This window comes from Podarcis melisellensis (genome assembly GCF_964234715.1).
Source record: "Podarcis melisellensis genome assembly, chromosome: 4".
NCBI classification, from domain to species: Eukaryota; Metazoa; Chordata; class Lepidosauria; order Squamata; family Lacertidae; genus Podarcis; species Podarcis melisellensis.
Window position 1 is genome coordinate 88,310,923 of NC_138531.1, and position 120,271 is coordinate 88,431,193.

Below are 120,271 nucleotides of genomic sequence, written 5' to 3' on the forward strand. Positions count from 1 at the left end.
CTTGTGGTCTGGTGCGTCTTATAGAGCGAAAAATACGGGTATGTGGGGGGGGGGGAAGCTTTTGCTCTTCAGATGTTGCTGAACGTAAATTCTGGGTCTGATGGAAGTTGTAGTTTGGCAACATCTGGAGGGCCAAAAGTTCGCTCTGCTGTATAGAAAAACAGTAACAGCAAGTGAGAAAAGACATCGGCTTACAAATTTGCTGGTCGTAGGTCTCTCTTAATACTCTTTTTTTTAAAAAAAAAAATTAAAATTGTATGCATTATTCTGGTCAAAAACTTTTTTAAGTGTTTCAGCAATAGGATTTCAAACTGTTTCTGGGCGTGAAGAGGCGGCAACAGAATGGAATGATTTATTAGAATCCTTTTAGCAGGAAAAAAAATCACACTGTGCTATTTCTTTGAGCCCCGTCATGTGATAAGCCACCAAAGGTGCTCATTACCTGATAAAACCATTTTGCATATATTCTGTCAGCCCTCCCTTCTCCACAAATCCATTTATAGCCGTGATTTTATTAGCAGCAAAATTTTCTTAGCATGAATCCCATCTCGGTGCAAGATGTTTATAAAGGGCCAATACTTTAATGGAGCTCTTGCAAAGAAGTTTTTCTTTCCTTTTCCTTTTTAACTATTATTGTTTTAAGTAGGAAGAAAATAAAGGGGAAAAAGAAGGACTGGGCATTCCCTCTTTACAATGGTGAGAATACCTAGCTCTTTCAAAGGAGAGGTGCTTTAAAAAAACACAGCCGTAGCAATTTGAAACTGCCAGAGGACTCGAGGGATTCCTGTTCGTTTGTTTAAAGTTGGACACATTACTAAGGTATCAGAATATTTGACCTCTGAGGTGGATCATGCTGAATGACTTGCGTCCCCCAAGAGAACCTTGCTATTTCAAGATCTCCATCCCACAAAAGAAAAGCACTGTTGAGAACCATATGCTAGGAAGAAATGGCTCAAGGGTGACTGGAGAAGAAGTGAAGTTGAGAAATCTAGGTCAGTGGTAGAGATCTTGTGGTTTCTCCAATTCCCCAACCTGCATAACCAATGGTCACAAATGATGAAGATGTCAAAGGAGATGTTAAAGGATTCTTTACCCCTCCTCTAGATAACACTGGTACTCAGTTGTTAATGCTGTTGTAAAGGTAAAGGGACCCCTGACCATTAGGTCCAGTCGTGACCGACTCTGGGGTTGCAGCGCTCATCTCGTTTTATTAGCTGAGGGAGCCGGCGTACAGCTTCTGGGTCATGTGGCCAGCATGACTAAGCCGCTTCTGGTGAACCAGAGCAGCACACGGAAACGCCGTTTACCTTCCCGCTGGAGTGGTACCTATTTATCTACTTGCACTTTGACGTGCTTTCGAACTGCTAGGTTGGCAGGAGCAGGGACCGAGCAACGGGAGCTCACCCCGTCGCGAGGATTCGAACTGCTGACTTTCTGATTGGCAAGCCCTAGGCTCTGTGGTTTAACCCACAGCGCCACCCGCGTCCCTTTAGATAGCACTGGTACTCGGTGGCAGGATTTAAGCTAAATAAACAAAAAACGAAGGTGTTAGGGAAAAATATGACAGACACAGAGTCAGAACGGTTTCAGAGAGAAACAGAATTATCATTGGTGAAAAGGGTAAAATACCTAGGGGTTAATATAACAGCCAAAAATCTGAGTCTATTTAAGGATAATTATGAAAAATGTTGGTCTGAAATTAAGAGAGACTTGGAAAGTTGGGCAAAACTGAAGCTTTCTTTGTTAGGCCGAATTGCTGCAATTAAGATGAATGTGCTGCCAAAGATGTTGTTCTTGTTTCAAACATTGCAAATTGTGGACAAAACAGAGTGTTTCCGGAGGTGGCAGAGAGATATTTCTAAATTTGTCTGGCAGGGCAAAAAGCCCAGAATCAAGTTTAAGATATTAACAGACGCAAAGGAAAGAGGGGGCTTTGCCCTGCCAGACTTAAGGTTGTATTATGAAGCCGCAGCTTTCTGCTGGCTAAAAGATTGGCTACTTCTTGAAGACACTGATGTTTTAGATCTGGAAGGTTATAACAATGCTTTTGGTTGGCATGCATATTTGTGGTATGATAAAGTTAAGATCAATAAGGCCTTTAAGAACCATATTGTCAGAAAAGCAGTGTTTAATGTCTGGACAAAATACAAAGACTTACTGGAAAATAAAACTCCAAGGTGGCTCTCACCTTTGGAAGCTAAGGCCTGGAAAAGACCCAATATGGAAGCCTACTGGCCAAAATATTGGGAACTGTTAGAAAAAGACGGAGATAATTGGAAATTGCAGAGTATGGAGAAAATGAAGGATAAAGTGCAAGACTGGTTACACTACGCCCAGATTAAGGAAATTTTTAAAAGTGACAAAAAGTTAGGATTCCAGGTGGAGAAATCGAAGTTGGAAACAGAACTGTTAGAACCTAAGACTAAGGTACTTTCAAGAATGTATAACTTGCTGTTGAAATGGAATACACAAGACGAAATGGTTAAGTCGGCTATGATAAAATGGGCACAGGATATTGGGCATAACATTATGTTTGAGGATTGGGAAAGGTTGTGGACCACTGGGTTGAACTTTACTGCATGTAATGCTTTGAAAGAAAATGTAATGAAAATGATATACAGATGGTACATGACCCCAGTTAAACTTGCCAAAATATACCATTCGTCAGATAACAAATGCTGGAAATGTAAAGAAAATGAAGGAACATTCTACCACCTCTGGTGGACTTGCCCTAAAGTGAAGGCCTTCTGGGAAATGATATATAATGAGTTGAAAAAGGTATTTAAGTATACCTTCACCAAGAAACCAGAGGCCTTTCTCCTGGGCATTGTCGACCAGAAGGTGTTAAAGAAAGATAGAACATTTTTCATGTATGCAACAACAGCAGCAAGGACACTACTCGCTAAGAATTGGAAAACTCAAGATCTACCCACACTGGAAGAATGGCAGATGCAACTGATGGACTATATGCAACTGGCGGAGATGACTGGCAGAATCCGAGACCTGGGAGAAGAAAGGATGGAAGAAGATTGGAAGAAATTTAAGATTTATTTACAAAAATATTGTGATTTAATGGAATGTTAAGAAGGATGCTTGGTTATAAATAATTGGCCATCACTAAAATAGATCAGGATTTGATGATAAGAGAGATTAAGAGAAACAAAATTTGTAGGAGAATTTTTTTTTTATTGTATTTAAATAAGTGGTTATAAACTTGGAAATAAGATGATAATTTGCTTGACAAAAATTTATTAATGATGTAAATGGGAGCGGGAGGCGTGAGGAAGCTTAAGGATGACACGAAATTTTGTTAAAACAAAGCAATACTGTTTATTATTATTGTATTTTTTTCTCTAAAAACCCTAATAAATATTTATATATATATATAAAAAAAAGATAGCACTGGTACTCAGTTGTTAATGCTGTTTTACTAGCACTTAAACCAGGGGTCAGCAAACTTTTTCAGCAGGGGGGCAGTCCACTGTTCCTCAGACCTTGTGGGGGGCTGGACTAGACTTTTTTTAAAAAACAATGAACAAGTTCCTATGCCCCACAAATAACCCAGAGATGCATTTTAAATAAAAGCACACATTCTACTCATGTAAAAACACACTGGTTCCCTGACCGTCCGTGGGCTGGATTTAGAAGACAATTGGGCCTGATCCGGCCCCCAGGCCTTAGTTTGCCTACCCATGACTTAAACTAAGCCCAGTGTAATGGGTGGAAGGGAAGAGAGAAAACTTAAATTCCCAGTCACAGAATTAAATAACAGAAAGGGAAATTTAAATCCTGCAAAGATTTAGTTCTCCCCCAACACTAATCCCCATATAGGATGTATATCAGTTTGCTTTCCGCAGAACAGATATATACTTGGACAGGATCTGTGCTTCCTTTTTTTTAATCCTACCTTTATTTTATTGCCGCTTCTGGCTTTTGGGGTTGCTATTTGAAAACCCCTCATAAACAAAACTTTTTAAAATATTCTCTGTAGGGAGCTCTTAGGCTGCATTCTTAAACCCAATTCATGGGGAGAAAGTCCTCTTGTTGACCCAAAAAGGAACCACGAGTAAACCTATTTAGGCTCCCGTCTGCCAGGACAGGAACTGTGGGGTGGTTATGGGGAACACGACACTCTATGAAGTGCCACATGAAACCAGAGTTTTAATTCTACCTTCTTCCGCTACCTTGCAGGACATCTTCTGGAGAAGAAAATACTAAGGAGCTTTTGGGGGGATATTTTTGGGGGACAGATGTATTAGGAAGATAGCTGGAAAGGACACTGTCTCTGGTGCCCTCTTGCCCCCGTCCCACGTAGTGTGCCCTGTCCACCCCACCCCTGCCTTCCTACACTACTGGCTGGTGCCAAACGTATTGCTCTGCTTTCCTTTGGACCACATAAGTGAGGCCAAGAGAGAGGTCTTGTTGTCCGGGCAGCCCAGGAGCTCCATCCACACTGCCCAGGCTTGTGCCCCAAGGTGGTCACTTGGGCACTGCTATGTACCTCTTGTTACGTTTGCTTCAGGTTGAATCTTGTCAGGTTGTGTCCCGCGGCGACCCGGAAGTAATGGAACGGGTTACTTCCGGGTTTCGCTGCATCTGCAGACGCTCAGAATCACGTCACGCTCATGCGCAGACGCAGTGAATCGCAATGCACAGACGTGGATTGCGTTCTGCTCATGATGTGAACGGGGCTCTGGAACAGATCCCTTTCGCATCCAGAAGTACCACACGCTTCAGTTTACATACGCTTCAGGTTACAGACTCCGATAACCCAGAAATAGTACCTCGGGTTAAGAACTGCTTCAGGATGAGAACAGAAAAGAGGCTCCGGCGGTGCGGCAGCAGCAGGAGGCCCCATTAGCTAAAGTGGTGCTTCAGGTTAAGAACAGTTCCAGGTTAAGAACGGACCTCCGGAACGAATTAAGTACTTAACCCGAGGTACCACTGTAGTTTGACTTTACCTCTGGAGGTGCACTCCATTTTCTCTCGAGGCGGATGGATGCTAGCCACAACAATTCTACCTGTAGCAGATTGTGGAAGCGGGATGCTTCATAGAAACAGGGAATCATGATTGGAAGGGACCCCAAGGGTCATCATGTCCAAAACCCTGGGATGCAGGAATCTCAACTAAAGCATCCATGGCAGATGACCATCCAACCTCTGCTTAAAAACCTCCAAGGAAGGAGAGTCCACAACCTCCTGAGGGAGTCCCTTCTGCTGTCAGAATAGCTCATGCTGTCGGAAAGTTTCCCCCAATGTTTAGTTGGAATCTCCTTCCTTGTAAATTGAAGCCATCAATTTGAGTCCTACCCACTGGAGCAGGAATAAACAAGCTTGCTGCCTCTTCCACGGGACAGGCCTTGATATTTGAAGATGGCCATCATATCTCCTCTCTCGCTGCTGTTCTTGGGTGGAAGGAGATATGCATGCGAATGACATGAAACATAGCCCCGAGCTTTGGTACCTAACTTAAGCAATCTGCTTTCAACCTGATTCAGTTGTGTTAAATTTATTTATGCTCCTCCAGGCTGCGTATTAATGACCATGCTTGGGGAATAGGACTTGCGGTTCTGGGGCATTCTGTCTGGTGTTGCTAACTCAAGACTTGCCCTGGCAAACAGGGCAGCCATCAAATCCGCTAGTTGTTATTGCTGCGGAAACCTCTTCCTTCAGGAAAGGAACCTCTTTGATAATTGCTACACATGCAGAGGAACGGGAAGGTTCCTGCCAGAATTCTAATGCGACGGAGGTCCGTGGAACCGGTTCTCCGCTGGAAGAAAAGCACAAGGGGAAATTAACTCTCTATATCTTTCCGATGGCTGGAGGCTGTTGGAGTTTTGACAGCTCTATCCCGTGCTTCCGTAAAGGATGTTGGCGGTTTTCTCTCGCAGCCCCCTGACCTGGAAAGCTCTCCTGGATAACCTATGGCAGTCCTTTGGAGGTCTCCTTAGCCCGGGTCAGCATGTACAATGGTCAGGGATGGGAAATGCTAAAGCTTAACAATGTGTGATGGACCAGTTTCTGCATCCCTGGCTAATGCTATTCTTTGCTCCATCTTTGGAGTTCTCTCTTCCTTAAAGCCCTTCTCAGTAGCCCTCAAACCAAGCCGTGTTTTTTTTTTTGGCACTGATAGGAGTGTCAGGAGTTCAGCCTACACTCGAGTAGGACCCTGGTAGAGACACATGCCCAACTGGCATGTTCCCTCCCTCTTGGTCAATCGTTCAGGAGCTTCATAAGCTTTCTTCAGCCCACACATCACAGAGACTGATGCCAACCGACACCGGCACACTTAGGGATCCGCAGAGTCTTCACAGCTTGTGTAACAGACCTTGGCAACTCAGCATTTTGGCTAATCTACTTTATTTACATATAAACACACATGGAGCACTGCAACATGGCTCCCTCTCTCTCTAGCATCAGACAGCAAAGAGAAAGAACAAAGGACAATAGTCCCACTTCACGGAACACAGTAACACAAACATCCTGTCTTCATCACTTCCCACTCTGTGGAGTCAAAACATATACCGTCATGTGAAAGACAACAATCCCATGACTGCAATCACGGAGCAGGAATTCTAACAAGGAGAACCATTTTGTTTTAAAGGGGTGGATGGACAAGCATTGGTAGGAGACACTGCAGGCCTGACTGAATATAATTTACCCCACATATATTTTTCCCAACAGGCCCCTTCTTGTAATAATAAAGAATGTTTGGGGTAAAAGTTGTAGAGTCAGCTTATGGTGCTAATGGATACACGTGGGAAAGGTAACAATTTTGGTTTTTTTGTCTTTATAATCCTTTGTGGATGTCTAAAGACATAATAATGTCAAGACTGCCTCATAATGTACAGGACAATTCACTTTCTGCTCCATATACTTCTCATAATGTGCTTTGCATCTTTAAAAAAAGCAGTTTAGGCAACTAGCAGCACTTTAGTGGCTTTCAGGAATTTGGCAAAGGAGAATTTCTGGAGGCCAAGATTCAAGTATAGGACAATATTCTTTGTTGAGAGAACCCTAGCAGAGATTTAAAGGCACAAAATATGCATGGAAATATCAGCTGTTGGGCCTTTAAAATGTGCCCTTCTAAGTGAGTTCCAAAATGCCCTCTTAAAAAGTTTCTTCCTAAACTTTCCTTCTTCTCCCAGCATAGGAAAAAGACCACAAATTTGGTAAGTTAAAAATGGTATTACTTACCAACTCTTCAAAGGTCAGATTCACATGCTTCAGATGCGCACGCAGAAAAATATAGCTTAGTTTCATCACTTTATAAAGTTCCTAAATTTTTTGGTATAGGAACTCAAGATTGGCTGATGAGAGCCATGCAGTTGAGCTGGAGCAACCAGCTCAATCCACTTTACATGCTGGGCATCTCAGACAGAGGATGCGGAAAGCAATCGGCTTGATTACCTATTTCTTCCAAAGGTAAGGGGAAGTGACCTGGCAGGTCACCTAACTCTGTGGTATTAACCCCTTCATGCATTAATTAGACCAGGCTTCCTCAAACTTGGCCCTCCAGATGTTTTTTGGCCTACAACTCCCATGATCCCTAGCTAGCAGGACCAGTGGTCAGGGATGATGGGAACTGTAGTCTCAAAACATCTGGAGGGCTGAGTCTGAGGAAGCCTGAATTAGATTTAAGCATGTTGGTTATATGAGGCTGGTTATCCCACAAAAAGCAGTCACAACCTTAGTACATGAACAGAACTGCAAAGGAGTAGGTCTTGGGGTAAGTGTCCAAAATCCTTTAAACATGGGTTTTCACTTATGACTGCTCAGGGTTCATAAATATTTATTTGAAGAACAATGTAAATAAAATTAAACATAAACCAAAGGCTAGAATGAATGAAAATTGAATTAGTAATCTGCTAAATCTGCTTCCATCCAGCTAATTCCTTCTTCCCTCCACCCTCTTCCACTGGCCAACGGATACCAGTGAGCCAGTAGAGGACCCATCAGTATTGGCATTCTGCCGGCTGTTGAAGTCACACCTCTTTAGACGAGAGAGAGAGAGAGAGAGAGAGAGAGAGAGAGAGAGAGAGATTGCACATACTTTTGTAAATCAAGAAAATCTTTAATAAAAATACATTTTAAAAAAAAGATCCCTACTCTCCTGACCTGAACCTCCTGTTCTGAATGGTTTTGATTGCTGTTTTAACTATTTTAATTGCTGCTCTGCTTTAGTGGGCTTGTTTTATTGTGCCTTTTAATTGAGGGTGTTCATTTTAAGGCTCTGATGGAATTGTTTGCGTTAATTATGTGTGGACCAAACTGCGGGAGGCAGTGGAAGACAGGAGTGCCTGGCGTGCTCTGGTCCATGGGCTCACGAAGAGTCGGACACGATTAAACGACTAAACAACAACAACATATTTTTTAAAATTGTTATTATAGTTTTGAGGCCACTTTGGCAATTAAGCAGCCTATAGTATTATTCTCACTGCCACCATTGCATTCGTCCGGCCCTGCTCCCTCTAACGTCTCTTTCCTGCTCTCCTTAACTTTCCTTCCCTCAAGCAATTTCTTCTCCCATTCCTTATAAAACACAAAACTTGCAAGTCTATTCCTGCAAGTTTCCCAGATGTTGGCTATATGGGGCACTGGTGATTTCCCCCTTTCTTTTCCTGTTTTTTTTTAAAATAAAAGGTTATTTTAAAGATCCCCCCCAACTCATTATATCTCATTTTCCATAAATGATGTGCCATCAGTATGCATGGTGCTCTTATGATTTGATCCCATAGTTCACTTTATGGGTCCACAAAGGGGAAAATAAGGTAGAAATAATCCAATCAAAACAGGAATTGCCCAGCCTTTAAGGAGCCCACCCACTGAATTGTTACGAGTCGTTTATCAAGGGATGCCTCTTGGTCTAGACACAGGCCTAGAGAAAGGGGTTTTACGGAGAAAATGAGAGAGCCTTTGTATGGGTGGATGTTTTGATGCTTTGCAAGAACCTTCATCTGAATCTAACGGCACACAGTTTAGAAATCATAGTGTGAACCTGCATGGTATAGTGCAGCAATTCTCAACCTAGGGTCTCCAGCTGCCGTTGGGACTACAACTCCCATCAGCCCTAGCTAGTAGGAACAGTGGTCAGGGATGATGGGAGTTGTAGTCCAACACTGAGAAACACTGGTGTACGAGATAGAATACTGTAGCATAGCTGGTTTCTAATCCCTACTTGACCGCGAAGCCAAATGGGTGACCTTCAGTAAGTCATGATCTGTCGGCCTAACCCACCCCCCCTCACAGGACTGTTGTTGTCCATGCTTTGTAATTTCTTTGTCTTGAAAGGCACCTTGAGTCTAGCCGTGTACACAAATTTAAAGAGAAATAAAAAGGAGGTTCCTTGAAGGAAGGGTGTAATTAGGAACGTAATTAATAACCATTACTCGTCTAATATTTTTGCCCTTTCTCCTGCGCAAGTCTCCTTCACGCTCCGAGTCAGCATCTGCTCCAGGTTATTGCTCTTTGCCTGCCAACCCCTGGATTTACCTTTTGAATAATACAATACTCTACCCGCATTTCCTGTAGTTACCTTCAGGTGTCTTATTGAAGCTGGGTCATATCCCTTTCCGAGTACATCTCTCCTTGACTGTAAAAGCCATCTCCTGCAGGTACTCATTAGTTTTATCTCCCAGTTATTATTTCTGTATAGCACTGCTCCACAAATCATTTTCTCGAGCGAGAGTCGCTAAACGCTGTCAAAAATGCATCGCATTCCAAGTTGCCCAGATAGTCCTGGGCTGCCTCCCTGTCCTTTGCTAACCTGACGCAGACGGTTCCAGCTCATCAGAGTTTCTGTATGGCCTTGCATCCCTAAGAGGGGAAAAAATGAAAAGCATTCTTATGAACTTACAAAGGGTTCCCCCCATAGCATTTGCAGACAAGCAACACTGGCCTTTGACCGCACTCGGAACACTGTGTACCGTTCTGGTAACCTCACTTCAAAAAGGAGTTGGAAAAGGTTCCAAACAGAGGAATGAAAAAGATCAAGCAACTCTCCTATGAGGAATTTTTATTTTATTTTTTTAGTTTAGAAAAATGGAGGTGTTTAATATTATGTGCGGTGTGCAGAAAGTGGGTAGAAAAAGTTCTCTTCTGCTTTCATAGTACTAAAAAGCAGGTCCTCCTTCATGGAGGAGAATGGTGGGGGCCGCCAGGACACTCCAAAGTTGTGGGGCAGGCTAATTGACCATTGGCCACTGATGTGATTGGGCTTCCTTTGTCATTGGGAAGAAGTTAATTTTGCCATTTCTTGATTGAGAGCCAGAAATGCTAAAACTCCTTGCACGAGGCTAGGGCTTCCTCTTTTCGCCCGTGCATCGGATTCCCCCCCCCCCCCAGAATTAGGGTTGTTCGCTTTGACCTTGCTATGCCTGTCATGGGGTCATCTGCTTTGGAGCGGGGGCCTGGTAGGAATTTTGTCCATCGGGCCGATTGGCTGGGGCCATTTGGTTTTTGCCTACTGCGTAGCAAATCGTCACAACTTGTAAGGTTGCGGTTAGGCATTGGTTTATGGTTTGGTTGGTTGAGGGGCATGGATTGGCTGTGCCTGCCCCTCTAATGCTGCGGCTGCAAGGGATTCCGTTAAAGGAATCGGGGGCTAACTATTGCTTGTCCACCCTGTCAAGGGGGCTCGGGCCATAGCAATGAGCTCCTGGTTGCATTTGGGGAGGGCTGAGGGCAGGTTCCCTGCTCCGTCGCTAGCCCCAAGTGTATTCCCCTTTTCTGACTTTCGCAGGCATGCGGAATGTCAGACTGTCCCCCACGGTGGGGGCAGCTAGTCGCAACCAATGCCTAAGCAACCACTCACATGTTTGTATTTTAATAAAGTTGTGGCCAAAATTATGCCAAAAACCTTAAACAAAAATATTGGTGTGATGTGTGAGTTATTGGGGTGGCCCTGGGGACCTTGACACGCAACTTGTTGGCCACCTAGTGAAGCTGAATTCAGGAAGATTGAGGGCAGGCAAAAGAAAGTCCTTCTTCACACAGGGCATGGGCAGTTTGGACTACTGCAATGCGCTCTATTTGGGGCTACCTTTGAAGGTGACTCAGAAACCACAACTAATCCAGAATGCCGCAGCTAGACTGGGAGCGGCTGCCGGGACCATATAACTGTCATTTAAATTGCTACTCATTATTGATCCAGAGGAGATTCCAATGTACAGTTAACAGAGTCAAAACCTAAACACGTTGCAGGATTTCCCCAACATAGACCAGAGGCGTTTCATCTGGCAGCGCTTTACTGCTACTGAAGGCAAATGAGCATAATGGTCACAAATCCAATACAATCAGGATTGGCACTGTCCATAAGAAATCCAGTTGCAGCAGACTTAACTTACAATATCTTATAATAAGTCTAAACCTGAACACTATATACAGAACACCACACCAGTACGAAAGAGAGACAGAGAGAGAATGAAACCCAGGCTCCTCACTATTATAGTCAGCATGACCTTGACAGAAAGAGATAACAGAACCAGTTTAAACCAGCTGTACTCAGCTTCTCTGAAGGAATAACCCAAACATCATTAAGTTTCTTTCACAAAGAGAAGCTTCCAGAACCCCCTGAATTAATTAGAATAGGAAATATTCACATCAGATCAACACTTTCTGTATATAGAATTGCAAACTGACAATAACATTGGTCCTGAAAGACCTACATTGGCTCCCGGTACGTTTCCAAGCACAATTCAAAGTGTTGGTGCTGACCTTCAAAGCCCTAAATGGCCTCAGTCCTATATACCTGAAGGAGCATCTCCACCCCCATCATTCAGCCCGGACACTGGGGTCCAGCTCCAAGGGCCTTTTGATGGTTCTCTCACTGCAAGAAGTGAGGTTACTGGGAACCAGGCAGAGGGCCTTCTTGGTAGTGGCACCTGCCCTGTGGAACATCCTCCCATCAGATGTCAAGGAAATAAGTAGCTATCCTATCTTTAAAAGACATCTAAACGGAAGTTTTTCATGTCTAATGTTCATGGGTACAACTAATAATAATAATAAAATAGTGTGAACTGTGGAATTCTCTCCCCAAAATATGCAGTGATATTCTACCAAATCATTTAAAAGATGATTAGACAATTTTCTTGGAGGACAAGGTTCCTGAGCAGGTGATGCCTATCAGAGGCAGGGTGCATCTGAATACCTCTTTTGGGAATCACAAGTGGGGAAAATGCTGTTGGACTTTTTTTCTGCTTGGTGGCTTCACAAGGGTTTCTGGTTAGACACTGGTTGGAACAGAGTGTTGGACATGATGGGCCTTTGGCCTGGTGTTCTCAGCTTGTACAGATCCATATCTTAATCCTTTTTGGTCATCACCTTCTGGATTCACCAGTGTAATAAGATGGCGTGCATTTGACAATCCAGTGTTTCATGAGCCGCTTCCTGGTTCTTCCTGTGCTTGTGGCTGAATAATCACCCACTCCTTCACTCTCAGCTCTAACAGGGGCAAGAGGGCCAATATCAGATTTCTCTCTTTTTTGGCATAAAAGCCCTGTCTCTGACATAGGAGGGGAATATCAGATATATCCTATGGCCCATGAGATTCACTCCAAAGGGCAAGGAACATTGCACCTCTAGTTAGCTGTACCTTTCGCTTGGAAAAACGAATCATTCGTAATAATAACTTCCCCGTTTTTTAAACGCTGGACCTTAGATAACCCATTTACTTAACTCCAGCCTCCGCAACTCTCCAGTAATTGACTGAAATTGTTTCTCAATTTCTGTGCAAGTTCACCGACACCTCCCAGCTGTATCACGTCTTGATATAAGATTTCTGGCTTGACAACGTTCACATACTTGATCATTTTCTTTTCCTTTGCCGTTTGTTCCTCTCTAGTGGTTCCTAATTACCTCCTGGAGTTTCCCTATGTGCGGGTCTTTGATGTCCTCATTACCGCAGTTCATCTTGTACAGAACGAAGGCAGGGCTGAATCGTTCCCGGTGTTCACAAAGGGCTTGGAACACGTAGCAAAACCATGATGAAAAGGATTCCTTGTCCCTTCCCTGTGAAAACCCACCTGCTTGAAATATCGGCATTACTCAGAGCTCCTTGAATTGCTCCCTGAATGCCGCAGTTGCAAAGATTAGGGTAGCAATGACGGCGCTCAGTTATCCTGTCGTGGCTTTGCTAAACGTTCAAAGAATTTTGAACATATATAGCCATGCAAAATGGACTCCTGCTTTCATGTTTCCAGACCTGGGTTTTAAAGCAGCACTAGGAAGCTGGCTCTCGCCTTCGTTTTCGTTTCCCACAATGCCTTGATGTAGCGTTCCTCTGGGGCATTGTGGGAAATTAAAATGGTGGCTAAAACCACCTGCCTGGTGTTGCCTGTTCTGTTGCTGACCTCTGCCATTGCCAGGTAAGCCTGGCGCTGGCTACCTACCTAGAGTTGTTGTTGTTTAGTCGTTTAGTCGTGTCCGACTCTTCGTGACTCCATGGACCAGAGCACGCCAGGCACTCCTGTCTTCCACTGCCTCCCGCAGTTTAGTCAAACTTATGCTGGTAGCTTCGAGAACACTGTCCAAGCATCTCGTCCTCTGTCGTCCCCTTCTCCTTGTGCCCTCCATCTTTCCCAACATCAGGGTCTTTTCCAGGGAGTCTTCTCTTCTCAAAGTATTGGAGCCTCAGCTTCAGGATCTGTCCTTCCAGTGAGCACCCAGGGCTGATTGCCTTAAGAATGGATAGGTTTGATCTTCTTGCAGTCCATGGGACTCTCAAGAGTCTCCTCCAGCACCAATTCTTTGGCAATCAGCCTTCTTTATGGTCCAGCTCTCACTGGTCCAGCTCTCACTGCTCTCATCGTTCGGCTTTGGTTGCCATCAAGTTTTGCCCAATGTGCGATTTAGTGAAAATGCCCTTTTGGAAAAATACATACACAGGGACTTAGCAGGGTTCATAGATGCGGGGTGTTCAAGTTTCCCAATGTATGTGTTGTGATGCTTGGGGCAGTACCCTTTGTATTTAGTGTAGCCACTTCTTTAGGGAGGGGAGACAAGGAAACTTTCATTTTTGCTGTCCTAAACAGCTTACCAAGAGGTTTTTAGGTTCTTGTGTGTGCAGACCTTTCCTACGGCCGGTGCGAGCTGAATCAGAGAAACGGTGGTGTTGTATGAACTGATTTGACTGGAATGTCTGGAATGGCTGGTACTGAGTGTAGGGAGAATTCCATTGGAAAATGGGAACAGAAAATCAGATGTTCCCCTGAGGTCACGAACAGAAATCATGCCAACAAATATCAGTTGTATTCAGTACTATTGTTTTAAGTCCACTAATGTTAGGTAATTAATTACATTATTGTGTGTGTGTGTGTGTGTGTGTGTGTGTGTATATATCGCTTCCATTGAAATGCATTTAAATTAAATTATGTAGCTAATTAATTACATGAATTTTGGCCATAGGGAATACCAAGATGAATAACTGAGGTTTTAGCGGAAGCCCAACTGTAGCAGAATGGAAACAGCAATGATGGCGATGAACCCACGCCATGGCAGAAATCGCTGCCTCTTTACACTCCTATCTGTTGGTCACACTTTTCTGGATGTAGCAAATGCAATGCCTGGGAGCTCTGCGCAAGGCATGTGCAACAGTTTTATATATAACAACTTATCACTGCACATGTTCTCAGTGTCTTTAAGTAGGTCAACATTGTTCTTCAAATATGAACACTCCTTTCAGGAAACATTTATTTTTACATAAAGACCTTTTATTTTCAGTAGTGCATAAACTCATTTTTCTTCACAAGAGTCTTTGTTATAGCTGAGTTCTGAGAGCATAAGTTGGCTCTAATGTGTCAGTGCAATGCAACCTGGGAGGAAGATAATGTGCCATCCTAATTCAAAGGTATTATTTCATTTCGTTTTTAATTTTGAATACTGCCTTTCTACATTTCTGTATTCAAGTCATTCTCCATTTCTTCCAAAGTGCGGTAAGAAGTTTCTTGACAGCTTAATGGGATTCATTTCCTTTGTCGAAGGAAGTACGGGCAATGTAAAAGAAGTCTTGCAATAATACTTCTTGATTCGCAAATGTGTATGTTTGGCAGGAAGCAATTCTGCAGAGAGGTGCTACGCCAACTCTGTATTAGTCTCCAAAAACAACAGTCCAGCATGCCGTTTCTTTCTACAAAAGGCTTGACATTTGGAAACAGGAGAACAAACTTGGAGCACCATTGAGGCTGCAATTCCATGGCCCCTGTGATCGCATCCCGGATATGACTGTGGGATATCAGATCTTGCTCTTGAACCTCAGAGAGTCTGGCACCAGAGAGGTAGAATGAATACCAAACCTCTCCTCCCTGCCACTGCGAAATTCTGTTCCAACCAACATTGGTGGGACCCCAGAGTGTATGTCAGGAAGAGTAGCAAGTCTAGAAGAAGAAGAGTTTGGATTTGATATCCCGCTTTATCACTACCCGAAGGAGCCTCAAAGTGGTTAACATTCTCCTTTCCCTTCCTCCCCCCCCCCAACAACAAAGTGATTTTTTGTACTCAGAGGTGTCTCAGCTGCCTGGCCTAAATCTTTCCCTCACCTTGTTTCCAATGGGAAGAAAGACGTTGTTTGAGGAAAAGCACTGTGGCGTTTGCCCTCCTAGGTGTGTGACATCATACAGGGTTCATGAGGAAAGGGTTAACTAATTGTAAAATAACTAAGCAATAGGAACCTAAGGGGAGGAGTTAGAGTTGTTAAGAAGTAAGAGAAGGGATAAGTCTGTGGGTTGGGCTAGTCTGATGTGAGAGAGGGAGAGAATCTGTTAAGAGGAGTCAGTCAGACATTTGAGATCTGCAGTCAGAAGGTATTAGGAAGGTCTAGGCCAGCGGGTGGCGCTGTGGGTTAAAGCCTCAGCACCTAGGGCTTGCCAATCGAAAGGTCGGCGGTTCGAATCCCTGCGGCGGGGTGCGCTCCCGCTGCTCGGTCCCAGCGCCTGCCAACCTAGCAGTTCGAAAGCAACCTCGGGTGCAAGTAGATAAATAGGGACCGCTTTCTAGCGGGAAGGTAAACGGCGTTTCCGTGTGCAGCTCTGGCTCGCCAGAGCAGCGATGTCACGCTGGCCACGTGACCCGGAAGTGTCTGCGGACAGCGCTGGCCCCTGGCCTCTTGAGTGAGATGGGCGCACAACCCCAGAGTCTGGCAAGACTGGCCCGTACGGGCAGGGGTACCTTTACCTTTACCTTTAGGCCAGTAAAGAAACTAAAGTTAAGAAACTGACAAGAATATTATCTGAGAAACCATAAACTTGTTAATGTTTGTAAAATAAACTTTTTTTTTATTCACTTTTAACAACTGACTGGACTCATTGTTTTACCAGAGAGTAACTGGTTGGTGGCAGCAGGGAATCATAGAATCATAGAGTTGGAAGAGACCACAAGGGCCATCGAGTCCAACCCTCTGCCAAGCAGGAAACACCATCAGAGCACTCCTGACATATGGTTGTCAAGCCTCTGCTTAAAGACCTCCAAAGAAGGAGACTCCACCACACTCCTTGGCAGCAAATTCCACTGTCGAACAGCTCTTAGTGTCAGGAAGTTCTTCCTAATGTTTAGGTGGAATCTTCTTTCTTGTAGTTTGGATCCATTGCTCCGTGTCCGCTTCTCTGGAGCAGCAGAAAACAACCTTTCTCCCTCCTCTATGTGACATCCTTTTATATATTTGAACATGGCTATCATATCACCCCTTAACCTCCTCTTCTCCAGGCTAAACATGCCCAGCTCCCTTAGCCGTTCCTCATAAGGCATCGTTTCCAGGCCTTTGACCATTTTGGTTGCCCTCCTCTGGACACGTTCCAGTTTGTCAGTGTCCTTCTTGAACTGTGGTGCCCAGACCTGGACACAGTACTCCAGGTGAGGTCTGACCAGAGCAGAATACAGTGGCACTATTACTTCCCTTGATCTAGATGCTATACTCCTATTGATGCAGCCCAGAATTGCATTGGCTTTTTTAGCTGCCGCGTCACACTGTTGGCTCATGTCAAGTTTGTGGTCAACCAAGACTCCTAGATCCTTTTCACATGTACTGCTCTCAAGCCAGGTGTCACCCATCTTGTATTTGTGCCTCTCATTTTTTTTGCCCAAGTGCAATACTTTACATTTCTCCCTGTTAAAATTCATCTTGTTTGTTTTGGCCCAGTTCTCTAATCTGTCAAAGCGAGCGCAGTGGTGGCACAGGGATCAATAGACCGTTAAACGTCCGGGGACCCTGTGTGATCGCCATAAGCACCTTCAAAATGGGCAGAGGTGGCCAATTTCTTAATGTTGTACTTTAATTTGTTGTGAATCTCTCTGGGGCCTTAGGGTGAATGAAGAGTGGCTTAATAAATAGGGCTTTGAATGGGTGGGTTAAAATGTACTCAGCTTTACCTCCCCACACACCACCGCCCCTGCACCCAACTTCAGGATCACAAGGTAAATGCTTTTGTTTGTATTTAATGCGGCACATTTTTCAAAACTGCAAATAGGAGTGGCTGGGGGCTGAAAATTACTGGGATTGTAGCAGATGCGGAGGTGGGGGGATTGACCCTTTCCTAGCCTGCTGCCTTCATTTGAAGCTGCTCTTTGAACTGGGAGGAAATAGATTATTTTATTTAGTGATTCACATCATTTTGATGATACCGCCCATTAATAAGCCATCTGGCCACTTTACAGGGGGGAAAATGCAATGCAAATAGCAGCTTCAGGGGAGCAATGTTCATCGGAGCCCCAGCAGATTGGCAACCACCCAAATCACAGACTGGATTTTGGCAAACTTAAACAGAGTGATCCGTCTTGGAGGTGGGAGGAGGGTAAGCTGGGATTTTGTTTTCGCATTTCTCTCCCCCCCCCCCAATTGTCATATAATGGAAGTCAAGAAAACTGTATTTATAATAAAAAGCCATACTCTAGAGTTTGGATTTGATATCCCGCTTTATCACTACCCGAAGGAGTCTTAAAGCGGCTAACACTCTCCTTTCCCTTTCTCCTCCACAACAAATACTCTGTGAGGTGAGTGGGGCTGAGATACTTCAGAGAAGTGTGACTAGCCCAAGGTCACCCAGCAGCTGCATGTGGAGGAGAAGGGAAGTGAACCCCGTTCACCAGATTACTGTTGGGATTCGCAGGATACTGGATAAGTCTGCAGGCTTCAGCAGGATGATGCAATACTCTGCTGGGTCAGAGTGACTCAGCAGGAGTGTGATTGGCAATCACCTGCTTTAAAAGGAAAGCCTGTTTAACACTGGGTGGTGGTGGTTGTGCTGTAGAGCTGTGGTGGAGGAGAGTATTCGTTTGTAAGTACTCTGTATGGACTGTTTCTTTTGTATATGCCTGTATATAACTCACATTAAAAAGGACTGCACTGGAAAAACCTGGAACTCTTAGCGTCTCTGCTGAAAGTGCCGCGTGGAATACGCGACAGGGTTATGGGCCCAGCACGCTTCCGCTGCGCAAGAGTACAGGTGGCAGTTATCTAGCCGTGGGTGCTGGAGGTGAGCTGCAGGGATGGAGCAGTCCAGAACTGGCGTGTTGCTGGAGAAGCTGACGGCCACTAACTACAGCATCTGGTCGGTCCGCATGCAACACTTCCTCAAGCGTGAGGGACTGTGGAAGGTGGTGGAAGAGCCACCGCAGCCCCCTGAGGAGGATGAAAAGGATGAGAAAGCTTTGGCTACGATCATCCTTGGAGTGGACGACAGCCAGCTAGTCTACGTAGCTGATAGGGTGACGGCAAGTGAGGCGTGGAATGCGCTCAAGGCTGTCCATGTGCGAGAGACAGCTGGCTCACTGATAACACTGACCAGGAGACTGTACCGGTGTCGGAAGAAACCGGGGGACTCCCTGGTAAACCACCTAAAATTCCTAACAGGCTGTTTCCAGGAGCTAGCCTTAAGAGGGAGGCCTGTGGGGGAAGAGGACAAAGTTTTTATAGTCCTGAGTTCCCTTGATGACAGCTATGATATGCTGGTCAACTCCCTCGAGTCTGTAGAGACTGATAAGCTGACTCTGGAGTACGTTACCGGACGGTTGTATGCAGAGGAGGACAGGCGTGCAGAGCGAAAGATGACCTCAGCCCAGCTGTTGGAGCATCCCAGAGGGAACAACAGCCGGGAAGAGCAGAGGTGTCGGAAGCCGGAGAAACAGCCAGGAGGAGCTGCTGCAGACCAGCCGGTGGTCAACAAAGTAAAAAGGTGTTTTTGCTGCAAGTCCAGTGGACATCTGCTGCGGGACTGCCCGAGAAAACAACAAAAACAGCAGAAGCACAAGAGGCAGCAGAGAGAGTCTACCGCTTGGGTGTCTGCAGATGGTCAAGAAAATGAAGAGCTGTGGGTTCTGGACAGTGGAGCTTCTCAAACCTTTTGTAAAAGAAAAGGACTGCTAACTGATGCTAGGGCTTCAAACAAAAAACATGTAAGTCTTGCTACGGGCCAGAAAGCTAATGTGGTTTGTGAGGGGGAGGTTGTGTTCCCACAGCTGGGACACACATTCAGGAATGTGTTGTGTGTGCCTAGTTTGCAAAACAATCTCCTGAGCATTCCTGACTTGGCAAAAGCAGGCTTTGAAGTAAACTTTGTGGGAGATCAGTGCCAGATAAAGCAAAATGGGGCAGTGTTGGCAAATGCTAACCTTAGAGCTAATATGTATGTACTGCAGTGTGAGTCTAAGGCTGCTAATGTGCAAAATGTCCCAACCCATGATATGTGTATTCATCTCCTGCACAGGCGTCTGGCTCATGCTAGCTATAAGGTTCTAAACAAAACATTGGAGTTGTGTGGGGGGATGAAAAACATAAAAAGTTGTGATAATTACTTAGACTGTAATATCTGTAAGGAGGTTAAAAGCAGGGCTTGCCCAGTAGCAAGAGCAAGCCAGAGAGAAACCAAAAAACCACTGGAGTTGATTCATGCTGATGTAACTGGTCCTTTTCCACCAAGTGTCTCCCATAACAAGTACTGTTTGATTCTAGTGGATGACTATTCTAGATTTGGCTGGGTCTATCCATTAAAGCAAAAGTCTGACGTTGCCCAAACTTTAAAGTTCTGGGTAAGAAGGGTAGAAAGGCAACTTGGTGAAAAGGTGTGCTCTATTCAGACAGACAGGGGAGGAGAGTTTATGGCAAGCTCCCTAAGAAACTGGTTGCGTTCCCAAGGGATTAAACATAGGCTTACCAATGTGGCGACGCCTCAGGAGAACGGAGTAGCAGAGCGTAGGGGAGGTGTCTTGCAGACACAAATGAAAGCATTGCTAGCAGATGCAAATCTCCCAATTAAGTACTGGGCTGAGAGTATTAAAACTGCAAACTATATTGGGAATCGCTTGTGGTCAAGGGTACTAGATGACATACCCTATAAAATTCTCTATAACAAAAGTCCCAGTTTGCAACATTTGAGAATCTTTGGGACAAAGGCGTGGGTTGACATACCTGTAAAGAACCGAAGAAAAGGTGGGAAAAGGGCACAGCAGTTGCTATTTCTTGGGTATGAAAGTGGTACCAAAGCCTACAGGTTTGAAGATGATAAAAATCTTTTGAGTTATAGTCGATCAGCCAGCTGTAATGAGCAAAGAAATTGGCCCAAGATATATGCAAACCTGCTGCCAGAAAAAGTTTTACTGCCGAGCATACCTGATAAGGCAGTTGAAACAAAGCTAAGAATTGGCAGCTCTCCCAGAGAAACTGAAAGGGAGGAGGTAAAGGTTGAGCATTTTTCTCCAGCTGCTAGTATGGAGCAGGGGATAGAAGAAAGTGCAACAGGGACAGGAGGAGGTAGATCTACAGAGTCAATCCACCCCAAAAGCAGTCCTGAAGGTAGCCCAGGGGGTGAAATTAATGAACCAAGGAGGTCTGCAAGAAGTAATAAAGGTCAGCCTCCAGACCGTTATGGGTTCCCAGCCACCATAAACCAGGTTTGTGTAACTGAGCCAGAAAACTTTGAAGAAGTGCAAGAGTTACCTACTCTAGAGAAAGAGGCGTGGTTAAAGGCAATGCAGGCAGAGTATAACTCTCTGCTAAACAACAATGTGTTTGTACCTACAGAATTGCCTGAAGGTAGAAAGCCCATAAGCTGTAAGTGGGTTTTCAAAGTGAAAAAGCTGGCTGATGGTAGTTGTCAGAGGAAAGCCAGGTTGGTGGCAAGGGGCTTTACACAAAGGAAAATGATACATTATGATGAAGTGTTTGCCCCAACAGCAAAGGCTGAAACAGTAAAATCAGTTTTAGCAATGGCAAGTCTGAGAGGGTTAAAAGTTAATCATTTTGATGTTGCCTCAGCATATTTAAATGCTCCTATAGACGCCGAGGTGTATTTACAGCAAATACCAGGTTATGAGCTGGAAAAAGACAGCATGGTGTTAAAGCTGCAAAGGGCACTATACGGGTTGCACCAAAGTGCACGTCTATGGCATGAATGCATAGACACAACTTTGAAAAAGATGGGATTCAAACAAAGCCTGGCTGATTCCTGTTTATATTCAGCAATGGTGCAAGGAAGTGTTTGTTATTTACTTTTGTATGTTGATGATATCTGTCTAATAACAACTGCACAAAAGCAAGTGTCTTGGTTTATGAACAGCCTAGGTAACAAATACAAACTGAAGTATTTGGGAGAGATTCAGAATTACTTAGGAGTAGAGGTTCAGAGAAATGAAAAGGGCATCTACTCTCTGAGTCAGAAGGAAAAAATCGAAAAGTTACTGAAGACATATGGAATGGAGAGGGCAAATGAGGTTGATACTCCCATAACTACCCAGTACAAAAATGAACCAGAAGGGCAAAAATGTGAGAATGCAACAGCGTTTCATTCTCTGTTGGGTTCTCTGTTATATTTAAGTTGTTGGACAAGACCTGACATAACATTGGCAGTGCACATGTTAAGCCAAAGAAGTGCAGACCCGGCTCAGAGAGATTGGCTAGCACTTAAAAGAATCCTGAGGTATCTGAAAGGCACAAAAGATTACAAACTGGTGCTGGATACAGGATATGATCAGCAAGTGTATGCATACGCTGATGCCAGCTGGGGGGACAGAGAAAATGGAAAGTCTACCACTGGCTATGCCATATATATTGGAAATGCCCTGGTTCAGTGGAAATCCCAGAAACAAACATTTGTTGCCACAAGTACTTGTGAAGCAGAGTACTCAGCCATAAGCGAATGTGTATCACAAATAGAATGGTTTGCTTGCCTAACAAAAGAGCTTGGAATACCTTCTGAAATGCCAATCACTGTGCTAAGTGACAACATGGCTGCACAACAGCTTGCTAACCAACAGAACTTTAAAAGCAAGAGTAAACATATAGCTATAAGATACGGAAATGTGAAAAATGCTTTGGAAAGAAATGTGTTAAAGGTACAGCACTGTAACACAAAATGTAATGTGGCAGATTTGTATACAAAATGTTTGGATGCTCCTAAATTTCGAGACTTAAGAGAATTATTAGGTCTCAAGCCTTTGACTTAAGGAGGAGTGTTGGGATTCGCAGGATACTGGATAAGTCTGCAGGCTTCAGCAGGATGATGCAATACTCTGCTGGGTCAGAGTGACTCAGCAGGAGTGTGATTGGCAATCACCTGCTTTAAAAGGAAAGCCTGTTTAACACTGGGTGGTGGTGGTTGTGCTGTAGAGCTGTGGTGGAGGAGAGTATTCGTTTGTAAGTACTCTGTATGGACTGTTTCTTTTGTATATGCCTTAAAAAGGACTGCACTGGAAAAACCTGGAACTCTTAGCGTCTCTGCTGAAAGTGCCGCGTGGAATACGTGAGAATTACAAGTCCACTGCTCATAACCACTACACCACACTGGCTCTAGCTAACCACAATGTGCAAAATAGATCAGAGAAAGGCAAAGGACACGTGAAGTTGCCTTATACTGATTCAGACCATAACCAGTTCACTATTGTCTACTCTGATTGGCAGCTGCTCTCCAGGGTTTCAGACACTGAGAACCTGGGACTCCCTGCATTTTAAGAGATGCTCTTACTCTGAGCTACAGCCCTTTTCTGAGACTGTGCCTTTACGCTGCAACTTTCGGGGTTTCCCATATCCAGTCCTAAACAGATTCCTAATCTGCAACAGATCATCTGTTTCTCAGCCTAACCTACAAGGTTAATATGAAACTAACACAGCTTTGAGGACTTTGGAAACAGGGTAGGATAAATAAATAAATGAAGGTTTTTAGCCGAGCTACTGTTTGCTCTCTCTGTATATTTGCTTTACGGTGCAGTGAAGGACAGACAGAATCCAAGGTGAGAGAGGAGAGGTCTGGGACCCTCTTGAGTTATTATATTTTAGCATCTGCTGCAGTTGGCTGGGTTTGTGAACAAGGTGCATCTTAAATAAAAGTTCAATATATTGTTACGGAAATTACGGGGGGGGGGGACATCTTTAAAGTTAAATGTTACAAATATTATGCCTGAATGTATCCTTTCAACTTGACAGCTCAGGGAAGTTACCTAGCTTTAAAAATAATTTAAAATCAACTCCTTTGCCAGTTTCCTCCATTCCAAAGCTATTTTCCCCTTGAAAAAGGACTCCAGGAAGTTCCCAGAGGTGACACTTGCTGAGCTGATTGTTGGCCAAGGAAAGCCTAATCCCATCACCAGACTTGCCAAGGGGTCCAGACGTGCAAAGGAAGTTCTATTGTACCTTGGGTGGTGGGACTTCAGAGGTGTTTGCCTATGCTAATCTTATACCTGGGTCTTGCCCTGCCATGCCTGCTTATGCTAATCTTGGAACAAGACATGTTTGCCAAGGTTAAACCAGTGTAACCCCTGTCTACCCCTCCCCTTTTGTGACATGTCAGTGATGTAGCAATGATGTATCAATGATGCTGTACGAACTGTATTCTGGGATATGGTGGGAAAGTTTTAAAAGTCTTTGTCACTGCCAGTGGTGTAGCGTGGGTTGTCAGCACCCGGGGCAAGGCAAGTAATTTCCGCCCCTAACCCGTGGATTTGCGCCCCCTAACCCTAACCCCCAGATGTTGCGCCCAGTGCGGCTGGCCCCCCCTGCACCCCCACGCTTCGCCACTGGTCACTGCATCCTCGGGGTTCAAATTTCCTCTTTGAACCTATTGCGGAATAAACTTTGGTCTACAGCTATTTGCTCTGGTTGGTGGCTGGAATCCTTCCTTTATTCCACAGGGACCCGCAGGCTCTGCCCGACGAGCCGGGTGACTGAACAGCCTCACACCTAGATTTTTCCGTAACAATATGGACATCTGGTATGCATTTAAAGGTTAAAAAGTTTTCATATTTAATTTCCAGGTTTCTTTTTTTTTTTTAGATCTCATACACTCTGCAATACACAATATTCCAAATTCATGTTGAAATGAAATCCACAGTCGAAGTATATACAAAATCTCACATTACAAACACTTCTTTGCATAAAGGCAATTCTTTTCCCCCTTTCCCCCTTTTATAAAGCAGCAGCTGATTATTTATTCCGGGACTGTCACTACATTTTAGACTTTCTTTTTTTCCAGGCTCATCTGTGCCTGCTTTGCTTGAAAGCGGTGTACTTCTTTATGGTGTTCTCCGACTGCCTTTGCAGCTCTTCAATGTGAGAGTTTAAAACCTGCTCAAAATCTCTCGCTCGCTTCTCCTCCTCCTGTAGGAACTTCTCTGTCACCGTTGCAGCAAATGGAGTCTCTGGGGAAGCCTGAACGACACAAAGAATTGGCACAATTAGGACGGGGTATAATTAGCCAGCTTTTCTTATTAGCTTTCACACTGACAATACTGCACTGGTGAAACAATCTCTCCTTCTTTTGCACATTCTGTTCCACAGAGTACTTAGCCCAGCCAGTGGTATTATATCCCGCTGGGATAAGTCCGTGTCTATATCGGGACGCCACTGCCATCAAATTGGAAGAAGAAAAACTACAATAACCATGCTGGGACGGATCCCTTATTTAAGGTTCCTTACTATAAAAGCGCATGAAAACCAGTATTTTAACATTACTGAAACTCTGCCTCATTTCACATCTTAAATTTTAAGTCTTGATTTTTGTGTTTTTTATTCCAAAGAGGTATTTATCCAATCTCTGCATTTGTCTTAAAACCATATGCATCACCATTTTTTTCATAAGCTAACTTAATGCGGCTTAGAGTATAAAGGGTCATGTACACGGATTAAACCACAGAGCCTAGGACTTGCCGATCAGAAGGTCGGCGGTTCAAATCCCTGCGACAGGGTGAGCTCCTGTTGCTTGGTCCCTGCTCCTGCCAACCTAGCAGTTCGAAAGCACACCAAAAAGTGCAAGTAGATAAATAGGTACCGCTCCGGCGGGAAGGTAAACGGCGTTTCCGTGCGCTGCTCTGGTTCGCCAGAATCAGTTTGGTCATGTTGGCTACATGACCCGGAAGTTGTACGCCGGCTCCCTCGGTCAATAAAGCGAGATGAGCACCGCAACCCCAGAGTCAGCCACAACTGGACCTAATGGTCAGCGGTCCCTTTACCTTTACCTTATAAAAACATGCCTATTAAAAAAATAATCCTATATCACAAAATAGCAAGCATGGAGGTACAGCACTAAAATAGCATAGCTAAGAGATCAATCAACTAAAATCCTCCTGGAACAACCATGTTTGGGCCAGATCCCGAAAAGAACGATGCGCTTGGGACAGATCAGTTTCCCAGGAGAGGGCGTTCCACAAAGCAGGCCATCGTCAAAAAGGCAGCAGGTGTATGCTGAATCTCATTTATCCAAGCGATCTGGAGCAAGGCCTCAGATTTTTGAAAGGCGTGTGTGGGGAGGAACATATCAAAAGAGGCAGCCCTTGGGGAAATTTAGGATTTTAAAGGTTAAAACCAACACTCTGAATTGAACCTGAGAAGTTTCTGAACAATTTTCAAGGGCAGATCCTCTCTCTCTCTGTGTGTGTGTGTGATTATGGCATGAACCAAAGTGGTGTGGTTGTGGCTTAGGCAGGAAGGGTTGTTGTAGCTAGTGTACCACCCAAAGCTTGAAAAGAAAAGCATACCTCTCACCACTGATGTCAGCTGCACATGCAGCCACATCAAGGAGGACTCCCAAAGCTGTGAACCTGATATTTTAGGAGCAGTGAAATCACATCCTAAAAAGCCAGGTTCGGCTAACCCTGTAAGTTAACCCACTAGCACTGGGAGTTTGTCCTCTCTCTGCTGCTGCTGCCGCCACTTGATCTCCTCAAGAGTAGGGGAACAAGCAGCAGAATCCAAGCCTCTGGTTTGGCAACTTCAGCCCATCTACACTCCGCTCTCCCAGCAGCGTAGACCCGGCAGCCTAAACCACATGGCGAGACCCTGAAGCCAGTACAGCCCAGAAAGGATTTTATTCAAAAGGAGGACATGTAAATAGAAAGAGGGGAGAGAAATAGCAAGGGCGGGGCTCCAAAGTGAAATGAAACATTATATTATAGGTCTAACTAACACTTCACTTGATCCAAACTAACATTGCTAAACACATGGTCACCTCTGGTCCTGGCAGCTTTCAGAAATCAGTTGCAGGTTAGACGGGATCAAGAGGGACAAGAACTGCCTGAAAGAGTAACCTTCTAAAGAGCCCCTGACCCAGGTGGGTCTTGACTGACACATGGCCATGCCCTGCCAATCATCTCTCAGGTCAAGATGGTCAGCTTGACACCTTTTTTTATAGGCTGGTGGTGAGGCAGACACCTCCTAGGAGCAGGAAAAGATGGCTGCCGAGAATGTAATTCACTGCCAGGTTTCTCTATCTCTTTGCTAGATAGAATTTAATTAGGCACTTGTCAGGGCCGTCTTAAGCATATCTGGCGCCGTGGTGCAAAGATCCCTCCTGCCCCCCCCCCCCAGTTTCCCAGAGTTGCTGACCTTTTTTAGGGAGGATGGCGCTGCCAGTGACGCACCCAGCTTTGAAGGCTGGAGGAGGCGGGCAGCTCCTCCAGCGGGGAAGAGGCGGAGGCTGTTAGCCACTTTGTGCCATGGTGGCCACAGCAGACGGAGGCTCCAGGCACTGTGCTGCATGGCGGAGGTGGGCGAGCTGATGCAGGGAGGCACTGCGTCCAGCCTCCGCCTCTTCCCTGGCACCCTCTAGAACTTGGTGCCCTGGCGCCCCGCGCCCCTATGGGTAAGATGGCCCTGGCACTTGTGTATTTAAGAAAGGACCTGTCTTCTTGGCCAAAGCATAATGGCGGACAAGAGACCAGACTTCCTTACAGGCTGCACACCTAACTCTGAGTCAGCATTTCCAGCTTGTCTGGATTAAGTTTCAATTTGTTCTGTCCCATCCAGTCCTTTGCGGCTGACAGACAGCATTTATTTTTTTTTTAAATATTTTTTATTGGTTTTTACACATAGTAAGAACAAACAAAACAGACAAACATAAACATTAAAAACAAACAACAAAAATTGACTTCCCCATGCCTTCCCTTCGCCACATCCTTGTTTTACCATTCTTTCGAGCAACTCATCGATCAGTCTTTAATCAGGTCCCTTTTGAGTTTTCTTAAAGTTTAAGATTTACAGCTGTAATTCTTTGTTTCCTACCCCTTAACATCTTATCAGTCCACAATTTTACAGTAGTTTTTTAAATATGTTTTAAATTTCCCCCAGTCCTCTTCCACTGTCTCTTTCCTCTGATCACGGATTCTGCCGGTCATCTCTGCCAGTCCCATATAATCCATCACCTTCGATTGCCATTCTTCCAGAGTAGGTAATTCTTGCATCTTCCAATACTTTGCCAACAGGATTCTTGCTGCTGTGGTTGCATACATAAAGAATGTCTTATCCTTCTTTGGTACCAATTGGCCGACCATGCCCAAGAGAAAAGCCTCCGGTTTCTTTACAAATGTCCACTTAAGGACTTTCTTAATTTCATTATAGATCATTTCCCAGTAGGCTTTAATCTTTGGGCAAGTCCACCAAAGATGATAAAAAGTACCTTCAGCCTCATTACATTTCCAACATTTGTTATTGGGCAGATGATAGATCTTTGCAAGTTTGACTGGGGTCATGTACCACCTATAGATCATTTTCATTATATTCTCTTTCAGGGCATTACATGCCGTAAATTTAACACCGGTGGTCCATAACTGTTCCCAGTCGTCAAACATAATGTCATGACCAACATCCTGTGCCCATTTAATCATAGCTGATTTCACTGTTTCATCCTGTGTGTTCCATTTCAGCAGCAAATTATACATTTTAGATAGATTTTTAGTATTGGATTCTAGCAATTCTGTTTCTAACTTTGACCTCTCCTTCTGAAAACCTAGTTTCCTGTCCTGCTTAAACATCTCATTTATCTGACGGTAGTGTAACCAATCTCGAACTTTATGCTTTAGCTTCTCAAAACTTTGCAGCTTCAGTTTTTCGCCATCATATTCTAAAATTTCACAATACTTAGGCCAATTAGAGTCCATGTTAATTTTTTTCACTGCTTTCGCTTCCATTGGTGACAACCACCTAGGGGTTTTACTTTCCAATAAATCCTTATATCTATTCCAAACATTGTACAATGCTTTCCTGACAATATGGTTTTTAAAGCTTTTATAAACCTTTACCTTGTCATACCACAGATATGCATGCCAACCAAAGCTATTGTCGTAGCCTTCCAAATCAAGAATGTCTGTGTCTTCAAGAAGTAGCCATTGCTTCAACCAGCAAAAAGCTGCTGATTCATAATAAAGTCTTAAGTCTGGCAGGGCGAAGCCCCCTCTATCTTTTGCATCAGTTAAAATCTTAAATTTTATTCTGGGCTTTTTGCCCTGCCAGACAAATTTAGATATATCTTTCTGCCACTTCTTGAAACAGTCCATTTTGTCTAGGATCTGCAACGTCTGAAATAAAAACAACATTCTTGGCAATACATTCATCTTGATAACAGCAATTCGGCCTAACAAGGAAAGTTTCAGCCTAGACCATATGTCTAGATCTTTTTTAACTTCTGTCCAGCATTTTTCATAGTTGTCTTTAAATAGATTCACATTTTTTGATGTCAGATTTACCCCCAGGTACTTAACCTTTTTTTCTATTTCCAACCCAGTTTCACTTTGAAACCTATCTTTCTCCTCTTTTGTTAGGTTTTTCCCCAGCACCTTTGTTTTCTGTTTGTTCAGTTTAAATCCTGCGACCTGGCCGAATATCTCCATTAGTTCTAAAACTCTTTTGGTACTAGCTTCTGGCTGTTGCAAAGTTAACACTAAGTCATCTGCAAATGCCCTTAACTTATATTGTTTGGATCCGACCTGTATTCCTTTTACCAGCTGGTCCTTCCTAATCATGTTTAATAAAACCTCCAGGACAGATATAAACAGTAAAGGGGATATAGGGCATCCCTGTCGTGTGCCTTTCTCTATTGGTATTTCATCCATTACCACATTGTTCACAATTAGTTTCGCTCTTTGTTCAGAATATATTGCACCTATACCGTTTTCAAACCCTTGGCCTACCCCCATCCCATGGAGATTCTTCTTCATAAATTTCCAAGAAATGTTGTCAAAGGCCTTCTCCGCGTCCACAAAGATCAAAACTGCCTTCCTATTAATGTCCACCTCTAGCATCTCCAAAATGTCTATAATGTTCCTCACATTTTCTGACATATGTCTCCCTGGGAGAAAGCCTGTTTGGTTCTTATGAATCTCCTCCACCAAGACTCTCTTAAATCTTTTTGCCAAAACGTCTGCAAAGATTTTATAATCCACGTTCAAGAGTGATATAGGGCGGTAGTTTTTAACTTGATGTTTCTCAGTCTCTGTCTTCGGTATAAGTGAGATGAATGCTTCTCTCCACGATTCGGGAGCCTTTTTCCCCTCTAGTATCTGATTGCATACTTCCTTCAATGGCTGTATTAGCCATTCTTTAAGATCTTTGTAGTATTTCGCAGTCAAACCATCTGGTCCTGGTGATTTCCCCAATTTCATATTCTGGATGGCACCCTCTATTTCTTGTTCTGTAATTTTTTCAGACAGACAGCATTTAAGGGATCCATTACCTCCCTGTGTTCAGAAGGAAATGACCGAGATGGGTATCATTTACACACGCAGCCAAATCTCTGAACAGCTGCTAAGAAGAAGAAATAAAAGAGAAGGGAATAAAAGAGAAAAACTCCAGAGGCCGCAAGCCAAAGGAAAGAGCAGTGAATTCCTAGTGCTACCTTCTGGGTCCTACCTCACAGGACTGAGCAGAGCCAACTCGAGATGGTGCTCCTAACAGCCACACCTGCCAAGGCATCCCAGAAATGCACCACAGTTAATGGTGACTAAACACCACCGAGATGGCCAGGAGAATCAACAGGATCACACTCCCTCTGTCCCAGCACAAGTCATGGACAAGGGTAACCAAAACAATTGCAGTCCAAAGCCAGAGAGAAAGAGTTCCTCATAATTGGTTTTACCCAGAAACCCAGAACTAAGATGTAAAAAACACACACACACACATACACACAATTTGCCAACAGGTAACAGTTCAAATCAGAGCGTTCCTATTATTATTTCCAATAAAAGCTACACTACACTTTACTTCAGTACCAAAGGAAGGAAGCCTTCTCTAAGGAAAGTGTTCATCACTGAGCTGTTTCCACAAAGCAAGGGTCAAGTAGACACAGGACGCCCCGCACTTCTTCAAGAATCTTGTTCATACCTTGTGTGCTGTTTTAAAGGTTTCGAAGTTAAGTGCTTGTTCACACACACACACACACACACACACACACTAATTGTTTTTTGATTGCAGCATCAAGCGATGCCCTATTACAGGTTAATCACCACACAAGATTTTTCATAGCACTTGACCCTTCTTCCAACAAAATACTTTTGTTGAAAGTGATCGGGAGACCAAGGGAAGCAAATATATTTGTGAGACTTGAAGCTGCTTCCATTTATAAGGCTGAATTCAACAAAATAGTTGCACAAGTAGGAGCCAGGCCAATAAGTCCCACTAGTGCAATGGGGCTTTCCTCTCCCCTCCTCTCCCCTGCCCACCCCCATAATTGGCTCAGGGTTCAAATTCAAGTGGCATCAGCATTACGAATGATGCGGTTTTTACAACTGAACATCATCATCGTTATCACCAGTAACACCAGTCCTGAGAGATCTGCACTGGCATTGGCTGGGGAGACTCAACCAGATGGGCGGGGTATAAATAATAAATAATAATAATAATAATAATAATTATTATTATTATTATTATTATTATTATTATACGTACTTCTGAGAAGCCCCAAACGAACAAGTCAAAACAGAAGCTGGCCATCGTGTGCAAGTCTACACTTTTTTAAAAAAAGATATCTGACTCTACCTAGCTCCTAACTGCTCCTAGCTGCAATTGGTCAAGCTACAGGGCGGGGCCAATTCATATTTCCTTTTCTTCTATCCATCTCCCGTGTAGTCGCAGTGGGCTTTAAGCTTTCCAACCAGGCCTTTACCATTGCATGCGTTTTTGCGAGGGCCCTTCTGAGCTGCCCATGCCATCTGCCTGAATCTAAGAGAATGAGGGATGCTTCCTTTGCACAAGCTGCCTGAGTCTGATTCATTCCCATCTCTACCCTGCTCCCTTCAAACTTTTCCTGAAGATCCTCAGGAGAGACTTTTCAGAGGACCAGAGGCGAGAAAGCTCAATCGCACAGCAACCTTCCGCTCGCCCAAGTTGTGGATGCAACCCAGTGTTCCTCTTACAAAACAAGATCTGGAGATTCTTACCATCCGGATTTCATCTGCAACATAGATTTGGCTCAGTAGCGTCTCACACTTGTTCTTTTCAGGGAGGCAGCTGCTGTAACGTGCTGGATACGCCTCTTGGGGTGATGGAGACCTGCCATCTGCTGTGGGTTCTCGGGTTCTGCTTGGTCTTTGAAGAGGTAACGTGCAGCTGCTCTCGACGCTGACAATGTCGCCTTGGCCCTGCCAGGAAGGAATCTGCGTCCTGTAGTGCCCGAAGTTTTCGTAAGCTGCAGGTTGCGGTGCCCATTCGCTTTCGTTCTGCGCAGGTCTAAAAGAGGAATTAAAAGGTTTACAGGCTGGTTTATTGCCAAGAAATATCTGCTGACATGATACAGTCTTTTACAAAATGTCCCATGGAACGTGGCTTTACAGGACTCAAAGCAAGGCTTCCTTTTGGGCTGGAGGGCAGAAGAAACATTCAACTTTGAAATTTGGCTTGACTTTTGCCAAATTTGTGTGGGATGTGAAACACAAGAGCAGTCAAGTACAACATTCCTAGAGTGAACATGTTTACACATGGGGAGACACATTTGTCCAGCCAGCAGGTAAACTTCCTGTTTCCTTCTGGGCTGGGACAGACTTCCTCTGCTTGTGACTAGAGGTGGGCGTGGCCTCACCTGTGCAGATAACGACAAAAGCACAGGGCAGGACAGCTATCTCGCTCTCTTTCACTACATGAATCAAAGAAGCAACGTCTGCTTAGCCAAAGACAGTCCCTTTGTCCTCTCTTGGCTCTCAGATGTCAAGGAAATAATGTTTGACATTTTACTGTGCTGCTAATTTTCTGTTGGAAGCCACCCAGAGTGGCTGGGGAAACCCATTCAGATGGGTGGGGAAGGAAGGAAGGAAGGAAGGAAGGAAGGAAGGAAGGAAGGAAGGAAGGAAGGAATAATTCAGTGGAGACACACTTTCTACTGCTTATTCTGAAGTTATTTCTAATCCGTTTCTGCCGGGTAAGTCATAGGGATCGATCTGTCAGTTTCTGTTCTCTCTGCTTTTCATTTTTTTTCAAACTTAAAATCAATTCTCCACATTCCTGCAGCAATTTGTGGATTTTTGAAGAGAAATCCTCATGAAAATTCTTCAGTATTTTATCCTAATAAACATATTTTTGTATTCAGTTTTGAATTGTGTACGCATTTTGAAGGCAATTTTTCCTAATGCCTTTTTTTGCATGTCATTTTCACTTATTCATTTTTTAATGCACATCCCCCCTCCCCATCGTAAACACTGTTTGGAGAGATGCATTGTAAAATTCAGATAAGTGCAAATTTCAAAGGATGGCTGTGCTTCGGTTCTTACACTGTTTAAGAGCATGCACATTTGATTTGGCTTTAAATGTGAACCAAATTCAATTTATTTCCCCTCCTTAGTGAGTGTTAGCCTTCAGTAATGCCTGCTGCAAATCTCCCACTGAGGCGTTCTTGGAGATTACACACTTCTGATTCTATACAGCTACAAACTGAAGGAAACAATTGTGAAGTTACTAGCATTGACTCAATTTTTATTTTTGCTTTCCACTGGGCAAATGTTACCAAGACGCATAAACATAAACAGCACAAAGACATTAGCATGGCATCTGGAAATTGCCAATTACCAACTCATTTCCCCCAAAAAACCTCACCACATGTTTTCTATTTTTACTATCTCAAAGATATCCTCTTACCCTTCATTCCTTGGCATAATTGCCATGGAAACAGAACAGCAAATTAAAATAGAAAAACATGGTTTATGTCCACAATAAAATAAAACATACCCTAGAGTCAAAATAAGCTAGCAACAATAGCTTGATTTGTCTGCTTCTGTTTGATAATATAACAGAGGCTTTTGGGAGAAAATATTGGTGCCTTTCCTGATTTACAAAAGCAGAACCTAGATACTAGGATTTCTGGCATATGTTTAAAACTGTGTATGAATTTTCATGTTGAGGCACCACAATTTGTAGATAAACTATATGGACTTGACATCCGCATTAAATCAATCCATATTCATATTTGCCTAGCGATCTCTGCTGTGGTTTTAACAATTAAGTCTGGATTGTGTGCTCTACCAACAACCCAGTTGTGGTATCTTATTCTCATCACAGCATGCTCCCAAAGTCAACCACTGAAACTTTGCGCAACTCACAATAGTCTATGGAATAACCAAGAGGTCCATAGCCCACATAGGAACTCCTTGTCCGTTCTGACAACCAGTTGTTAATTAATAATAATAATAATAATAATAATAATAATAATAATAATTTATTTATACCCCACCCATCTGGCTGAGTTTCCCCAGCCACTCTGGGTGGCTCCCAATCAAGTGTTAAAAACAATACAGCATTAAATATTAAAAACTTCCCTAAACAGGGCTGCCTCCAGATGTCTCTTAAAGATAGGATAGCTGCTTATTTCCTTCACATCTGATGGGAGGGTGTTCCATAGGGTGGGCGCCACTACCGAAAAGGCCCTCTGCCTGGTTCCCTGTAACCTCACTTCTCGCAATGAGGGAACCGCCAGAAGGCTCTCGGTGCTGGATCTCAGTGTCCGAGCTGAACGATGGGGATTAAGATTTTGCTACCCCCAGATCAGAGAACGGTGTTGCACGATCCTGGTAAGAGATATTAGCATATACATTTCTGTCTACCAATCAGCCTGGCCCTATTTTGCAAAGGAAAAGGAATTAGGAGTCCCTTGGGAGATGTTCGAGGTAGGGCAGTTTTGCTGCACAAATTCTGAGGACCAGTTGCAGGTGGGGTCATCCATGGGATGTTCAAGCAAAGGTAAAGGAATTCTGGTAATATTTCAGCTGGGGTTCGGCTTGGATTTGGAAGACAAGTAACCATTTGAATTGCTCTGACAAGTCCCATCAATGGGCAGAGAGGGTTTGTGCGAGAAAGGAATGAGTGCTAGGAATTCAAGCAACTTTGGAAGGCGAGAAATCACTGGAGTTCGACAGCAGCAGCAGATCTGTAGGGTAGCAAGGCTCAGATGGATTCTTGGGGGAAACTGCAAAGCCAATAACCCCCCCCCCCAAAAAAAATCAGCACTCTCTGGAAGTTTTTATGGGTTTAAAGCTAAAGGTACCCCTGCCCGTACGGGCCAGTCTTGACAGACTCTAGGGTTGTGTGCTCATCTCACTCTAGAGGCCGGGAGCCAGCGCTGTCCGCAGACACTTCCGGGTCACGTGGCCAGCGTGACGAAGCTGCTCCAGCGAACCGGCACCAGAGCAGCACACGGAACGCCGTTTACCTTCCCGCTAGAAAGCGGTACCTATTTATCTACTTGCACTTAATTGTGCTTTCAAACTGCTAGGTGGGCAGGAGCTGGGACCGAACGACGGGAGCTCACCCCGCCGTGGGTATTCGAACCGCCGACCATGTGATCGGCAAGTCTTAGGCGCTGAGGTTTTACCCACAGCGCCACCTGCGTCCCTCTTTTTATGGGTTTACAGGTCCTTCAACTGAGCCCGTGCCTCTGGTACATCTCAGACACAGGGCCTGTCCAATGAACATGGCCCCAGTACAAATTCTCAGGCATTACACATATTGACATATTTCTACATCCCAGAATTGCAGAGCCAGGTTACTTTTTCTTTTTACTCCTTCCCCTGTGAAATTTTGGTCCTCTGCCTTTAATTTTTAAAAAATCAGTGTGGTTTTTTCCTCACATGAGCATTTTTGCAAGCAGTTTCCCCTAGAATAATTAATTTTTATATGTTGCCTTTACCAATATATGCATTTTGATGCATACGTTCCCATAATATGCACAATTTTCTACATCTTATTTGGTTAGAGAACTACACTACAAAATTTAGGGAAAATGTGAATTTCAATGCACAGCTGTCTTTCAGTTTCCATATTGTTTTGGAAAGAGCAAATAGCTTTGCTGTAAAAGCCAAACTAGAATGAATTTCTCTTCTTCCTACCATTTAAAATATTTCATCTTATCCAAACTTCATACCTTCCTCTTTCGCTTTAAGTGAGCAATTCAGGATTATTTTTAAACTGTGTGTGTCAGTATTTATGAAACATTTAAGGTAATTCAGTGGGCGACTGGCTAAAAATGAACGAGCCAGAGATATATTTACAAATTATTTCTTTCTATTGAGCTCAGGATATTGTTATATATTGCACTGCTCTTTCATGGCGCGTATGAGTTTAATGTGATATTAATTTATTCAGTGCCATCTGAAATGCTGCAGCTTTTCATGTCGACTCAATGGGGAGCACTAAAAATCACAAAAAAGCATTGAAACACTTTTAATGAAACTTTAAAAAACTGAAACTGGCAGGAGAGAAAGAGATGATAGATGGCAGGTGTAGTTCAAGATGCTTATTAAAATAATCTCCTGCTGAGCAGTTTACATCTCACACTGCTTTCTCTGGCCCTCGCTTAATTTTCTTTTTTTTTATTAGACAGTATTAACATATTCTCTGTGGCTTGTAAAATGAAAAGCAAGGGGGAGAATCAAGATAATATATTACAAAAGGTTGTATCCAAAGTAGTGCTGAGAAGCAGGGCAGCGGGAGTTCTGTTGCAGTAGGGGAAATCCTTTTGCTGATGGACCGTCCCATCCAAAAGTGTATGTGGCTATGACACAAAAGGTTATGTCTATTTCCAAGATTTGGAAGCACCTGACTTAGCACCAAAGACCTCTTCTGAAATATCGTACATAGTTCTGGGCTGGACAACCTTAGATATATGGCTCTGAGAGCAGATCCAATATACAAGATGTTTTGGTGGGGAAAATATAGAAAAGAAAATTTCTGGATGCCAAGGTCCAAGTTTGGGACAACCCCAGTAGAGATTAAAAAAATACAAGATATGCAGCAAAGCAAAGCCTAGAAATACAGTAGTACCTCAGGTTATGTACGCTTCAGGTTACAGACTCTGCTAACCCAGAAATAGTACCTCGGGTTAAGAACTTTGCTTCAGGATGAGAACAGAAATTGGGCGGCAGCGGGAACCCCCATTAGCTAAAGTGGTGCTTCAGGTTAAGAACAGTTTCAGGTTAAGAATGGACCTCCAGAACGAATTAAGTTCTTAACCCGAGGTACCACTGTATAGGCTGTTAGACCTTTAAAATATGTGCCCCTCCAAGTGAGTTCCAAAAGATCCCCTTAAAAAGTTTCTTTCCAAAGTTTCTACCTTCTCCCAGCATAGGAAAAGACAACATGTTTTGCCAAGTTAAAAATGGGCTTACTTACAAACGCTTCAAAGGTCAGGTTCATGCGCTTCCGAAAAGTTGTGCAAGCAGTAGAACTTCGCTTAGTTACAAAATGGTGTAAGTTTCTAGATCATTGGTATAGGAACTCAAGAGAGTCAGGGAACAACCAGCTCAAAACTCTCCACATGCTGAGCATCTCAGGTAGACAATACAAAAGTAGGGTTGATTACAAGTGGCCTGGCAGGACAGCCTGCTCTATGGCATTAACCCCTTTATGCACTAACTAGACATGCTGGTTATATGAGGCTGGCTACCCCACAACATGAGACTAAGGAGATCGTAAAATATCTTTTCTTTCTCATCTTGCAATTCAATTTTAGAGAATCTGCAATAACGCATACAATATTCTTTTTGAGGCATTCTCTTAAGAAATACCCTTAATGAACTAAGAAAAAGCTTGAGCTTCAATAAGGTTAACAAATCCCAGACAAAGCTGATCTCCTTCATCCCAGGCTGGGACAAAGAACGCAACTTCCCCCAAAGAATCCCGAGAGCTGTAATTTATCCTGCACAGAGCTACAATTCCCAGCATCCTGAACAATCTATAGTTCCCAGGATTGTATGAGGAAAGTAATGCACTTAGGAAGTAAGAGAGGCTGAAATCTGTCCCATTCTTGTTCATCACTGCAGCCGACAATGGGCTAATCAGAACACAGAGAAGAAAAACTATAGAGGTAAAAAAATTTAGAGGAGCAACTATCCACATTTTATCAATAAGCCAAGACCTGCAACTGTGGTTCTAATGCCTGTAGTGCTGGTAGTTTTCCCCAATGGGTAGATGCTCCCTGCTTCTGCCATATACAAATGGAAAATTAGTACAGTCGTACCTTGGAAGTCGAACAGAATCCAACTTCAGAAACGGTTCAGAAACCAAGGTGTGGCTTCCAATCGGCTGCAGGAAGCTTCTGCAGCCAATCGGAAGCTGTGTAAGCTGCGTCAATCATTTGGGTTCCAAATAACGTTTGCAAACCGGAACAATCCCTTCTGGGTTTGCAGCGTTTGGGACCCAAAACGTTCGACTCGCAAGTCTTTCGAGATCCAAGGTACAGCTGTACTGTGGAAGAAGACAAAAAGGATTTTCCATTAAATGTTTTCAGAATCAGGAAAGCTTCCATGTGAGCCTTGTGCCAAATTCAGTAACAGTTAGAAATCATTGCTACACAGATAAATAAAAATAAATAAATTCCCACGCCAGACTTCTGAAGTTTACAATGGGCGAAGCTTGTTGCAACACCTTTGCAGAATGTAGAGGTAAGGCAAATTTTGAAGAAATCCTAGTAAGATGCCTAAAAGCAAGAAATAGCAGGTGTTCAAGACAAACAAAGGCAATTTAATAGGAATAAAACACACACGCCCATGTGTTTCATCAGGAGTTATCATAAAAGCTTCATAGCTCGGTTAATATATATGCCATTTTTTCACTCATCTACAAGTCTATGTCTAGACCTCAGCGGTGTGCTTCCATTATTAACTAGTTGCTGTACAGATTACGTTTCCAATTCTGATGGAGCCGTGAAACTGATAATAGCGTGTAGGGCAGTACTGATGCGATTGTCATGGGATTTACTCTGGGCGCTTCCAGTCTGTCACAGTTTCCGGGTGGGATTCAGTCACACATTGGCAGGTTCAGGTTGTGCAATTGTAGTTGGGATGCCTTGAATAGCCAAAAGATCAGTCCTTTTTTGTGATAAGGAAAGTGATGAAAAAATGCTCTGGAAAGGAGGAGATGCTCTGACACAGCGTCATCTAGCCTCCGCCAACAAATCAGACCCAAATTCTCATTAAGCAGCCAACATTGTCTAATCTCCCTGCAAATAAATCAGGATGAGTGCTTCATAAACATGGCTAGAGCAATTCCCCTGTGAGGGGGAAAAAGGTAGTAATAACTGGGCTTTTTTAGTTACAGGTAGGTAGCTGAGTTGGTCTGCCGTAGTCGAAACAAAATAGAAAAAATTCCTTCCAGTAGCACCTTTGTTGTTGTTTAGTCGTGTCCGACTCTTTGTGACCCCATGGACCAGAGCACACCAGGCACTCCTGTCCTCCACTGCCTCCTGCAGTTTGGTCAAACTCATGCTGGTAGCTTCGAGAACACTGTCCAACCATCTCGTCCTCTGTCGTCCCCTTCTCCTTGTGCCCTCCATCTTTCCCAACATCAGGGTCTTTTCCAGGGAGTCTTCTCTTCTCATGAGGTGGCCAAAGTACTGGAGCCTCAGCTTCACGGTCTTTCCTTCCAGTGAGCACTCAGGGCTAATTTCCTTAAGAATGGATAGGTTGGATCTTCTTGCAGTCCATGGGACTCTCAAGAGTCTCCTCCAGTACCATAATTCAAAAGCATAAATTCTTCAGCGATCAGCTTTCTTTATGGTCTAGTTCTCAATTCCATACATCACTACTGGGAAAACCATAGCTTTAACTATACATACCTTTGTTGGTAAGGTGATATCTCTGCTTTTTAAGATGCTGTCTAGGTTTGTCATTGCTTTTCTCCCAAGAAGCAGGCGTCTTTTAATTTCGCGGCTGCTGTCACCATCTGCAGTGATCATGGAGCCTTAGAGGCCAACTAAGTTTGTTATTGGTATGAGCTTTCGTGTTCATGCACACGTATCTGAAGAAGTGTGAATGCACACGAAAGCTTGTACCAATAACAAACTTAGTTGGTCTCTAAGGTACTACTAGAAGGATTTTTTTTTATTTTCTTTGGGCTTTTTTAGTTTTGAGAAAAAGCAAGAAAGAGGGGAGGAGACATGACAGAGGCATAATAAAAAAATATGCACCGTGTTAGAAAATGCTAGAATCTGGGGTCATCCAACGAAGCAAAAGGTTGGAGGATCCAGGACAGAGAAAAAGAAGCAGCTTGCCTTCATACAGTAAATAAACTACGGCATTGGCTATCACAAGATGCAGTGATGGCCACCAACTTAGATGGCTTGAAAATGAGATTAGGCAAATGCATGGAAGGCAAGGCTGTCTATGGCTATGGATCAAGATTGCCAGCCTCGGAGACAGTGCTGTTGTCATCCAACTGGCTTGGGAGAAAATGAGTTTGCCATTGGGGGTGAAGTCAAACTGTTGGAAGATTTCAGCGCCTGCTGTGGCTGTAGAGACCAATATGGGAGAGACGTGTTTGGTTGCAGCTGGGGCAGCTGGAGGTATCTGGCTGTGTTGCTGCAGATGCACCATGGTGTTTTTTTCTCTCTGCACTCCTCCCAGCAGTCATTCCGCCTCTGGTCACTGCTACGGATGCAGAACCTGTCTCCAGGCACCGCAGTCACCTGCAAAGGATTCCCATGGTTGATGTTGCCAGCCTTCATGTCACATTTGCAGGCATCTTGGAAACACCAGAATTGGTCTGGTGGCTGAAGCCAGCTCCCCGGCCATGGGGATCCTACCATCTTCCATTCTGTGGACCCGACCAAGCCAGTGTAGACGTCGCGGAGCCAGGAGTATGAACATGCTGGGAATGTGAGCACACCTTTGTTTGAGACTCTGTCCTGCCATGTGATGCCCAAAATCTTCCTGATGCGGCGCAAGCAGAAGGCATTGAGGTGTCACTCCTGGAGGTTGCAAGTTGCTGATGAGTCACTACAATAAAGCAGCATGCTCGATATGCAAGCTTGGTAGACCTTCATCTTGGTGCTGGACGTCAGAGACAGTATGTTTCTGTTTAACAGCAGTTGTATTCAGTTTAACAACTGGGAGAGGGCAATTGTGCTCACGTGCTGCTTGTGAGTGTGCTGGTCCCGGGGGATTACCGTGCGGCATGGTCCGAGTCCAGTCCAAGGTCGAAGGTGTGGTATGGAGGCTGTCCATCAAGGCTGAAGCAGGGTCCAAAGCAAGGAGTCGGGTGTGGTCAGGAGCTCTGGCAGAAGAGCAGGACAGGATGCCGGCAGGAACAGGTTACCAACGATGTTGCTCCCGCAACCTGGGACTAGGCTGGCTGGCTTTTATCTGCCCTGAGGCATAGGGCGGTCCCGGTCCACAGGTGACTCACCTCTCCTGGCCTGGAGGCGAGCACTCCTCCTGCGGGAACTTAGTTCCCTCCGCCTCTCTGCCCTGAGCCTCTGCAGCTCAGGAGAGGCTGGAGGGTTACTGGACCCAGAGGCAACCTCAGCTTCCTCTGAGAAGGCTGAGAGTGGAGCACCTGCAGGCAATGGGTCCTCAATTACCTCCTGAGCCAGAGTGGATTCAGCTTGTGTCTGCTCCTGAGGATCCGGCACAGGTGAGGGCCCTTCAGATTCAAGCCCCAGCCCCGGCTCAGCTGGTCCTGGAGGCGGGGACTCCTGTGCAGGCTGGGATTCCTCAGGTTCAGCCTCTGAATCCGATTCCCAGGCCATCACAGTGAGCTTCCTACCGGCAGGTGCTTGGTCACTTTGTGACCAGAATCATGGTCTAGAGGTGGGTCCTTGTTCTGATCCAGCTGGGCTCTTCTTGTGTTTTCATGTCACCCTTTTTCTGCCTTGAAAGAAACCCATTAACGGAGAGCCGTTCAAGAGGGGCAAGGCCCCCGTTTCTCCTTGGCAGAGGTCTAGAGCTGAGCAATCCCATCAAAGATGCATTTTCTTTCAGGTCATGTAACCCATTACGATCGCATTATAATTGTCCCCCGACTGTTGTGGAATGTCCTGCTCCCTTGGTTAACGTATGAAGGATAGCAGTGTGCTCAGCTTCCCTGGCTTGCTCCCTGCTATAATGGATATAATTGCAAATGCACCGTCAGACAGAGCCTCCCAATAAACTACAGTGTCCTGAAGTGTCATTAGAGAAGAGCAAATGGGGTCAAGCTCACTTTCAATATGCTGCCATCTCCAAAGCAGCGGGGATGAGGGAGGGATGGAAAACAGCCGCATAAACCATGAGGCTCTCGGACAGTCATTATAACACCTCACTGTAACAGGCATTCTACAGATTGTGGAGGGACTCCCTTTTCCTCCTGAGATGTCCTATCCCTTGGTGAAAGAATTGTTTCCCATCTCTCCGTTTCCATTTCCAAAGAAGAACTGCACGAGGCGGCAGGGCACAAAAGTATTTTTGCATGTTGAAATCTTTTATTAAAGTTTTTCATGATTAGAGAATAGAGAATGAGCAGGAAGAAGAAAGGAAATTGAGAAGACAAAGGAAAGGGAAAAAGAATAAAGTAAAATAAAAAAGACTTCTGATTTTCCATTTCATAAGAAAAAGGCATTTAAGACATTCAGTCCACAATGACATAATAATAATAATAATAATAATAATAATAATAATAATAATAATAATTTATTTATACCCCGCCCATCTGGCTGAGTTTCCCCAGCCACTCTGGGCGGCTTCCAATCAAGTGTTAAAAACAATACAGCGTTAAATATTAAAAATTTCCCTAAACAGGGCTGCCTTCAGATGTCTCTTAAAGATAGGATAGCTGCTTATTTCCTTGACATCTGATGGGAGGGTGTTCCATAGGGTGGGCGCCACTACCGAAAAGGCCCTCTGCCTGGTTCCCTGTAACCTCACTTCTCGCAATGAGGGAACCACCAGAAGGCAATATTTCCTTTAAATCAAAGCATCTCAAAATCATTAATTTCCTTTTCCCATGAAAAGTCCAAGAGGACTTTCCAAATTATTATTACTAACAGTAAATGTCAACTGAGCTTCTTCTTTAATATCAACTTGACCTCTGGTAATTCCCACCACCATGCCTCCATACTGAGTGACAACAGTAAATTCTTCCCCTTGTACCCGTGTTAGCGTCTCTCCGCTGTGATCGCATATTGAAACAACATTCCTTAATTGGAGAGCACAAAAATATTCAGTACAAAACCCTGCTAAGAACTGTGTGGCATGGAATGTTGAGAGACTGACATTTCTTTCCACTTTTCACAAATTCTCCAAGTGTGGGCAGGTGACACACATGCCAAGTCTGCCTCCGGTATCCTAGGGCATGCTGTGCCCACCTCCTTGAAGTCCCTGACAGTCCTTGTGCTTAGCAAGGCTAGCACCTTCCCACCCTCCTCAGTTTTACAGCTGCAAAGGAGAACTGTGTCTTAGATGCTAGGACCCAGGCTGCTGATGCTGATGCTAAACAGCTGCTTGCAAGCTAGAAGCATATGGTTTAGCTCACAGGTAGGCAAACTAAGGCCTGGGGGCTGGATCCGGCCCAATCGCCTTCTAAATCCGGCCCACGGACGGGCCAGGAATCAGCGTGTTTCTACATAAGTAGAATGTGTGCTTTTATTTAAAATGCATCTCTGGGTTATTTGTGGGGTATAGGAATTTGTTCATTTCCCCTACCCAAAATATAGTCCGGCCCCCCACAAGGTCTGAGGGACAGTGGACCGGCCCCCTGCTGAAAAAGTTTGCTGACCTCTGGTTTAGATGTTATTGGAAAGAGAGCGTTGACCAGGTTGACCGTTTGGCCAGCAAGGCACCTTGTCAATCACAGAGCAATTCCCCTTCACTCGCCATGAAGATGTCAGAGAAGAAGAAAGAATAGCTTCAGAGAGGCAAAGTGCAGTTATTTGTGTACAGTCATGCACCTACCTCTCTTCTGTCTCTTCCACTTTTACTGCCGTCTGCTTGGCACAATTTCTTCCAAAGTACATAATGGGGTTCACTCGCAAAGGCGTTTCTTTGTCCTTTGGCAATTTTGCAAGGTCATTGCGTAACATTCCACTCTCGCGCTCCAGCTTATCGATGGAATCGGAATAGGCCGTGTGTTCTTTCTTGGACAAATCTATCATCTGTTGAAGGAATTGTTTCGTTTTTTTGTTTCTATTTTTTTTTAAAAAAGATCAGTTTGTTTACAACTTCATCTTAATTGAATTCACACAATTCAACAAAGAAACAGGCACAGGGCAATATTTTCACCGCTTATTTACCATATGTAATCATACAGCATTTATTGTAAATGATAACCCTCACAGAACTGCCTCCAGAAACTGCAAACAAGACAAATGGGTAGAAAGGATAATAGCCTGTGTAACACAAAATAGCACCATATTACAATTGCTCAATGAACCCTGCAAACTGCGTTTTCATTTTCTTTTTTTAAAATCACTCAACACATTTGAACTGCTTGCCTCAGAAGTCTTAAAGAGCCACAGAAGACATCCTTAGCTGCCAGAGTTGTAAATATTTTCATTATAATGCTCCCTCAAGTTATGCTTCCAGAAAGGGAGACTTGTAGAAAAATGCTGAAGTCGTAACAACATAATTCCTTCAAAATCTTTATGTATAAAATTGCAATATCCTCGTGTCAATGAGAAAAATTGCCTTAAAAGTGCTGACTAAAAAAGCATAACCAATGCCATGTTAAATATTTTGGAGGCGGTTTATTAAGGAAACGGGGGACATGATCCCACTGATTAAAACAGAGCAAACTCTCACACACAAACTTTCCTCTTCCATTAAAAAGCAATGGGACTTTTACAAAATGTTTAATTTGCTTAGCTTCTACAAAGTTAAATCATAGATTTGCAGTGACACAAAGAAATACAAGGGGAGGCGGTTTTTCATGGGATGGGATATAAAATATGCAAGGGACACACACACACACATATATATTTTGTAATGCAATGAACTCTTCACACCTCAGTGGGAGTTAAAAGAGGGGGAAAGCTCAAATTCTGCTCTCAAACACTCCATTATCATTCAACTGCAGGAAAATGCTAGATCTGAACTTCAAGCACTTCGTATAAACAGCCTAATTCACCATACACTTAAACTGGAATACCTGACTATAAGCTGATTTACAGCACAACCCTAAGGATGTTTATTCAGAAGTTGGAGTTGATGGAACTCGCTCTCTAGAGTTTAGAAAGTATGTTTAGGATCACAGCTTCCATACCATTTACTTCAGACCTGAAGTCTCTCTCGTAATAGGCTTGTGGGTTTTTGCATTCCTTAACAAAAACAGTTCTTCAGATAAATCATCTTTGCAGGTTTATCTGATCACTGGGGCTTTTATTGAATGGCAGATAAAAAAAAGGGAGACATGAAAGCCAGCGGGCTCTCTAAAGCGATATTGCTGGCTGTTAAGGACAAATATAATATTTTGAGTCTGCATTTCTTTTCCAGGTTGAAAAGCACTTGATGGTGGAGACAAGGGTTTATTCCCATATTTCCCCCTTGATTTATCAGAGAGGTAGAAGCTGTGGCCCTCCATATATTGCTGGACTCCATTTCCCATCAGCTACACCCAATATATCATGGAGTGTCTTTTACCAGCTGAGGTTGATACCCCAGTTATGTTCCTATGTGGATGGGGATAATTTGGGCTTAGTCGTTTGTCTTGTTCCACTGTTTTTATCGAAGAATGGCTCTTTCGTGCTGGATTGTTTTTTTACATTTTACTGTAGGTTGTCTAGAGCAAGGGTCAGCAAGGTTTATCTTGCCTGGACCGGATCGGTCCCGCGGAGACCCTTCCGTGGGCCGGATCGTGCGCCCGCCCGCGATTTTCGGTGCCTGTGTGTGCACAGATGCAATTTTCAGTGCCTGCATCCGTGCAGATGCGATTTCTGGTGCTGCGGAAGAAAGTCCCCGCGCCGCGCTGCATTGGTTTAGCACAGCACGCGAACAGCTGGCTTGATTCAGGGGCGGCTTGTAGGCTGGTCAAACGACCTCTGTGGGCTGCTTCTGGCGCATGGGCCTTAGGTTGCTGACCCCTGGTCTAGAGGATGCACCAGTAGTGCTTAAGAAATTGAATTAACCAATTTTGTTTTTGTTATTACTACTAATCATGACCATCATACAAAATTATATGCTTCTATTTATGATTATATGCTTCTATTTGCAGATGATTCACTGCAGATAATGACAGCAGTCACGAAATTAAAAGACGCCTGCTTCTTGGGAGAAAAGCAATAACAAACCTAGACAGCATCTTAAAAAGCTATGGTTTTCCCAGTAGTGATGTATGGAAGTGAGAGCTGGACCATAAAGAAGGCTGATCGCTGAAGAATTGATGCTTTTGAATTATGGTGCTGGAGAAAACTCTTGAGAGTCCCATGGACTGCAAGAAGATCAAACCTATCCATTCTGAAGGAAATCAGCCCTGAGTGCTCACTGGAAGGACAGATCCTGAAGCTGAGGCTCCAATACTTTGGCCACCTCATGAGAAGAGAAGACTCCCTGGAAAAGACCCTGATGTTGGGAAAGATGGAGGGCACAAGGAGAAGGGGCGGCAGAGGACAAGATGGTTGGACAGTGTTCTTGAAGCTACCAGCATGAGTTTGACCAAACTGCGGGAGGCAGTGGAAGACAGAAGTGCCTGGCGAGCTCTGGTCCATGGGGTCACGAAGAGTCAGACACAACTAAATGACTAAACAACAACAGTAATTTGCAAAGGGGGTTGGGAAGTTTAGCAGACGTTTCACAAACTTTAAATGGATGCCTTGAACAGCTCAGATTTGTTAATTAAACACATCACTCTGGAGCTAACTAACTAAATTCTTGTTTCAATATCAAGATGCTTTGTGTTTTCCAAAAAGACAAGAAGTAATCAGCATAAATCTATCAAGTGTAAAAAATTCATGTAATATCCTCAAGCTTAGACACTGTGCGAGTGATTTCCTGTGGGCGGAATTTGAAAATAAAAGCAAGTTTTGATAGACAAGATCAGTGGCCATACTGCTGTTACTTCCCAAAGCGGCCTGCCCAGACTATAAATATATACAACTTATGTGATTTAACAGTTCCTTGGTGTGCTATATGCCCTTGATTTCCCCACCCTCTCTTTGAAAGCCGATTCAGGTACGCTACACTCAGACACAAACACTTCAGCATGGTGTGGTCTTAGGCTGCAGGCCACAGAACTGACCCTGCTGACATGGTTTTATGTTATTCACCCAGATGGTCCTGCAGGGTGGGATCACACTATGCTGAAATAGTTCCGGACGTATGGTTAGGAAGGCAAACGTGTGTCAAAAGCAGCACTTCAGAGCACAGGTGGGGAACCACACATTTAAATGTTAACACACACACACACACATCTATATGCCTCCATACAAACTGCCTAGGCTTGTGCTCAGGGGAGGTCAATTTGGTGATGCTAACACAGATATTTGACTTCAAGCATGTAGCCGCAACTCCCCTTGCAATTTCTGGTGGTCCAGGAAGAACCGCAGCGCTGTTAATTGCTTATTAGCACAATTTGAACTGCAGGGTCTACAGGTGTCATCGTGGACATAGCCAAGGGTGCTAGATCCACAACTATTTTTGAAAAGCATTAAAAGTACTCAGTTATCTGAGGTTCTCCCCTAGCCCCCAGCAGAAGCTTGACCCCCCCCCACAATGTCCTATTCAGAGTATTTTTAACCGTGATTTTCCAAGAAAAGCTTGACAACTTGGATTTCCTTTAAAAGTCTCAACAACTTTGGCTGCTCCCCGCCCCCTGTAACAAAAATCCTGGCTACACCCACGGGTGCCACACCCAAATAATCTCAACAAGAAATTCAGAAAAGTAATGCAGATCAGCAAATATTGCTAAGAAACTGCAGGTTATAGGGAAGAGACATGAGGAGAAACGTTGGGAAGATTTTCATGTGTATGCTAGGAGTATAAACCCCAGAATGCTTGGTTCTGTATGATAAGTGTAAGATTAGTGTTATGTCAAATGGTCTTATTTCCTTCTGTAGTCTTATCCCCCCCCCACTCCCTGCCCATATTCTATGAGGCATTCGCTTCCTTAGACATCAATAGGTGCTAATCTCCGTAAGGACCAAATGACCTCCGCTGCTTTTTATTCTGTTTGCATACCTGTTGTTTCCCTAACATTTTCTCTTTTATCTCTAACTCCGTTTGTAACTGCCTTTCCAGTAGAGCAGCTTTCTCCATGATAGTTGCTATAGTAATCTCCTTCTGATGAAGCTCTTCTGTCAGGTCAGAGATTTCTGTCCTCATTCTTTCCACCTCAGAGCGATGGGACTGTTCTTCCTGATAAAGGCGGTCCCTTATCTGCAGCAAATAGGGAAGAATGAGCGCTGGCATTGCAGATAGCATCGTTTCCCCCCACATACCACCAACTTTTGGGGTTCTCCGTTTCCAACACGGCAGCCCTACCAGCCGTGTTAGCGATAGCGCAGAGATTTAGAAAGGCTTACGATTCAGACCAGCTTCTCTGTGTTTCACACTTTCTACCTCCTCTCTTGTTTAAACGCTACATGCCGAGAATCATGGGAGCCAACTCTGAGCAGGCATGGGGGCTTCAGCCCCCACAATAAAATATTTGAGGAGGCCGGGCCACCACAAAGTTGATTGGCATTCCCATTCAAATGGGGTGTGTATACTGTGTCATGTGATCGATTTTGCGGGGCGGGGCTTACCTGGGCCCCCACAATGTTTTATTCAAGTTGGCACCCCTGCCGAAAGGAAGTCAAGTGAAATAAAATTTACCCACCAATGTTAATGTACCCGGCAGTCCAACCTCTGATATTTTATAACAGTGGCGGGGAAACTTTTTCAGACCAGGGGCCACATTTCCTTCTATACAACCTTCTTGGGGCCACATGGCAGTGGGGCGTGGCCAGAGGCAAAAGTAGGTGGAGCAACAGATGCAGTCAAGTTGTATCGTCGTTTGTAGCCAATGGCCATTACGATATAAATATAAAATGAAAATGCAAGTTAAATTATCCAGGGCAGCAAACTTCTATTTGACAGAATGCCTGGTTTTAATAATTATTTTAATTGTGTTGTGCATTTTATTTTCATAGAACCATAGAACTTTAGAGTTGGAAGGGACAACGAGAACCATCTAGTGCAATCCCTTGCAATGCAGGAATCTATTGCTCCATGTGGGGCTTGAACTCACAAACCTGAGATTAAGAGTCTCATGCTGTACTGACTGAGCTATCCCAGTTATGTATCTTGTTTGTTTGTTCTCAAATGGTTTCAGCTACACAAATAAATATTCACATAAAACACAAATGTGTGAATCACAGAAAATGCGATGAACCTAAATTTTTACCTTTGTACAATAGGCTAGTACATCTTAAATATCTTCGCAGAAGCTTACGAAAAGCTTGGCTTGTCACTCAACATCCAAAAAACCAAAGTGCTGCACCAACAAGTACAAAATAACCCCTCTGCAGCGCCACAAATCCAACTCAATGGTGTAACATTGGAAAATGTTGATCACTTCTCCTGCCTAGACCTCCACAAGGGTCAACATTGATGCCGAAATCCAGCATCGCCCGAGCTCTGCAAGTGCGGCTTTCTCCCGATTGAAGTGCAGAGTGTTTGAGGACCGGGACATTAGCAGGGAAGCCAAAATGCCTGTTTAACAAAGCTATTGTACTACCAACCTTACTGTATGCTTGTGAAACATGGACCACTTACAAACACCATCTCCAACTTCTTGAAAGATTCCATCTACGGTGTCTCCGAAAAATCTTACACATCACTTGGGAAGAGAGGCGAACTAATATCAGTGTACTGGATGAAGCAAAGATCACCAGTGTTGAAGCAATGAATTTTCAACATCAACTTTGTTGGACTGGTCATGTTGTGCGGATGCCTGATGATCGTCTTCCACAGCAACTACTCTATTCTGAACTTAAAAATGCAAAGTGTAATGCTGGTGGTCAACAATAGAGATTTAAAGACTGCCTCAAGGCAAATCTAAAACAATGTAGTATTAACACCAACAACTGGGAAACACTGGCCTGTGAGCACTCCAATTGGAGAACAGCCTTTATCAAAGGTGTCATGAACTTTGAAGACACTCGAACTCAGAACGCAAGGGGGAAACATGCTAAGAGGAAGCCAAGCTTGGCAAATCCACACCGCGATCAACTCCCACCCAGAAACCTATGTCACCACTGTGGTCCAGAATTGGCCTCCACAGTCACTTGCACACTCATTATTAAAACCGTGTTTATGGAAGACAATCTTACTCGGCTACAAGTGATCACAGAAGAAGAAGAAGAAGAAGAAGAAGAAGAAGAAGAAGGCTAATTTCTAACACATTCCTCTTTATCTGTCAGCCAGATAAGGAAGAGGCATTGTCAGAGGTCAAGGACACATCCCAGCCAGTCAAAAACATTCAAAATTTGGAGCAGGATGCAACCTGGGGAGATTTCTGAGAGGCATGGAGGCACGGAGGTTCCCATTTTGCTGCCTGCCTACCACTGTTTTAAAAAATTCATAGGATGAAAGTGGTTGGTGGGCTATCAAGCTGCATATATTGCCTTGTTGGTCCTTCACTTTACTGTGATCACCACACAGCAAACGCGACTTGTTCTGTTCCGTTCTGAACAGAATTGCAAAATGCCATTTTTGGCATTCGCAAAAACAGAAGGATATCTGCATCAGCAAACAAATGCTCAGAGTATGTTCCGTCAATGCTGTTGATGTCACAAAGTGTAATGTTACACTGTTTGGACATGATGTTGACCAATTCGCACCCTGGAGAGTGAGTATCAGGCAAGCAGTTGTATGTAGATTCCCTTCTGCACTTTTATTTACGGAGAAAACTCAGACACAGGGACATCCTTCACCTTGCAATTCAAGGTATTCTCTTATCCCTGCAGCAAAGAGAGTGGGAAGGAGTTTGGGATAGCAAACCCAGAAGCCAAGGGCCCACCCCCAAATTTTCTCCAAGGAGAATCCGGAGAGGCAAAGGAATTTCCCAAAAGGGCTAAATGGTTAGAAACTACTTATATCAGCTTTAAAAGCAGGTTGCACGTAGTAACCAGAGTCTACTGTTCCCCCTCTAAGCAAGGAAAGTCAATAGTTAAAGTACCAGGTACTACCAGAAATAACTTTTAGCAGCTCACTAAAGAGAAAACATGATAAAAATAAATAAAGGCTATGCTGACATAGTGCTACAAAAAAAAAAAGGCCCACTCTCAGAGAAAATAAGCTTGCCACTAGTGTTATTTAATGGGTTGTTCTATGCTATTAGCTTTGAAGGTCACATTTCCTGTACCGCTTCGCTCTCCCCCGAGAGTATAAAGAAGCTTGTGGGTTTTCATAAGTTTTCTGCCAATAACAAATAGCAAGATGCCAATAAATCCTCCTGTTTCTTAGAACAATACAGCCCTTCTGGATGCCAATATAAAAAGGGCCAATCAAGCAACGTTCAGTTGTATTCTGTTTCCTTATGAATTGCCATTGATTTTCATTGCACTCTTACATGCAATTTGCCCCTTTGGCGATATTAAGGGTTACTGGGCACACGCTGAAGATGCGTTTCAAAGTCGCTAAGAACCAAGGATGCCTCTCGCTTTAAAAACTGATGGCTTTAGGAGGCGGGTGTAAATGGAATAAACACTCTTAAATGCTGCACCGTTTAAAAGCCCCCCCCCTCCAGGCAGCTTCTGCCCACTTGTGCCCTCCAGATGTTTGGATTACAACTCCAGACAGAAGTACTGTTATTGTGGGACAGGGGGCGGGCAGGTGTGGAGGACTCCCTGGTCCTGAATGGGCTAACTGTGCCCCTGAAGGACCAGGTGCGCAGCCTGGGAGTCATTTTGGACTCACAGCTGTCCATGGAGGCACAGGTTAATTCTGTGTCCAGGGCGGCTGTCTACCAGCTCCACCTGGTACGCAGGCTGAGACCCTACCTGCCCGCAGACTGTCTCACCAGAGTGATGCATGCTCTAGATATCTCCCGCTTGGACTACTGCAATGCGCTCTAAGTGGGGCTACCTTTGAAGGTGACTCGGAAACTGCAATTAATCCAGAATGTGGCAGCTAGACTGGTGACTGGGAGTGGCCGCCGAGACCATATAACACCGGTCCTGAAAGACCTTCATTGCTTCTCAGTACGTTTCCGAGCAAAATTCAAATTGTCGGTGCTGACCTTTAACGCCTTAAACGGCCTCAGTCCTGTATACCTGAAGGAGCGTCTCCACCCCCATCGTTCAGCCCGGACACTGAGATCCAGAGCCGAGGGCCTTCTGGCGGTTCCCTCACTGCGACAAGTGGGGTTACAGGGAACCAGGCAGAGGGCCTTCTCGGTAGTGGTGCCCACCTTGTGGAACACCCTCCCAGCAGATGTCAAGGCAATAAACATCTATTTTACTTTTAAAAGACAACTGTTCCCTATTTAGAGAAGTTTTTAATGTCTGACGCTATATTGTTTTTAATATTCAGTTGGAAGCTGCCCATTGTGGCTGGGGAAACCAGCCAGATGGGCGGGGTATAAATAAATTATTATTATTATTATTATTATTATTATTATTATTATTATTATTTTATTATTATTATTATTATATTATTATTATTATTATTTAATCCACATGGGCAGAGACCAACAGGCCTGGCTGGCATTCAGTGGGACTTGACAGCGTGACCTCATAGAATCATAGAGTTGGAAGAGACTACAAGGGCCATCGAGTCCAACCCCCTGCCAAGCAGGAAACACCATCAGAGCAGCAAATTCCACTGTCAAACAGCTCTTACTGTCAGGAAGTTCTTCCTAATGTTTAGGTGGAATCTTCTTTCTTGTAGTTTGGATCCATTGCTCCGTGTCCGCTTCTCTGGAGCAGCAGAAAACAACCTTTCTCCCTCCTCTATGTGACATCCTTTTATATATTTGAACATGGCTATCATATCACCCCTTAACCTCCTCTTCTCCAGGCTAAACATGCCCAGCTCCCTTAGCCATTCCTCATAAGGCATCGTTTCCAGGCCTTTGACCATTTTGGTTGCCCTCCTCTGGACACATTCCAGTTTGTCAGTGTCCTTCTTGAACTGTGGTGCCCAGAACTGGACACAGTACTCCAGGTGAGGTCTGACCAGAGCGGTCTGACCTCGAACAGGCTGCAAAATTATCTGCGGCATGTAAGGCAAGTGAATGGATAGCTCAGTCGATGCCGATGACACCAAGGTTGCAGGTTCAACCCCCATTTGGGCCAAGTGCATATTCCTGCATTAAAAGGTGATCGTCTGGGCCCCTTCCAGGTCTACAATTCTCTAAGAAGAGGCAGTTTGAGAAGCACCAATTCCGTCTGCATCCACACTTTCCATTTACTGCAGAATGGCCAAACTTTGACCACTTCCCTTTTTTACATCTGTGTGATGTTCGGATCAAGACATACCCTGCCCATATTTTACCTGTTCAGCTTCCTTCCTTTTTCAGAGCTCAGAAAATCCAACTTTCTTGCTTTTTTAAAAAAACACACACAAAGCGACAGCTATGCAGTCGCCCCAAGTGCAGACAGCCCGCTGTGCAGCTGTTCGATAGCTTTTCGGGCAGATTATTGCCTGCTGAAGCCAATTCCGTCTCTCACCTCTTTAAGAGTCCGTTTTATCCCTCTGGTTGGTTGGCTGGCATCTCTCTCTCCCCTTTCCAAACAACATTGCCTTCCTTAAACCACAGCAAGGATGGAGTGGGGCAGTAATCATAACCGGGAGTGCTTCTCTCCCACACCACAATCCCAATGAAAATTACCCCAACCCCTGCAAAACACTCGGGGTTTGGGAAAGGCGGACTGCCCAGTAGTCAAAAGAAATGTGTAAAAGTCTGGAAGTAGAGTTGTTATTCCACTTCCAGCTTTAACAGCAGTGACCGGATGCTGATAACACTGACGGCACACTGGAAATGCATTTAGAACACTTGCATTAACTGGTACAAAGCTGGAGAAGAGAGATGTGAGACCCACAATTAGCCCAGAAAGCTTCTTTCTCATGCTCCAAAGTCCTTCTACAGCCTGGATCATAGTTTTTCCTTAATTGTGACCCACGGAATAAGATCAGAACATACCTGGTTCAGCTCTTTCTGCTGATTTTCCTGCTGTTGTTCCAAGGCAAGTATCTGAGCTTTTTTTATTTCCAGGTCCTTGATGCATTGTGCATAAGCTGAATGAAGTCTTAAGAAAGAAAGAAAGAAAGAAAGAAAGAAAGAAAGAAAGAAATCTATTAAAAGTCCAGTTTCCCCTTTTTAAAAAACAAAGCAACCCAAATTTATTGTTTTATTATATGAAACACATTACATTATGTTTGTATGACACTACACAAGTCTCTTTGCCTGAGGCAGTCATTCCCAAACTGTTTTTGGTAAATACCAGTGTGCTGAGAGGGTGAAAAAATTGTAATTTTTTTTAGTGGTTCCTACAAGTTACTTCTTCCAATCAGGGGCCACACTCAGGTCAGTGGACTCAAGACGGAAACCATTCAGGGCATAAAGAATGAAATGCATCTCCCGCTGTCTCTGATTCGCGCCACTAGCTGCAGCAACTTCAAAAGAAACAATTAGGAAGAAGCAAATGCACATATTTCAAGGAAGAATGGGGAGTAAAGACTGCTAATTGAAGGGATCTCTGAGAAAGACGACGGATTGTATAAACAGGAATATATCATGAGAAGACACACCAAGGCTTGGTATGTCGGCAACGGGACTGGATGGGGGGGGGGACTTTCCTTTCTTTCTTCTATGTGATTAACCAATAATCCCCCCCCCACAAGTCAGAAATGACCTAAGATGGATGATTTGAGACTGTGTGGCGATAATTTCTAACCAAAAGCATGTTTTAAGGAGATTGTGGAAAAGTACAAGAGCTTTGGGATGATGCAGTAAAAAACAGCGTCGCCATTTTGGCAAGTTCGGTCGAAAGATTTATGTCTGGGAGGAGGAATGCATCTGTTTTCATACTGCGGGCGAACCTCCTCAGAGGACTAAAGAAGGCGACAGATTTGTGAAGATTAATGCTGGAAAGAGTGCTTTTATTTATGGAAGTGATGATATATGGAAGCCATCTTGATATGGTTATTGGATGAATGGAAAAATTCACACAGGATTATAATTTGTGTTTACCTGCTTAAGGAGATTATCAGAAGAGATCACAAAGAAAAAAGAAAAATATATGAAAATAACAAGATGAGATGTGGGGACAGCAAGATAGGATTGGATAGAATTGTGAACATTACCGGTATTTGGACAGATTTGTGGACATTAACGCAGCAGCAAGAAGATGATTGGAATCCCCTTCGGAACTTGAAATATGGGTACCCCCAACAAAAATTTAAAATTCGGCTTTGTAATTCGGAATTTATGTGATGTGATTTGATTTGATTTGATTGGTCTGTTAATAAAAATTATTTAAAAAAGAAAAAAAAAGAATGAAATGGTTCCCCAATTTTAAGTCAGAAAGAAAGTGTGCTTCAAGCATCAGCAATTTTGAAAAAGTTAGGTTGGCAAGTATTGTATACACTTTACAAATACATTATTAGACTGGGTTGGGGGTGGAAGGCTGCTGTTGCAAAAACACTGGCAAGGGAGTGAGTCCTATGGAACACAATGAGACTTACCTCTGAGTAGCGCGGTAGGATTGTGTCGCGCTGAACTCAGCCCACATGAGGAAGCTTTGCAACACACTTCAGAAAGCTATGGCTGGTGCAAGCTCTAGGCTATGGGGAGACCTTGGGCAAGTCCTCAGTGGGCCCACTGCCTTCTCTCTCTCATCTATCTATCATCTATCTATCTATCTATCTATCTATCTATCTATCTATCTATCATCTATCTATCTATCTATCTATCTATGATCTATCAATTTTTTTCACAATAACCTTCAAATAAAATAATTACAGTATTACATAAGCTTACTGCCCACCCTTACCACCACAGCGTTTTTACTCAAACCTTTTCTACTGTGTTATATTTTTATCTATTACTCAAAGTTAGTCACAATTATTTTGCCATTTTTCATTTGCTGCTTTCATCTCGACTTCTGCCCGCTGTCATGTTGTTGTTTTTTTAAAGTAGTCCATGAAAGGCCTCCCCATTCTTCTATAAAAAGTTCCTCATTTTGATCTCTTAATTTTGCTGTCCGCTTTTTGCCATTTCTGCATAGCCCACTACTTTCAAAAGCCACGCCTCCTTTGCTTTCTCTCTCTTTAAGGTAAGGGTAAGGGGACCCCTGACCATTAGGTCCAGTCATGACTGACACTGGGGTTGCGACGCTCATCTCGCTTTATTGGCCGAGGGAACCGGCGTACAGCTTCCGAGTCATGTGGCCAGCATGACTAAGCTGCTTCTGGCGAACCAGAGCAGCGCATGGAAATGCCGTTTACCTTCCCGCCAGAGTGGTACCTATTTATCTACTTGCACTGGTGTGTTTTCGAACTGCTAGGCTGGCAGGAGCAGGGACCGAGCAATGGGAGCTCACTCCGTCGTGGGGATTCGAACTGCCAACCTTCTGATCAGCAAATGTTTAACCCACAGTGCCACCTGCATCTTAGGTGGCCCAAACTGCAGCATTGCCCAGAGGCAGAGAAAAGCACCCGGCTCCAGCACCTTCTCCTTGCTCCACTGCCGGTTGTTTATTCAGAGAGGGCAGGCAAACTGCCAGCAACATTAAAGACAAAGGGTAGCAGCAGCAGCAGCTTGGCAACAGGCCCCTTGCTGGGTCATGAGCTCTAACAGGGGTTCAATCAGTGTTGATCCCCAATAATGTCTCTGGCTTATAACCTTAGGCTTACTAGGCATTTGGCCACAAAGGAGAAATACCAAGCATTCAGCTCCTGCCCTTTAAATGTAGTAAAATGCTTGTACTGGCATCACGCTGTCAGGTGCCCTGATGTGAACACAAAAAGCAACCTTAAACAACACAGTTCAGAAGCTAATTATTTCGAGGCCAAGTGCTCGAGGTTCCCAGTTATCTGCATAACGCCAGACCCCTCTGATGAGCCACCGTCGCACATGCTATCAAACAAAAGGTGTCACAAAATACAGCTATTAAACTGTCCATCCCTATTGATCAAGCTGCAAAAAAAAAAAAAAAAAAGAATTCAGGATTCTCTTGATGACAGCTGTTGTTGTTTAGTCGTTTAGTCGTGTCCGACTCTTCATGACCCCATGGACCAGAGCACGCCAGGCACTCCTGTTTTCCACTGCCTCCCGCAGTTTGGTCAAACTCATGCTGGTAGCTTCGAGAACACTGTCCAACCATCTCGTCCTCTGTCGTCCCCTTCTCCTTGTGCCCTCCATCTTTCCCAACATCAGGGTCTTTTCCAGGGAGTCTTCTCTTCTCATGAGGTGGCCAAAGTATTGGAGCCTCAACTTCATGATCTGTCCTTCCAGTGAGCACTCAGGGCTGATTTCCTTCAGAATGGAGAGGTTTGATCTTCTTGCAGTCCATGGGGCTCTCAAGACTCTCCTCCAGCATCATAACTCAAAAGCATCAATTCTTCGGCAATCAGCCTTCTTTATGGTCCAGCTCTCACCTCCATACATCACTACTGGGAAAACCATAGCTTTGGCTATACAGACCTTTGTTGGCAAGGTGATGTCTCTGCTTTTTAAGATGCTGTCTAGGTTTGCCATTGCTTTTCTCCCAAGAAGCAGGGTCTTTTATTAAAGCAAATTGCTTCTTTCTTTTTTAAGTAAGAACCCAAAGAGAAAAAGGGGACAAAATTATCCTGTTCTTCCCATTCATTTGTGCTTGGGGGGCACCCCACACTCGATTCAGTGTGGTTGCCCTTCCAATTCAACACGGCATATGCAGGAGAACTTCCCACTGTACCGTGCCTATATTTACAGTAGGAACAGTGTTCATTGCTGTGCACGTCACTATTCGCGTAGCGAACTTATATTGAGTCAGACCACTGGCTGGTGAATCCAATAAAACCAATGGACAGTGTAATGGTTCTAGGGGTTGCTTGTGCGTAAGTTGTCGCCACACCTGGCTGGGTTACCTGGGTGAACCCTTTCTGTCCGGACAGCCACCCATCCGTGGCTGTCTCAATCGCTGGCAGAATCCGTCAGTGGGCGTTTCTTGAACTTCTTCCAGCAAAGAAGTTCTTTGACGCCTAGTCTCCTCCTACTCTCCCTGCGCGGAAGTCTTCTGCGCAGGGAGGGTGTGGGCAGCGGAGGACCCGTGCTCTCCCCGCTGGTCTCCGGCGAGGAGTCCTGGAGCCCCCTCGCCGATACCCCCATCTGCCCCCCTTCTCCACTGGTGCTACGCTGATTTCCTTCCCCAGCAGATGGGATGCCTCTCTCCCTACTGGGACCCTCTCTGGAATCCCTCCGCCTCTAGCTCCGATGGCAGTTCCCTGACAGACAGGTTTATCTATTTCAGTGTCTCTGCTCTGAGCAGGTGTAGTTTGCTATCGCCACCCAGAGGCGCTCACTCTCATGTCAACATGCACCAATTCACGCAGGGGAGATTTGTATTTTAAATACCTACTTCACGCGGCTTTCTTCGTTATTTTTATACTCTTCCATTTTGGCGACTTCGTTGCGCAGCTGCTGGCACTCCAGCTCGACCATATTCAAGAGATCCTCGCGTGACTTCAGTTCGTTCGTCACTTGGGAGAGCCTTGCTTCAATATTCTGAACAAAGACAAAGAAATGCGTTCAAAATGGCTACCCAGTGATGGCTTCACGGAAGGTGGTTCTGTCACACGAAAACCCAAGTGTCTGTAAACTAATTCACATATGCCATGGCTTGTAATAAACTTCTGAAAGATGTTATACCGCTCTTCACCTCTTTTTTTAAATTATTGTTTCCCTAAGATTTTCCACTTGCAAACTTCTCTCTGCAGAAGTCTCTTGGAAACCAAACAAGTCCGCTCACCTCTCTTGGTGCGGGACGGCCGAGGCTTCACTGGGGCCCCGACGAGGGAACTGGAACAGCGGCTCCCTTCCTGGTAGGCGGTGGGGGCTTAAGCCTATCAGGAACTGGATCCTAGCCTGAACCTGGCTTTGAAGAATGGGGATGCAGGCGGTGCCAATGGAGCAGGTAGGCCTCCATCGGATTTGCCCCTTGCCCATTTAAGCATTGGACGTAACTGGCTGTACGTTTGAAAAAATAATATATACCATTCATTGTATTGAATTGTAGATTTCAACAAAAGTAGCTCATAAAGTTCAACGAAAAAAGTAGAAGACCCAGTGGATCAGTCCATTCTCTAATCAGTTTATGCATAAGGTCCATATATGTGAAAGTGTCTATTCCACCTGTCTGTTCATAGAGTCCAACAGTCCACAAGAAAGGTTGTTGCCGTCAGTTTGTACTACAGTGGTACCTCAGGTTAAGTACTTAATTCGTTCCGGAGGTCCGTTCTTAACCTGAAACTGTTCTTAACCTGAAGCACCACTTTAGCTAATGGGGCCTCCTGCTGCCGCCGCGCCGCCGGAACACCATTTCTGTTCTCATCCTGAAGCAAAGTTCTTAACCCGAGGTACTATTTCTGGGTTAGCGGAGTCTGTACCCTGAAGCGTATGTAACCCGAGGTACCACTGTGTCCTCAAATTAGTTAACAAACTTTTGTTGAAATCTACAATTCTACAATGAATAGTATATATTATTTTTTCAAACGTACAGCCGGTTACGTCTTGTGTGTTTATTGAATATGTTTCATATAACCAGAGGTTTGTTGTTGTTCTGCGCATTTAAGCATTGGGGCAATCCTTTGTTTTGGATGGAGGGGAGGTGGTAGTGTCCGCCTGCCCCTCCAAACGCTGGGGTATCCTGTTAAATGGAACTGGGGGGAGTGGCCATGTTTGCATGCCTGGGGGAGGCATGCGAAGGGACTCCCCCAGACGGTGGTCCTTGCAGGGGTCATCCTATTTGATGTAAGTCTTAGGAACCCCCCTCTGGATTGAACACATGGCAGGATCAGGTTAAGATTTTTTTTTTTTTTTATGCCACCATGTTAGGAGGATAAGAAGCTGTCTGATATTGAGTCAGGCCAAGGATTTATTTTTTATTTATTTCATAAAATTTATATTCTGCTTGATTGTAAAAAAAAGAGAAAAGAAATACAGTGGTACCTCAGGTTAAGTACTTAATTCGTTCCGGAGGTCTGTAGTTAACCTGAAACTGTTCTTAACCTGAATCACCACTTTAGCTAATGGGGCCTCCTGCTGCTGCTGTGCCGCCGGAGCACAATTTCTGTTCTCAGCCTGCAGCAAAGTTCTTAACCCGAGGTACTATTTCTGGGTTAGCAGAGTCTGTACCCTGAAGCGTATGTAACCCGAGGTACCACTGTACCCTCTAAGTAGTTAACAAACACAATCCATCTTGCTCAGTATTTACATTGACTGGCAGTAACTGGCAGTGAGGGCTTCCTACAGAGGACACTCTTAGCTCTACCCAGAGACGCCAGGGATTGAACTTGGAACCTTCCATGTTGAAAGCAGATGCTCAACTGTTTTTATGTGATGACCACATGGAGGCTTTTTGGGGGAATAGTCAACATACAGACACATTGGGCACAATGCAATGCAGAGACAGACTTGGAACCTGGTGTTTTGGGGAGTTCCATGCAGAGACTGCTTCTCAGTCCCTACATTCAACATCCAACTCTCGTATCTGCATTAACAAGACATATATAGGTTTTATCAAGTCAAGGACAAATAGACTGAAAAATAGTTTCTATCCAAGAGCTGTGGCCTTTTTGAATGCTGTAACTCGATAGTGTGACCTGGGAGTTTGATGGGTGTGGGTGTGGGTGTGGCTGGAATGTGGTTTGTTTGGTTGTTGTTGTTGTTTTGCTTTTGTTGTTTTTAAGGGATGGCATCCAATTTCGTTGCACTTGTGCAATGTTGCACTTGTGTAATGACAATAAAGAATCTATCTATCTATCTATCTATCTATCTATCTATATCAGTTTAACTGCCATGGCTTTCACTGAAGAACCCTGGGAACTGCAGCTTGGTAGGGCAAGAATTTCTTCCTAGAGATCCCTAGTCCTCCATCACATAAATACATGCCCAATATTTTCTTGGGAAAGGGAATGGCTGTTTAAACCAATTTAAGTCTGTAATTTAGAAGCACCCCCCTCCAAAAAAAAAAAAAAAAAAATCTCCCAGAAATACATTCACTATATTTGGAATTATATGTTTTACTGTTATGGTAAGTGGTAACCGTGTTATCCACAAGGCAAGCTATACCATATGACGGTAACAAACTAAATTATATCAACAGGCATATCATCCGTCAACAGGAGAAGGAGAAAGGCTGCAGATTTCAGCATTGGAACGTGCAAGTGTGGGAGTTATTGCTTCCATTTATTTGACTACATTTCAAACTGAAATGCCAAACTTTTGAAAGCTTCTGAAATAGTCATGGTGGTGACTCACAACGCCAAAAATGATCTGCTGTGATATGGAAAACAAGTGCCTTGAGAGGCAGAGAGGCTTTTTGGAGACGTTTTTCGATACGGTAGAGGGGGAAGGGAAGAGAACTAACTACACCGAATGAATGGAACATGCAGCCCATATGAAAATTAATGAAGAGATGATTCACGGACCACTGTCCTCTACAATTCAATAGTCATAACCCTACCCAAACACAGGTGAGGAGTTGCACAGAAGCAATCTACTCATTATTAGAAAAAATGGGGTCTCTTTAAAGGGATGCTGGTCTCACAAGATCATGGGAGACCATACAAAGGCGAGATGTTTTGGTTTGCTTGTTCACTTCTGCCCCAAAGTGAGAGAAGGGGGAGGAAGGAATTGAGCTCCGGGTCATTCTTCATCTCCAGTGTGGCGTAGTGGTTAAGAGCAGTAGTCTCATAATGTGGGGAACCGGGTTCGCATCTCCTCTCCTCCACATGCAGCTGCTGGGTGACCTTGGGCTGGTCACACTTCTCTGAAGTCTCTCAGCCCCACTCACCTCACAGTGTGTTTGTTGTGGGGGAGGAAAGGAAAGGAGAATGTTAGCCGCTTTGAGACTCCTTTGGGTAGTGATAAAGCAGGATATCAAATCCAAACTCTTCTTCCTCCCAGGTACAATCCCAACTCATAGACCCTATGAGCAAAGCCAGTTCAAGCTCATTTACAGCAACAGGTGAAAATGACCCTCCCCTCCAATGGCAACCACTTCCAGCTATTTTGAAGGGGCTGTTGGGCCATTTATTTGCAAGAGAAAATGGAACACAATTAGCAGAAGAAGGGAGGGGGTACAACTCCTTCAGGTGCTGCAAGGAGCCCAGGCGAGACTGTACCATCTTCACAAGGTCATCTTCTTAATTAGCCGCGAGCCACCTGTAACTCTGCTACTCAAATGCTTTCTAGGTTTCCCTCTTGCCTTACTCCTTTCCTGGGGAAAGCCCACTCTTCAAAGGAAACATCTATCTGGAGAAAACCTGAATTGCAGTTTGCACCAATTGAGCGTTAAAGAGCAGTTTTCCCAGGGGTGGGTGGAGCTGAGAGCCAAGAGGATGAGCACCCCAGAGTTCAAGGGCACATTCCAGCCAGGCAGAAACACCCAAGGAGCGTATGAAGCAAAGCTGGAGACGGGTTGTGCCAAAGGGCCAGAGGTTTCTACCACTTGCACTAGACTAGACAATACTGGGGAGAGAAAAATCGGACGTGCATAGCTATTTTTAGAAGCAGTCCTACTATCTACTATAATACCTAGACGCAGCCATCTGTACTATATGGTGTCTTGGGTAGCTGCTGTTGCTTCGCCCTCTGCTGGTCCTTTTATTTTATCTGAGCTTTTAAAAAATGCAGCTGCTTCGCAAAGGGGACTCGGGTGGGAAAAGTACACATGGTTATAGCTGGGGTACTAGAGTCTGTTAGTGAATATAAGAAACTAAAGAACGGTAGTATTTATATAATATTTGGGATCTGAAGGGGAAATGCAAGCTGCAGAACTGGGCCAGGCTGGCTGGGCTAGCTGAGTGCAGAGCTATTAAGCCAGAGGTTTTCAACCTTTAGAGTCCACATCTCCCTTGGCCAGCTATATTCCTTCTGTGGCACCCCTGTGGGGCTCAGGAGCCCAGTTATGTCACCCCTTGCCTGCAGAGCGGGCAGCCTTTTGCCCTTTTTCAAATGCCCTCCCTTGCGGAGCGTTCCCTCAGCCTCCTCTCCTTTCCCCTCTCCCTTGGGAGTCCCTCTGGGCGGCCACTGAAGCCACCCGGTCTCTGAGCTGCCCCCCCTTCTGCCCCAAAGAAAGGTGCCTCTTCCCACTGCCCCACAAGGGCCTGGGAAGCAGCTTCTGGCCAGCCCCAGAGGCACCATTCACCTGGGGAGCTTGTAGCCAGGGCTGTGGCAACAAACAGCTGTGCAAGTCTTTGGGAGGCAGAGACATGAGAGGGCATCAGAGGCGAGAGGAAGGAAAGAGGGACAGAGACCAGTGTTGCCCACGGCACCCCTGACCATCATTTAAGGCACCCCAGGATGCCACAGCACACTGGTGGAAAACCCCTGTATTAAGCAACAATGGGGAGACAGGTGCTGGACCATTTAAAGGTAAAGGTAAAGGGACCATTACGTCCAGTCATGGCCGACTCTGGGGTTGCGGCGCCCATCTCGCTTTATTGGCCGAGGGAGCCGGCATACAGCTTCCAGGTCATGTGGCCAGCATGACTAAGCTGCTTCTGGTGAACCAGAGCAGCACACGGAAACACCGTTTACCTTCCCGCCGGAGCATTACCTATTTATCTACTTGCACTTTGACGCACTTTCGAACTGCTAGGTTGGCAGGAGCAGGGACTGAGCAACGGGAGCTCGCCCCATTGCGGGGATTCGAACCGCTGAGGTTCTGATCGGCAAGTCCTAGGCTCTGTGGTTTAACCCACAGCGCCACCCGCATCCCTTTTAATGTAAATTAATGTAATTTCAGCATAGGACAAAAACCGTGCAGTGAAGGTGTGGGATGCACCTTTGTAAGGAGCGAGTTCCACAACTTAGGGACTGACTACAGGGAATGCCCTCTCCTGGGACAGGCACTCCAGTTTCTGAGGGTAGTGGCACTACCAAGAGGGCCCCCCCCCCCGCTGATCTTAACACCTTATTACCTACGATGGCTCTTTACCTGGCACTTCCTTTGGTACATTTTCACTTCCTGCTGGAGCTTTCGGTTTTCCTCCTGCAGCCTGTTCCTGCTCACGGCTATTTCGCTCACGGTCGACTTCAGTTTTTCCATGAAGAGCTCATTCCTTTCGGTGGGTTCCGCCAGTACGTCGCGCTGAACATCGGGGTGCTCGGTTTGGCACTGGCTGCAGGTACCCGCGTCGTCTTGGCTTAGCTTCTGGCACCGCGTCTGGATTTGACAGTGCTGCGCTTGCTTCTGGCGAGACAAGGAAAATGGCCCGCATGAAATCCATCTCTTTTGCACAGAGGTGCCTCTCCCATTCTGTGAGTTGCAGAAATTTAGAAGGCTGAAGCAGAAATCCAACACTGGAGAAATTATTATTTTTTTGACAGCAGGTTTCTGGCATAAGACTTGCTACCAGAGTGTGGTCCCCAAACATTTGACCATGGGGAGGCAGATTACACAGGACAGATCTACACAACTGCAATGGGTCGCAGGCAATTCCCTATAAAGTGAGAGTGGGGTGGAGATTTAAAGGACGGCACGGTGCTGCCCCCTACAATCACTCCTTCCCCGGTTAATTTTTCTCCTGGGACTACATAGGAAGCTGCCTTATGATGAGTTAAACCATGGATCCATCCATCTCAGTGCTGTCTGCACTGACTGGCAGCGGCTCTATAAGATTTCAGACAATAGCCTCTCCCACCCCGACCTGGAGATTCCAGGGATTGAACTGGGACCTTATACCACTGAGCTGCAGTGTTTCTGCTCACAGTTTCAGGGATTAAAAACAGGGCAAGGGGAAAACTTCAGCTTCTTGCTTTTAAATCTCCCTGTCCTCCCACTTTTTTTTAAACCAATTAATTGTTATTAGTTTTCAAAAAATTTAACGAATCTACATCCAGCTAATACAATACGAATTTAAAGCTGACTTCCCCTCCTGTTTTCCGCGGTGTTTCCTTTCTCCCCCCTTCTTGCTGCATCGTAGTGCGTATAATACTTTGCTTAAAATTCAATGTGTTGGTGCTGACCTTTAAAGCCCTAAACGGCCTCGGTCCTGTATATCTGAAGGAGCGTCTCCACCCCCATCGTTCAGCCCGGACACTGAGATCCAGCACCAAGGGCCTTCTGTAGGTTCCCTCACTGCGAGAAGTGAGGTTATAGGGAACCAGGCAGAGGGCCTTCTTGGTAGTGGCGCCCGCCCTGTGGAACACCCTCCCTTCAGATGTGAAGGAAAGAAGCAGCTATCCTAACTTTAAAAGACATCTGAAGGCAGCCCTGTCCAGGGAAGTTTTTAATATTTAACGCTGTACTGTTTTTAACACTTGATTGGGAGCCGCCCAGAGTGGCTGGGGAAACTCAGCCAGATAGGCGGGGTATAAATAAAAAATTATTATTATTATTATTATTATTATTATTATTATTATTATTATTATTATTATTAAATAGCTTTATTATTAAATAACTCATTCTTAATCTGACCGGACACGGGTTAGAGCTCAACGTCGAGCCTACCAAGTGGCGATAGCGACGGCGAAGAAGACTTTCTTCACCGCCTCTATTGCATCTGCAGAAAACAGCAGCAGGAGACTCTTTCAGGTGGTTCACAATTTAGCGGAACCACCTGTAACATCGGGGCCCAGTACGGGCCACATGTTCTCCTGCAATGATTTTGCAAATTTTTTTGCAGATAAAATCGCTCAGATTCGGGAAGAAGTAGACTCCACCGTGGGAGCAGGGCCGGGGCGGGAGAGTGCTAGAGTCCTGTCTGGTCAAGTTGTGTGGGATCAATTTCAATCTGTTACCTCCGAGGATGTGGACAGGCTGCTTGGACGAGTGAAGCCAACCACCTGTCTCCTGGATCCTTGCCCATCCTGGCTTATAAAAGCTAGCCAGGAAGGACTGGGCGATGGGCTTCGTGGGGTGGTGAATGCTTCCCTCCGTGAGGGAGCCTTCCCAGACCCGCTGAAAGAGGCGGTTATCAAACCGCTTCTTAAAAAACCATCTTTAGATGCGGCCACGATGGCCAACTATCGCCCAGTCTCAAACCTTCCATTCTTGGGCAAGGTGATTGAGCGAGTGGTTGCTGAACAACTCCAGGCACGCCTGGAAGAAGCGGACCATTTGGATCCCTTCCAGTCGGGATTCAGGCCTCATCATGGGACTGAAACTGCCTTGGTCGCACTGGTTGATGATCTCCGGCGGGCTAGGGACAAAGGTGAGAGCTGTTTCCTAGTTCTGCTGGATCTCTCAGCGGCGTTTGATACCATCGACCATGACATCCTTCTGGACCGTCTTGAGGGGCTGGGAGCTGGGGGCACTGTCATACAGTGGTTCCGCTCCTTCCTCCTGGGCCGTGTTCAGAAAGTGGTGGTGGGGGATGAGTGTTCAGACCCCTGGCCGCTCACTTGTGGGGTGCCTCAGGGTTCTGTCCTCTCCCCCATGCTTTTCAACATCTACATGCAGCCGCTGGGAGGGATCATCAGGAGGTTTGGGCTGGGTGTTCATCAGTATGCAGATGATACCCAGCTCTACCTCTCTTTTAAATCAGAACCAGTGAAGGCGGTAAAGGTCCTGTGTGTCTGGAAGCGGTTGGAGGATGGATGGCGGCTAACAGATTGAGGTTGAATCCTGACAAGACAGAAGTACTGTTTTTGGGGGACAGGAGGCGGGCAGGTGTGGAGGATTCCCTGGTCCTGAATGGGGTAACTGTGCCCCTGCAGGACCAGGTGCGCAGCCTGGGAGTCATTTTGGACTCACAGCTGTCCATGGAGGCACAGGTCAAATCTGTATCCAGGGCAGCTGTTTACCAGCTCCATCTGGTACGTAGGCTGAGACCCTATCTGCCTGCGGACTGTCTTGCCAGAGTGGTACATGCTCTGGTTATCTCCCGCTTGGACTACTGCAATGCGCTCTACGTGGGGCTACCTTTGAAGGTGACCCGGAAACTACAACTAATCCAGAATGCGGCAGCTAGACTGGTGACTGGGAGCGGCCGCCGAGACCATATAACACCGGTCTTGAAAGACCTACATTGGCTCCCAGTACGTTTCCGAGCACAATTCAAAGTGTTGGTGCTGACCTTTAAAGCCCTAAATGGCCTCGGTCCAGTATATCTGAAGGAGCGTCTCCTCCCCCATCGTTCTGCCCGGACACTGAGGTCCAGCTCCGAGGGCCTTCTGGCGGTTCCCTCCCTGCGAGAGGCCAAGTTGCAGGGAACCAGGCAGAGGGCCTTCTCGGTGGTGGCGCCCGCCCTGTGGAATGCCCTCCCACCGGATGTCAAGGCGATGGACAACTACCTGACATTCAGAAGACATCTGAAGGCAGCCCTGTTCAGGGAAGTTTTTAATATGTGACATTTTAGCGTATTTTTCATTTCTGTTGGAAGCCGCCCAGAGTGGCTGGGGTACAAATAATAAATTATTATTATTATTATTATTATCATCATCCTTTTCTATCGGCTGTTCCCACTTTTGTGGCGATTGGCACAAGCCGCAATGGACTGTGCTGCTTTCGTGTCCAGCCGGTGGAGGTTGGACCATTACGGCAAAGAAGGCATTGCCCCACCAGCCGCAACCCCAACTGACCACGTCTACTTCCCTCCATTCCAGGGTGTGACACCAGCTGTCCACTTCCTTTTCCATAGCCTCATTGTTGCCCCCTGTGGAACTCAGCATGGAGGAGGACGGAGACAAAACATTGCCTCTAGCACCACCTACTGCCAGTCTCCCTGCCTTCTTCCCCACCAGCCCTAATGGGCACCAGCCGCCTGCCCTGCATGCCCTGAACACATCCACACCTGCAATTGTTGCCTGTTTTGAGGAGGCTAGGAAAGCTGATATCAAACAGTAAGAACATCCCAATACAAATGTGACAATAAATGGCTATGCGTAGTTAAACTCATTGCACAACAGAGGCACATCATTTAGCCGTATAAAAATAAAACCCTTGTCACCTGCTACGTTTGTTTTGTTAGATTATGTTTCCATTGATTTCGCTGAGCGTTTCTTACATGCCTTTTTTCGAGGGCAGAAATGCACTCGTGGCTCTCTGATTGACACCAAACAAGCCAGGCAGAAAAACGATGTTACTATGGTAATTGTGCTGCTCTGAGAATGCTGGACATCTGCTTTATCCACATCAAAGGCAGAGTCCATTAAATCAGACAAAAATATGAAAATGAGAGTGACCCAGTCCATTATTCTCAAGCTCGTTCTTCTAATCCAATACTCTGTAATTTAGTAAACCCTACAGAGTGCACTGAGCAACAAAAATGGGGGGTGGGGTGGCTAATTGAGCCCAAGTATCATACTAAAAGGAAAGGGAGTTCATGATGGCTGGGAGTTTGTTAAGAGGGAGATAGTAAAAGCACAACTTCAGGCAATACCAATGAGACGGAAACATGGAAGGTGCCTAAAGAAGCCAGGGTGGCTATCTAAAGAACTTTTAACTGAGTTAAGATTTAAAAAGGATGTGTACAAAAAATGGAAAAGGGGGGAAACCACCAAAGAGGAATTCAAACAAATAGCCAGCACGTGTAAACACAAAGTCAGAAAAGCTAAAGCACAGAATGAACTCAGGCTTGCTAGAGAGGTTAAAAGCAACAAAAAAGGCTTTTATGGGTATGTTCGTAGCAAAGGAAGAACAAAGAAACAGTGGGGTCACTCAGAGGAGAAGATGGTGAAATGCAAACAGGGGACACAGAAAGGGCTGAACTCCTCAATGCCTTCTTTGCCTCAGTCTTCTCTGATAAAGAAAACAATGCCCGACCTGAAGAATTTGGAGCAAATGATTCAGCAGAGGAAACACAGCCCAGAATAACTAAGGAGATAGTATAAGATTACTTGGCTAGTCTAGATGTATTCAAGTCTCCAGGGCCAGATGAACTGCATCCAAGAGTATTAAAAGAACTGAACCACTGGCAGTCATCTTTGAGAATTCCTGGAGAACAGGCAAAGTCCCGGCAGACTGGAGGAGGGCAAATGTTGTCCCTATTTTCAAAAAGGGGAAAAGAGAGGACCCAAATAATTACCGCCCAGTCAGTCTGACATCAATACCAGGGAAGATTCTGGAGCAGATCATTAAGCAAACAGTCTGTGAGCACCTAGAAAGGAATGCTGTGATACCAATAGTCAGCATGGATTTCTGAAAAATAAGTCATGTCAGACTAACCTGATCTCGTTTTTTGACAGAATTACAAGCCTGGTAGATTAAGGGAATGCAGTGGATGTAGCCTACCTTGATTTCAGCAAGGCATTTGACAAGGTGCCCCATGATATTCTTGTAAAGAAGCTGGTAAAATGCGGTCTTGACTATGCTACCACTCAGTGGATTTGTAACTGGCTGACTGACCAAACCCAAAGGGTGCTCATCAATGGTTCCTCTTTATCCTGGAGAAGAGTGACTAGTGGGGTGCCACAGGGTTCTGTCTTTATCAACGACTTGGATGATGGACTCAAGGGCATCCTGATCAAATTTGCAGATGACACCAAACTGGGAGGGGTGGCTAACACCCCAGAGGACAGGATCATACTTCAAAACGACCTTGACAGATTAGAGAACTGGGCCAAAACAAACAAGATGAATTTTAACAGGGAGAAATGTAAAGTATTGCACTTGGGCAAAAAAAATGAGAGGGACAAATAGAAAGATGGGTGACACCTGGCTTGAGAGCAGTACATGTGAAAAGGATCTAGGAGTCTTGGTTGACCACAAACTTGACATGAGCCAACAGTGTGACGCGGCAGCTAAAAAAGCCAATGCAATTCTGGGCTGCATCAATAGGAGTATAGCATCTAGATCAAGGGAAGTAATAGTGCCACTGTATTCTGCTCTGGTCAGACCTCACCTGGAGTACTGTGTCCAGTTCTGGGCACCACAGTTCAAGAAGGACACTGACAAACTGGAACGTGTCCAGAGGAGGGCAACCAAAATGGTCAAAGGCCTGGAAACGATGCCTTATGAGGAACGGCTAAGGGAGCTGGGCATGGTTAGCCTGGAGAAGAGGAGGTTAAGGGATGATATGATAGCCATGTTCAAATATATAAAAGGATGTCACATAGAGGAGGGAGAAAGGTTGTTTTCTGCTGCTCCAGAGAAGCGGACACGGAGCAATGGATCCAAACTACAAGAAAGAAGATTCCACCTAAACATTAGGAAGAACTTCCTGACAGTAAGAGCTGTTTGACAGTGGAATTTGCTACCAAGGAGTGTGGTGGAGTCTCCTTCTTTGGAGGTCTTTAAGCAGAGGCTTGAGAACCATATGTCAGGAGTGCTCTGATGGTGTTTCCTGCTTGGCAGGGGGTTGGATTCGATGGCCCTTGTGGTCTCTTCCAGCTCTATGATTCTAGGAATTTTAAAGGCATTTTAGACTTTTCCGAGGCCATTTCTGCACGAGTTATTTTCATGCGGTGCTCTTATCCTCATAATCTACATAGAACTCTGGCTTAAGGTTACCAGACGTCCCTGTTTCCTGGGGACAGTCCCCAGATTTACAAATCAGTCCCCTGACAAAATCCATCTATTTAGTAGGAAGTTGAAAAGAGTCCCCAGATTCATTGGGGAAAAAAATCTGGTAACCTTAGACTTGGGCTGGCGTTTCCCATAATTCTTAAGCACTCCCCCATCTCCTTGAATGAACATGAGTTGCTGCTTTGTCCTGAATCAGTCCACCTAGCCTGGGATGCCAATAAGATTTCCCAGGCCCAATATATTGTATGTGGCTTGCTCCCCACTGCGATCTCTTTACAAAACCAGCTGCTTATGAACATATATTAGCATAGCCAACCTCAAAGGGCTGTTGTTGCCGATATTGATATTATTCATTTATTATTTGATTTCTTACCTGCCCTTCCCCTGTCAGGTCCCAGGGCAGGTTATAATGCTGTAAGATTCGGATTTTTTGTTTGTTTGTTTTTAATAATTTAAAGGACAAATTACAGTCACAGGAATAAGGCAGATTCTCTTGCAAAGATGAAAGCGTGGGGAGGGGAGGATAATGTACAGAACCTTCAGCCCAAGAGTGGAAAAGCAAGGCTTATACCATAGACTCCAGTGTATTAGACGACTGGGTGTATAAGACCACCCCTGCCAATTTGGGGGGTCGACTTATATGCCCAGTCTTATACGCGGCAGCTTCGTTGGGCAGCGGCAGTGGGCGGCAGGCTCTGCGCTGGGTGGAAGCTGCCCGGCGAAGTTGCCCAGCGAACCCATACCCGGCGTATAAGACGACCCCCGACTTTTTAGAGGATTTTCTGGGGATAAAAAGTCGTCTTATACACCAGAATCTACAGTATATACATAACGTCATCCACAGCAGCCCCTTTGCTTTAACTGCAACATTTCTTGGTTCTGGTATTTGCAACAAAATACCCCACAAATGTTTGGTCCCAGCAAATGGTAGCACTCCTGAAGCTGCTATTAGCTGCAGACAGAAAATACATTTGCGCGCGCGCGCACACACACACACACACACACACACACACAGAAGCCCATCTAAGGAAACCCAGAGCCAGGAGATCTGATCACAGATGTCCAAGGTCACCTGTCTTGAGAGGGTAGAATCAGTGAAAATGTACCTGCTCCAGAAAGAATATGCAATATCCTCAAAACATACCCACCCCACACCTAAGTGGCTCTCCTGGCACTGCTAGTGAGCAGACAACAATCTCCAGCACCAGTTATTTCACAACAGAGATTGAGACGTTTACATTTTCTTACAACACACAGATGTTTTGTGTACCAGAAAATCCTTTAATGACACTGCGTTTCAAACATTTAGAGCCTGACTTGCAATGATCTCCACATAGCCATTTCTGAAACGGTATGATTTTGCTATCCAGACCTGCACAGTTTTAGGTACAATTTCTCTTTGAAAGTAGAAACAGCAGCATGGTACCTGAAACAGATTGCATTTCTCAGACAGCAGTTTTCGCTGAGCATCTAATGAAACGAGGTGGTTCTGATACAGCGTTTCTTGTTTATCCCACTCTCTTGATTTTGCTCTAAATTCCTGAAAAATTAAAAAAAAGAAACCCACAAAAGAAATGAATCACATCTCTAAATATGTATATTCTCTGTATACGACCAGAAATATAATGTATCTTGCAATTATATATATACAGTAAAGATATTTTGGTTATTTATAACAATTAACAACAGGGGACAAATATTGGTGGGGAGGAAGAAGTAAAAGTATAAAATGAGAACTTGAAAAGCACATTGTACATAAAGAACATAAATGGGTCAATATATATGGCTACTGAAGTAAAATGTCGGGAGCACTTCAAGTTATTGCATAAGAGACTGTTAAGCTATTATTATACAGTATTGCAAGGTGCAAAACACTTTCACAACTATTAATCATTATTAGTATATAAATCAGGGGAGGGGAGCTTCCACTCTTCCCATCTGCCCTGCAGGGCTGTTTTCAGGAAGCCCCACTCACCTGATGTCAGGTGTGGGACAGGTAAGGGCAAGATTTCAAAGGAACAACTGAAGGCTTCAAAGGGCAACATCACCTGACACCACTATTGCTTCTTTAAATAATATTAAACAATATGAATAGTGGTTCTATAGGATGGCAACACTGGGGAGGCCATTTTGCCAAATATTCTCCAGGGGAGGGCTAAAGTCTAGCCGGCTGTCACATGGAAGATGGATCAAGCTTGTTTTTCTACTGCTCTGGATGATAGGCCTTGAATCAATGGCTTCAAGAAAGGAAATTCCTCCTAAACACTGAGGTCACCACCTCACAACAGAGGTGGTGGTAATGTAGAGGGACACAAGAATCCTGTGGTCACAAGGCCTACTTTTGGAAGAAGAAGAAGAAGAAGAAGATGAAGAAGACGCTCCTTTTAATACAGGAACTGACCTCCAATTTCTGGTTCAAACTGCTCAGCTGAAATGGGGCTTCTTGATTTTCTGTACATTTCTCCAAGCTGTGAGCTTTTTTTTGTTTTAATTGGTGCAGCTGTAGCTTTTCGTAGCTTTGTGTCAGCTTGGCAAACTGGAAGAGGAATGAACATCACAAACGCCTTATTTTTTTGCCTCGGTTTTGGAGGTGTAATTGGCAAAGGAAGTTAAGCTTAAATGATCTAATCAGCCATCTAACCTGGGTGGCTGGTTTTTTTTTCCATTAAAAAAAAGTACAGTTAACTTACGTGCATTCAAATACAGCAACTTAACGTGCATTTAACTGGTGCGCATTCAGTTTTATGCACTTGGCAAATTAAAGAAAATGGGGAGGCAGAAAGGAAGGGGGCAACCAGGAAGAAAGTCTTTGGCAATCCCACCCCCCATTGAACCCAATACATTTCGACTATATTTGATTTTGGCTTTATGGTGCTATCCCAGGAATGCAATCCCAGCAGAAATTGAGAGCCACCTGTAGCAGCTATTACAACTAAACAGTTAAGGGTGAACAAGCCAGTGCTTTCATACAACCTGTGATGTTAATTAACTGCACTTTTAAACACAGATTGCCTGGATATTTGTTTCATACTACCATGTAGAGTAGAGCTTTCCAAAACCTGCGTCACGACACGTTAGTGAATCGGCTGCAGTGTGAAGGTGTGTTGTGTGAACGCTCCCCCTGCTTCTCCCAGAGCTGAAAAGGGGCTAGTTTAACCTGCGGCTTGCTAGTAAAACTGATTTACTGTGTCGCAAAACAATGCATGTCTAAAAAGCGTGTGCCCAACATAAGAAGTTTGGAAAGCTCTGATGTACACGGATTTCTTGCCAGGTGTTTGTAGGAAGTGTTTTGCATCAGTGTAGCGCCATCTTGTGTTGGTGCTTTAATGGTTCTTCAGAGTTAGACACGGTTAACTACCGTATTTTTCGCTCTATAGGACGCACCGGACCATAGGAAGCACGTTGTTTTAGAGGGGGGAGAACAAGAAAAAAAAATCTCCCCCTCTCTGCCCAGCGCCCCTTCAGGGAAGCGGCAGGAGGCGCTGCGCAGAGAGGGGGAGAATTCCCCCCTTGTTTTCCCCCTCTAAAACAAGGTGCCGTTCAAGGTGCGTTCAGCTGCCTACAGGTGGCTACCATGGAAGCCTGGAGAGCGAGAGGGGTCGGTGTGCCCTTATCATGATTGGGGCCTGTCAGGGTGGTCCAATGCATGGCCTGAGGGCCACATGCGGCCCTCAAGGCCTTTTTGGGTGCCCCTCTTCCACATTTGATGCCCCCTTCAGCCATTGCACTGCTTTTCCAAAGCCGGGTGAGCGAGGCACTGGGCTTTGGGAAGGAGGCATGAGGGCTCTGACCAGATCCTGGATTGGAACCTGCCGCCTTCCCAAAGCCTAGTGAGCACTTCCCCAACTTTGGGAAGAAGGTGGGAGAGCTCTAGGACTCTGCCGGAGTCCTCCTTGCACCTCTTTCCAAGGCCTGGAGCCTTGCTTAGCCAGCAGTGGGAGGCCTGAGAGGTGGGCCTCAAATTCTATCCTTGCTCCCTCCCCACACGGCAAGACAGTGCACGGCCCACGGGTTTCGTGTCAAAGCACTCTTGCGGCCCCCTCGGTATGAAAAGCTGGGCTGCCCCGATGTACATACTTGAAAAATGTCGTCGAGAAAAGAACTTGGTTAAAATGAAAATTGTGGCAGGATAAGGGATACAACGCGGGGGAAAAGGTGACACTGGGTTCATCTATCACCAAACAGCGTCTATCCAAATTTATTGTTCAAGGTGAGCTCGCTCAGAATTTTGGGAGGGCTGTTGAATTCATGTTCTGCTTGCAGGTTTCCCATAAGCATGTGGTTTGATCCTGCAGAAATCTTTTTATGGTCCCATGACCATTATAAAGTCGGGGGGGGGGGCGGTCGGTCGGGCTGGGACAAATACCAGGTGTTCTTGCAACAACAACAAAAGCTGCTTCTTTCAAAAAAAAAAAAATCACCTTTGTTATAAGTTTTAAGCCTGACACTTGTGTGGGGTGGGGGCTGCACTAAGCTGCATAAATGTGTCACTTGTTGAAAACTCCACTAGGGTTGGTGCAAGTAGCAGGAGAACACAGACAGTGTGCCTATATGCATGTATATGCACACATCCTCTCTCTGTGTATATCCTGTGTTTGCACACATGAGGGGATGGGAAGGCTTATCAGCCACCTGACTCAGTACATCACAATATAGGCAGTCATTGAGCTAGTTACAAAGCAGCCCGCAATCTACTAAACCTAGCTTGAAATATTATGAACTGTAAAATAGGAATGAGATTTCCCCTTCCTTACTTGATTCTTCAGGGCTTGAAGCTGCGTGTCATAGTTCTGAGCCATCTCATATTTTGTCTTTTGCAAACTGTCCAGTTTCTGCCTCAGTAGCCCAACCTGCATTGAAGTGGACATGAATCAAACAATACTGTACAACAAACCTCACACTCAAAGCCAAAATAAAAAAGGACTAAAATAAAAGAAAAGAAAAAATGAAGTGGACATGAATCTTGGGCACCAAAAGCCAAAGGAATTTTTAAAAGCATAAAGATATCACTGCTAAAAAAAACAAAACCAGCATGCTATCAACATGTATTGCAAGTTACAGGCACGACATAATACCCATTCCACATTTGTAAGACCTTGATATTTTAGTGCACACCAACCCTTGGGAACTCCCTGCATATTGATATCAGGCAGTAGCCTTTGCTGTATGCTTTTCAGCACCTGCTAAAAACATTTTGGTTTTGGCAAGCCTACCCAGATGCATGTTCTGATCCATTTTTGTTGGACTGCGAGAATTTTACGACAATTTGATCATAAAGGGAGATCTATGAATCTTCTGAAAAGTTTCACTTTCCCCCTACAAGCCTTTTGCATTTGATTAAAGCTCAAGTCGTTACAATTCATGTTCTGAAGCTGCCTGACCGCAGCCTAGGGGACTAAATCAAAATAAGTGGTTTTGAAGTCTGTGTCTGAAAGGCACACAGTGATAGATTGAGACCATATAAGAGTGCAGCTGAGATTATCCTAATCTAAGAGGGTTCTCACAATCTAGTAAATGTATTTTATTTCTTCTCTTTATGAGGGCTATAAAAATGCTACTAATTTTACTTGTAATGAACATAGGATCATGGGGCAAGGGGATTTTCGTCAGGGCTATGTCAGAGCAGAAAGGGTTAAGCTCCCCCCCCTCCATCCTATTGGCCCTGATCCTGCCTGCCTCTCCAGAGGCTTCTACTTGCAACTATAAAAACATTCATGCAATTGTTTGGCCTTAAAGAGTGCCTAGGAAGTTCTGAACTAGAACTAATGTATGTAGACATGAATGAAGTGCATGTCAAATCCGTGGGTATCACATGGTTACACATAGCACAATTCAAAAGCCATGCTGTAATAGCTGTGCACCTCAAAACAATATATTTTGTTAGGAGTAAGAACAAGCCACCCCTCCTAATTTGGAACATTCTGCTGCTGCCGCCTTTAAATGCCCTTCCCAGATGGCAGATTTGCAAGGACAGCAATGGACATCCCAGCTGCTCGGCTCCATTTTGATCAGGAGACTGGAACCCTCCAAGCCAACAGAATGGGATTTTCTGCAGAGCATCACCAGGAAAATACGAGTGCATCTTCAAAGAGAAATTTAAAGGCAATGGGCACCTGCAGATGTGGTGCTGCTCAGTATGTTGAGTTCTCAAAAGAAATGGGATAAGTATGGGGGAAAGGCAGGAGAACGATTTGATAGGCACCCCATACAAAGAACAAACAATGGGTGGCAAATGAACAGAATTCTAGAACAAATACCTAGTGTGGCAGCATACTTACTTACTCTGAACCAAGCTTAGAAAGGAAGCAATTGCTCCTTCTAGATTTCATACAAAGAGTACTGATTAATACATCTGAAGGCGAGGTGAGTGAGAGGAGAAACTGGTGAAAAAGCTTCCCCAGTACATCTAATGCATTATTGCAATGGTTAGATATAAATGTGGGTTTAATTGCTTTGTAAAACTTTATGGCTGGGGCAGATCTCGGCTTGATTTCAGGTCCAAGGTAGGTAGTTTTTCACAGTTTATTATAAATTGGGTGACTTGTCCAGGATGGTGGGTCATAGTGGGGTAGCTGCAAAGAGAAGGTCTATGTACTGCAAATGCCCATAGCCATTGCTTTTTCGGCAAAAAATAAAGTAAAATAAAATGAGGTGCTGGTATCTAGCTGGCAGCAAAATAATGAGACGATGGTACTCTGTGCCAGTGAGTAAAAAGGTAAAGGGGCCCCTGACCACTAGGTCCAGTCATGGCCAACTCTGGGGTTGCGGCGCTCATCTCGCTTTATTGGCCGAGGGAGCTGGCGTACAGCTTTCCAGGTCATGTGGCCAGCATGACTAAGCCGCTTCTGGAGAACCAGAGCAGCGCATGGAAATGCCATTTACCTTCCCTCAAGAGCGGTTCCTATTTATCTACTTGCACTTTGACATGCTTTCGCACTGCTAGGTTGGCAGGAGCAGGGACCGAGCAACGGGAGCTCACCCTGTAGCGGGAATTCGAACCGCCGACCTTCTGATCAGCAAGTCCTAGGCTCTGTGGTTTAACCCACAGTGCCACCCGCGTTCCCTGTGCCAGTGAGTACCACCCCCCAAAAAGCACTGCTACCAAGGTTTCAATTGATCTTGGTGCACTCTGCAAATAGACACACTGCACTCCCTGGCAGGATTCTAGCCTGCAAGGACTAGACCATCCGGGTCAGGATAGAGGGCAACTTTTGCCCTCACCACAACAGCCAGTTGCGTCACCCCATCCTGGGTTCCTGGTCATACCCGAGTAGCAAAATCTTGGGAACTGACATATAATACATAATACAAACACATGTATGTTACATCTGTAGACACCGAATTCCTCCCAGCCAAATCTATATGCAGTGAACTGATCTCAGGCATATTACTCTTTCAGAGATGGATTGGATTTTGCAAGTTAGGGAATTCCCAACTTCAAACCAGTGTCCTATATCCCAGCCAAGCCACTACATTCCACACATATACCCAAGACAGCTCAAGAGAGTCAGAAGCTCAGTTCTGATCTCACCGTGCACAGAAGGTCCGGGGTGAGGGGAAATATGTGTACTCAAATGTTCATGGCTGGGCACAGGATTAGAGCTGTTGATAAGTGCACTGAACATGTATGTTAATAAAGCGGGCAATTAAGTAGTACCTCCAGGCCAATGCTTCATTCACAAAACAGTGGGCGTCCCATACCTCTAGACCTTTCTGATCCAACCTGCTTTGGGCACTTGCCAATTCTTGATCCCGGACAGTCATTCGCGCTTCTAAAGCCTGCAATTTCTTTTCCCATTCTCGTTTCTTGTTGTTTACCATGATATCAATCTGATGCATTAATTCTTGAAGCTCAACATTGCAAGGGACGGATCTGTAAAAAAAGAGGTCTTTTTTAAATGTACTACATAGAACAGATTGAAATACAGTGGTACCTCGGGTTACATACGCTTCAGGTTACATATGCTTCAGGTTACAAACTCCGCTAACCCAGAAATAGTGCTTCGGGTTAAGAACTTTGCTTCAGGATAAGAACAGATATCAGGCTCCGGCGGCGCAGCGGCAGCAGGAGGCCCCATTAGCTAAAGTGGTGCTTCAGGTTAAGAACAGTTTCAGGTTAACTACGGACCTCCGGAACGAATTAAGTACTTAACCCGAGGTACCACTGTATTTCTTTTCTTTTTTTTTACAATCAAGCAGAATATAACCTACAGTTTCAGGTTAAGTACAGACCTCCGGAACGAATTAAGTACTTAACCCAAAGTAGCACTGTATTATTCTTCAGGCCATTTTCCCCCTCCAGTGAGCTCATATTCGACTTGAGAATAACCAAATGGCTTATTTTAATGTTTTTTTCTCCCTTAGTCAATGTTTCCTTGGTCCAGTTTGGATATAACACTAAACCATGATTTGTTTAGCTGAACTACAGATGATTGCCTACTAAGTTTTACTCCTAGTAAAACCCCTTAAAATTAATGAATACGCCTAAGATAGGTGCATTCATTTCAACAGACCTACTCTAAATAAAACTTAAGTTGAATACCACGCTATGGTTTGGTTGTACAGTCATACCTTGGGTTGAAGTTGCTTCAGGCTGAGGTTGCGCTGAGGTTTTCAGGTTGCGCTCCGCAGCAACTCGGAAGTAATGGAACGCGTTACTTCCGCGTTTCGTCACTTGCGCATGCGCAGATGGTCAAAATGATGTCACAAGCATGCGCAGAAGTGGCAAATTGCAACCCGCGCACGCGCAGACGCAGCTTGCGTACGCTTCAGGATGCGAACGGGGCTCTGGAACGGATCCCGTTTGTATCCAGAGGTACCACTGTATATTGGAACCTAGGCCCCCTCACAAGTTATGGTTTGTTGGAGGCTGTAAAACCAGTATTTTAGATTTGAAGTTGTTTTATGAATCCTGGCTTGCTCTAACTGTGGCCTATCATTTACATCAACACTTGCTATCCTGGTGCAAATGCAATGTATTACGGTGCCTCGTCCTAGCTACCCACCTGGTGAGAAACATAAAGAGCAGCTCAAAAATGAACCTGCCCATGTGAGTCATGGCCCTATCAAAAAAACACCCTTTCCCGCCACACATTGGTTGGGCTACAGACTCCTTTCGCTCCATTCTTCTTGCTGGCAAGACTCTCTGCATCACCAAGACAGCTTGGCAGAAGATGGAATATGTCAGAGGAGTGCAGCGATTTTTTCCGTAACGGAACAGTTAGGGCCAGAGGGCCGGCTTGTTAGGGCGACTGGGGGTCTGATAGCATTTTGCCTCTAAACTGGGCATAAGCTCCCTGGGGTTTGGGAAGGAGGTGCCAGGGCTCTGATTGAAATTGAAATAAATTGGAATACTTTATTGTCACTTGTACAACTTGTATACAGTGAGATTACTTGAGCACCCCCCCATTCAGCTCTCTTAGTCTTAATTCCCCTTGTTTACTGACGCACACCCACCAAACCCGAAAGTCAGTTGCCCTGTTGTTATCTTTTCATTCAGCAGTCTAACAGCCCCCGGATAGAAGCTGTTCTTTACCCTGTTGGTGCGACTAATCATGCTTCTATATCTTCTGCCTGAGGGCAGGAGATCAAGGAAGTGCTGGCCAGGGTGTGAATCATCCACGCGAATTTTCCTCACTCTCCTGCAGCAATGTTCTTCTGCTATTTCATCCGGCGGATTCATGGGACAGCCCATAATATCCTGTGCTGTATTCACCACCCTCTGTAGGCACTTCCTATCAGATGATGTCAAACCAGCGTAACACACCGTGATGCAGTATGAAAGGACACTTTCTATACCAAATAAGGATAGAACTTTCTTTATGTACGCTACAGCAGCTGCAAGAATACTCATCGCAAAGCACTGGAAGACACAAGACCTACCCACTCTGGAAGAATGGCAGATGCAAGTAATGGACTACAGTACATGGAAATGGCGGAAATGACTGGCAGAATCCTAGACCAGGGAGAAGAGTTGGTGGAAGAAGATTGGAGGAAATTTAAAATTTATTTACAGAAACATTGTAAAATTTTTGAATGTTGATGACATTGAAATGAAATGAAGGGGTTCTAGCAACAAGGTAAAATGTAAGATTGGATTGATAATAGATGAAAATTTGAAGCTATAATATGTGAGGAAAAACAAGGATAAACTAATAGGATATGAATTTGCTGAACCAATTTTTTAAAGGGATACAAAAAAGGGAGGCGTGAGGAAGTCAGGAAAATAAGTTAATCAAAGATGAGAAATTAAAAAAGAGGGATTTTTGTGTGCTTTTTTTCTTTTTCCTTTTTGTTAAATGTTTGTATTTTTGTATTTTGTAACTTTGTATTTTTGTGTTTTTGTATTTTTGTGTGTGTTTTTTTCTGTTTGTTGCTCTGGAATTTCTTTATTGTTAAAACTTAATAAAATATTATTTAAAAAAAGAAAGAAAGGACACTTTCTATTGTTGACAGGTAGAAGGAGATAATCTAATGTTGATTGACATCGTTCTTCCGCAATACTCTGAGGAGATGGAGTCTCTGTTGGGCTTTCTTAACCACCTGGTTTGTATATATTTTCCAAGTAAGGTCTTCACTGATAGGATGTTGGAGCCTGGCTGCCTCTTTCCTAAAACCAGGTGCTCTTTGGGAAAGCACCTGGACCCCCTTGGAGCATCACACCTCCCTCCGTAAGCCAGGCAGAAGCTCCCCAGGCTTTGGGAAGGAGGCACCAGACTTTAATACATTAATACTCTAATTTACCCCTATTTAAGGAACTTGCCTAGTCCCCCTAGTCCACTGACTTTGTGCCACTGGAATATGTGGAACTTCTATGCCACCCCTACAGTGGATAGAAAGGAAATGCCTATTAAGTGGTTATTAGATGCCATATGGTGAACAAGGTTTCATCTGGCCCTGTAAACGCTCCAGGTGTGTCCCCCAAAAAATTGTCTTTAGAAAAGAGACACATGTCAGCTTGCATGTGCCCAAGCTTTGGTCAGTTTGCCTGACCAGATTCACCTCTGCCTGCAACCTGCCTTGTGTTTTGATGGGGCCTCCAGATCAACAGCCTTCACATCACCTGCCAGGGAACGCTGCAATTAAGAGCAGAGTTAAACAGGGCTGCAGGCCCCGGTGCCAAATCTGCTTGGCATCCTCTCTGCCAGGGATCCTGAACTGTCTTTCAACAGCCACAGCGGTGCTCTGTTGGCTCACCGGGTCAGACAGCAAGCTGTGTGCAGACAAGACCTGCTGTGGAAATGTGACAGCACAAAATGGAATGAATTAAAGCAGTTGAGTATGCTAGGAAAGAGGGGAAAGAAGAAGCAGCCCTGAAGGGGGAAAATGCAATTTGCTAAAACTATGCTGTCGAATCTACAGTTGCTTTTATATCCCTGTGGAGTAGCTTTCTCACAAAGGAAACTGCTCCGGAGGCCAGGAATGAAGGTGGCCGTGGATTGCTGCAGGAAATTGCCATATTACTGACATAATTCCTGCCTTTTCACCCGTATTCCTTCAGCTTTTGTATGTGAGCAATGGGTTCTTGCGAGTGACAGCAGGTTAGGGAGGGATGGTTTTGATGCTGAAGCCTCTGTTAGCGATTGAACTAAGCTGCCTTAAGGTTAAAGAGGGGCAAGAAGGGCAGAAAGGGGTCTGGGTGTCCTTACTGGTTGAGCTGCTCAGGTTTTACAAAGGAATAGGAGCAGGGCGGGCAGAAGAGCCACAGGGAAAGTAGTGACAGGAGTAGAGGCTTAGGGAGGGAGGATGCAGCAGGCAGGCGACGTGAGGCTGGATAGGCTAGGGCAGTGTTTCCCAACCTTTTTTGGGCAAAGGCACACTTGTTTCATGAAAAAAATCTCGAGGCACACCACCATTAGAAAATGTTTAAAAAATTAACTCTGTGCCTATATTGACTATATATAAAGTAACTCTCTTTAATAGGCATCAAATAAACACAAAGAAAGTACCGTATTTTTCGCCCCATAGGACGCACTTTTTCCCCTCCAAAAATAAAGGGGAAATGTGTGTGCGTCCTATGGGGCGAATGCAGGCTTTCTCTGAAGCCTGGAGAGCAAGAGGCATCGGTGCGCACCGACCCCTCTCGCTCTCCAGGCTTCAGGAAGCTGTCCGCAAGCCTTGCGCGCCCGGCAGGAGCTCCCGCCCAGCGCGCAAGGCTTGGGGCGGCAGCCTGTTGCCCGAAGCACAGGGAGCCCTCCGGAGGCCTCCCCGTGCTTCGGGCGAGTGTCTGCAAGCCTTGCGCGCCCGGCAGGAGCTCCCGCCAGGCGCACAAGGCTTGGGGCGGCAGCCTGTTGCCCGAAGCACAGGGAGCCCTCCGGAGGGTGCCCCGTGCTTCGGCGAGTGTCTGCAAGCCTTGCGCGCCCGGCAGGAGCTCCCGCCAGGCGCGCGAGGCTTGGGGTGGCATCTGTTGCCCGAAGCACACGGAGGCCTCCGGAGGGTGCCCCGTGCTTCGGGCGAGTGTCTGCAACCCTGCGCACCCGGCAGGAGCTCCTGCCAGGCGCGCAAGGCTTGGGGCGGCAGCCTGTTGCCCGAAGCACAGGGAGCCCTCCGGAGGGCTCCCTGTGCTTCGGGCGAGTGTCTGCAAGCCTTGCGCGCCCGGCAGGAGCTCCTGCCAGGCGCACGAGGCTTGGGGCGGCAGCCTGTTGCCCGAAGCACGGGGAGCCCTCTGGAGGGCTCCCCGTGCTTCGGGCGAGTGTCTGCAAGCCTTGCACGCCTGGCAGGAGCTCCCGCCAGGCGCGCAAGGCTTGGGGCGGCAGCCTGTTGCCCGAAACACGCGGAGCCCTCCGGAGGGTGCCCCGTGCTTCGGGCGAGTGTCTGCAAGCCTTGCGCGCCCGGCAGGAGCTCCTGCCAGGCGCGCGAGGCTTGGGGCAGCAGCCTGTTGCCCGAAGCACGCGGAGCCCTCCGGAGGGTGCCCCGTGCTTCGGCGAGTGTCTGCAAGCCTTGCGCGCCCGGCAGGAGCTCCCGCCGGGCGCGCGAGGCTTGGGGTGGCATCTGTTGCTCGAAGCACATGGAGGCCTCCGGACGGTGCCCCGTGCTTCGGGCGAGTGTCTGCAACCCTGCGCACCCGGCAGGAGCTCCTGCCAGGCGCGCAAGGCTTGGGGCGGCAGCCTGTTGCCCGAAGCACAGGGAGCCCTCCGGAGGGCTCCCCGTGCTTCGGGCGAGTGTCTGCAAGCCTTGCGCGCCCGGCAGAAGCTCCCGCCAGGCGCGCAAGGCTTGGTGCGGCAGCCTGTTGCCCGAAACACGCGGAGCCCTCCGGAGGGTGCCCCGTGCTTCGGGCGAGTGTCTGCAAGCCTTGCGCGCCCGGCAGGAGCTCCCGCCAGGCGCGCGAGGCTTGAGGTGGCATCTGTTGCCGGAAGCACACGGAGCCCTCCGGAGGGTGCCCCGTGCTTCGGGCGAGTGTCTGCAAGCCTTGCACGCCTGGCAGGAGATCCTGCCAGGCGCGCAAGGCTTGGGGCCGCAGCCTGTTGCCCGAAGCACAGGGAGCCCTCCGGAGGGCTCCCCGTGCTTCGGGCGAGTGTCTGCAAGCCTTGCACGCCTGGCAGGAGCTCCCGCCAGGCGCGCAAGGCTTGGGGCGGCAGCCTGTTGCCCAAAGCTCAGGGAACCCTCCGGAGGGCTCCCCGTGCTTCGGGCGAGTGTCTGCAAGCCTTGCGCGCCCGGCAGGAGCTCCCGCTGGGCGCGCGAGGCTTGGGGCGGCAGCCTGTTGCCCGAAGCACGCGGAGCCCTCCGAAGGGCGCCCCGTGCTGCCAGCTGCCGCCCACAAGCCTTGCGCTCCCGGGGGGAGATCCTCTGGTGCGCAAGACTTGCCAACACCAGCGCCGAGCGGCGATGGGATTTGGGAGGGAGCTCGCTCGCCGCCCCGCGTGTGCTCGCCGCCGCCGCCCTGCCTCTCGCCGCCGGACTCGCCCGCCTCCCTCCCACGGCACACCAGGCAACGTCTCGCGGCACACTAGTGTGCCGCGGAACACCGGTTGGAAAACACTGGGCTAGGGAAAGAAATGAGGTCCAGTGAAATGAGAGGAGGCAATGTAGGGAAACTATATGCCCAGCCTTCTCTGAAAGGTACCAAATTTGATCCTTGGCATATGGTTACCAGATTTTTTTTCAAAGAATCCAGGGACACGTTCTTTTCTTTTTAAAGAGGAAAAAAGTTTTTTTTTAATTATTTTTTTAAAAAATTAAGAAGTAATATCTTCTCTTTTGTTGCACGGCTTTCCTCTGGGAGCTCTCTTGGAGTGCTAGCCGCTGTGGAGTAGGCTTGGGTCGGGCCTGGGCTTGGCCACATGTCCTTGCCCTCCCGGCACTCTCCTACCTCTCCACCTCAGCGACAGCAGCAGTGGCGCGGCAAGGTCAGGGCTCCCCTCTTTTTTCTCCTTCCTCTTTCTCTCCCTTCCTTCTCCTTCTCCTCTCCTCCTTCTCCCTGCATCGGCTCTGGGGTTTTTACTGGCCCCGGAGCACCGCTGGGCAGGTCGGCTGGGTGAGCGGGCGCTCTTGCACCTGGCTCATTTTGGGTCGCGGGGTGTGGGTGTGTGAGCGGTTCCCCCAGATGACGCACCGGGCGTCCCTGGTTCCCCTTTGGCAGTGGCAGCGGCAGTCTCAGCAGCCCAGTTGGCTCTGGCTGGCTTCAGGGGCTTCTCGCTGCTGTGGCGCCTGCCATTTTGCCTCACCAGAAGTCCCCATATGATGTGTCTTGTGCCATTGAACCAATCACACAACATTCATTCCCTACTAATCTATAACACTTAAAATATAAATCCAGGGACATTAAATGAGATCCGGGGACATTCCGGGGACGGATTTTGACTGGGGACAGATTTGTAAATCCAGGGACTGTCCCCAGGAAATGGACCAACCAAACCAAACCAACCAAAGACACTAATCTGTCAGCGTAAGCCATCAGGAAGTATTGACATTCAAAGAAAAAGGTGTATGTTGGAAGTGTGATGAAAATGAGGGGTCTTTTTTCACATGTGGTGGCCCTGTAAAATAATTAAGCAATATTGGGAAACTATATATAATGAATTAAAAAAGATACTTAAAAAAGCTTTCCCCAAAAAACCTGAGATTTTCCTCTTGGGGATGGTAGACCCCCCCCAAAAATGTAGAGGCTAGACCCCCCCCAAACCCCCCACACACAAATGGGTTTATTACTATATGCCACCGCTGCAGCTAGAACCTTACTGGCACAAAGGTGGAGAACAAGTATAGTACCCATTAAGGAAGAATGGCAGTGTAAAATGTTCGAATATGCAATGTAAAATGTTCGAATTATTTGTGGGACTGAATGTAGGTATGTTTGTATATATTTAAGGATCGTATGAAATGTATGTTTGTATGCTTGTATATTAGCAATATGTGTTTATTTTATAATTAAAAATAATTTTTTAAAAAACGTTCCAATATGCTGAACTGGCCTGACGAACAGGATAAGTGAAAACGAAGATAAGGAATATTAAGGAGGAATGGATAATGTTTATTGAATATTTTAAGAACCAGTATAAACAAATACACAGCTTAGCAGGTCTCAAGTAAATCCAGCAGAGTTGAAATAGATAAAAGAGCTTTTAATAGACAACGAATTAGATGATTAAAAAGATGTGGATTACGCGGAGTAGCAGAAAAGCAAAGGAACCAGGAAAAGGGTGGAAGTGAAGTCATATGGTATATGTATATATGCTGTATTTGGTACGAAGTTGTAGATAGGACAGGGGGAGGGGGTTAAAGGTGCTCTCTGTTCCTGTTTTTGAAAATGCAAACAGAAAACCAAATGAAAAAAGAGAGAGGAAGTATCGACAGTCGAGTCTGTGATGTTCATAGCAGACATAAAGTTTGGTGTCCTGCTGACAGGCATATTTGCATTTAATCTTCACTTGCATGAACAATGAAACAGTGCTATTATGCCAGAAAAGAATCTTTATATTTGTTCCTTTGAACAATGATGATTAGATGGTTTGTCAATTTTCCCACCAAAGTGACTAGTTTGCTCCAGGTTTTTGTGGGCATTTGGGCAACAAAATATCTTTGGTCCCCTAAAACATCACTTTTTTGCCACCTCTGCTTCCTCCTCGACAAACTCCCCACCCTCCTCATCTAACCGCCCTCCTACAACCATTGTCCAAGATGGAGAGAGAGAATGAGTTTTGCACGATCAGGAACTGCAAAGGTCAGAAACGATGTTTTCACATGTTGATTTGCAAATAACCAGCCCAATCTTTGACTCCAGGCAGTTAATTGCATTGAATCACTATAAAACTGTAATCCCACGAACACCTACATCAGACTAAGTCTCAGCAGGATAATTTTGCAATCAAAATGTCAAAATGATAAAGGTGGAATCTAGACACATATAAAAAACGTTGTGAAGATGCTTTTTTACAAAAAAGTTTTGAAAAAAATATATTGAATTTGCCATAGGTCACAATCGCCATCTAGTGTCACGACTGTAGAATGCACTTTACAACACACTTAAAACATTTTAATTGTGTATAGCTGAGCCCAAAGAATTCTCAAGCAGGTTGATGACATTACTTCTGCAGAAAAAGATTTTTTTTATAAAAAAGCGTCCTCTTCATGATACAGTAATCTTATTCTGTTGACATAAGGCTTCCGAACTACTCTAATTAGGTAATGATTTTAAAAAAGCTTTCCAAACAATAGTCTTTCGACAGGGGTGAGTTTTACAGTGCAATTTCCAGATCGTAACATTTTCTAATTGGAAAGGTTATGCACTCTGAAGGTTTTAAACAAAAGATGCCACTACTGCTTTGACCAGGCCTGAAAAGTAATTTCAATAAGAAATGTAGGTCAATTAGGGGTGCACTCTTCATTAAAAGCAATAAGTCACATTACCGCTTCATGGTTTGCCTAATAAACGAAATAGTAAACTCATCAGTGTCAAGCGTCACGGTATGGCTAAGAACAGGTTTATTACGTTTTACCACAAATGATTAAGTGATGTCTGTTTTTAACTTTCTGATATGGTTTTCTTTGTACTGTTTTACTGTTATAAACTGCTTTTTAATGACATAGTGGTATATACCGTAAATATTTTTATTTATTTTTATAAACAAACAAACAAACAAGGTGGCCATTCCTGTTCAATATAGTTGCTGCTGAGCAGTCTAGGCCTGGTGTTTCTTTCTGAGATAAGCAGCAATGAAGAATCAAGAGACCACAGAAATTTGAAATCTTGAAGTGTAAGATTTTAAGTTCTACATCACATTGAGCGTACAGGTGTAAATAAGATAAACCAGGAATGACCAGGAAATTATTATGCGTCAACCTACCTAGTCATCATTTGTTCCTGAAGTGCTTCTATTTTCTTCTCCATTTTAGCATTTCTCCAATCTATTAAGAATATTTTGGGGGTGGGTGGGTTAATGTTTTTCCCCTTAATTATTCATTTACATAGAAGACTCATAGTTAAAAGGAGAGACTTGAGAAACAGCAGTAACAGAGTACAAGAGTCTTACTCTCAGGGTTGTGGGTTCGTGTCCCGTGTCAAACAAAAAATTCCTACATTAGGGGACTAGATGACACTCATGGTTTGTTCCAACTCTACAGTTCTATGATTCCAAGTGCAAACATGCCAGGTCAGAGAGGTGGGAATAGGGCTGTTTGCTGTGGCTTAACTGTTAAGCTAACATCAATGTGCACGTAATATGTGGTCTTCAACTGATGGGACTATTAATCTGCTTTGGAAATATCTTGACATTAAAGGGCGGGGCATAACTTCATTAAATAAATAAAACATCCAGCCCAGTGGTGGATCTGTGCCTAATCAGAAACTGACGGATCGGGAGAAGCAGGGAGAGATAAAATTCTCACCACTTTGCAAAATGAGCTCACTATGCGGCATCATAGAATCTTAGAGCTGCAAGGGACCCCAAGAGTAATAATAATAATAATAATAATAATAATAATATATTTTCATTTATACCCCACCCTTCCCGGTTCAGAAAACCGGGCTCAGGGCGGCTAACAACAAATTTAAAACACTTAACTGATGCAACAAAAAAACAGCATAAAATACAGTATAAAACGTGAATAACAATAAATTCAGAATTCAAAAATCAATTTAGGGGGGAAATCCATCCAATAAACATTAGATGATCACCAGGGCTAGCTGGCTAAATTAGTCCTATTTGGGCCAGCGAGGAGACCAGGGGAGAATTGGGATCCCAGAGCAGGTAATCTTCATAAAAAGGAGAGGGGGAGGGAAGGAAGGGGAATAAAAGATCAGGCTAAGTTCAAGTTGAAAGCCAGGTGGAATAGCTCTGTCTTACAGGCCCTGCAGAAGGAGGTTAAATCCTGCAGGATTAGTCCAACCCCCTGCAATGCCGGAATCTCAATGAAAGCATCCATGACGGATGGCCGTGACAGATGATCGCCTGTTTTCAAACAGTGAAAAAAGGATCCCCTCAAGAGATCTGTGCGAGTCTCTGATAGTCTTTCGGAATCCTCTAATCTGGTGGTTTCATTAGCAAAAGCTATACAATTGTACCTTGGAAGTCAAACGGAATCCATTCCAGAAGTCCATTTGACTTCCAAAACATTTGGAAACCAAAACTCCTGCAGTCCCTGCAGCCAACCGGAAGCCCCGTCGGACATTAGGCTTCCAAAAAAAGTTCAAAAACCGGAACACTCACTTCAGGAGCCAAAATGTATGAGTACCAAGGTGTTCAACAACCAAGGTAGGCTATGTGAGATGGCTTTTGGGAGGCTACAATTTTACATATACTCTTAACTGGAAATATGTCCTGTTGAATCCATTGGAACCTATTTGTGTTCTGAGTTAAATAGGCACAGAATTGAGCTGTCAAGTAGCATGTCACTGGGATACAGTATACTGATGTGACAATAATTAGTATTTATAGTGCAAACGGGTGGAGGCTGAGAGAGAAAACAGCTCAGTCTAAGGCTACCTAGCGAGTCAGAAGAGCCAAAGCTGAATGGAGCACGTTATATGCAGCAGGTCCTGGGTTCAATTTCTGCTTTCTCTAGGAAGCGGGGGGGGGGGGGGAACAGGACGACAACCCTGTTTGAAAACCTTGAGAGCAGTTCCCAGTAGACCATACTATGCTAGATGGACCCATAGTCTGACTTGGTACAAGGCAGCTGTCTGTGAACATCGAGGGGCATACCTTGTCCTGGAGTGTGTAGGACTCCAGGGGGAATGTGCTTCTGAGCATATACAGAGGGGATTCCTCAGTTCAGACTCAGTCAGTGAGGCAAACCTGTGACCTTCCAAATACTACAACTCCCACCGGCCCCAGATGGCTAATGGTCGCAGATTAAGGGAGCTGGAATCCAGTGCAAGAGCATAAAATGAATCTATTAGATCAGGCCAATGGCCCAGACAGTCCAGTATCCCATTCTCACAGTGGCCGACTAGAGGCCTGCAGGAAAGCTGGAAGCAGGATGAAAAGGGAACAGCACTCCACCTCAACAAAACTGCTAGCACATTTGCAAAGCTAAGCAGGGTCCTGTATGGTTTCCAACTGGATGGGAGACTGCGCGCTGAAATCCCTGCATTTCACCGGGTTTGACTAGATGACATTTGGGTATCCTGCCAACTCTCCAACTCTATTATTCCCAGCAACTGATACAGTATTAGCATTATGTGGAGTGCCACAAATTGACCCTCCCTGCTCTCAACAGTCTGCCATGGAAAATGTGGGAAAGGGTGGAATGTTTTCTCTGAGCATATGCAGAGGGGCCTTTTCCCAAACTCTCTCCATACTCCATCCTGGAGCAAGAGGGAAAGGAAGAGATAAAAAAAACCAGCCTCTGAGCACGCACAGAACAGCTTTGTCCATCCTCTCCTCTCTCAGCATGCCGCCAAGGTGCACGTGTGGGAATGTGAGGCAGAGGGGAAGTGCCTCTGAGCATACCTAGAGGGGCTTTTCTTGCAGGATCTCACTACTCTGCCCAAAGAATGTGGGAAAGGAAGGGCGCCTCTGAGCATATGCAGAAAGGCTTTCTCCAGCCTCTGCTGGTACTCCGCCTTGGGGAAGGAGAAGCAGAGAAAATGCCTCTGAGCATGCACAGAACAGCTTTCTCCAGGCTCTCTCAGCACTCTGCCCTGGAGCTGTGTGGGAAAAGGAGGAAGGAAGAGTGCCTCTGAACATACACAGAGGGCTCTCTCCAGGGGTCTTGATCCCTACGGTTATGAGCATAGCTAGAGAGGCTTCCTCCAGACAGTCAATAGCTCTGGAGCACGCAGAAACCGGGCAGTAGAAAGAGGACCTCTGAGCATGCACAGAGTGCCTTTCTCCAGAGGAAGGCTCCCTGCCTGCAGAGCTCTCAGAAACCGAGAATGGGTGGGTAGGTGGGGGCCCGCTTACCTTGCCCCTTCCCCCGCTGCTGCTTCTGCGAGCCGCGGCTGCCCTCGCTCTGGCGGGGAAGGAGCCCGTCCGCCCCGCCGCCCTCCTGCCCTCCCGCCGCGGCTGCCGCCTCGCGCAGGCCCCGCCCCCTCCGCCCGGGCGGCAGTTGCGGGGAGGGCCCGGCTGGCTTCTCCCGTTGCCGGGGCAACGGGGCGGCCTAGGGAAGAGGTTCCGCGGGCGGAGGGAGGGAGCAGGCCTGGGGAATCCCCCGACGGAGGGGGCGGGGCCAGAGCGAAGGGGCGGGGCCTGAATCAGAGGAGGGGGCGGCCTTTCCCGTTTGCCTGTGTGCCAAATATGCACTGCAACAAAATAGACTTTGGTGGCTCTCTCACTGCAGATGGTGACAGTAGTCACGAAATTCAAAGACGCCTGCTTCTTGGGAGAAAAGCAATGACAAACCTAGACAGCATCTTAAAAAGCAGAGACATCACCTTGCCAACAAAGGTCCATATAGTTAAAGCTATGGTTTTCCCAGTAGTGATGTATGGAAGTGAGAGCTGGACCATAAAGAAGGCTGATTGCCGAATTGATGCTTTTGAATTAAGGTGCTGGAGGAGACTCTTGAGAGTCCCATGGACTGCAAGATCAAACCTATCTTCTGAAGAAAATCAGCCCTGAGTGCTCACTGGAAGGACAGATCGTGAAGCTGAGGCTCCAATACTTTGGCCACCTCATGAGAAGAGAAGACTCCCTGGAAAAGACCCTGATGTTGGGAAAGATGGAGGGCACAAGGAGAAGGGGACGGCGAAGGACAAGATGGTTGGACAGTGTTCTCGAAGCTACCAGCATGAGTTTGACCAAACTGCAGGAGGCAGTGGAAGACAGGAGTGCCTGGTGTGCTCTGGTCCAATATTGACATCCTGGGCATCAGTGAACTAAAATGAACGGGAATGGGCGAATTCAGCTCAGATGACCATATCTACTACTGTGGGCAAGAATCCCGTAAAAGAAATGGAGTGGCCTTCATAGTCAACCTCTGCTTAAAACCCTCCAAAGAAGGAGAGTCCACCACTTCTCCTGTGAGTCCACTGTTGAACAGCTCTTACAGTCAGAAAGTTCTTCCTGATGTTGAGTCAGAACCTCCTTTCTTCCGAGTTCCTTTCTAGCAAAATAAAGCGATTTTTATCTCAAGCATTCCAGACCGCCAGAACCCTAGGGTACCCTAATTATTTAGCAACTGACAAAGATTAGTTTTATCTCATTGCACCGAGGTTTTTAAAGGGAAGCAGAGCTGATAGCAGCAAAGGGAGATGAGCTCAAGACTGGGGACTCGGTTTCTCTTTGTTTTGTTTCCAGAGTGACATCACGCTGCTTTTCTTGTCTGTTGCTATTTCCGTGAAAACTGCAAATCTCTGATAAAAGTTCCCATCAGTTCCAGGTCTATGAAGGGGAGCGAGGGAAATCTTGGACAGCTTTTAAAGTGATCTTATTCCCCTTCAACAAACTTCAGGGTTCCCCCTAAGTTTGCCATCCCCTTTCCCCCCTGTAGCCACCACATTCCTCCAGCTCAGGACGGGGCAACAGAAGAGGGAGGTGAGCATATAGGGAAATAAGGGGGCAGGAGAAGGATTAAGTATCCCTCCAGCAGCAGCACCCTTACCACTCAGCGCCACTTTTTAGACTGTGTCAAATTCAGGTCTTTGTCAAACAACATGGCCCCATCTACACTGTAGATTTTTTTTTTTTATTAAAAATTTTATTTATTACAAGCACACAAAATACCACATACAAAGAAAGAGAAATTACCTAACAAAGAACAAGAAAGAAAAAAAAAACAGTAAGAAAGCAATAAGGAAAAATTATATACAAATACACATAATGGGAAAAAAAGAAGATTTCCAGTCATACCCTTACAAACAATTGACTTCCATTTACCTCAGCTTTGGATTAAATATTCTACAAAACTCTTCTGCAGTTATTTACATTTTATCTTTACATGTCATAGGAGTTAAGCATCGTCTACTGTTAAGTTGTTGATTCCAAGATTATTCTCAAGATAACTTAAAAATTTAGTCCAGTCCTCTTTCTTTTTAACGGAATTGTCCCGCCTAATCTGTTGTGTAAGTCTCGCCAATTCCAGGTATTGAAAGAGTTTCACCTGCCACTCTCCCATTGTGGGTACTTCGGAGGATTTCCATTTTTTTGCTATTAGAATCCTCGCTGCAGCAGTGGCGTATTGGAAGAACGTCTGGTCCGTCTTTTTTATTTCCTCCCCAATCATCCCTAAGAGGAAAGCTTCGGGTTTCTTGGGGAAGTTATACTTCAAAATTTTTTTTAACTCCTCATAAATTTGTCCCCAGAAACCCTTCACCTCCTCACAGGTCCACCAAGTATGGAGGAAAGTCCCTACTCTGTCTTTACACCTCCAGCAAGTATTATCTGCTGTTCTATACATCCTCCCTATTTTTGCCGGAGTCAGGTACCAACGGTACATCATCTTATCTAGATTCTCTCGTAAAGCAGCACACGCAGTAAATCTCATGCCTTTCTTCCAGAGAGTTTGCCATTTGTCATATCCTATCTCGTATCCTAAGTCTTTATTCCATTTAATCATAACCTCTTTAACCACCTCCTCCTTATTTTCGTATTCCAGTAGTTGCCTATACATTTTGGAGAGTAGTTTTTTATTGCTCTCTAGTATCTCCACTTGAAATCTAGATTTATTATCTCCCATGCCTAATCTCTTATGTTCACTCCATAATGCATTAATTTGGTGCAGGTGGAACCATTCCTTAATTTTCTCTTTCAGTTCGTCAAGCGGTCTTAACTTCCACCCTTCTTCTGATTTAGTTAAAAGGTCCTCATACGTCCACCTTTTTCCTGTCATGTTTAGTTTCTTTATTTTGATAATATCCACGGGTGAAAGCCACCAGGGGGTGCTTTGTTCAATCAATTTTTTCTTCTTGTTCCAAACTTCTAAAAGAGAACCTCTAACTATATGATTGTAAAAGTCTCTATGAACTTTATCCTTCTCCTGCCAAAGGTAGGCATGCCACCCGAATCTTAAATCAAATCCTTCGAGGTCTAATAAATCTTTCAAAGTAGCCCAATCTTTTATCCAGAGTAGGCATGCCGCCTCATAATACAGCCTTAAATTTGGTACACCAAAACCGCCTCTCTCCCTGGCGTCCATCAGGTATTTAAGTTTCACCCTGGGTTTTTTCTCCTGCCAAATATATTTGGTCAGAATCCTTTGCCAATTCTTAAAGCAGGCGGGGCCTTTTATAACTGGTAAATTCTGGAATAAAAATAACAATCTCGGGAGGATACACATCTTAATCGATGCCATCCTCCCGGTCCATGATAAGTTAAGTCTTCGCCAGGTATCCATGTCTTTCTTAATTTCTTTCCACAGCTTATTATAATTATCCTCTACCAAGTTAATATTCTTTGGGGATAACCAAATTCCCAAATATTTCACTTTGTTTACTACTTTAATATCCACCTTTTGTTCCAACTGTAATTTCTCCTGTTCTGTCAGATTCTTTGTTAATATTTTAGTTTTTTTCCTATTTAACTTAAATCCGGACAGTTTGCCGAACTCTTCCAAAAGTTCTACCGCTCTGCTTGTGCTTTCAACTGGATTTTCTAGAAATAGAACCAAATCGTCGGCATAGGCCTTTAATTTATATGCTTTCTCTCCAATTCTTAAACCCCTGATGTCCGAGGTCGCTCTTATTTTATTTGCTACTGTTTCTAACACCATGATAAACAGCAAGGGTGACAAAGGGCAGCCCTGTCTTGTGCCTTTCATAATTGAAAAGCGTTTAGTCAAATTATTATTAATAATCAACCTAGCTTGTTGTTCTGTATATATCGCCTTTATGCCCTTCAGATAAGGGCCCCCTATTCCCACCTTTTGAAGGTTTTGTAGCAAGAATTCCCAGGAGATACTATCAAATGCTTTTTCTGCGTCTATAAAAATAAGGGCCGCTGGTATGTCTGGCCTTGCCTCTAAATACTCAATAATATCTAAAGCGTATCGGACATTGTCCCTCAGCTGCCTCCCCGGGAGGAATCCCACTTGATCTCTGTGTATATATCTGTTTAAAAACTTTTTAAGCCTACTTGCCATGATATCTGCGAAGATCTTATAATCACAATTTAGGAGTGAAATTGGCCTGTAGTTTTTTAAATCTGCCTTTTCATTTTCGATCTTAGGAATAAGCGTGATGTACGCCTCCTTCCAGGAGCTGGGGATCTTCCCCTCTCTGAAAATATTATTTATTACCTCCGTTAATGCCGGCGCTAACAGATCTATCAATTTTTTATAGTATTTTGCGGGCAAACCATCCGGTCCAGGGGACTTTCCGTTCTTCATCTTATTAATAGCGTCCCTGACCTCTTTTACTGACACCTCTTTATTTAATTGTGTGCAATCCTCTTCTGTAAAATATTTTCTTTCTTCTTGATCTAGATAGTTCTCTATTTCTGTGCTGCCTTCTTCTCCTTTTTCGTACAGCTTTTCAAAAAACGTAACAAACCTATTTTCAATTTCATCTGGATCTTCTATCACTCTCTCATCCACAATTAGTTTGTTAATCGTATTTTGTTTCTTTCTTTTCCTGAGCTGCCACGCGAGTAGCTTCCCCATTTTATTTGCCGACTCAAAATATTTCTGTCTTGTAAATTTAATTTTCTGTTCTACCTCTTGATTCAGAATAGCTGAATATTGGGACTGCAGCACCTTCATCGTTTGATTAATCCCTTCATCTGTCGGGTTTAAGGCCAATTTCCTTTCATAGTCTCTCAGTTGGGCCAAAATGTCTTCCTTCTTTTTTTCCCTTTGCTTCCTTCTATAACTATTTTGTTGTATTAGGAAGCCCCTTAAAACTGCCTTACCGGCATCCCATACCGACTCTATTGGGGTGTCTGTATTCAAATTTATCTCCAGATACTCTCTCAGGGTTTTTTTGGCCCTTTCCAGCACTTCCTCATTATCAAATAAATATTCATTCATCCTCCACCTAAACTGTCCTTTCGATTCATTTTTAATTTCCAGAGTCAAGGGGCAGTGGTCTGAGAGAGTCCTAGGTTGTATCTCACATCTCTTGACTCTCCATGCTAGAGCCCTAGTCACCCATATCTGATCAATCCTGCCCCAGCTCTAGTGGGGCTCTGAGTAGTGGGTAAACTGTTTGGTGGTGGGGTTTCGGTGCCTCCAAATATCAATTAGATCTAAGTTTTCCACTAGCTCGTTGAAAGAATTGGGAAGCTTTCCCCTGTTTGTAGTCCTTTGATTTTCACTTCTGTCCAGACTCGGTGTTGGCACCCCATTCCAATCTCCCATCAAGATCAGTTTATAAGGTTCTAGTTCCAGCAGCATACTTTCGAGTTTTTCAAAAAACTCTGCTCTATTTGTATTCGGGGCATATACCGACACTACATTAATTCTTTCCCCTCGAAAATTTATTTGGATACCTAATATTCTGCCTTCCTCATCATTACAAATTTGTGTTGGCTCCCACCTTTCTTTGGCGTATATTACCACTCCTTTTTTTTTATTTACATCCGAGTTTACAAATTCTACTCCCATTTTTTTATTCACTAAAATATGTCTATGCTTCTTCGCAATATGAGTTTCCTGGAAACTAATTACATCACATTTCTTGCTTTTCAAAGCTTTTTGAATTTTATTCCTTTTAACTTTCTCATTCAACCCATTCACGTTCCATGATAAAAGTTTTAAAGTGTCCAGTGTTGTTTAAATTCGACTGCTGTAACTCAAGTCAAAAACAAATTAAAATCTAGCGCCTTTATTTCCTAAGAGCCCCTCCTCTTCCGCCGCTTTATCTCCCACTACGGCTTCTTCATCTTCATCTCCTGAGCTTACCACCCTCTCTCCTGGTTCTATCACTCTCCCCTCCCTCTCTTCCTCCTTTTCCTGTCCATTCCTTTTCAGATCCTCCTTATCCCATACTCTATACTCTGTCTTTCCCAATTCTCTTTCATACCTTCTCAGAAACTTCTCTGTTTCCTGTGTATCGGTCAGTCTGAATTTCTTATCTTTATAGAAGAAGGTAATCCCCTCAGGGAACTCCCATCTAAATTGTATTCCATTTCTCTTTAAGGCAGCTACCACTTGTCTGTAGCCCTCTCTTTTTCGTAACAATCTAATTGGAATTTCTTTATAGATAATGATAGGCCTGCCTTCGATTCTTAGTTTATTACAGTAGCTTGTCCTTAGAATTAAATTCCTCATTTCTAAAGAATTAAATATCACCAAGCAGTCACCCAGAAATTTATTAATTCTTAGGTGTTGTGGTCTAGACATTCTAAATGCATTATCTATCGTTGGTGCTACCTCTTCTTCTTTCAGACCCAACCATTTAGAGAGCTCCTTAATCATTTTCTTTCTAACATCCTCATTTCTTTCTTCTACCACGCCTCTAAATTTTAGATGAAGTTGCTTTTGTCGCATATCAGCCATGGCGAGGTTGTCCCAGATCCTGTCCTGTGCTTTATTTAGCTCACTCAGTTCTTCCCTCATTCTCCCTGTCTCTTTTTTCTGTTCCCTCATCTCTTTCTGTAATTTTTTATTGGACTCCTCAATTACCTTAGACTTTGCTGATAGATCTTGAATTTTTGATGAGAGCTCTCCTACTGCCTCTTCTATTTTTTTATCAATCAAATCGTGCATTTCCCCTAATTTATTTTCCATATATGACTCATTTTGCTTAAATTCTTCCTTTATTTTAACCCATAGACTGTCTAAGTCTTTGATCTCCTCTTGACGCGATGTCTTTCTTTCCCCCGGGGTCCCACCCATTCTCCTCAGGTCTTTCCCCTCCTTCCCCATCATTATCTTTAGAGCTCCCCCTTTCTGACCTTTGGTTTCTTCTTATTATCCACTTGTTATCCTCTTTTGTCCTATAATCCTGGCCTTTCCTCTTATCCTCTCCCAAACACCCACCGAGGTAATGTATATTGTGTCCAGGCTAGCTAGGTCAAATACCCCTGCAAACACCAGGGGGCAGCAGTTCCGCAGTGTGATCTTTAAAGTCCCTGGGGGAGGTGCCAGTCCAAAGGCATTAAATTTTCCGTTCAGGGCCTTGGCGTCTTCTTTCACTTCTCTCTATCTTCCCTTCGGTCCTTTTTACTGACCTCGCCTGCGTCGCACCGGAGGGAGAGAGGATAAGGAAAACGTTGCTCTTAAGCGTGAAATTATCCTGTCCCAATCCTTATCCTTTGAGTTCAGATTCAGTCCTACTTAGAGTTACTTCCGGCACTTCAGACACTTTGAACACTTTGAACACTTTAAGCACTTCGCGGTCTCCTCTCGCCAAATCACCGTTGTAGTTCCAGTTGCGGTCTGAATCCCGCTCAGAGTTACGTACCCTTCGTCAGCCCCTCACCAGACGGGCCCAACTATAGGGGAGTCTGTATACGACTTAACCTGCTCCGTGTCCACCGCCGCAAGCCTGCTATTTATGGTAAAAGCCTGGCTGGCTATTGACGTGGCTGCGAGGGGTATCTGGAGAGTCAGGAGGGTTCCGGAGGATTCCGGAGGGGTCCGGGGGGATCGCAAATGCGTTAATTACGGCTTATGCCCAGGAAATTGGTTGGCGTCGTGATTGTTTAATAAAGGCGTTAAGTTAAAATATATTCTTGTCTCGGTAGCTATAGTAGCTATAGTAGCTATAGTAGTGCGGGGACTCCGTACTCTATATTCTGCATTCAGTATTTAAAGTCAGTTCAGATCTCGCTCATTCAGTCAGACTATTCACTAACCTCCTCACTCCTGTGACTTCCCTTCTGCGCCATCTTGCATCCGCTGCCGAGGGAAATCCCACAGATGAAAAAGAAAAATAACTGGGCGTCTCCTAGCTTTGTGTCGGCTGCACGCTTAAATAATAAGCACTTCAAGCAGGAAAAGAATCGCTCTTTCAAACGCTGGAGACCCCCACTTGTAATTCCAAGGGGTTTCGACGCTATTTACAGTTGAAGCTCCGAGCGTTTCGCTGTGGAGTCGGCACTCCCCAATTCGCGCTGGCGGTCGCCGTTCTCTCTCTCTCTCTCTGCTTAGCCAGAGGGAGTGGGTCGACCGCATCCACGCCGCTGGGGGCCTGTGCCCCAAGGGTTCCCCCCTGGAGTTTCGGGGTTCGCTGCGCCCTTGCTTCCTCCCCACGTCTCCACAGCGCCCAGAAAGCCAAGAGCGAGCTTTCCGCGCTTCCTCACTGTTCGCGTCCGGAACCGGAAGTCTGATAAAACCTACACTGTAGATTTAAAGCAGTATCACACCACTTTAAAAAGCCCCTCAAGAATCTTGGGAACTGTAGCTTGTTATTTGCTTATTTGCTCTCAGCAAGCTATGTAAGGACATAAGAAGACCCAACTGGATGAGGCCAATGTCCCATCTAGTCCAGCATCCTGTTGTCACAGTAGGCAGCCATAGATGCCTGTCAGAACTGGGCAAGCAGGATCTGAGCACAAGAGCCCTCTCACGCTATTGCCTCCGACTGTGAGAGCATAGCCACTGATAGTAGGCATGGATAGAGCTATCTCCAATGGATTTTTCCAGTCATTTTTTAAAGCCATCCAAGCATTGCAGGGGGCTAAACTAGATGACTCTTGGGGTCCCTTCAAATCCCCCCGGTTTACTATCCCTAGTACTTCAAGACTCCCATAAAAGTGCCTGGCTTAAAACCGTCTGTCAAAAACTTCACTTTTGTGGCCTATCCCCACAACACCTACTCACTATGGGCCCCACTAAAGCAAACAGTCTAATTGGTCAACGTCTAAAAGTTATCAAGCACCAGAACAACCTGGCCACTATAAGGAAATTCTGCCCTTCGTATGTCCAGTTTCCACCTCTCCATTTTGATTCTCTGGCTCCATATCTGCACAAGCTTATTATCGCAAAATACAGATGTGCTTTTACACTTGCAAGAAGTTTTGCCACCTACGGTACTTGAGGGTTGATTCCAAAAGATCGCATCTGAGAAACCTCTTCGCCCCTGTGGAGATGGTAGCACCAAAACAGATAACAGCAAAGGTTGCTAGGTTCATAGCAGGGGCAATCAGAATAAGGGCCACTAAATGACTGCTGATTCAGGACTTTAAATTGTGCTGTTATATCAAATTTCCTTTTCTGCATATACTGTAATGTTTTACTGTTGCTCTGGCCATTGGCTAATGCGAATAAAGTTTTTTCTCTCTCTCTATCTTTTGGGATCCCTTCCAACTCTACAATTTGATGATTCTAAGTTGGCTGGCCATCACTGGCTCCAGTGGGAGGCACTTTGATAGTTTAACTATGACCTGTCCTGAATCTTCCAACATTCAGCTTCATTGGATGGGTTCTAGAGCTATAAGAGAGGGAGAAAACCCATTTTTTTCTGTCCACTTTCTCCATATGATGATAATTTTATAAACTTCTTTTATGTTACCTTTTCTCCAAACTAAAAGATCTCAAATGCTCCTAGAAGTATAGTCTCCAGATCAACAGAAGTAATGAAAAGGTAAAAGGACCCCTGACCATTAGGTCCAGTCATGACCGACTCTGGGGTTGCGGCGCTCATCTTGCTTTATTGGCTGAGGGAGCTGGTGTACAGCTTCCGGGTCATGTGGCCAGCATGACTAAGCTGCTTCTGGTGAACCAGAGCAGTGCACGGAAATGCCGTTTACCTTCCCGCCAGAGCGGTACCTATTTATCTACTTGCACTTTTTGGTGTGCTTTCAAACTGCTAGGTTGGCAGGAGCAGGGACCAAGCAACGGGAGCTCACCCCATTGCAGGGATACGAACCGCCGACCTTTTGATCGGCAAGTCCTAGGCTCTGTGGTTTAACCCACAGCGCCACCCGCGTCCCAAAACAGAAGTAACAGTACTGCTCTATTCAGTCAGATCCCACCTGGAGTCCTGTGTCCAGTTCTGGGCGCCGCAGTTTAAGAGGGATGTTGACAAGCTGGAAGGTGTGCTGAGGAGAGCAACCAAGGTGATCAAGGGTCTGGAAAGCAAGCCTGATGAAGGAGCTGGGTATGTTTAGCCTGGAAAAGAGGAGACTGAGAGGAGATAGGATAGTTACCTTCAAATATCTCAAGGGCTTCCACATGGAAGATGGAACAAGCTTGTTTTCTCCTGCTCTGGAGGGTAGGACTCAAGCCAATGGCTTCAAGTTACAAGAAAGGTGTTCGGCAGTGAAGTGGACACTCTTGGAAAGTTGTGGTGGACTCTCCTTCCTTGGAGGTTTTTAAGCTGAGGTTGGATGGCCCTCTGTCCTTGTTGAGACTCCTGCATTGCAGGGGGTTGGACTAGATGACCCTCAGGGTCCCTTTCAACTCTATGATCCTATGAATGTTCTCCAATAGTTCAAGAGCAGCCCCAGAAAAGATGTGGGTGGGGGATTAAAAAAAACAAAACACCAGAAAATTATTTTTGACTCAGTTTGTCAGGGAACAGCTGCTCACTGCCCCCATGTGGCAAACTCTACAATTCTATTATTATCGTCCCAGTGCTATTTTTGTAAAAGAAGAAGAAGAAGAAGAAGAAGAAGAAGAAGGAGAAGAAGGAGAAGGAGAAGAAGGAGAAGAAGAAGAAGAAGAAGTAGTACGTAATTATTTGTACCCCGCCCATCTGGCTGGGCTTCCCCAGCCACTCTGGGCGGCTTCCAACAAAGATTAAAAATACATTAAAATATCACACATGAACAGGGCTGCCTTCAGATGTTTTCTAAATGTCAGGTAGTTGTTTATCTCTTTGACATCTGAAGAAAAGATGGGTCCAAGCTGCTTGCTTTTCTATGTGTTCATCTCTTTTTCCCATTATGTCACATATACATACCATCTCTCTCCCCCCCCCCCGCCACCCGTAGTATGGAAACATAAATTTTATGGGTTGCGTGTGTTTAAACCCTGTATTATTATTCCCATTCTACTCTCTCCATTTTCGAATGGCAATTGAAATTGCCACCTAAATATGTTCTTAAGCTGCTCAAAGGGCTTTGAAAATAGTGACCCAGAGGTTGAATACCATCAGCAACCAGGAATACATTGCCTTTTCATTACAAGAAGCATTTATGAAAGCAGACGAGGGAAGCAGAACGGGAGATCAGCAAGGAGGCTCTGTGATCTGCGAATAATAACACTCTTTTGTCCACCAGAGTTTGAAAAATCTTCAGCGGTGCCCCAGATCTCATGCTCTGGGTACAGAGTTAAAAATAAAGCAGCTTCTGGGTGAGTCAAATAGCCATGCCTTGTTCACACACATTTTATGAGGGATCCAAATGACCTCTCTATCCTTGAGTAATCAGCCTCTTTTCTCAACAACCACCCCCTGTTTTCGCTCACCACAGAAAAATTCAACATTTTAAAGAAAGGAGCAGATCTATAGGAGAAACTCCACAGGTGTGGATGCTTCCAATCACTGTTTTCCATTCTTTTTTTTATTATTTAAAAAAAGTATCCTGCTGGTTTCAATCCAATTAATTGCTTCCTCTTTCCACAACTGCTCCACTTTTCCCCATCTAATTTGCTGTTTCCTGATGCTTGTGTTTTTAATTATTCGGGCTGAAAAGAGGGAATGCAACAACAGCAGCAAGAATACCTATAGCGAAGTATTGGAAGACACAAGATTTACCCACCCGGGAAGAATGGCAGATGAAGGTGATGGACTATATGGAACTGGCGGAAATGACTGGCAGAATCCGAGACCAGGGAGAAGAGTCAGTAGAAGAAGATTGGAAGAAATTTAAAGACTATTTACAGAAACACTGTAAAATTAGGTAAAGGTAAAGGTACCCCTGCCCGTACGGGCCAGTCTTGCCAGACTCTGGGGTTGTGCGCCCATCTCACTCAAGAAGCCAGGGGCCAGCGCTGTCCGAAGACACTTCCGGGTCACGTGGCCAGCGTGACATCGCTGCTCTGGCGAGCCAGAGCTGCACACGGAAACGCCGTTTACCTTCCCGCTAGAAAGCGGTCCCTATTTATCTACTTGCACCCGAGGGTGCTTTTGAACTGCTAGGTTGGCAGGCGCTGGGACCAAAAGACGGGAGCGCACCCCGCCGCGGGGATTCGAACCGCCGACCTTTCGATCGGCAAGCCCTAGGCGCTGAGGCTTTTACCCACAGCGCCACCCGCGTCCCACTGTAAAATTAAGGAATGCTAAAAGGATGCTGGAATGATGTAACGTAGTTTTTGCAGTAATGCTATATAGGGTTAAGGAAGAATGGATTGTTAACAGGCCAGAATGTAAAGTTACAATATATTAAGATAAATTAGTAAGATAGAAACAAGAATGGAAAGGATTTGCTGAAATAATTAATTGAACTAGAATACAAAAAAGGGAGGTGTGAGGAGGTCAAGGAAACAAGTAAATGAAAGACAAGACATGGAAAGATGGATTTTTTAAAATTGTTTTTACTTTTTCTGTATTTTGTATTTTCTGTTTTTTTTTCTTTTTGTAATCTTTTTGAAACTTTGGTAAATATTATTTTTTTAAAAAAAGAGGGAAGGGAAGCTTTTGAACTTTTTTTAAGTACAGAAAACTAGGGCAGGCCCATAGAATAATAGAATCATAGGATCTTAGAGTTGGAAGGGACCCCAACTCCAGCCCCCTGAATTGCAGCCCCCTAAATAGTCCAGCCCCCTGAATTGCAGAAATCTCAGCCAAAGCATCCATGACAGAGGGTCATCCAACGTCTACTTAAAAACCTCCAAGGAAGGAGAGTCCACCATATTTCGAGGGAGTCTGTCAAATAAAAAGTTACAGTGGTACCTTGGGTTACAGACGCTTCAGGTTACATACACTTCAGTTTACAGACTCTTCTAACCCAGAAATATTACCTCAGGTTAAGAACTTTGCTTCAGGATGAGAACAGAAATCGTGTGGCAGCAGGAGGCCCCATTAGCTAAAGTGGTGCTTCAGGTTAAGAACAGTTTCAGCATAAGAACGGACCTCCGGAACAAATTAAATACTTAACCCGAGGTACCACTGTACATAGAATATGGAACAATCCACTGTTCAACCAGCTGGTAAGATCAAAATGTTAGTATAAAAACCAGGCACTCAGCTACATTATTTTTTTAAAAAAATCCAGCATTTTGAATGCGTTATAAACATGCAACACCAGATGGCGTTTGCAATTTTCCATAGCATCTTTTCCTTCTGTTATAAAGATTTAATTTCTGACTTTTTTATAGTGGGTTTCCTCCCCGTGTGTAGATTCACCCCAGGACAGTTACAAAACTAATTTTATAGCTGCTTCCCGAACCTGGCTGGATGTGACTTTCCCTAAACACTAACCGCCTAACTGTCCTGAATCCCTGTCATACCTGGCAGCAAGTCAGTATGTCAAGTCCAAAGTTCAAAGGCCGGAGGTCAATCCACGCCAGCAAAGTCCAGAGGTCAGCTCTAAGACCCATGCCGAAAGCCAACACCCTTCCACCAGACATCCTTGTGTGCTTCTCCTGCTACAAAAAGAAAGAAGAAGTATGGAACAACCTCAGAAACCCAACCAACCTCCGATATGGGGACCCCCCCCCCCAATTCTGGTCTTTCAGGATTTATCGCGAGACCCTAAGCCACCTACGCCCATGTATCCAATGTCTTCAAAAAGCAGGAATCAAGTACAGTGGTACCTTGGGTTAAGAACTTAATTTGTTCTGGAGGTCCGTTCTTAACCTGAATCTATTCTTAACCTGAGGTACCACTTTAGCTAATGGGGCTTCCCGCTCTCGCCGTGTGATTTCTGTTCTCATCTTGAAGCAAAGTTCTTAACCCGAGGTACTGTTTCTGGGTTAGCGGAGTCTGTAACCTGAAGCATCTGTAACCTGAAACGTCTGTAACCCGAGGTACCACTGTACTGATGGGGCTTTCCTCTTCACCTCTTTGTAACAACTGACACAACACAACACACAGCCATTGACATGCCTGAATCCCTGCAACGACTGGAGAACCTTAAACCGCCCCATGTGGTGGGATTGCCCTAAAATCCAACCCTTCTGAACAGCAGTCCTACAAGAGATATGCAAAATAACTACCGGTAAAAAGCTATTAAAACTCACCCCAGAACTGGCCCTAATGAACATCTTCCAAGATCCTAATGACCACTCATGTTATACAGAGCTTATAACCCACCTACTCTCAGCAGCCAGAAACCTCATAGCCCTGTTAGGATTTTTATCTATCCGAGCTGCTCCAGCAGTGGTACTATATTTTGTATATATCATGTGAGGGTCTGAGAGAGCATGAAGCAGGAAGTCTGAGTACTATTGGAATTTAGTTTCACTTCTGTATGCTTTGCAATTTTTGTACAGTGGTACCTCAGGTTACATACGCTTCAGGTTACAGACTCCGCTAACCCAGAAATAGTGCTTCAGGTTAAGAACTTTGCTTCAAGATGAGAACAGAAATCGTGCTCCGGGGGCATGGCAGCAGTGGGAGGCCCCATTAGCTAAAGTGGTGCTTCAGGTTAAGAACAGTTTCAGGTTAAGAACGAACCTCTGGAACGAATAAAGTACTTAACCCGAGGTACCACTGTACTTTTGACCAAACTGCGGGAGGCAGTGGAGGACAGAGGTGCCTGGCGTTCTCTGGTCCATGGGGTCACGAAGAGTCGGACACGACTAAACGACTAAACAACAACAACAACCACTGTACTGGTGTTCAGAGGGCACAATTGGAAGTTAGTTTCACTTCTGCATGCGTCGTAATTTCTGTACTGGTGTTCAGTGGGCACAGATGTACATACTGATGGAGTCTCTGTATTATAAGACTGTAAATACAGTAAAGTAGTTTAGAATTATGATTGAGTCTTTCTTCTGCTGTGATATACAGTACCAGAAGACTAGCATGCTCTTCTCAGGATAGAAGGGGCACTTATCACCGGTCTCTCTGGACTGAGGGAGATTTACAGCCAGAGAGGACCACCGGAGAGACGCTCCGAAGACTTGGGAAGTTGGCAGCCTTCCCAGGGCGTGTTTCCAACAAGCCCGACACTGGAGACACCTGTCAGGAGTAAACATGGACCAATGGTATCAAATTGTATAGGAAACACCTTACAGTGGTACCTCAGGTTAAGTACTTAATTAATTCTGGAGGTCCATACTTAACCTGAAACTGTTCTTAACCTGAAGCACCACTTTAGCTAATGGGGCCTCCTGCTGCCGCTGCTGCATAATTTCTGTTCTCATCCTGAAGCAAAGTTCTTAACCTGAAGCACTATTTTTGGGTTAGTGGAGTCTGTAACCTGAAGCGTATGTAACCTGAAGCGTATGTAACCCGAGGTACCACTGCACTAGAAAAGCTAACCAATAAATTGAAACTGACACAGGGGCAAATAGAAGAGGACGCCAGTATGGCTCTCGTTTATCACATACACAGCCCAACAAGAAGAATCCACTGATAGCATACGAATCAGTCTGGCTTACCTGACCCAACAAGCCCTCACCCCTTCACAAACGCAAACAAACCCCACTGCAGCCAGCCACAGCCAACCAACAACACCCTGCCCCACAACACCCCTCACTACCAAGGAAATGTAATAAATTAATAGAAAGAGAACCGACCCAGTTGACGTTGACCCCAAACCCCACATGTACATTATATAAACACCCCACCTCTCCTCTCCCTCAACCTTATACTGTACTCAACACTAATGCCTCACAACAAATGTAACTGATTTGTAAGAGACTGTACAACCCGAAAAAAGAGACATGGTTTCGTTTACTTTCATAAACCAAGAAAATCTTTAAATAAAACAAAGAAAGAAATAGAATAACTGGTTGTGTAGTTCTTCATGTTCCAGACTATAGCTGCAAAGTCAGTAGAGCCTGAGACTCAGGTTTGTGGGTTCGAGAAATAGTACCTCGGGTTAAGAACTTTGCTTCAGGATGAGAACAGAAATCGGGCTCCGGCGGCATGGCAGTAGCAGGAGGCCCCATTAGCTAAAGTGGTGCTTCAGGTTAAGAACAGTTTCAGGTTAAGAACGGACCTCTGGAATGAATTAAGTTCTTAACCTGAGGTAACACTGTATGTCAGCCTGTGACAAATACGGTTCTATCAAATGTGAGAATTTTTTTGGCGTTCCACATGGTGGCAGCAAAGCCCATAGTAATGGGATTGCAGCAACTGCAAGCAGAAAGGAGAGAGAGAGAGAGAGAGAGAGAGAGAGAGAGAGAGAGAATAAAAAAATGGGAAACTAGAAAATGTTTGTGAAATCATGACATTCCAACCCAACCAACAGCATGATGTCTGACATAAAGGTCCCAGGTTATTGCTGATTTTTTTAAAAAATTGTAAACCGCCTGGAACAGATATATGAAGGATGATATAAAATGCCTAAAAAAAGAAGCTCAAAGACATTTTGATCTAAGTAATGGGCTTTTAAAAGAGACCATGGCAGTGCCAACATATGGAAATGGTATATGGGCACTGGTGGTTTCATTTTAAGGAAGGCTTTTGAGCTAAGAGGGGTTTTTCAGTTCTTATTGAATTGTTTCAATTGCTGGAAGGAAGCTGTGTTGCTTTTAATGGCCTCTTCTGTTATCTCCCCCTTTTTCCTGCTGTTTGGCATGGTTTGCTATGTATTAATTGTATCCCTGTCTTGACTTTTATGCCCACTCATCTCCCCCTTGAAGATGGGGAATGATGATCAGGGCCTCAGTTGTTGGTTGCAGGACAGAAATAGGTATATATAATTATTGTGCCTTATTTGTCTAAAGATACAAAAGCCCAGCAAACAACACTTAAGATGGGTAGATTGAACTAATTGATATATCCTGAATCAATATAAGGTGATCTCCACAATCATCAATGGCATGGACAGCGACATTTCATGATGTGCAGGGAAATGGGGAACAAAATGGGGCTTGCAACACAATGTTGCAGTGTGGAGCGATTAAGTTCAGGGCTCTAGCAAGGGAGCCATTCCCTCTTTCCCTCTGTTTTCCCTCAGCAGTTATGCCCACTGATCATGCTGCTCAGTCCTCATTCCAGTGTGGTATTTATTTATTTTTGGCTGGGGGTGTGGCCCCCTTAGGTCTCTCTCAATTTTTTTTTGTATTTCTTCAAACTTTGGGGTTCTCTGCTTTCTAAGTAAACAGGTGAAATAAAAGATTTAAGGTCATATCTATATCTATCTATCTATCTCTCTATTATCTATCTATCTATCTATCTATCTATCTATCTATCTATCTATCTATCTATCATCTATCTATCATCTATCTATCATCTATCTATCATCTATCTATATCTATCATCTAAATGTTCATAAATGTACCAAGCAAACATGTATATAAATATATAAACCACATGTCTGAAGCAGCACAGGAGGACCGCCCTGAAACCATTTTCACTCCCAAACTGACCAAATGTTTTCTCTACAAGGAGGGAGGAGGTGGGGGAGCCTTCCCATTGTCTTTTTGTTCACAAATCCTGTCTTAAGGGTATGTCTGTGTATGAATAGGGTGAGCCTGTGATCAGGCTCAGGAACTAAGTATTTATCATTATAAAAGACTGGCCAGGTTCCCCAGGGTATCCAATCAAGCGAGCATTAACAGTTAACCTGCCAGACAGGAAGTAAACAACGCACTCAGATTTCTGTTGTAGACCGCCCTTTCTGTGATGTAGGTATGATGTGTCTGGGGGTGGTCTTGGACTCCAGGACTGGCAATTTAAAATGTCTATATAAGGGCGAGAACACCTTTGTTCTGGGTCCTCCTTCTTTCCTGTCTGCGAGGGGAGCACCCTGTTGCAACAGTTCAATAAAGATCATGCTTACTAGCTGCTTTGCTTCTCAATAATTCTCTGGTTAGCCTCTGTCATTTTCTCCGATCAATGGAGAACCTAACTTCGAGGAGAGATCCACTGAATGTATAGAGGCTTACTTCTGAGTAAAGATCTGTAGGATCGGGCTGTAATTTCAAAAGCGTGACAGCAGAACTTGCTTAAAAGGATGCATCGAGAGTCAAGGTATCATCCCCGCCCCCTTGGAACAACTCAAAAAGTCCTTCACACTGGAAGAGAGCAATTTCAGATCAAGATAATTGCAGGTTAAATGCAAGATATTTACCAGCTGGAGTTTGGCATCTGCCAGGTTTATAAAAATGACATGCACATCTTGTTAATTATGTGCAACTAAAAGAGCAAATTAGTGGAGGCCCTGGGGCTTGCCATGTCTTCCCAGCGTAGCGCTCTTGATGTTGAATGAGGCTGCCCACACTGTGATTTAGATCTGGATTCACATTTAGTCACGCAGGATCTGCCTGGCTTGTCATCTGTGCCATATTGCTGGCTTCTTTGCACCGTAGAAGCCGCCAACTCCAAAGAACAGTCGCTGGTGCCCTCCCTCCAACAACTCAGGCTTCCAGAGGAGAGGGAGAAGAGAAGGAGATGCTAAATGACAGTAGAGAGCAAAAAATCACACCATTCAAGTGGGAGTTGTTCTTGTTCTTGTTCAGCAAGAACGTGATCTGTAGTGACTTGGCAGAGTATCATGCCGCTAGGTCTTGCCCCGTGGATCAGTTGCTGAGACTGAAAGTCCCTGCCTCCCCAGGGTTTCCCCCAAGCAATTGGAGACTGTGCCTACTCGTACCCACGGGACCGCCTCTCTTGGTATGCCCCATGGAGGACCTTAAGGTCCATAAATAGCAACACCGTAGAGATCCCAGGCCCTAAGGAAGTTAGATTAGCCTCAACCAGAGCCAGGGCCTTTTCAACACTGGCTCCAGCCTGTTGGAACGCTCTGTCTCATGAGACCAGGGCCCTGCAGGATCCGATTTCTTTCCGCAGGGCCTGTAAGACAGAGTTGTTCCTGTTATGCACTGAAGTTCTCACCCTGGGCCAGCAGGGGGATACTGTAGATAGTTCAGGTCCACATATGCAAATAAGGGATCGAACGTGACGTTCAGTGATTGGATAGTTACAGAAAATGGTTACTGTTGCGTTGTAGTGGAGCTCTATATAAGCAGGCTGGCTGAACCATTCAGTTCAGTTCTGTTCTGACCTGTGAATAAACAAGAGCTGTTTGAAGAATCGCTGTGTCGTCTGATATGTTCACCCACAACTTAACAGTTCCATCTGGCCTTTGGCTTAGAATCAGTTTGATTGCCTCCCCCTCTTTATTTTTCCTTTCTCTTCCTGTGAAGAGACTGCATCCTAATGTTTTAATGTTGTATTTTAATCTTGTTTTTTAAATTGTATTTTAATCAACTTGTTTTTATTATTGGTTATTAGCCGCCCTGAGCCCGGTCTTGGCTGGGGAGGGCGGGGTATTTATTTTTTATTATTATTATTATTATTATTATTATTATTATTATTATTATTATTATTATCATCATCACATGAAGCCAACCTCTACTCTGCCCTGTTCATGCCTCTTTTGGCTCTGGGAGACCAGAGGGAAGGGAAGCTTGTGGCAGCAAGCGGGAGAGACACCCATGAATCTTTCAAAAGAATCTTAAAGAACCTTTAAAAAACAAACAAACCTAGACTTGGAGGAATACTGGGGAGAGAGAAATCCTGAATAAATACTTCTAGGGTCGGACAAATCTGTCAATTTTGGTTTCTTCCACTTTCTCCTGTTTCCAGTCTTAAATTTAGCTCTCCACATTTCCACAGCAATTTGCTGTTTCTTACAAAAAAATCCTCTGGAAGATTCTTCCCAGGATATGTCAAGGCAATAAACAACTATTTTACTTTTAAAAGACAACTGAAGGTGGCCCTGTTTAGGGAAGTTTTTAATGTCTGATGCTGTATTGTTTTTAATATTCAGTTGGAAGCTGCCCAGAGTGGCTGGGGAAACCCAGACATATGGGCGGGGTATGAATAATAAATTATTATTATTATTATTATTATTATTATTATTATTATTATTATTATTATTATTAATTCTCCTTTCATGTGTTTCTCCTCTACATTTTCCCTAATATACATATTCTGAAAGCAATTCCCCCCTGATAACAATGCATTATTGGACGTTATTTTCACCAATGTATGCAGCTCCATGCACGATTTTGCCTGGTGTATGCATTTTTGCACACATTGCTTGGGGAAGTGCATTTCAGAATTCAGGGATGTGTAAATGTTGAAGGATTTTGGTATTCTTGTGTTGATTCGATAAGTGTGAATTAGGTAGTTTCTCATTAAAATGCAAAGAAAAACCCAAATTCTTCTCCATCCCTTTGAGAGGAAACAACCCCACTTATCTCATTACAGAGGTCTGCCTCTGAACACCAAAATCTGTGGACAAAAAACACACAAAACCCACCAGAGACTTGTTGCCTTTATGTGCTGCTTGTGACCATCACAAAAGCAGCTCCTAATCCCAATCCCATTCACCATCTGCCTTTTTGTGGCATTATTTTTTCCTGAAGAAAATGGGGGAATATTGATGTACTGTAATAAAAGAAATTAAAAGCCTCAAGAACTGAAACCTGCTGTCCTTGTTTGTTTCAAATCGCCTCATCTCTGTTTCCCCCTCTTTAACTGTTAATTGTTTGCACCAGGAACTCAGTTCCAGTTTCCTGGAAAATTAGAGATTTTTGTAGTTTTAACATCTGACAAATGTTTAAAAACAGTGCAGCCCCACAGACCCAATAAAAACCCTGCCCAGTGTATAATTTTCTTGCCAAACCAGAAAATCACATCTCAGCTCCCTGCCTCCCAAAGTCCTTTGAGCTAAATTGTCCACCCAAACGAATAATTACCATGACAGAAATAGGATTTTTTTTTTTGCAGGGGGGGATGCTTTAAATATGTTGCAGTGACACATTGCATCATGCCGCTGCCACCCCCGCCAAGAGTAGGTGGCCTTATCCCTGTCCTCAATATCGTTGCTGGGAGGGGGGAGCTGTCAAGAGTCTCTGACCAAATTTCTTATGGAGGAAAAGCAGTGCCTTAGCATTTGGATTGATGCTTTTGAATTCTGGTGCTGGAGGAGACTCTTGAGAGTCCCATGAACTGCAAGAAGATCAAACCTATCCATTCTGAAGGAAATCAGCCCTGAGTGCTCACTGGAAGGACAGATCCTGAAGTCCTGAAGCTGAGGCTCCAATACTTTGGCCACCTCATGAGAAGAGAAGACTCCCTGGAAAAGACCCTGATGTTGGGAAAGATGGAGGGCACAAGGAGAAGGGGACAACAGAGGACGAGATGGTTGGACAGTGTTCTCGAAGCTACCAACATTAGTTTGACCAAACTGCGGAGACAGTGGAAGACAGGAGTGCCTGGCGTGCTCTGATCCATGGGGTCACGAAGAGTCGGACACGACTAAACGATTAAACAACAACAAGCATTCAGATAGCTTTGTGCTCTCAACTTGAGCAGGAGCATTTATTAGAGGGTGTATTTTACCAGAGTGTTCCCCTCCACCCCCCATGTAAGGAGAGGGAACTACAAACTTTTTTCACCTTTGCAGCTTGTTTAAAAATCCATAGGTGGGGGACAAATGTCCACCCACACAGAGTTAGTCTCTCAGTGTCGCCACTTTTCATGGTGCACGTGAACAGCCAGAGGAGCTGACAGCAGTATGGCCTAGTGGTTAGAGCACTGGACCAGGGAGACCAGGGTTCAAATTCCCCACTGAGTCATGAATCTCTCTGTTTCTCTCTCTCCACAGAACCTACCTCACAGGGTTGTTGTGAGGATAAAATGCCGGGCGGGGGGACAGAACATAAATAAATACTGACTGGTTAAAAAAACAAAAATCATGTTCTAAAGGCCTGTCTAAACCATGTCTTTTCAAAGGATGTCTAATGGAAACAAGGGATGGCCTTCAAGCTATCACTGTGCATCAAAGAAGCATACTTAGCTAATGCCGATAATGTTTTGAGGGGCAGAAAGGATCTAGCATGGACCCAGCTTTACCAAAAGTCCTGAGGTTAAAGAGCCTAAAGAACAGGGACCTTTAAAGTTTACATCTACATGTAAATTATATGTATGTTTACATGTTTGTAAACCATATGTAAAATCATAATTTTACAACACCTCCACTTTGGAACTGCCTGCCTATTGAGATCAAGCAGGCACCTTCACTGTACGCTTTTGGGGGCCTGCTAAAAATATTCTTGTTTAGACAAGCCTTACCCAGATGCTTAAAAAGTTGAGGTAATTTTAATTTTAGTATTTTAATATGTTTTAAAGCAGGGTAGTAAGAGCACTCTTTATTTTCTTGCCTTATCTTTCTGTAAACCGCTTTGAGGGTGTTTGGGTGTGTTTGACAATCAAGAAGTGTATAAATGTTATGGAATAAATATACAATTATAAATATGTACACATTGACACCTGCAAATCATATGCAAACCTGTGCCCTGCGTGTGTGGTGCTTTCCTTGTTTTTGGCCATGTATAAGCTTGCACAATATTGTGACATTTTGCTTGGCTTAATGTAAAGATATTGCCGTAAAATGGAGCTGTTTATATTAACGAAGTAGAGCCCCACTCCCGAGTTCCTGGGTGGCTTCCTGAACTCTTCATGGCACAACTTGTGGGCCTTTCATATACGGAATAAGCAAAAGCTTCGGAAACTTCATTTGCCCTGGTATTAAGATATCAAAGGGCGGAACGGTGCATCCGTGTCAGTTTGATCCCTCCAAAGATGATGTTCCTGTGGTGAGACGCCTTTTATCTTGCTCACAAAATTACATAACGGTCAAATTATCCAGATATTCCCCATTCACTGTGTTTCTAATGACTATTGGTTAAAAGCAAGGCATATGAATTTTACCTGCTCTCTGACATAGGTCCATGATATTCTGCTGCTATTCAGATAATGGGACTTAAAGATTTAGATAGAAAAGGGAGACTGGTATGCATATCTGCAGTGTAAGCCTATATGGGTCTACTCAGAAATAAGTCCCATTGAGGTCAACGGGGTTATTCTCAGATATTTGTGAGCACCAGGAGTGGAAAACTCTGGCCTGGAGGCTTGATATGGCCCCCTCAGGCCTTTTTATATGGCCCCCAGTGCTGTCAACAGGCCATGCCTCATTCCTGAGCCACAATCCGCACCGACTCTGTTCTGAGATGCTTTCCCCCCCGACTGGAACTGTGACAATGCCCCTTGCTTGAACCGGTTTAGGATAGAGATGGGTGGGTGTGTTTGTGTGTAGAAACTAGCCTGCTGTACAAAGGTAACATTCACATTCAGTGATCCTCCCATTTCTGCCTCTGGCCCCACCCATGCCTGGTCTGCTTTCAGCAGTGAGCCAGCAGTAAATCACACCGAGTAAGTGAAGTTAACTCTTTAGTAGAAGAAGCAGGATCTGCCCAGGAGTGGCAGGCCTAATGAGCACAGCAACTCTGCTCAGTAGGTCTTGCCCCTATGAGGCATTGGGGAGACTGACGCGACCTGCCTTCCCACAGCTGCCTAAGCCTCCTCTTCTCCTGCATCTTTCCCAAGCAATCTGAGACTGTGCTGACGTACCTGTCTCTGCACCTCCCTCTTCATACCTCTTCTGGTGCTGGAAGACCAGGGAGGAGGGGAGCTTGTCACTAGCCTGGCTCATCTCTGTCTCTTAGCCTCCATTCTCTCCGCAGCCTCCACTGTGAAATGCAGATATTCTCCCCTCTCTGTTCTGAAGGCTGCACTCCACCTTGGGGACCTTCCAGAGGCCACACGCCAGGGGTAGGTAGGGTCAGAGGCAAATGTCAGAGGTTTCTACACCCATTCACCCATCTTTCCATCTTCCATGCAGGTAAACAGGAATCACAGCATCACAGAATCGTAGAGCCGGAGGAGACCCCAGGGGTCATCTGCTCCAATCCCCGGCATTGCAGGAATCTCAGCTAAAGCATCCATGATAGATGGCCATCCAACCTCTGCTTAGAAACCTCCAAGGAGGTTGGACTCCCTTCTCTTGGATCTCACCCAGTAGTTCCCTTATGGTTTTTGAAATTAGCCTGATTTCAGGCAGTCCAGAGTGCATGCCTTGCTCTGTGCTAGATCTAAAGCTGTGACTAATGGAGGAGCTGTTAGCAATTTCATTCTCTCATTGCTGGATCATGTGGTCCTTATTTATATTCCACACTTCTGGAAGTGTGAGAACGGAAACTCAGACACAGAACTTCCATTCTTTGTGCTTTTGTTTTTCGCTTTTTTGTTCTGTCTCCCGGACAGACAAGATGTCTGTGTGAGCTGCTCCTCGCACTGCTGTTATATTCTTGATTATGTTTTGTTGTGATGTACAGTCATACCTTGGGTTACAGAAGCTTCAGGTTGCATTTTTTGGGGTTATGGACCTGCCAAAACCCGGAAGTACTGGAATGGGTTACTTCCGGGTTTCAGGGGTCGCACATGTGCAGAAGCACTAAATTGCGCTTTGCGCATGTGCAGAAGCGCTGAATTGTAACCTGTGTGCGCGCAGATGCGCCGCTGCGGGTTGCGAACGTGCCTCCCGCACGGATCACGTTCGCAACCCGAGCATCCACTGTACAGCAACAAATAGTGATGCTATATACTACCAACAGCTCAGCTTTCGTTTTCTCTGCTGTTTGCATGCTCATCTGAGCAGATATGAGTCACTGAGATACAGGACTGCTGCCGAATGTTTCATGAGTGTCCTGTTACCGGAGGGGGAGGCCTTCATAGGAGCAACATCTCCTGGTTGTGTTAATGCTGCTAGCCCCTCCAACCTGTTGTACATATGTGTAAATAAAACCATGTATCCTAGAGACAACACAGTCCCTGCTGACCTCCATTCCAAGGAAACCAAACTCTGGGTAAAGGACTTGAAGCCCATGGAGTCTTCCACTGCTTGGAAACTGGCTGGTGTGTTACAATACAAACTAGCCTCCTATCAAAAGGATTATGAAACAAACCTAAGCTGCACTGGCCATCAAACCCAATAAAAATTGTATAGGACTGTATTTGAGTATACTGGTTACAGTCTGACAACTGGTATCGTTTTTATATGTGGCAGACACTGGGTTTAATTATCTTACCAAGTTTACTAACATCGTCTTTATTATTTACTGCTATCTAAAGGTAAAGGTAAAGGTAAAGGAGTTCTGATAGTTAAGCCCAGTTGCAGACGACTCTGGGGTTGCAGTGCTCATCTCGCTTTACAGGCCGAGGGAGCCAGCGTTTGTCCACAGACAGTTTTTCCAGGTCATGTGGCCAGCATGACTGAGCCGCTTCTGGCGCAACGGTACACCGAAACCAGAGCAGCTCATGGAAACGTCGTTTACCTTCCTGCCAGAGTGGTACCTTTTTATCTACTTGCACTGGCGTGCTTTCGAACTGCTAGGTTGGCAGGAGCTGGGACCGAGCAACGGGAGCTCACCCTGTCACGGGGATTCGAACTGCCGACTTTCTGAGCCAAGAGGCTCAGTGGTTTAGACCACAGCGCCACCCGCATCCTTATTGCTATCTAGTTTCAGCATTAAATTGCTCTTCGCAGATATTTGGTAAGGTGCTGGTGATTTTAGGTTTCACCTCAGCCTGTTGTTTCAGAATTGTCTTGTCTGTTGAGGTATAATTCCTTTTTGGCCGAAATCATACGATCATAGAGTTGAAAGGTTCATCAGTCTAACCCCCACACAATGCAGGAAACTCAGCTAAAGCACAAGGTTCTGGGTATGCTCAGTGCCCCCTAGAATCTCTCACACAGCTTGGGAAAGAGGGGCATGTGCAACAGTGGGAAATTAAATGGGGGCTGGATCCGGCAGCCTTGACTGCTGGGTCAGATAAAAATTAAGATGGCTGCGGATGGCCGAGGTGGGCCGAGGTGTGTGTGTGTGTGGAGCTCAGGGCAGGCACCAGCAGTTGGCCTTGCCAAGCACTGGGGTCTTATCTGCCCAAGTGACGCCTGATACCGATGCCAATTTCTGATGCTTTTTCATCCATCCTGGGTTGAATTTCAATTTAGCAGATGTTCCAGGCTTTTGATAGTATAAGTGAATCCCAGGTATGCATATGAATAAGTATTTATGGGATGTGGTGTGTGTGTGATTTTTTTTTTTAATGTTGCACCCCCAAGAAGGCATTTGCATTTTCTTTGTCTGAAGGAAAACAGCTTCTGTTATCGCTTTTCATTGAACTGTGATGTCAAGTAGAAATAAAAACAATAACAGCACCTTTTCCCGCAGCATTAAATTGTTAACTTCGCAGCGCAGCTTCTTTCAAAGTGGCTGCCGTCATGCTCTTAAGTGCTGTGTGTTACGCTGCAGAGCATTTTTCTCCGTTCAAAAGCGGCTGTGGGATGTAAAAACAGTTGTGGAAGGAGGGAGGGGGGTAAAATAGTCTCCTTCTCTGCTCCTACCCACCACCACCCCAAAATGAAAGCTTATATAACTGACATTTAACAACTCTACGTAAGCAAGCAAACCTGATTGCTGACATTCAGGTATTAGTGTAGGAGGATAGAAAGCTCAAAGAGGACTGCAAAGTTCAAAAAAATGCAAAGCACAAACTTCTTGATGCTGTTGGGAATAGCTGCATTTCTCCTTATTGCAATTCGACAGTAGGAGGAGAAACCCTTTGAAGGAGCATATTACAATATAATTGTTCTATTATTGAAGGACATGCTTAAATGTTACATTGCAAATGGGCCTCTTGGAATGTCTAGCTTGGGCAGATAGAGATAAGGAACAAGGATTTCTTGTAATACCAGGATGAGGAAGGTTGCAGGAAGGATGGAGAGAAGACCAAGACCTTATATGGTAATAGGAACATGATAAGTTTCGATTTCCCAGAAATCAGGTGACTTACAAGAAATCAGGTGACTTACAAGAGATCAGGTGGTATTCTATTTTGCAAATCTATATAAAGGGGCGCACCCTGACTACTGTGTACAGGTTGCGTACTGATCGCCCTGTGCCTTTGTTCTGCATATGCACTTCAAATAAAAAATCCTGTTAATAACCTGCAAGAGTGTTTTGCCGCTTTGTGTGAATCTGTGCTTCAGGGACCCAAATAGCAGATACTTGTGGTCCTTCACCTTCATCTCCCTTCACCTTTCAATTCTGACTCTAACTAAGGATAAAGATCCATATAGTAAAGCCATGGTTTTCCCAGTAGTGATGTATGGAAGTGAGAGCTGGACCATAAAGAAGGCTGATCACCAAAGAATGGATTCTTTTGAATTCTGGTGCTGGAGGAGACTCTTGAGAGCCCCATGGACTGCAGGAAGATCAAACGCATCCATTCTGAAGGAAATCAGCCCTGAGTGCTCACTGGAAGGACAGATCCTGAAGCTGAGGCTCCAAGTCTTTGGCCACCTCGTGAGAAGAGAAGACTCCCTGGAAAAGACCCTGATGTTGGGAAAGATGGAGGGCACAAGGAGAAGGGGACGACAGAGGACGAGATGGTTGGACAGTGTTCTCGAAGCTACCAGCATGAGTTTGACCAAACTGCGGGAGGCAGTGGAAGACAGGAGTGCCTGGCGTGCTCTGGTCCATGGGGTCACGAAGAGTCGGACACGACTAAACGACTAAACAACAACAAGGATAAACTGCTTTTCAAGTTGTAGAGACCGCCTATAGTCCACAAGCTTCGTTCACATGGTCCGTTGCATGTCTGTATTCAGTATTCATATTGATTTTTAATGGCATTTTCATCACTTCCTTCCTTTATTTTTATTTTTTACACTGTATTTTATTGTGCTGCAGTTTGCACCCCATTACGTTCAAACTGCCATGTAATAAAATATAATAGAAGAAAGGGACGAAGCTATAAAAACACAATTAAAAATTATATAGCATCTAGCACAGCGTGCTCCCATTGGTACAAGCAGAAAAATCATTAAGGGGCCCATCAGTAATTTTCAAGAGGTCCATTGGCAGGGAAAGGTTGGGCACCACAGCTTTGATTTACACCTTCATCTTAGAGGTTATGGAAAGCCGCTCTAGGATACATTGTCAGTGTTTGCAAGGAAAAAAAAGGTTCTGCCCTCCCTTTGTTGCCTCAGCCTGGTCCTCGGACCCTTGTCGGCATAAAAGAGTCCATGAGAAAAGTATCCTTGCAGAGTACTTTCTGCTCTTTTTTTTAAATAAATTTTTATTAAGTTTTTCTCTTACAAATAATTTTGACAACCATGTTTACCAATTTACAATTTTTGAACTTCCACCAGCACCTCCCTCAATCATCAATTTTTCATATCTTTACGCATTTTCTGTGTAGTATTGCCGATTTGATATTAACCTTCCATCTCAGTTTCGTTCTTACAATATACCTTGTATTATCACAAAGCCTCTTTAAAACCCACTAGCGTTGTCTGTTCATCACATATAGTTTTCAGATATTCCGTAAACTTTCCCCAGTCCTCAATGAATTTGTCATCTTTCTGATATCTAATTTTTCCAGTCATTTTATCCAATTCTGCATAATCCATAAGTTTCATTCTCCACTTGCTCAAGGTCGGTAATTCCTCTTGTTTCCATTTTTGGGCCATTAATATTCTTGCCGCTGTAACTGCATATTGAAACAGTTTATAATCAAATCTTTTTATCTCTCTTCCTGTTATTCCTAACAAAAAGGCTTCTGGTTTTTTAACAAACGTATATTTAAACATCTTTTTCAGTTCATTATATATCATTTCCCAGAAACCCTTTACCTTCTTACATTCCCACCACATATGACAAAATGAACCTTCTTTTTCTTTACATTTCCAACACTTGTTACACTTTTTATACATTTTTGCTAACTACTTTCTGCTTTTATTCTTAAAAGTCTTTCTGCAAAAGCGACTGACCAACCGTACACACATCAACACTACCAGCTTTCACTAATTAGCCAAACAACCAAACTAACCAACTAACATTTCTCACTCTATATATATAAGTACAATCCATTGCAGGCCGCTGACTCATGCTGACCCAACTTTCTTAGCATTAAAGGAACAGTGGCCAATTTTTAGCCGTGACAGACATAACACTTCACTTAATTATCCTGAGCACCTCTTCAGGATTTGCTAAGAAATAGTTACAGGAAACACCCCCCCACCCGTTTACATGCTTGAAAACACTCCATTCCACTGCTCCTACCCTACCCCTGTTCTGCCCTTTGAAGGACCTTTCAGGGATGTCTTTATGACCATAGCTGCCAACTTTCAGATTTGAAAATAAGGGATCAGCAGCCTCGAAAATAAGGGATCAGCAGCCTCACCTGGCCCAGAGACAGTCTATGGGATATCTAACAATTTGGGACAGCAGCAGGAAGCAGCGGGAAATGGCGCTGGAATAAGGGAATTCCCCGCAAAGAACGGGAAGGTTGACAGCTATGCATTATGACATCTCCCAGTCACTTCTGGGTTCGGCGTAATGCGCGTCTACATGGTTGCACGCATATTGAATGTGTGTCAACAGTGGGGCTGTCTGTACAAGCATTGCCAGAAAAGAAAACATTGAGGAAGTCATAACACATGGAAAAGTGAGTAGCAGAAAATGACAATTGATCTACCCCCAAACACAAAAAACAAATTGTTTGCAACCCTGAGTGGAGCAGTTTAGAGCCCAATTTCCCCAAACGTATTGGATTATTCGCATACAGTTGTACATTGGAAGCAGAACGGAATCGGTTCCGGAAGTCCGTTCGACTTCCAAAACGTTCAAAACCCAAACTGTTATGTACTGAAGTTCTCACCCTGGGCCAGCAGGGGGATACTGTAGATAGTTCAGGTCCACATATGCAAATAAGGGATCAAAAGTGACGTTCAGTGATTGGATAGTTACAGAAAGTTGTTTCAGTTACGATGTATTGGAGCTCTATATAAGCAGGCTGGCTGAACCCTTCAGTTCAGTTCTGTTCTGGCCTCTGAATAAACAAGAGCTGTTTGAAGAATCGCTGTGTCGTCTGATATGTTCACCCACAACTTAACACAAACTGCAGCCAATCAGAAGCCGCGGAAGCCCCCTTGGATGTTCAGATTCGAAAAGAACGTTTGCAAACTGGAACAATAACTTCCGGGTTTGTGGCGTTCGGGAGCCAAAACTTCCGAGTTCCAGGGCGTTCGGGA

The 120,271-nt window shown here is 44.8% G+C and overlaps 1 protein-coding gene across 2 annotated transcripts; it reads right to left on the reverse strand.

The window, feature by feature from the left end:
• Window positions 1-24,192: 24,192 nt before the first annotated feature.
• Window positions 24,193-90,445, reverse strand: DEUP1 (deuterosome assembly protein 1). Of its 2 annotated transcripts, none has more exons than XM_081909844.1 (13): window positions 90,344-90,445; window positions 87,284-87,344; window positions 77,703-77,874; window positions 74,756-74,851; window positions 72,403-72,537; window positions 71,428-71,541; window positions 63,531-63,782; window positions 57,948-58,093; window positions 53,528-53,633; window positions 47,578-47,775; window positions 43,363-43,562; window positions 31,618-31,906; window positions 24,193-24,622 (listed from the first exon to the last, which is right to left on the reverse strand). In XM_081909844.1, exons 2-13 carry the CDS (start codon window positions 87,325-87,327, stop codon window positions 24,449-24,451), a joined length of 1,926 nt encoding a protein of 641 aa, XP_081765970.1. In that variant the 5' UTR covers window positions 87,328-87,344; window positions 90,344-90,445; the 3' UTR covers window positions 24,193-24,448. The 2 variants fall into 2 exon arrangements, with proteins under 2 accessions (XP_081765970.1, XP_081765969.1); XM_081909843.1 differs by having other exon boundaries at window positions 63,531-63,785.
• Between the last annotated feature and the right edge of the window lie 29,826 nt (window positions 90,446-120,271).

Excerpts from the sequence above, each read along its gene's own strand:
- DEUP1 (XM_081909843.1), bottom strand. The coding sequence starts at position 87,327 with ATGGAGAAGAAAATAGAAGCACTTCAGGAACAAATGATGACTAG. Across the intron at positions 74,852-77,702 it reads TGGATCAGAAAGGTCTAGAG|GTTGGGCTACTGAGGCAGAA; the intron begins GTATGGGACGCC and ends ACTTCAATGCAG. Across the intron at positions 72,538-74,755 it reads TTCAAGCCCTGAAGAATCAA|TTTGCCAAGCTGACACAAAG; the intron begins GTAAGGAAGGGG and ends TTCCTCTTCCAG.